The sequence below is a fragment of the Pyrus communis genome, chromosome 3 (assembly GCF_963583255.1).
Source record: "Pyrus communis chromosome 3, drPyrComm1.1, whole genome shotgun sequence".
NCBI classification, from domain to species: domain Eukaryota; kingdom Viridiplantae; phylum Streptophyta; class Magnoliopsida; order Rosales; family Rosaceae; genus Pyrus; species Pyrus communis.
The window spans coordinates 19,192,792-19,330,263 of NC_084805.1; the positions used below are offsets into that span (position 1 = coordinate 19,192,792).

Genomic DNA, 137,472 nt, shown 5'->3' on the forward strand with positions numbered 1-137,472 from the left:
AGCTTTGGTTGTCGCCTTTTAGGCTCGTGCGAACGAGGAGCTTTTGGAATTTGTCAAACGATCTTAGAGAGGCATTCCTTGCAATCTTTATAGCAAGGAGTCTTGACTGAGTGATTAAAGAAGTCTTTGGGGAAGAAATCGCGCATCGTGATGGCAACGGACGATCTTTGTGTCATAACTTCATCATCCTCAACACTTTCATGTAGCTTTGAAGGTTGACGGTAGCTGCTTTGCCCCCTTTCCGATTGGTGAACTTGTGGAGGAGACCTATGTTTCTTGTGCATTTTCTTTGGAGTGACATAAGTTCATCCTTCAACTTCACTTGACTTGACTGACATGGTTTTGGAGCATGCCCCCAGCGGTTGAGGTGAAGATTTTGAGTTCAAAGAGCCAGAAGTGACGGTGGTATAGTTTGACTTCACCACATCATTAAGATCTAGCTCGATGATCCCTTTCTGAGCCAACTTCATGATGAGATCTTTTAGCACAAAGCACTTTTCCGTCGGATGACCAATGAATCGATGGAATTTACAGTACCTTGGACTGTCAGTACGGTTCATCTCTTCCGGCCGTTTACACTCAGGTAGGTTGATCACCTTTTTTTCCAGCAAGTCATCTAACATGGCAACCACGTCAGAGTCGGGGAATGGATAAGTCTTCTCCTCAAGCTCCTTCAAAGTGCGTTTACGTATCTCTTGATCACGAAAAGCTTCGGTTTGAATCGCCTTGCCTCGTGTATGGATTTTGACTGGAGTTGTGTTGACCGTCATTGCTTCCTTGGTGGGTTTCCACGCAGCCTTATCCACCTTTGGCCCCAAAACTTTGTCATTCTTGTAGTCGGCGATCTGTTCTTTCTTCCCATGACGGGTGATGCTTAACTCCATATCATGGGCGCGGGTGGCTAACTCCTCAAATGTTCGTGGTTTGATGCCTTGAAGGATGTAGTGTAGTCCCCACTGCATGCCTTGAACGCACATCTCAATGGCAGAGGTTTCAGAAAGCCGATCTTTGCAATCTAGACTTAAAGAACGCCATCTATTTATGTAGTCGACGACAGGTTCGTCTTTCCACTGTTTCGTACTGGTCAGCTCTAGCATGCTTACAGTACGACGAGTGCTGTAGAAACGGTTGAGGAATTCCCTTTCTAGCTGGTCCCAACTGTTGATAGACTCAGGTTCGAGGTCAGTGTACCAGTCAAAAGCGTTACTTTTCAGCGAACGCACGAACTGTTTGACGAGGTAGTCTCCCTCTGTCCCAGCATTGTTGCAAGTTTCAACGAAATGGGCGACATGTTGCTTCGGGTTGCCTTTTCCATCGAACTGCATGAATTTTGGGGGCTGATAACCCTTTGGCATCTTCAAAGCATCAATCTTCTTGGAGTAAGGCTTTGAGTACAGTACGGAGTCATGCGAGCTTCCTTCGTACTGTGTCTTGATAGTGTTTGCGATCATCTCCTGTAGCTGCTGGATAGAGAGAGATTCCATGAACGCCGTTGCTTGGTCTAGCTTCAGCTTCTCTTCGACTTTCTCCACTGGAGGCTCCTCTTCTTCGTCGACTTCTTTCTTTAATGGACCAACATTTGGGTCGACTTTCATGTCGAGCCGCGTATCTAGTTGGTTGATGAGTGCGGCGATTTGCAAATCCTTCTCTTCCACAGTCCGTGTAAGCTTTGCAATTGCTTCGCTCATTTGAGCCAGTTGTTCTTCAACAGAGGTGACGCCGATGGTCATGACTTGTGCAGCCAATAGACATGACTTTCCTTCAGACATCCATAGTGCTGATGAAGAACCCCATTGGCCATTTTGGGGTGTCATCTTGTGTGCCTCAATAGCATGCTTTGGTGCCCCCAGCAAGGTCAGGTGGATGACCGACTCGCGCCTTTGATGCTGCTCTTGCTTGCTTAGCAGTACCAACTTTGCAGCGGCATGTTGAGGAGTGGTTGTGGCACCAATGGATGCTCCATTTGTGGCGGAAGTGCTTATGCTTCTTCCCTTGGTGGTTGCAAGAACGGCTTGTCCCTTGCTTGATGTCATTGATTTTGGAGGTGTGCTTTGGTTGTTGTCAACTCCGTAACCATGCTCCTTCAACTTCTTTTGAGTTTTGGTGAGGTCACGATCTTTGTCGTTGACGGTGTTTGAAACCTTCTTTCCAAGATTCGAAGAGGAAGCAAAGTCATGCCTAGCCTTTGACATGAGTTCGTAGGCATTTGGGTTGAAGCCTTCTTCGGTCCTCTTAGTTGGAAGAGAGCTTGGTTTCACTTTGACGCCATGCTGTGCCTCCAGACGGTTGATGAGTCCGGCGGTTTGCAAGTTTTTCTCCTCTGCAGTCTTTATCAGCCTTGCAATTGTTTCCTTCATCTGAACCAGCTGTTTTTCAATGGAGGTAGTGCCGATAGTCATGACTTGTTCTTTGTTTGAAGCCATGGACTGTGCTTTGAATATCTTGAACGGAGACAGAGATAAGAGGTAGAGATCGTCCCACTGGGCGTGCCAAATTTGTGAACACGAAAAATTCCTGAAACAAGAAACAAGAATACGTGTACAAAATATATTTTTGTATTAATGATTTTGGGGTTACAATCTCTTTGTAATTTGATCCTCTGATTCTATCTTCGTAGGGTGTAGGTTTGTGGATGAGTTGTTGATCCAAAGGGTCGTCGGGGCTTGATCTAAGGATGAACAGTTGATGTATGGATCTTCAAGGGGCGTTGGGCTTGATCTTGAAGAATGGGTGTATGAGTTTGTTGAGGTTGTTGATCCAAAGGGTCGTTGGGGCTTGATCTTAGGATGAACGGATGATGAATGATGAACACTTTCTTCAAGGGGCCGTCGGGGCTTGATCTTGAGTTGGTGGGAGTTCTTCAAGGGCCGTTGGGGCTTGATCTTGAAGGTTGATGGATGTGCGGATCTTCAAGGGCTTTTGGGCTTAATCTTGAAGAACGATTGGATGTGTGGATTTGTTGAGGTTGTTGATCCAAAGGGCCGTTGGGGCTTGATCTTAGGATGAATGGATGATGAATGATGAACACTTTCTTCAAGGGGCCGTCGGGGCTTGATCTTGAAGGAGGATGGATGAGCGGATCTTCAAGGACTTTTGGGCTTAATCTTGAAGAACGATTGGATGTGAGGATTTGTTGAGGTTGTTGATCCAAAGGGCCGTTGGGGCTTGATCTTAGGATGAACGGATGATGAACGATGAACACTTTCTTCAAGGGCCGTCGGGGCTTGATCTTGAGTTGGTGGAAGTTCTTCAAGGGCCGTTGGGGCTTGACCTTTGAAGGAGGATTTGACGAAGAACGAAGAGTGTTTTCTTGATCCTTCGGGATTTGCTTGAGAGCTTTAGAGTTTCGAGGCTTCAAGGTTTTGGTGTGATGTAAATTCCCTTCTTTCTTTCTTTCTTCCTCTCTTTCTTTTCTTCTTTCTCCTCTTGAAATGAATGCCTTGGCCTCCTATTTATAGAATTCCAAAACTTGATTTTTGGATTTAAATAATCAGATGAAATAAATCGTTTCTGCCAGATATTGACACGTGTCCTATTTGATGACCTTTCCAATTTATTTCTATTTTTTGTTGAGTCACACGCTACATGTAAAATTTATGTGACACGTGAGCGTTGAAATTTTAATTATTGGTTAACATTCATTTCACCGAAATTTCGATGTCTACAGATAGCTATTTAAGAAGGCGTTATTAACATTGAGCTGATGAAGGGACCAATTAAGGGCGGAGGTAATGGACAGTAAGCAACGGACGGTGGTCATCTTAGCAGTGGGCGAGAAAGTGTCATGGTAATCAACACCCTCCATTTGAGTGTAACCCTTGGCAACCAAATGAGTTTTGTAACGCCCAATGGTCCCATCAGAACATCGTTTGACTTTGTAAACCCATTTGCAACAAATGAGAAACTTGCAGTGAGGAAGAGGAGTGAGAGTCCAACTACGATTCTCGACCAACGCTTGCAACTCAGATTGCATAGCAACCTGCCAATAAGGGTGGGAAGCAGCATCGGCATAGGTACGATGTTGCTCATCATGGGTAACATGGTTAATATAAGCAAAATGTTTGGGTGTGTAACAATGATATGAAAGAAAATGGCTCAAGGGATACCTTGTACCTAGAATAAAGCTTGACAACGAAGAGAACGACGGTTTGGGTGTGGGCAACATCGCCTGCAAGCAAACATAATCACTGAGGTAGGCAGGTGCGGTGCGGTGGCACAGATCACGCCCAATAGAGATGGAAGATGGGCTGATGGCAGATGCGGTGGGATTGGGATCGACGGTTTGGGTAGGAGGGACATCTATAGGGGACGTGGGTGGAGAGGGAAGTGGGGTATCAATAGAAGATAGAGAAGGGAAGGTGAGGAGGAGTGGGGCTCTTCTGGGGTTGGTAAGGGATGGGTAAGTGTGATAAGTAGAGGTTGACTAGAAGCATGAAGAGGTACCAAGTCTGAATGAGTAGTGAAACGCAAGGTTTGAAAATGATAGGTATTTTCATGAAAAATGGCATCCCGGCTTGTGAAAATTTGTTTGGTGTCCAAATCATACAGTTTGTAGGCTTTTTGACCAATGGGGTAACCCAAAAAAATACAACGCCTTGTGCGGGAATCAAACTTATGAGAAACATGTGTATTTGTTGCATAGGCAAGACAACCAAAAACCCATAGATGAGAAAAGGTGGGACACTTACCATGAAAGATTTCATATGGTATTTTGTAGTGGAGAAGGGGGATTGGAAAATTGTTGATGAGGTGGATGGCGGTGAGAACACAATCCCTCCAGAAATGTAATGGAATGTGAGTTTGAAAACACAAGCCACGCGCCATTTCAAGAATGTGGCAGTGCTTGCGCTCGACAACGCCATTTTGTTGAGGCGTATAGACACATGAATGTTGGAAAACAATGCCAAGATCTCTGAAGAAAAAAAAAATGTAAAGAAAGGAACTTCCCACCATTATCGGTTCAAACGATTTTCACTTGTGTGTGGAATTGTTTTTGCACAAAGGAAAGGAATTGTTTAAGCAAATGTTGTGTTCCACTTTTCTGGTGCATAAGGAAAACCCATGTAAACCTAGAATAATCATCCACCACAATATTTAGCTCTGGAAAGAGATTTGATTTTGCAAGGACCCCAAATGTCGCAATGAATAAGTTCAAAATATTGCTTAGTATTAATTGAACTAATGCCAAAAGGAAGACAATGTTGCTTGGCCAAAGGGCATACATCACAAGCATTATTCAAATGAAAAGGAAAATGTAACAAATTTCGTGCCGTAAACTTCAATCTAGAGGGTGATAGGTGACCTAAACGTCGGTGCCATAACTCGGTGGAGGAGGTGACAAGGTTGCAAGAAGGTTTGGTAGAGGGCTGCGATTTTGCTGAAACTAAGGCCACCAAATAATAGAGTCCTCCACGCCGTTTGCCAAACCAGTCATTTTCTTCGTAGCCAAGTCCTGCAAAATACACCAAGTAAGGTAAAAGGTTATGGAGTAGGCCATTTCACTGGTTACTCAGCTTACAGACATTAAATCAACTTTGAAAGTGGGCACACATAAGACATTTTGTAAATGAATTGAAGGAGTTAAAGACAAACTCCCAATTGAGGTAATCGGAGCTTATTCTCCACTAGGTAGTTAAATAGGTGGTAGGGTGATATTTTTGGTGCAATGAGTGAGTGAATTCGGAGAAGATGTAATATGGTCCGTAGCACCATTGTCGATTATCCATCGACAAAAGCGCTGCAAAACATTTGGCAAACCTAAGGAAGTTCCAGCGGCATTGTCTTGAGGAGCATTAGTTTGGGAATTGTTCTGTGTAGCACCGTTGCCGTTTATGATGGACAAAATTTGCTGAAACTGTGCATCAGAGCGGCCAGGTATTGCCGAGTGCGGTTCTTGCATGGAAACCTCGCCAGTAGTGGTGTGGTTGGCAGAAGAAGAACCCCCATTGCGCTTATTGCGCCCTCCACCATGTTGTCGCGTCCACCACCTTTGCTGGACTTATGCAGGCGATGTTCTGGGGGATATCCATGCAACTGGTAGCATGTGTCAATGGTGTGGTGATCTGTGTCACAATGAGTGTAGTGGAGTGGTTTACCAAAGGAAGAGCTATTGCCATTATTTTGCTTCCGCCCTTGGTGAACTGCCATTGCAGCAACCTTGGCAGCTTCGCATGAATCACTCATATCACGCTGTTTTTCCCGCTGAACAATCATGGAATATGCTGAACGTACCGAAGGGTAATGGACTCATCATCAAAATGTTACCCCGTGCAGCACTATAAGCCTCATTGAGCCCCGTAAGGAATTTCATTAATATGGTTATCTCCATTTGTTCACCTTGTTTCTTCACAACGCCACAGGTACAAGACTCATGGCCGTCATAGGATGCAAGCTCATCCCATAGACCCTTCCACTTGGTATAATAAGTAGCAACATATAACTTGCCTTGAGAGATAGAAGCTATCTCATATTGAATTTGAAAAATTTTGGGCGCATTACCTTGGCTGAAACGATCTTCAAGATCCTACCAAATTGCTTGGACTAGTCAACAGAATTCAAAATCCAAGAAACAATCACGTCGTTGCATCGCTTCCAGGAAGCATAAGTATCTGGGTTCTTCTTTTCATCAGGAACCTTCAGTGTGCCATCCACAAAACCCAACTTGTTCTTCGCATTCAGAGAAAGCTTCACAAAACAACACCAAGTGGCGTAGTTGTCTCCGTTGAGAAGCTTGGAGACGAGAACCATCGTCTGATGATCGGCATGATGGACGAAATAGGGATTGGAAGCATCAGGTTTACTTCCAGTAGAGTTCTATTCATTGGCCATGGCTGAAAGTTGGCAATGACAAAGGAAAAATAGGTAGCGGAAAAAAAAATTATAAATAAATAATAAAACAAACTAGGGTCTTTTGTTTGCCTTAGCTCTGCAATACCATGTAAAGAATGACACAAATGATGTTTGCCTGAATAAGAATTTCATTCATTGAGTTGAGATATATATACAACTGTGATCCTATAATCAAGGAATACAATCAATTAAATTATTGTATACAAAGTCAACTATAATCAATTACAATCAAAGCATATTCTTGGCTGCTAATCTATCCCTAACTTCATGGGATGGAGTTGACATTCCAACAGATTTCTACACACCATTTTTTTTTCTTATACACTCTTTTTATTTTTAGTATTTGGATTGAATAAATAATAAGACAATCAAAACATAGGTGTGCATAAAATGTGCGAAGATCATTTCCCTAAAAATAAGTTAACTTTGATAGAAATTGTATGTATACAATAGACCATGTCAATTTTTATGGTGTAGACATGTATTGGAAAGGGTAATGCGAGAGACCATCTTTTTAAATCATATTTTTATAGACTACATGATGTGGTTGTTAATGATTGACCTTCTTTTTTAAATTCTTAATATCATATAGTCTTACTTTATTACCACATATGTGTTTTACAAAATTTAATTTCAAAAGATGGTTTCCCTAACATTTCTCCCTTGAAAAATGTAAAACATATAGTCTCAAACAACAAAGTGTATGCATGTAGTAGTTAGGAAGATATGTCAAAGTGTCATCTTGAATTAACCAAGGTTCCAAGAGTTTATTTATTTCAAATATCAGGTTACAACTTATTGTATAATTGGAGCAGCTGCACTTAGGTAAAATGAGGAAACCTTAATTTATTATTAGTTATTATTCAGGACAGGAGACTAGCTGCAGCAGCAAAGCGGATCTTTGTTCTTCCCAAACACCATACACACGCACTTATTAAAATGCCAGAATTTGCAAGCCGCATTGCAACCTGACCCTGGGAATTTGTTACATTGACCGAGGCATCTATAATTTTCGTTAAGTGCCCCTGCTGGCCCTGCCACTATAAATCCACAATTAAAAAATAATCAGATTAGTTAATTGCAACGTTAATCAAAGTAACATGTATATCACTTTGTCATTTGATAATATAGGCCGTGATGATGAGAAATTGAGGACCTAATTACCTGAAGCGAAAAGCAAAATAATGCAGAAAAATCCAACCAAATGCAGTCGACCTGTAGGACAATTTGTTAGTGTATAAGCTATTGAGCTTACATGAATATTAGAAGTAAATAAGTCTTGTGTCTAATTGTGTATTCACTTTGGTAATTAAACCAAGTGTAGAGGTCATATTGTAAAAAGGGTTTTGTAACAGGTGTAAAGATCTCCTTGTGTCCATCTAGATGTGTGGCAGAGATCATCCTCTTTCTATTATGCTTTGTAACCCAACCGTTGTGCAAAGTGTGTGCGTGTGAAGCAATACTATATATGCAGTTTACTCTCTGTGCAAGTTTCAACAGAGAGCACCACCATCATAATCTTCTCTCCATTGTTTTTGAGTTTTGAGCTTATCCTTATTCCTACTTCTCGTTCAACTAAAAACACTTCAATTAGAACTTTAACATGGCCTCAGAGCCTGGTTCGATCATTTGAGATCTGGGCGTAAAAATCAATCGAGCTACACTTGAGCTCGTTCCAGATTGAGCGACGTTGCCGGAATTCCATAAAACCCGATTTCGATTTGTATTCGTATCATCAAAGCTCGAGGATGGCTGGATCTGGAAGTTCTGAGGTGAGAACTCCGATCTTCTCCTGTGAGAACTACGAGTTCTGGAGAATCAAGATGGTGACGATTTTCAAATCCCATGGGTTATGGAAACTTGTGGAAAAAGGTGTTACGACATCAAAATCGAAGGAGAAAAAGATTGAAGGAAGCTCAGGAGAAGAAGACGATGAGAAAACTGTTGCTGCATATATGCAGGATGCAAAAGCTCTGGGTATTATCCAGAACGCAGTCTCAGATCAGATATTACCTAAAATAGCCAATGCAGATTCTGCGAAGATGGCATTGGATCTGTTATATGGTGAGTACCATGGTGGTGATCAGGTAAGATCTGTGAAACTACAAAATCTGAGACGTGAATTTGAGTATGCTAGGATGCGTGATGATGAAACTCTGTCTGGGTATCTTACTAGGCTAAATGAATTGATCAATCAGATGAAAACATTTGGTGAGATTCTGTCTAATGAAAGGCTTGTACAGAAAGTTCTCATTAGTCTCAGTAAACCATATGATCCCATATGTCTAGTTATTGAAAATACCAAGTGCTTAGAAATTGTAGAACTGCAGGAGGTTGTAGCAATTTTGAAGAGTCAAGAACAACGATTTGATTTGCATAGTGTTGATGTCACTGAAAAGGCTTTTGCCTCATTCTCTGTGAGTTCAAAAGGACAAACCAGTGGAAATGCTCAATCTGGTACATTCAAATCCTATAAGCACTTGAATTCGAAGGGAAAGAAATGGGAATCTAAGCCTAAGTTTCAACAGAGGTCATTCACTAATCCTACACAGAACTCAAACTCTTCTGGGTATGTGAAGCAAGATGCAGTTAAACCACAGTGTAGAGTGTGTTCCAAATTCCATTTTGGTGAATGTAGATATAAGGGGAAACCTAAGTGTTATAATTGTGATAAATTTGGTCATTGGGCTAGAGAATGCACTGTAGGGAAGACTGTGCAAAAGGCAAACTCTGCAAATCAGTTGGAAGTGACAGGAAATTTGTTCTATGCTAATAGTGCGATCTCAGAGTCAAATGTCAATGGAAACTGGTATATTGATAGTGGTTGTAGTAACCACATGACAGGGGATGCTAATCTGCTTGTTGACATAAAAACAAATGTTGCTGGAAAAGTGCGAATGCCTACTAGTGTGTTAGTGAATGTTGCTGGAATGGGTTCATTAGAAATAGACACTAATAGAGGCAAGAAGTATATCAGGGAGGTTATGCATCTGCCAGGATTAAAGGAAAACTTACTGAGCGTTGGGCAAATGGATGAGCATGGATACTATCTCTTGTTTGGAGGAGGCTTGTGTAGTGTATTTGATGGACCTTCTCTTGATAATCTTGTGATCAAAGTTAAGAAGAAGGAAAACAGATGTTATCCCCTTTCTCTGTGGAAAAACAGCCAACTTGTTCTGAAAGCTAGCACCGATTCAAATTCTACCTGGATTTGGCACAAGAGATTAGGACATCTAAATCTCAGGAGCCTTAAACAACTCAGAGAAAATGAAGTGGTACATGGTTTTCCACATCTTGAAAACATTGATGGTGTATGTGAAGGATGCCAGTTTGGGAAACAACATCGTGATTGGTTTCCAAAAGAGAAAGCTTGGAGAGCAAGCAGTCCTCTAGAGCTTATACACACTGATTTGTGTGGTCCTATGCAAAATGAATCAATTGCTGGGAATAAGTACTTTATGCTTCTCATTGATGACTATACAAGAATGTCATGGGTTTACTTCCTAAGACAAAAATCTGAGGCTCTAACTTGTTTCAAGAAGTTTAGAGCCATGGTAGAATTACAAAGTGGTTTCAAAGTAAAGTGCCTAAGAAGTGACAGAGGAGGTGAGTTTGTATCAAATGAATTCAACCAATTCTTAGAGGCTGAAGGAATACAAAGACAACTGTCTATGGCCTATACTCCACAGCAAAATGGAGTAGTGGAGAGGAAGAATAGAACAGTTGTAGAGATGGCCAAGGCAATGCTTCATGATAAAAGCATGCCATATTTTCTGTGGGCTGAGGCAGTGCATACAGCAGTGTACATTCTAAACAGATCACCTACAAAAGCACTGGATAATCTGGCACCATTTGAGGCATACAGTGGCAGAAAACCAGGAATTGGTCACCTAAAAGTATTTGGATCAATCTGCTATGTGCATATACCATCTGAAATGAGACAGAAACTAGATGCTAAGAGTGTCAAATGTGTGTTTGTTGGATATGCTACATGTGAGAAGGGATACAGAGTGTTTGATCCATGCACTAAGAAGTTAATTCTTTCAAGAGATGTAGTTTTTTATGAAACTATGACCTGGAATTGGAAGGAACATTCAGAGAACTCTGTTGCTGTGACCCACATTCAGAATTCACATGGGTTGGGTGAGATTCAAGACTGTGCCTCCAGTTCCCTACATTCTCTCATATTGAAGAACAAGAAAGCAGCATTCAAGAATCTGTTGAGATTCCTCAGTCTTATGATCATACTCCAGTGAAATGGAGAAGCATAAATGATATTATGGCACAGTGCAATTTGTGTATTGTGGAACCTGAAAAATTCAAAGAAGCTGCTCAAGATCAAGCTTGGATAAAAGCTATGGAAGAAGAACTGACCATGATTGAGAAGAATAGAACTTGGGAATTGGTGGATAGACCAAGTGATAAACATGTTATTGGGGTGAAATGGGTATTCAAAACCAAGTTGAACTTGGATGGATCAGTACAAAAGAACAAGGCACGGCTAGTTGCCAAGGGGTATGTGCAGAAACCAGGAATTGATTACAATGAGACTTTTGCTCCGGTTGCTAGACTAGATACAATCCGAACTTTGATAGCTCTTGCTGCACAGAGAAACTGGAAATTATATCAACTTGATGTTAAATCTGCATTTCTGAATGGACAACTGCAGGAAGAAGTCTATGTTGAACAACCCGAAGGATTTGTGATTAATGGCAAAGAAGATAAAGTCTACAGATTGTATAAGGCTCTGTATGGATTAAAGCAGGCACCTAGAGCCTGGTATGGAGAGATTGATAGTTATTTCACTCAGTGTGGATTCATAAAGAGCTTGAGTGAAGCAACTCTTTATACTAAGACAAGGGGAGATAAGGATATTCTAATTGTCTCTATCTATGTTGATGACATAGTATACACTGGAAATAACCAGGAGATGCTGAATGAGTTCAAAGAAGACATGAAAGATAAATATGAGATGACAGATCTCGGGGTGCTTCATCATTTCTTGGGGATGGGGGTTATACAAACAGATACTAGCATTTTTATCCATCAAAGGAAGTATACTTCTTCCTTATTGGATAAATTTGGTCTAAAGGAGTGTAAACCTGTCTCCATACCTCTCATTACTTCTGAGAAATTAAGTAAAGATGATGGAAGTGGTGCAGCAAATGAGGAGCAGTATAGGAAGATTGTAGGAAGTCTGTTGTACCTCACTGCCACAAGGCCGGATATAATGTATGCAGCTAGTTTATTAGCTAGATATATGCATTGTCCTACCAATAAACACTATGGAACAGCTAAGAGAGTGCTCAGATATGTTAGGGGCACATTGGACTATGGTTTGAAGTATGAGAAAGGCAAGAAGGCAGTCTTAATTGGTTTTTGCGATAGTGACTGGGGAGGATCTCTTGAAGACAGCAAAAGCACCTCAGGCTATGCATTTTCTTTTGGGAGTGGAGTGTTCTCATGGGCCTCTGTGAAACAACACTGTGTTGCTCTTTCTACTGCAGAAGCCGAGTATATCAGTGCTTCTGAAGCCACAGCTCAGGCCATATGGCTCAGATTTGTTCTGGAAGATTTTGGAGAGTTACAAGTTGATGCAACCCCTCTGCAGTGTGATAACACATCTGCAATCTCAATATCCAAGAACCCTGTGTTTCACCAGAAGACAAAACACATTGACAGGAGATATCACTTCATCAAGGATGCCTTGCAGCAAGGGATAATTGACTTGGTTTACTGTCCTACCAAAGAACAAGTGGCAGACATTTTCACCAAGGCATTACCAAATGACAGATTCAACTATCTCAAGGACAAACTTGGAGTTATATCAGCTCAAAGCTTAAAGGGGAGTGTTAGTGTATAAGCTATTGAGCTTACATGAATATTAGAAGTAAATAAGTCTTGTGTCTAATTGTGTATTCACTTTGGTAATTAAACCAAGTGTAGAGGTCATATTGTAAAAAGGGTTTTGTAACAGGTGTAAAGATCTCCTTGTGTCCATCTAGATGTGTGGCAGAGATCATCCTCTTTCTATTATGCTTTGTAACCCAACCGTTGTGCAAAGTGTGTGCGTGTGAAGCAATACTATATATGCAGTTTACTCTCTGTGCAAGTTTCAACAGAGAGCACCACCATCATAATCTTCTCTCCATTGTTTTTGAGTTTTGAGCTTATCCTTATTCCTACTTCTCGTTCAACTAAAAACACTTCAATTAGAACTTTAACACAATTGAGTAATGCAGCGCCCATCGTAAAATATCTTTTTGTGAAGATTTATCACTTTTTTCTAATTCCTTTGTTGACTGGTATAGATATTATATGCATATATAAAATAAGAGATTGTATGTTATAATATTGACATGAACTTTGTTAGCTTTTATAATTTGTTAGTTTTGAGCGTTCTCCAGTTTCCTATATATACATTTGGTATGTTTTTAAAAGTCCGTCGACCATATCCATATCTGTCTATATTCTGGTCTTTCATATAAAGAAAAAAAAAAAAAAAAACGGTTTTAGTTAATGAAACGTATAAAATTGAGTAATGGTAGAAACCACATATTTATACATATTTTGTAACATCTCATGTGCTAAATAACGTATATAATCAAATATCCAATAAGATAATTTTGTTAATTGTCATAGTATGTACACATCACTTATCACGTCAAATGGTACACAAATATGACACTAAAATGTCGATATCAGAACTATTTTTCACACACAATTTTTCTCTTCATGCACACTTCGTTTAATTTTGGCATATAAATTAAATAAATAAAAGAATAATCAATTGACCATTGAATTGTTTTTTTGTTCAAAAAATCGTTAGGAAACCAAATTTTCCAACCAAATGATATGTCACTAATAAGAAATAAGCACGTTAATCACACTAACAATTCATTCATCAATCATCACGTTTGGTTTATAAAATTTTGATCTTCCTAACATTACTCAAATAAAAAATCATTACCCTAAAAATGGGTGTCTCTGACTCGGGCCAAGGCTCTAAGGCACGTGTTGTGGCGAGTAAAATATAGTAGGGCCGACATGCGTAACATATAATAGAAATTAAACAGTGAGCGGTGTTTCGATTGCCAACAAGCTTGTTAGAATGGGTGCGGTAGATGTGATCATTCATGTCTAGCTAGGCTTGATTTATTGATCAGGTTTTTGGTGGCTTTATCTTCTTCAAATTAATTCAGTTCGATCTTGAAGTTGTTGTGCTCGTTGTGTATAATTTATGTTGTAGAGAAAGACCCAATTCGCAGATGGATAGAGCGTGTCGATCCGCAGGAGGATGACCATGTGGGGTAGCCAACCATTGCAAATGGACAATCCCACATCAAATGGAGGGAAGATTCACAGGGGGAATTGCACATAACACAAAACGGATTAGAGCCAATATGCCTTCTAACGAGGTTAGCCCGGGTGGGGATGATGTTGTTGCAGATTTGCCAGGCACAGATGTTGATCTTAGGGGGGACTTGGGCATTCCAAATGCATTTCTATAGTTTTGATATGCTAGGACCAGTCAGGGACCCACAGCAGACGAGGAATTCCGATTGATCTAGTTCAGTGCCAATGATATGCACTTTTAACCGTGAATAAGCCATTGGAACAAAAGTGCCAAATAAGGGAATCACTGGGTTTTCAAACACTAAGAGGGAGGGAGAGAATTGCCTCCACCTCGATGTCCGAAAACAGGGAGCGAATAAGGCAGATACCCTACTGTTGACCCATAATAAGATGATCAACCGACCTGAGGAGATAACCGCTGGGCTTAGGGGAAAAAGATCTGAAATCTGCAAGGGAGGGGCACCCGACGATCTGCCCAAATATCAACATCTGCTCGCGTCCCAATTTGCCATATGGATCCCTCCTCAATGATATGTCTAGCAGAACAAATACTATGCCTACGGTAAGATGCATTCATCCTACACCTTCGCTTCCAGAAAGGAAGAGTTGGGAAAGTACTTGGCTTTGAGAACTTTAGCCACCAGGGGGGACTGATCGTGAACGAGCCGCCAGCCTTGTTTGGCCAATAAGCCAAGGTTGAAACCATAGAGGTTCCTGAAACCCAAGCCACCCTCAGTTTTTGGTAGGCAAAGTTTCTCCCAGGCTACCCAATGGATTTTTCTAGCCTTGTCCGCCCCATTCCGCCAAAATTTTGCCGGCAATTTATTAAGGTCGTCACAAAAATACTAGGGGGAAGGGAAGCAATTCATGGTGTATAACAAAACGGCCTGGGCAACAACCTTAATTGGTAGCTCAAGCCCTGCCGAACTCACTAGCTTACCTTTCCAGTTTTGGAGACGCTTCCAAAGTCTCTCTTTAATATGACCAAAGCAAACATCACGGTTTCTTCCAAGCATAGTGGGTAGCGGGTAGCCTAAATACTTAACGTGTCTATCCACTCTATTCACACCAAGGATTTCGGCTAGCAGGATCTGTTCAGGCTGTTTGACGTTTCTACTGAAACACACGGCACCCTTGATCAGGTTGACGTGCTGGCCCAAAGCACCCTCATAGCAGGCGAGCGTCTCTTTAAGAGACTGTCATTCATTCTCAGAAGCACGAGCAAAAAGAAGGCAATTGTCAGCAAATAGTAAATAATGCACTGGCGGAGTACCCCGGCAGATAGAGATCCCCATCCCTTGTATGAGCCTTCGCTGTGTTTTTTGTCAATCACGGCGGATAATCCTTCATCGCAAAACAGAAATAGGTAGGGAGACAGGGGATCTCCCTGCCTAAGCCCACGCGAAGGATGAATATAACCACATGGGAAGCCATTCGCTATTGCCGAATAAGACATCAAAGAGACACATAGCATCAAGAGATTGACTCACCGACTGGAGAAACCCAACTTCGATAAAACAACCCTGAGATAGCCCCATTCGATGTGATCATAAGCTTTACTTATGTCGAGCTTGACAGCCATGAAGCCCTTCTTACCCTTTTTAGTCTAAAATAAGGTTTGAGCAACCTCAGTAGAGATGAGGTGTGTTGTCCGAGATTAGACGATCCGGGATAAAAACACTTTGAAACCGGGAGATATTACGCAGCCTGATGGCTTAAGCCGATTCATAAGAACCAATTTTATATAGCAAATTGCTGTTTGGGCCCAAAATATTATTGTTGGGCCGAGCAGCAGGACGTGCTCGGCCCAAGGTAATGACAAATACTATGGGCCGAATAATAAATCCCGGGCCAGTTGGCAGGGTCTGCCGAATCCTATCCTAAGTAGTCCGGATAAAGAGAAAGGGTCGAGGAAGTCCTGGTGCGACTAGGATTCTCGACCGGCAAGGAATAAAGCCTCGAAAAGAAGGAAAATTCAGAATCCCAGTGGGAGTAGGTTTGTTCGAGTTAGAGTCGAAATGGGACAAGGACTCCCAATCCAATTCAGAATTGGTCTCAAGGAATGGGGTGCTATAAATACAAGAAATCATGCAACAGAAAAACCCCTTCAAATCAGCATACAATTGCCCTGCGCAAAACTTCTCAAACACCTTGAGATTTTTCCTTTTCTTTTCCTGACGACACACCTTCAGTTTGGATAAACAGCACTGTGGAAGCACCCGGCGAACATCTTCAGTTTGGATAAACAGCACTGTTGCCGCAGAATCAACCGACCAAGAAGCACCTTCAGTTTGGATAAACAGCACTGCGTCGAGGTCGACCGGTTACCTATCTAAGTCTCGGCCGAGAAGGGTTTTCGAACCTTTGTTGGCAGAGGTCACCTTACTAGCCCTCTCGGCATAGTCAGGTGTTACGAATTGCATTGCTCGGTGTGCTGGACACCGAGTGGTTTTATGATTGGATACTCGCAAGTAAGTTTCAGGGTTCGGCATTCCGACGGCCGAACTACGTTTACCATCAAGACATACATCACGTTTAAGTACCTGTGCCCATATAGTTTGGTCTCGATTTGACGTGCTTATACTCTTACGAATATAATCACAGTAACCGAATCGGGCTCCGACGATTTGTGAACTCCGCAGAATTAGTAGCCTTGTCTTCAGGCTGTACAACCCAAAGACCGAGAGTGTTCCTTCCTCGGTCGCAATCGCAAGATAGAGAAGTCAACGACGCGCTCAACGCGACAACAAATTTTACTCCTCGGCCAAGCTCGGCCGACCAGTTGGCACGCCCCGCATTCAACCGAAGGACGTAGTTAGCTTGTTAGTTACTCGACCTGCGCACCACGTAGGTTTTGTAATTTTTAGAGTCAACAATTGCATAAGCTAATAGGGCGAAATTGCAACATGTCCCTAGGCTTGCTCAGTTTAGGAACAAGGGTGATATGGGTGAAATTGATCTTACGGAGAATTCTGGCAGATTCCAAGAAAGAAGGGACAGCACAGGTTTTGGTTAATTAGAAAGATAATTGGCGGTGGTTTTCTTTCAACTTAAGTTAGGGTTTAATGGCACGTTTACCTAACCGTAATCAAAATTAAAAGAATTTGATTGAGGAGAAATTGAGTTGAAGGGGAATTGGAATTAAGATAAGTCAGAATTAGATTCATGTTGAATCTGTTTACTTAAATGTTCAGAAATCAGAATAGGAATGAAACCAAGTTGTTTATTAATTCAACTGAATCGAAATAGAAATCAGTATGATTACTAAATTGCCCTTGTTTTTTTTTTTTTTTTTTTTTGGTTTATTTTATATTTATATCTAAAAACATTTTAATTAGAAATTTTTATTTATTTAATTAAAGTAGAGTTAAAATGTCCATTATTGATTTATTGTGTATAAATTAGATTATTGATGCGAGCATTATACGCATACAAATTAAACCCTATTTGTGACAATTGTAGTAATGATGTAAGTAGGGATCGTTCTAACCGGGGATTAACTAGGGATGCTAAACACTTGACTTAAATAAATAAAACTAATTTTTAAAACACTAAGACAAACTTAAAAGACTCAAAACAAGTTCAAAAGACTCCAAATACTTTAAAAACATAAAATAAGACAAATCAAATGATTAAGACTTAACAAAATAAGGGGGGGGAAGTTTGATTTGACGAAAATTGAAATAACAAAACAAGTTAATAAACTAAGCAAATTGTAAAACGAATAAACGTAAATATGAATGTGATGAAAATATGGATGATGGAATAGCCAAGGGGTTCTTCTCCACACATGTTACACTTGCAATACAAGATTGATTTTCGGTTGGTCTTTCGATAAATTATAAAACTCAATGCTCCAAGTTAATTAGGTTCGCTTAAATTAACTTTCAGATTTCCCTAGATTCATTGGATTGAATGGAATACGCATTACAACCAAATTATTCTTAATCAAAGTCCCTAACTATGGAATACGCATGATAGAGACATTCAACAAAGATCATTAAGTCCAACGGAAATCATAAACATTGACGAGGCATTCGTTACTATGGAATACGCATGAAACTTATGCCAAGAATTCGTTTAACGCGATTGTTTATAAGCGTCATATTCATGCATGAAAATTAAGCTTGCAATCTCAATGAACATACATAAATACGTTATCAATCAAACAGTTAAACGAATTGAATCCACAACTTATGAAATTCCAACCAAAAGTAATCAATTCATATTGCAAATATAAACATAGTTTCGAATCACCCCCTAGCTAAAGGGGGTTTAGTTCCTCATAACCTTGAAATCAAAGAGACAACTAAACATTCCAACAACTCAAACTTGAATTGTATGAACGTTTAGGCACTCTTCTCTTCCATTACAAAACAAAGAAAATTGAATTTAAACTTTGAAATCAAAGAAACACCTAAACATTCCAACAACTCAAACTTGAATTGTATGAACGTTTAGGCACTCTTCTTCTTCGTTATTATGGCACAAGGTCTAAGGGATGTTGTTGGTGTGTTGAATGGATTGGGGAATTATGGAAATGGATGAGGAAAGATAGAAAATGGAAAGAAACCCACGGCAAGGCTTGGAATTTCAAGATGTAAAGATGGTGTGTGTTTGTGTTGTGGTGTGAGAAATGGAGAGATATGTAATGGGGAGTGAATGAGAATGAATTGAGGTGTATTTATGAATGAGAATGCAAGGGTTTTTATAGGAGGAATGGAGGTGTGAATTAGTATTTGTTTAAGCATGCATGTGGATGGTTAATGATGAAAAACAACAAGGGAAGCATGTGAAAATGGAATTGCATGTGAAAGCCACGGCAAGAATGTTTTCTTGCTGAAAAATGCATGTGAATGCATGGCTTTTGCATGTGAAAGCCACGGCAATGATGTTTCCTTGCTGAAAAATGCATGTGAATGCATGGCTTTTGCATGTGAAAGCCACGGCAATGATGTTTCCTTGCTGAAAATTCATGTGAATGCATGGCTTGAATGATGAAGAATAAAGGGTGCATGAGTGAATGATTGAATGTGCATGTGTTTTAAAGAATGAATGGTGGTATAATGATGAAGTGTGATGAGTGATAAGTGTATGATATGTTGAGTGATAAGTGAATGGTTTGATAAGTGATAAATGAACTAGTTTAAAGGGCTAGGGTTTAAGTACATAGAATGGGCCTAAAATAGGTTGGTTTGTATGGCATAATGTGTTAAGCCCAAGGCAAGGTGAATGTAATTGGGTTAGGGCCATTGTTTTGTGTCTTCAAGTGCATACAAGGCCTTCAAATTCGTCCATCCTCTTGGCTCCATGGATAAGCTATCCAATCCATGCCCAAAAATGCTCCAAATGGCCTCAAAATGCACTTTCTTGCTCCCTAGGCCCTTAGAACCTGAAAACACACAAAAGAAGCATAAAGGACTAAAATAACGAGAGAAACATAACGTAAATGCACGAGAACAAGCCATTTAAGTCGCATGAATATGCTCCTATCAAATACCCCCACACTTAGCTTTTGCTAGTCCTCGAGCAAAACAGAATAAAAACAAATAAACAAAACGACACTAAACACGTAAAACACAACCTAAACCTTCCAATAACCGTCTTAGGGATTTCCAATGCACATGACATGTTAAAAATCATCATTCTCACAGATTTTAGTCATCTTCATACTTAAGTACATTCTTAATCATAGTTACCATATACTAGTTCACAATTAAGCATTTAAAACCATGTTTTGAATGTAGTAACATGCTTTAGAGAATTTGCTCACTTTCTTTCAAGATATGCACTCAATTTTTACTCAGATTCTCTAACTACACACCCTAATCTAGTCATATGTGAGAAGATTGATGTAAACATGAAAACGACACTCACATATATGTATCACAAAGAACGCAAATTCTGGAGTTAATAATCAAGTTTAGATATGATCTCATGAATGGAATGCTACTACTTAGACGCGAGAACCAGTGACACCATAAGCTCATACCAAGTTCAAACTCCACAAATTGAAATACACAACACTCAAGATAGAAGTCAAGGGTTGTAACGGGGCTTGGGGTATGTGGATAACAAAGAAGGGATATGGAAAACAAAGGTTCTTAAAGAAATAGTGAGCAAAGCATTTGAATCAACTTAGAATTCACTTTTGAATGAAAACTCAACTTTTGAACAAAAAGGGAGAATTTAGACAATTTACGCCCAGAATTGGTGTTTTGGAACCTTTCTTCAATCACTTATTCTTTTCCCTTTTTTTTTTTTTTTTTTTTTTTTTTTTTTTTTTGAATCTCAAAACAAAAACACTTAAACATTCTCTCCCCCACACTTATTTTCTTTCATAATGTAACTCAAAAGGAATTCAATTAAGTCATGCTCACTATCTTTTAAGAACAAGGGTAAGGACGGTCATATTCTAGGTTAGGCGAAGATAAAGTGGGTTAACAAAGAACATGGGTTAACATGGCTCAACGGGGGTAAAACTTACAACATATACGAAATGTGGGAAGCGAGGCTATTTGGCTATGGTGGCAACTACACAACTTCATCTTGATATATGTTATGCAAATCAATAACATGCTTTGAATGAAATGGGCATGAGTTCTAGCATTTGGAACTATATGATGAAACGCCTTCTAAGCAGTAACCAAGCAAAGAATAATGAGATCATGCAACGATTTTAGAAAACAAGAAATCACAGATTATACTCTCCAAAGAACGTTATAGGCTCAAGTCTATCAGGATTGTAGCATTTGTTTGAGTTCCTTCCTTCAGGCATGTTACAAAAACTAAATTTTCTTTTATGATTGCATGTGAAGTCATACATTATAACCATAACCAAGCATATACCAAGAGTAAATCAAACTTTTCTCTATGTTTATAACTCTTTTTAACAGTCATGTAATTACAAACCAAATCCTTATCATTGTGTTGGAAGGTATTCTAAGACACAAACACACACACAAAAACAACTCTTTTTGGGTTTTTCAAAATAATTTTTCAAATTTTTATGGGATTTTCGAATTTTTAAGACAAAACACACTAAAACAGTTTTTAAAACAGTGAGAAACAACATGTGAAGTGATAGGTGATAAAATCCAACGAATTTGCATCAAATATACTTAGTTACCCCCCCACACTTAAATCAAACATTGTCCTCAATGTTTTAAGCATAGATTCACACAAAGCATAAGTAAATACACAAAAAGCACTTAAACATACTAAACATGGCATAATATAATTAACAAAGAGAAGAGTTTAGGGACGCAAATCTGGTTATGGAGTGTAAATTCCATCTTCTCTTTGTTGATTGCAATGAGGCTTGATCTTGATGATTCCACAGGTTTACTCTCGAACTGGTTTCCGCCCATCATTGATTTTCCTTTGTGCTACTTCTTGAACTGGGCAGCAGGATGGTTCTTTTGGTCTCCCCCGAAGGTCTGAGCTTATCCCTTTTATCTGTTTCTTTGTTCAATCTTTCCAATTCGTATTGAAAAGGGTTGGAGGATAACTCAGCCTATGTTTGTCTCCACATGCTTCAATGTATCATTTGCACTTGCCTTACTCGCTCCCCTTTGCAGAAGTGGTCCCTTCTCCGGAAGTGTATCAACCGTTGAAGATGACTACTCGAGAGCAACGCTAGGTAAGCAATCAGGAATAGATTCCAGGCAGTTGGCTCCAGAACGGAAGACTAACTCCAAGTGCCGGCTGATTGCTTGTTTTACTTTGCCATGCGAGTAAGAACAAGGACAAAGAAAAAGACAGGGAAAGAGCATGATATGAGATACTTTTGCTTTTGACCTTGATGATATGAGATACCTTTGCTTTTGAAGAAGCGGTGAATGAATCAGCACATGTATTTGTTGTGCTACTTCCTCCTGGGTCATATGTACTCCAGGCATCTGGTATCATCTTTGGGGAAGAAGAAAGAATTGAGTCTTTCGAAAGGCTTTGCTGGGAGTACGCCCTCAGAGGTGAGGGAGGGTTGGGCATTTTTCTTCAGGTTTGCCCTGCCATAAAAGACGAAGGTCGACATATATAGAGATAATATCAAGTGGTGGTACTTTTTACCTTTGTCGACAAACGTTTTGATCCCGCAAATCTAGCTTTTTGAAATAGTGGCGCCTCTTCGATCTCTGAACACCCCTCTTCGATTTCTGAACACGCCTCTTCGATTTCTGAGCAGGCGCCCCTTCGCTTTCTGAACGACACGTGGTAGTGCAGATGCGGCTCCTTTTGACAAAGCTGCACGCGTCTTCCGAAAAGCAGAGAAAGCGTCGCCGAACTTTGCGCTTGTCGGCTAAAGATGTGTAGTTGTGATGATGGCCTCCACGTGTTGTCTGAAAAGAAGAAATCTTTTGACAAAGTTGAACGCGCCTTCTGAAAAGCCGAGAAAGCGTCGCCTAAATTACGCCTGAAATTCCGGCTTTTTGAATTTGTGGACGCGTTGCCTTGGCTTTTTTATTGAGCTATCGATCACCACAACAAACACACTCTGAAGACTTCCCATTCTTGAAAATCGACTCCGGCCCTTTGAAATTTAACTCCATCCCTTCTCTTTGAACACTTTTGAAAAATGGCAAACTCATCGAACCTTAGCTTGGAATTGAGCCTTAGCAGTGATACGGGCGCGCCGCGTCAAGGTAACGTATGGCGCCCTTCTTTCTTTTCTTCTAACGGTCCTCTCACAGGTGAAGACTCCGTGATGCAGGACGCCACAAAAGCTACAATAGTAGCTAGGAACCTCCTCACTCCGAAAGATAGTAGGCTGCTGTCAGGACGGTCCGATGAGTTGGCCGTTCAAGAGTCCCTCGCACTTAGTGTTCAGTGTGCGAGTTCTGTGTCCAACATGGGCCAACGCCTGCTTGCCCGCTCCCGTCAGGTGGAATCATTGATGGCAGAGGTGGAAAGTCTCAAACAGGAGATCCAGCAGCTGAAGTATGAGAATAGAAGTTTGCACGTGCTTGCAAACAACTATTCGTCGGGCATGAAGAGGAAGCTTGATGAGCTGCAAGAGTCTGAAGGTCGGATTCACAGTGACCGTCAAAGATTTTCGTCTTTCCTCCAGAGGCACCTTTTTCCTGGCTCATCCAGCGCTTGGCCAAGTATTGAGGCCTGGAATGCTCTATCTTCGATGCCTCCCGCTCCGATGCCTTCTGCTCCTACGCCTTCCGCTCCGATGCCTTCCGCTCCAAGAGTAAAGCCACGTAGTGGGGCCTCAAGCAAACAACCTTTATGAAGCACCATCTTTCTTTGTTTAGCAGTGCCTATCAATAAATCAAACATTTTCTCAATGTTACAATCATAGACTCACACAATTAATAAACAAACAAACAATAATAACTAAACAACCTAACAAGGCAGAAACGAAATAGCAACAAAGAAAAAAAAAAAAAAATTTTTTTTTTTTATTTTTTTTTATTTTTATCAAATTTTCGGAGTTTTATACCAAGACACTATAAAACACACTAAAACACTCTAAAAATGCTTAAAACAGCAAGAAACAACATTCTAAGTGATAGGTGAATAAATCCCACGAAATTCATGCAAATACAAATTGTTTACCCCCCCATACTTAAATCAAACTTTGTCCTCAATGTTTTAAGCAGAAAGTCACAACAGAGCAAGCAAATAAACAAATACGAGAAAGAAAGCAAAGTAAAGGCAGTAAAGAAAAAGAAAGGAATAAAAATAAGTCTCTTAAAAGGGGTTTCCAAGTTCTTCTCTATTCGGATGCATGGGTTGCCTCCCACGAAGCGCTTTCTTTTACGTCTTGCAGCCGAACGGTACCTCCGTTTAAGCTTGACTAGGTTCCACGGCATGGAGGGGTACCTCCTCCACGACATGCTCCTCAAACGTCTCGTAATAGGGCTTCAATCGATGCCCATTCACTTTGAATTCTTGCTGCGTCCTTGAACTTTTGATTTGCACTGCACCATGAAGGAAAGCATTAGTAACAACAAACGGGCCAATCCATTTGGAACGCAACTTACCAGGAAACAAACGTAGGCGAGAGTTAAAAAGTAACACTTTCTGCCCAACTGTGAAGGTCTTGGTTCGAATCATTTTATCATGGAATGCTTTGGTCTTGGCTTTGTACATCCGGGCATTCTCATAGGCTTCATTCCGAATCTCCTCAAGTTCATTCAATTGGAGCTTCCTATGAACTCCCGCTGCATCTATGTCCATGTTGAAAATCTTCACGGCCCAATGTGCCTTGTGCTCTAACTCTACGGGCAAATGACATGGCTTACCATAGACGAGCCGAAAAAGTGACATCCCAATGGGTGTTTTGTATGCCGTACGATATGCCCACAGTGCATCATCTAAACGTAAGCTCCAATCCCTCCTTGTTGGTCCAACGGTCTTCTCCAAAATTTGTTTGATTTCTCGGTTAGACACCTCGGCTTGGCCATTTGTTTGAGGATGGTAAGGTGTGGAGACCTTATGGTTGACATGGTACTTTCTTAGCAACGCCTCAATGGTCCGATTGCAAAAGTGAGACCCTCCATCACTTATGATTACTCTCGGCATTCCAAACCTAGCAAAAATGTTAGTTTTCACGAAATCTGCAACCACCTTAGAATCGTTAGTACGGGTAGCTTTTGCTTCCACCCATTTAGAAACATAATCAACGGCTAGCAAGATATAAGTGAAACCATAAGATGGAGGGAAAGGGCCCATGAAATCAATGCCCCAAACATCAAAAATTTCAACATTAAAGACAGGGGTTTGCGGCATTTGGTCCTTGGTACCTATGTTACCCATTCGTTGGCAACGATCACAAGACATACAAAAGGTTCTAGCATCCCTAAATATAGTCGGCCAATAAAAACCACACTCTAGAACCTTGAGGGCAGTGCGTTGTGTGCCAAAATGACCACCACATGCATATGTGTGACAAAAGCTTAGAATTGAGTGAAATTCAGAATCATGCACACATCTACGTACAATTTGATCTGAGCAATACTTCCACAAATACGGGTCATCCCAAACATAGAAACGTGCATCATTTTTAAGCTTATCACGTTGGTGCTTGTTTAGTTCATTTGGAAATTGTTTAGCCACCAAGTAATTCACTAAATCTGCATACCATGGTTCACTTACCTCAATGGATAGCAGCTGCTCATCGGGAAAAGTTTCAGGGATAGGTACGGCATGTTCATGCTCCTCGTGGATCATTCGGCTTAAATGGTTAGCCACTACATTCTCGCTTCCTTTCTTATCCCGGATTTCAATATCAAATTCTTGAAGAAGAAGAATCCAACGGATAAGCCTCGGCTTTGCTTCCTTTTTCGTGAGCAAGTACCTCAAAGCTGCATGATCAGAATAAACGATTACTTTAGTACCAATTAAATATGAACGGAATTTATCTAAAGCAAAAACCACAGCTAGAAGTTCTTTTTCCGTCGTGGAGTAATTCAATTGGGCATCATTGAGAGTCCGAGAGGCATAGTATATGACATGCGGCCGCTTGTCTCTTCTTTGTCCTAGAACAGCTCCTAATGCATAGTCGGATGCATCGCACATGAGCTCGAACGGAAGGCTCCAATCTGGAGGTACAATAATGGGGGCCGAGACTAGCTTCTCCTTGAGTTGGTTAAATGCCGAATTACACTCTTCATCAAACTTGAATGGCACATCTTTTTGAAGCAATCGGCAAAGAGGGTTGGACATCTTGGAGAAGTCCTTGATAAAACGCCTATAGAACCCTGCATGGCCAAGAAACGAACGTACCTCTCTAACCGAAGTAGGAGAGGGTAAGTGACGTACAAGGTCTATTTTCGATTTATCTACTTCAATTCCTTTTTCTGAAACAATATGTCCTAAAACTATACCTTGTTTCACCATAAAGTGACATTTCTCCCAATTCAAGACAAGGTTAGTTTCAACACATCGTTTCAAAATTAAGGTCAGATTATCCAAGCAATTATCAAATGAACTCCCAAATACACTGAAATCATCCATGAAAACCTCAATGATCTTTTCAACAAAATCGGAAAATATACTTACCATACACCTTTGGAAAGTGGCCGGTGCGTTGCATAAGCCAAATGGCATGCGACGATAAGCAAATGTTCCAAAGGGACATGTGAATGTGGTCTTCTCTTGATCATCCGAGGCTATCACAATTTGGTTATATCCAGAGTATCCATCAAGAAAACAGTAAAAAGCATGACCGGCTAACCTTTCGAGCATCTGGTCGATGAATGGCAAAGGAAAGTGATCTTTCCTAGTCATGGCATTTAGCTTCCGGTAATCGATACATACTCGCCATCCAGTCTGAATGCGTGTAGGCACGAGCTCATTCTCATCATTCTTGATAACAGTTACTCCGGATTTCTTGGGAACGACTTGAACTGGAGAGACCCAATGGCTATCGGAGATAGGGTAGATCACTCCGCAATCCAAAAGTTTGATTATTTCCTTCTTCACCACTTCCATCATCGGAGGGTTGAGACGGCGTTGAGCCTCTCGAGTTGGTTTAGCCCCCTCCTCAAGAAGTATACGGTGCATGCATGTGGTAGGGCTTATTCCTTTAATGTCGGCCAAAGTCCACCCTATGGCCGTTTTGTGCTCTCGCAGCACCCTCACAAGCTTCTCCTCCTCCATTACCGTGAGACTTGATGAAATGATGACGGGCAATGTTTCGCCTTCTCCCAAAAACACATACTTCAAATGGTCCGGCAACGGCTTAAGTTCAAGCGATGGTGCCTGAACAACAGAAGGTAGCATCTTAGTGGAAACTGAATTTGAAAGTGAGAGTGGAACCTTACCATATTGTTGTGGCAATGACTCAAGGGCTGCCACAACCTCAATTATTTCTTCACTAGAACCCATTGCAAAGAATTCCTCCTCCATGTCGTGGCCTTGCATTGGCCCAAATCCTTCATTTTTGCGCTCTATGGCCTTAGTGATGGTTGTTTCCAAGGCGTCCTCGTTCAATTCTTCAAGGTATAACTGCGCCAAAGAATCGATAACATCAATGGAAAAACAAGAATGGTCATCAACGGGATATCTCATAGTTTCAGAAATATTAAAATCAATCACTTCCCCATCGAATTCCATTGTCAAGGTGCCTTTGTATACATCAATCTTCGTTCGGGCCGTCTTCATGAATGGCCTACCAAGGAGAATCGGCAAAGATGTAGAATGGGCTGAATCCTCCATGTCTAGGACGTAGAAATCAGCCGGAAAAATTAAATGGTTCACCTGCACAAGCACATCTTCCAAAACTCCTTTTGGATACGCGTTAGAACGATCGGCCAATTGTATAATTACACCATCTTGTTTTAATTCACCCAAATTCATAGATGCATAAATAGAATAAGGCATGACATTTATGGATGCACCTAAATCAAGCATGGCATGTTCAAAACGATTATGTCCAATCACACAAGGAATCGTGAAACTACCGGGGTCTTTGCACTTGGTAGGCAGTTTACGTTGCAAAACAGCGGACACATTCTCGCTTACCTTCACTACCTCTTTGTTTGCCCTTCTTCTCTTTGTATTGCATAGGTCCTTGAGGAATTTAGCATACTTTGGAACCTGTTTGATTGCATCGAGAAGCGGTATGTTCACTTGCACCTTCCGGAACGTTTCAAGAATGTCCTTCTCGCTTTCTTCCTTTTTTTCTTGCATGAACCTGCGAGGAAAAGGTACATTGGGCAGATTAGGACGTGAAGTACATGAATTTGAACTTAAATTACCTGATTTGGCCGAGTTAGGGTGATCTGCCTCAGGTTGTGTCGTCTCTTCATCTACTTTCTGGGTAGATTTGGGATTGTTTGGCTCGGTCCCAACTTCTTTTCCACCCCTTAGGGTGATGGCCTTGGCGGATTCGAATCCTCCCTTTGGATTGACTGTGGTTGAGCTAGGAAGCTTTCCTTGCTCTCTAATCTGTCCAAGGAACTCAGAAATCTGCCCTATTTGTTTCTTCATATCCATCATCTCCTTTTCGTTATTTTCTATCCGGTTGTTTTGATTTTGCAACCCCTGCGAAATAGAGGTTAGTAATTGCATAGCTTGATTACTTTCCAAAGATGTACCTGAATGAGATGATGCCGAAGGTTGTTGGGATTGTTGGGGTGCATACGGCTTGGAATAAAAACCAGGGGGGTTTGGCCTAAATCCTCCTTGTTGGGCAGCTTGTTGTGGCTCCCTCCATTTGAAGTTTGGATGGTCCCTCCATCCTGGATTATATGTGTTAGAATATGGATCGTTCCTTGGTTGGTTTTGATTCCCATAGCCCATGGCATTGGCAGATTCCCACCCACCATTCTCGATTAGTTGAGGGCACTTGTCGGATGGATGCCCTTGAATTGAGCACACGCCACAAACTTGGTGTTCTTGTGTTTTTGGACCAATCACAACCTGAGAAACAAGAGAAGTAAGATTAGCAAGTTGTGATTGAATTTCAGAAATAGCACTCACCTCATTTACACTTTGTTGCCGTGGTGCTTCCCTTTGGCCCACTCCTTCATATTGTTGGGCGTTGAGCGCTCGGTTGGCTATGAGATTCTTGGCATCCCTTGGTGTTTTGTCCACCAATGCTCCTCCCGCTGATGCATCAAGCATTTGACGTTCGATAGGAAGGAGGCCCTCATAGAAATATTGAAGGAGAAGTTCCTCCTTCATTTGATGTTGAGGACATGAAGCTACAAGGCCCTTGAAGCGCTCATAATAAGCCGGGAATGTCTCACCATGATTCTGTTGAATACCACTAATTTTCTTCCGTAGGAGAATCACTCTCGAAGTAGGGAAGAATTTCTCCAAGAAAGCACACTTCATACTCTCCCACGAAGCCACAGTTCCCGGGGCTAGTTCGTAGAGCCAATCTTTGGCCTTGTCCATAAGTGAAAATGGAAAGGCCTTCATCTTCAATATACTCCCATCCACATTGACGGGGGTCATGCTCGAACAAACCACCTCGAACTCCTTCAAGTGTTTGTTGGGGTCTTCCATAGACAAGCCATGGAACTTCGGAATATGGTGTAACAAACTGGATTTGAGTTCAAATTCATCGGTCTTGCCTTGGGCAGCCGCGGGGTATTGAATGCAAAGAGGGTCTGCATTGGCCAAACCCGAGGCCGAAAGCTCCTTGATGGTTCTATTATCTGCTGCCATGGCTTGTTCTTCTTCAAAAATCTGATCCGTGGGCTTTTTTTCTACACCTACTTCGTCTTCTTCAAGCCCAGGTTGTGGTGGAGGTTGTGGTGGCTCTTGTTGACTCCTCGTTCTCCTCAAAGTGCGTTCAAAATCACCGTCAAAGTCGGAGATGTTCTCTATAATAGGACGAGAGCTACGAGTCATACACAGTACCTAAAAAAAAAAAAAAAAAAAAAAAAAAAAAAAAAAAAAAAAAAAACAAGGAAACAAACAAACTAAGAATATGAAATAAGAATGCACGACAAACAAAATATAAAAATAAAGACAAGGGATTAGCAACTTTGCTAATCCCCGGCAACGGCGCCAAAATTTGATGCGAGCATTATACGCATACAAATTAAACCCTATTTGTGACAATTGTAGTAATGATGTAAGTAGGGATCGTTCTAACCGGGGATTAACTAGGGATGCTAAACACTTGACTTAAATAAATAAAACTAATTTTTAAAACACTAAGACAAACTTAAAAGACTCAAAACAAGTTCAAAAGACTCCAAATACTTTAAAAACATAAAATAAGACAAATCAAATGATTAAGACTTAACAAAATAAGGGGGGGGAAGTTTGATTTGACGAAAATTGAAATAACAAAACAAGTTAATAAACTAAGCAAATTGTAAAACGAATAAACGTAAATATGAATGTGATGAAAATATGGATGATGGAATAGCCAAGGGGTTCTTCTCCACACATGTTACACTTGCAATACAAGATTGATTTTCGGTTGGTCTTTCGATAAATTATAAAACTCAATGCTCCAAGTTAATTAGGTTCGCTTAAATTAACTTTCAGATTTCCCTAGATTCATTGGATTGAATGGAATACGCATTACAACCAAATTATTCTTAATCAAAGTCCCTAACTATGGAATACGCATGATAGAGACATTCAACAAAGATCATTAAGTCCAACGGAAATCATAAACATTGACGAGGCATTCGTTACTATGGAATACGCATGAAACTTATGCCAAGAATTCGTTTAACGCGATTGTTTATAAGCGTCATATTCATGCATGAAAATTAAGCTTGCAATCTCAATGAACATACATAAATACGTTATCAATCAAACAGTTAAACGAATTGAATCCACAACTTATGAAATTCCAACCAAAAGTAATCAATTCATATTGCAAATATAAACATAGTTTCGAATCACCCCCTAGCTAAAGGGGGTTTAGTTCCTCATAACCTTGAAATCAAAGAGACAACTAAACATTCCAACAACTCAAACTTGAATTGTATGAACGTTTAGGCACTCTTCTCTTCCATTACAAAACAAAGAAAATTGAATTTAAACTTTGAAATCAAAGAAACACCTAAACATTCCAACAACTCAAACTTGAATTGTATGAACGTTTAGGCACTCTTCTTCTTCGTTATTATGGCACAAGGTCTAAGGGATGTTGTTGGTGTGTTGAATGGATTGGGGAATTATGGAAATGGATGAGGAAAGATAGAAAATGGAAAGAAACCCACGGCAAGGCTTGGAATTTCAAGATGTAAAGATGGTGTGTGTTTGTGTTGTGGTGTGAGAAATGGAGAGATATGTAATGGGGAGTGAATGAGAATGAATTGAGGTGTATTTATGAATGAGAATGCAAGGGTTTTTATAGGAGGAATGGAGGTGTGAATTAGTATTTGTTTAAGCATGCATGTGGATGGTTAATGATGAAAAACAACAAGGGAAGCATGTGAAAATGGAATTGCATGTGAAAGCCACGGCAAGAATGTTTTCTTGCTGAAAAATGCATGTGAATGCATGGCTTTTGCATGTGAAAGCCACGGCAATGATGTTTCCTTGCTGAAAAATGCATGTGAATGCATGGCTTTTGCATGTGAAAGCCACGGCAATGATGTTTCCTTGCTGAAAATTCATGTGAATGCATGGCTTGAATGATGAAGAATAAAGGGTGCATGAGTGAATGATTGAATGTGCATGTGTTTTAAAGAATGAATGGTGGTATAATGATGAAGTGTGATGAGTGATAAGTGTATGATATGTTGAGTGATAAGTGAATGGTTTGATAAGTGATAAATGAACTAGTTTAAAGGGCTAGGGTTTAAGTACATAGAATGGGCCTAAAATAGGTTGGTTTGTATGGCATAATGTGTTAAGCCCAAGGCAAGGTGAATGTAATTGGGTTAGGGCCATTGTTTTGTGTCTTCAAGTGCATACAAGGCCTTCAAATTCGTCCATCCTCTTGGCTCCATGGATAAGCTATCCAATCCATGCCCAAAAATGCTCCAAATGGCCTCAAAATGCACTTTCTTGCTCCCTAGGCCCTTAGAACCTGAAAACACACAAAAGAAGCATAAAGGACTAAAATAACGAGAGAAACATAACGTAAATGCACGAGAACAAGCCATTTAAGTCGCATGAATATGCTCCTATCAATTATAACCTAATTAAAAGCCAAAATCCTAGCCACATTCATCTTCCTACTCTGCAAAAGAAAGAAACAAAAACCTTCAGAGCTGTCAAGACCTTCCAACCCCGCAGAAGAAAGAACCCAGAAATTCGAAGAAATTCGTTTGCTCGTGCCTATTTCTTTTTTAGGTTTTGGTGTTATGGAATCAATTGGTGGGTTTTGGGCGGAGTGATTCGACGGTCATATCAGGTAGTGGGGGTGAGGCGGTTTGACGAATTTGGGTTGCAAATGTTTTGTGGCCTGGGCAAGGTATTGGTTGTGCAGTAATGATGAAGAAGGGTGGTGGAGAAGGGAGATGGAGAGGGAGAATGGTCGGGAGTGAGATGGTTGGTGAAGGAGATGAAGGGCAGTACTAGAATAATAAAAACCAAGTGAGGGCATAATTGATAAAAGAAGTCGATTCCGGATTCCTCACCAATCCAGGAATTCAATTACCTTCCTTATCTAGGAAGTCCAATTCTTCCAAAATGAGGAGTTGGATTCCTTAATGCGTATGGACCTCACATGTACTTTGATTCTCCAAGATTACGTAAATAAATGTGTATCCCATAAGCGGAATCCAATTCTGTAAATTGATTACAATTACGGGTACGTAAATGTGCCCTAAGTGGATTTATGTCATCATTCCGCTCCATTCTGGCTCATCGTTGAGCTCGAGCCGAGCTAACAATTATGTTCTTGAACAAATACTTTATGAAATTCTATGGTAATAATTTTCCGGTTACCTTTCTCTTTTAATTTGTTCCTAAGGAGCTTGATATAGGAACTGGAGTGTGCTGTTTTTATTAGTCCTCTTTAAAATTGGAATACAGGATGACAAGTTTCTTCTATCCCGCTAGAGCCCAGACCCACTTTAAGTGGGGCAGCTGTGCTTTCGTTTGTTTAAACATGGGCTAACAAGGTAGTGGTATCTATGCAAGGGTATAGGTCATTTGTGTGTGAAACGGTTTTGTTAAAACCAAATATAGAAAATTTGCGGAATAAATTTTTTTTTTTTTTTGACAGACAATAATTTATTTAACTGTGGGATGGAAGATCAAACTTGAGCAAAGATATGGAAATGCACTGTCATAACCAACTTAGCTCAGCCTATTTAAGTTTACTTTTCTACATATTCACAAAGAGATACTACTTGTAAAACCACTTGATACAATTTCCTCTTCTTGGAAAAAGCATTAGAAGAGTTCCTATAACACCAGATGACACTTTTGTTCCCCTTTACCAACATTTAAGATAAAGAAAAACATCCTTTATATTCTATCATAGATATTTTTCACATTGCTGAAAACATTCTCAAAAACACTCACAAACCCAAAGCAAATAGGCAATAGCAATCCAAGTCAAAATGCACACATTTACTTAACTTTCCTACCATGCCTAATTTAATCTAGTACTTAATTAATTTTGTAATTTGAAAGAACAACCAGGTGGTGTTTAAACTCAAAATCCACTCAGTTTTTCAGGAAAATATGCTTTTAATATCATGCTTAATTCTATTTAGTTCTTGACTATTAGGATCTACAAGATGCTGGTTCTGATCAAAAGTAGTTAGATCTTTTTTATTCGTTCCAACTACATGGAAGGACAATTTTCTCACTGTGAATTAGAACGTGTTTTGAATGAATGTAGTTGGAAATCACGGAGTGGTTATACATTTGGAAACAGTTAGGAAGATCAGTGACAAGGCTCAGTAAAACTCTATACAAAAGTCTGGTGGCAGTGCATTATATATCAACTTTCGCCGAACTTCAAATCCAAAGCCACATATGAATTTCGCTGTCTATATTTTTCATTTATAGCATTCATTCATGAGTCCACATCTAGTACTCCTGTCAGTCTGCAAGCTGTCCGTGCATCAGTTCACCTGCAACATGGGATGGACCCCTCTGATATTAATCATAAAATTAAAATTACAACAATAATCGCAAAAGTTTATATGAAAAACACAATTATTAAAATTGACAATGAAGGGTAGCTCGAGTTCCAACTATATACATGTCATCATCTAATTGAACAAGCAAATATTACAGCATGATACCTGATTTTGCAAAAATTTACATCAATGTGTGGGATTCATAAATTGAGGTTTCATTATAAAACTAATTAGTAATATAAGAAATGACATTAATTGGTGCGTTAATATGCTATAATACTATAAAGACAGTTAAGATTCCACTATAGAAACTAACCGTTAATATGTGGAGTAGCTCAACTCCTTATAAACAAGTGCAAAGTTCCTTAATTGTCTCATGTGAAATTCACACTCTCAACGTGCAATGCCGAGTGAATGACTGGATTTTTTTCATGTTTTGATCAAAACATGTATCAAAGCAGGTCATCACATATGCTCGTCGTTTTGTTCAAACTTCGAACATATGTTGAATTATTGATCTCGTAGTAAAATGGTTAAGCAGTTTTAAGCTTTATCACGAAGGTTATGGTCAGCCTCAGAAGTATTTAACAGCTTAGCTAGCTAGTTTAGCTACCAAAATTAAAGCCCCTGTCTTGTGAATTAAACTTTATTTACTACACACAACTACCCCCCACCGCTCTTCCTGCCTTTAAAAAGCAACCCCTCAACACTTCTCTTCTAAATCAAGTGAGCTAGAGACACCAAAAAGCAGTGAAAAATCTAGAGAGAGAGAGAGAGAGATGGCAAGGTGGTGCATTGTGGTGGTTCTTGCTCTAGTTGTAGGTCACACTACAGCTAGAAATGTACCTATGTCAAATGATGCCGGTTTCAAAGACCAAAAGAACGTCATTGGTGGAGTTGGTGGCTTCTCAGGCGTTGGAGACAGTGGGCTTCCATTTGCTGGAGCTGGGGCTGGAGTTGGTGGCAATCTTCCTGGTGGGCTTGGTGGCGGCGCTGCAGGGATAGGTGGAGCTGCTGGCCTTGGAGGACTTGGTGGTGCGAGTGGTGGAATCGGTGACTTGGGTGGTGGTGGTGGTGGCGGCTTACCCGGTTTTGGTGGTTTAGGCACTGGCGGCTTGGGTGGTCTCGGTGGACTGGGAGGAACAAGTGGCTTCGGTGGTCTTGGTGGATTAGGCGGCCCGGCTGGTGGTCTTGGTGGTGGAAGTGGTGTTCTTCCTTCCCCTTGAACACTTGAGTTAAAACGTTTGGATTATTAATGTTTACTTCTTTGTTTAATTTGTTTGAGTTAAGCTGTTGAAGCGTGTTTGGCAGTTAAGTTAGTTATGTGACAGAGATCATAAGCTAGGGTTATTTCACTTGTGTCTTCCTAGATAGTTAATGTTCCTGTCGTCTTTATTAATCTCAGTAACCTATATTACTCTCTACTACTGTTCCATCTTTAGTGAATTATTAATGAAAATAAAATTTCATTCAGAATGTGCCTAAAAAGTACAGAAGATATTTTCAAGAATTCATCCAGCTGCTTGTTAATTATGCTAGGTGACAATGTTAATTCGCAGGGCAATGTTAAATAAAAAGTGAACGCTAATCTTCGTCTTAAGATTGGGTGGGGCAATGGGCAAAGTCAATATTTAAACCTCGAACAAAAATATTACGCTTACCACAATTTTTCATATTACAATTGTACCATCTCTCTAATAGATATGAGATCCACCTGTGATATGAAAAATGTAATAAATGTGCATTACTTGTTGAACAGATATTTAATTTACAAGTAAAGAGAAATAATGCTAATGAATTTTATTTTTTATCATGTGAAATTACAAATATATAGTTCATATATGTGAAACTTGACCAAGAAATTGACCTTTTTATATATGTTCTAACAAAAATTATTTCGAAAGGTAAATTATAATTTGCACCATTAAGTTTGGGTGTAATTGCAATCTTACAATGTCATACATTGAGCTCCAATTTAATTAATAATAATGTCATACATTTGTTAGATAACCGGTTACAATATCACTCCCTTGTCACTTTCATCTCCGCCAAAGGCAGGGCTGCTAGCGTTTAGCAGCAGCAGAAATGCCCCAATTCGAATGGTCGATTAATTTGTGACAACGTCGTCTCGAGCAACCTTAGAAGCAGCAGCCACACACACCTCCTCCGAAACTTTCCTACAGCCACTCAACGCAACCACCCAAACCAGCGGGCTTCAGTGTTCTTCCTCAACTCCGATGAGGTTCCTTTCTTCCTCTCTTGCCAGTGAAGCAGGGCCGGCCCAGGCTCAGTGTAGGCAGGACGACCGTTCGGGGTCTAAAAAAATTGGAGGCACCAAAATTACTAGAGTAGTATATTTATATATGTTTTTATAAGAGTATAAATTTATAAAATTTGGTTTAATGACGAAGAAATTTAACTAGAATTGGTGGTTTTGTTGTTTAAAATTAATAAGGCGGTTTTATGGTTCAAAACACCATGTGTGTTTATTTACATTCCAATTTTTACATATTTCTTTTCATAATAGTATAAATTTGTAAAATTTGGCTAAATGATCAAGAAGTTTAATTAGAAGCAATGGTTTTTGTTGTTTAAAATTAACGAGAGGTCCTAATTAGTTCGAAATGCTATGTGCATATTTATTTTTTTCAATTTTTACAAAATTTTGTTTGGTTGTTAATTTATTTATTAGCTAGTAGCTATGTGGGTTGCTAGTTTTAAAAATATGTTCCAATTCAAGTCTAATTTTCAACAAAAGTAACGCGCAGACTAAATTTTTAGATCAAATTTGCAAATAATATTATGTGTCATCAAAAGGTTTAATTAGTGTTCCTTCATTACTTATACATATCCTTAAAGACTCGAAAACATTATTATGTTTTTAGTCTTATATTGACGAGGTTAGCAAATAAGAAAAAAATATCTCACGATTTATACAAAAACACTTTAAAAGTTTAGATGGAAAGCAAAACTCATAATCTATCTACTTGAAAGTCCACAGTTTTTTGGTTTCCTTCTCTTGATACAAAATAAATTAGTTATTCCGTGTTTCTAAATTATTGAATTTGAAGTATTTTTCTAAATATAATTTTATCAATGTCTTACGTGTGAAAACAAATAATTTTTTTATATGAAGTGAGAGCAAATTTTTTGGCGTCGCCCTAGGTCTCAAAAATCTCTAGACAGGCTCTGCGGTGAAGCCGCATCATTTTGTCTCTTTGCGTCGATTTGGATATCCACGTCAAAAAATGTGGGTTTTGCATTTGTCACGATATCAATTAACAACTAATTTAACAAATAATATAACGGCTGTATGATATTGTTATGAAATCCTAAGTTTGTGTATGCCATTAATTGCAAGATGAAGTAAGAGATTATAATTGCAGCCAAAGAGATTGCAAACTGTTAAATTATTTTATTTGTTGTTTATCCACGTGGAGCGGAAGTGGTATTCATGTAAGCGAATATGTGGGATTTACGTTAACCACATCGCTTAATTCTTGATTTGACAGACTGATAAAGGGATGTAAAATATTTCAATTAAAATACAACTATGTGTCTAATATTGTAATGTTTTAAAAATGAAGTATGAGGTTATAATTACACTTAAACTTGAGGTAAATGACTCTATCACAAATTATGCAGCATCTCTTGATCGTACATTCTTCTTTTGAGTCTTGATGACCAACCTACCTAGCATTTCTGCATTTATTTGGTTCATTAAAATCCAGGTGGATCCTCGTCGGATTCTCTTTCTAAGGATCTTGGGGATCCTCTAATCATATATGTTCCTCGTATATCCTACGGTTATAAATCATTGTAAATTTTTTATTTAAAATTAAATATAAACAGTACTTGACAAAAACTAACCGTACAATATACGATGAACAGATGTGATTAGAGGATCCGACGAAAATCCTCTCTCCACTAAAATATATAATCATATCAGGCCAAAAAGGATATATGAAGATTCCACATGAATTTGAATGACAATAATACAAGTAGATTTGCCTGATTTGTGAAACGAAATTAAAGAAATGTTAAATGAAAATATGGATAATAACTTGCATATTTTGTTCAAATGAAGGTAGAATATTGACAAGTCATGAAGGATACTTATCCCTATTAAGCTCACAAAAAATGATTGAATTGAGAGGGACGAGTTTACTTCATGAGTATTCTTCATGACTTATCTATCTATTACCCTTCACTAAAAATGATAGATCGAGAGAAACAAGTTTTCTTCATGACTTATCCATCTTCTACCCTTCACTTGAACAAAATATACAAGTTGACATTCATATTTCTATTCAACATAACTGAATTTAGTGAATGTCCAAGTCAAGCCAAACCTTAACATCAAACAGACCCTATAATTATTATTTCATGTTTGTATGTTGCAATGATAGGGTTTAGGTTTGGACCATATGTGTACTTCTTCCCCAAGGCTAGTTACTTCCCCTTAGCCTTGCAAACCTTCTGTCACCTGACAAAAATGTGTTGAACCTAGTATATATAGAGAATCTGACTGCACACTTAAAGAGTGACAAATTAAATATATTTGGTAAAAAAAAATGTACTTATGAGGTGACCCAATGTTAGCTTTGGATGGCAGACTGAATTGAATTAGTAGCCAGAGAACATCAACCCTCAACAGTAAAGAACAACCACGTGCTGCTTCAAGTATTCTAGTTGAGGAAGTTAATAATTAGTTAGATCTTACTAAACCATGTGAAGTATGTCACATGCATGGTGGAGCGGGCCCGGGAAGTGGTCCGTCCTGGGCGATGTGGGATGTCACAATCCACCCCCCTTAGGGGCCCGACGTCCTCGTCGGCACACCACGGCCAAGGTTAGGCTCTGATACCAAATTGTCACATCCATGCCCGGGGCGGACCACTTCCCGGGCCCGCTCCACCCCCGCAGCACGATATTGTCTGCTTTAGGCCCCGACCACGCCCTCACGGTTTTGTTTTTGGGAACTCACGAGCAACTTCCCAGTGGGTCACCCATCCTGGGAGTGCTCTAGCCCCCTTCTCGCTTAACTTCAGAGTTCCTACGGAACCTGAAGCCAGTGAGCTCCCAAAAGGCCTCGTGCTAGGTAGAGATAGGAATATACATATAAGGATCACTTCCTTGGGCGATGTGGGATGTCACATGACATACAAATATTTGGTAAGGAATCGAGCAATTCTTCTTGTTGCTTATAACATATAGCATTTGAAATTGAGATCTACCAAAGTACGACCCATTTCAACATCATCCAAATGCAACTTAAGTTAGACTTCACGGCGCAACAACAAATCAACATTGAAAAGAAGCATTATTAGCCCGATACCTAATTGTTAATGGTGTTAATTATTTTCATGATAATAGGGTTGAATGAGTGCTTTGGCGCAACGGAAATGTTGTTTTTTTGTGACCTTAAGGGTTCGAGTCACGGAAACAATTACCTCAGCTGCGTATGATAGATGTTCCATGTCCTCCCCTTCCCCTCCCTCCAACTCTCACAAAGCAGAGAACCTTATTGGCTTGGAGTTGCCCATTAAGTTGAAATCAGCATGCCTCCTCATTAGATTGCTTATATATCGTTTTTACTTTTTAAGTGTGGTGCATGCATACGATTTTATTAGGATTTTTATTAATTAATATCTCATCATTCTCAACTCATCAATATTGTTTTGGATCATCATATTAATTTTCATGTTTAGCATACATGCTATACCATAATTGCCAACCTTTCCATGCCACCGTAATTTTTTTGTTTATATTAATTCAAAGAACTCATGAATATAAGAGCCAAAACTTTGTAGCAAAAGACCAAAAGGAGGACAAGATCTTGTTCTAGTAACACAATGAGTAGGCTCAGCAACATCCATGTACTTGTTCTTGCATTTGCAATAGCAATGAGTCCCAGCTTGTGCTTTCCTTCAACCAAAGGTGAAGTGTTTCCTGTGTTCACCAAGTGGCATGTATATGTTGTCAACGGATTGGGGAACCAAGAGAGCTTGTTCGTCCATTGTAAATCCAAAGACAATGATTTAGGGATTCAAAATCTCTCACCAGGGACTAATACTACTTGGGGTTTCAGGACAAACTTTTTCCACTCTACTCTTTTCTGGTGCTACTTGCGCAAGTCAAGTGCCCAACATGCTGCTTTAAAGGTCTTTTGGCAAGACATTTATCTCTTCGAGAAATGCAACTGGAAAAACTGCATTTGGATAGCAAAAGATGATGGAATTTACATAAAAGATTTTGCTAACGTCCGTGATGAGTTTTCGAAAAAATGGGAAGAAGGATGGATTAAAACACAAGACTCTTACCGCTCATTGTAAATCCGAGGACGAAGATCTGGGAATTCAAGAAATTCTAGTAATATCAAAACCCCTCATTCTAAAAGGGTTGTGTTTGTGTTGACATGTTATCTTAATGAGCCATGTCGTTTCAACATATGTTAAGCTAACAGATGTAAAACTTCAAACTCAAACTTGACTTGTTAAACTAGCAAGTGACGACCCAGACCGTTCACCGATTAAAATTTTCATTTTTTGGGTAAATAAACTTGAAATCTCATTTCAAAGAGGCAACGCCCAACATCTAGCAACAAAACCGAAAGATTTAGCTTTAATGTTCTGATTACTTACCATATATAAGTATTTCTTTCCAAGATTCAAAAGTTAGTAATCGGCTGTTAGAATGAGCTTTGGTAGGGGAGTTATATAAGATTATGGATAAATTCACTTTTGTGAGTTATTATTAGAAATAGTCTACTTCTTTGAAATAAAAAACTAAAAATGTTAAAGCATAATATTAGGAATTAAATCTTTTGGACACTTATATATATATATCACAAATTTTTTATTTCATTAACATACCTATCACTTTTTCGACAATCTGCCCATATCATTGGCATTCGTGGTCTTCTAATGATACAGGTACATTACAACTAGATTATATCTAAAAGTAGCTTAGACTTTTGGACTCAAATCTAATAAAATGCTTGCTCTTAACAAGTATTCGTGGGTAATACTGAACTGGCCCGTAATTAGTTTACAAGTCCATCGGTACCCAGACCTATTAGGTTCAATCCGAACACCTAATTTTTTGTGTTATTTCATGGTATGTTAACAGGTTGTGTACGACTATTTCCAGGTCTTTCATAAATTAGTTGATGACTTTACTAATTAAAACAATTACAATCAATTATGTATTTGATTCAATAATTTTTATAATGTTAATAATTTTAATTTAAGGATTCAACTTATTTAGTAATATGATACATTTAACATGTTTACTTAACAAGAATGACAAATGTACGGAGCGTAATTTAAAAACGGGAGAGGTCAAGAAAGAGAATTGGATCGACTAGGTCCTATAATTGTTTTATTTGTTTTTGAGACAACTATAATGGCAATTGAGATGGAATTTAGACTAAGCCACACAATGATAATAAATAATTTAGTGTCAAACTAACCATTCATGGTTCACGGGAATTGAACCTAAAACATTCCACTTATAAATGGAGAAGAATATCATTACATCATAATATGCTAGAGGCAACCCATGTAGTTGATCTTATTCTTAATTCTCAAGTATCGAACTACTACGAATTTCTAGGTTAAACATACACATTTTCTATTGCATATATCTAAGTAAACAGAGGTGAGTATTGAAATCATTTCAATATTCATGTTTTAGTAAACATAGGAGAGTTAAGAATAGAAATAAAGGAAAATTAATGAAAATAATTTCAAATCTTTGTATTTTAATAAAAAACTATCCATTAACTTTTATTTAATGGTTAGGACAAAACATAGACGAGTAAGGTGTTTGAAGCGGGGTGGGATTTAATTAAGTAACTGAAATACCTGCTTTTATTGTTCGCTTGAAATGTTGTATAGTTATTTGTTAAATTAAACTTCACTCAAGCCATTTTCATTAAAGCTTCCTAGAAATAATTATAATTCTATTTTTTTTTTTTTAGCAAACATGTGAATAGAGTACAAATATATACTTTTATTATATTTGTATCATATTTCTAATAAAAATAAAACATATGTATTAATAAGTCTTACTTCTACTAAAAATGTAATATAAATGAGTTACGAAAAATTTGACAAGCAAAGCATGACTCAATGGAGTACGGAACTCCTATAGTAAGTCAGGTTTGGCTAAAACTCTTGAGCAATTAATACAAAATTGTAATTTTAGTGCATGGACATATGCCTCGTGGCATCCATTAGTGTCTTTAGGACGTTACATGCGCTTCAAGTGTCGAGAGATTATAAGTCCACTATACTGTAGGCTTTGACTCCAATCAAGTGCATTGGACTAATAAATGTTAATGCCTATATTTAAACCCCTATAGAATCCAATTTGCAGCAACCGAGTACAGAGAAAAGTACAAAGACAATGAAACCATGCCTGTCCTACATCTCTATGTTCTTCCTGCTCATCTATCTGAGCCAAATCCAAGTCACCAATTCAATGTTCGACAAGGTTCGTGTGCATATTATCGATGGCTTGACGAATGAGGCTCTTTATTGACAAATGTGTTTTTGTTATGTATTTCTTGTGGAGAAAGGTTTACAGCAAAAGCACAATATAAAGCAACCAAACAAAAAAACAAGGAGGAAGGAACACGCCACCTTCTCCTTGATTTAAGGACTAAACAAAAGGATTTTACTGATTTCAATGGCACTCCTTGATTTAAGGAGATTTACATCAATAAGTCACCTAAAAACCCTAGTTTCTAGGAGCAGCAGCATGTTGCTGCAGGAAGTGGGAAGAGTAGTGATAAGACTTGCTGCTGATGAAAACTAGGGCAAGCTGCAGGTTCCCCTTGCTGTGACAGGTCCCCATTGCTGTGACTTTGTGACTTTCTATTCAAGACTCCCCCTCAAGTTGGATCCATAAGATTTATGGAGCCAAGCTTGCCAAAAAGGTGCTGAAAATGTGTAGTTGGCAAAGCCTTGGTAAACAAATCAGCCAATTGATCATGGTTACGAGTAAAAAGAGTTTGAATGACTTTGGACTGAACTTGAGCTCGCACATAATGGCAATCCACCTCAATATGCTTGATACGTTCATGGAAGACTGGATTGGATGCAATGTGCATCGCAGCTTGGTTGTCGCACATGAGTGACATCGGTGCATTGCTAGGGAATCCTAAGTCGAAAAGAAGATTCTTGAGCCATATAAGTTCACATGCAGTGGACGCCATTGCGCGATATTCCGCCTCAGCACTAGAGCGAGCAATGACATTCTGTTTTTTATTTTTCCAAGTGACCAAATTTCCACCCATGAAAGTACAATAACCCGTAGTTGACTTGCGATCGAGAGCATTGTCTGCCCAGTTTGCGTCCGTATAGCCTTGTATTTGGGTTGAACCATTATTTCTCATGAGAATACCACGCCCAATGGACCCCTTGAGATACCGTAGTATCCTCTTAACAACATGAAGATGTGTAACAGTAGGAGCATGCATAAACTGGCTAACAAGACTCACGGCATAAGCAATATCTGGCCGTGTAATAGTAAGATAGATAAGTTTACCAACTAATCGTTGATAGTAACTTATGTGAGTGAGAAGTTCCCCAGCCGTGTCCAACATAAGCTTGTTATCCAAGGGAGTAGTGACTAGTTTACAATCAAGCATATTTACCTCTTGAAGAAGATCCAACACGTACTTTCTTTGGTTCAAAAACAGTCCATTTTGGGAAGTTGCCATCTCAATGCCAAGAAAGTAGTTGAGCTTACCAAGATCCTTGATAGCAAACTTCTGATGAAGAGACCGTTTGAGAGACACAATCTTGTTCATATTGTCACCAGTTATGATAAGATCATCGACGTAAATTAATACCACCAATTTACCCTATGAACCTATGCGAATAAACAAGGATGAATATGCATTGCTCCTGGAGAATCCTACCTCTTCCAACACTAAGCTCAACTTAGCATACTATGCTCGTGGGGACTGTTTTAACCCATAAATGGCTTTGTGGAGCTTAGAAATAAGGCCTTCTTGGGAGGCTTGAGGATGTCCGGGAGGTAGTTGCATAGATACTTCTTCTTCAAGCTTCCCATGCAGGAATGCATTTTGTACTTCTATTTGGAATAAAAACCAACCTTGGTTGACTGCCACAGAAAGAAGGACCCGAACTGTATTCATCTTGGCCACAGGAGCATAAGTCTCCTTGTAGTCCACTCCATACGCTTGAGTAAAACCCCGAGCCACCAATCGTGCTTTATAACGCTCAATAAAGCCATCAGATTGGAATTTTAGCTTGTAAACCCACCTACTGCCCACAGCTTTCTTGCCACAAGGGAGATGAACAATACTCCAAGTGTGATTGTCGTTAAGGGCTAGCAATTCCTCGTCCATAGCTTGTCTCCATTTGGTATGCATGTTAGCTTCCTGAAATGTACGGGGTTCATGGTGGTTTGAAATAGCACTGAGAAAAGCTACATGGGAAGGTGAATAACGATGATATGCAAGACTGATAGGATGTCGTGCTGCATAAGTCACATAATCCAGCAGTTTGGGTGGAGGTTGGCAAACTCTTGGAGGATTTCTTCTAACTGGAAGTAGATTAACCTCTTGATTGCAGTGAGATGTATCAGAAGCAGGAGCGTGAGTGGCATCAACTTGATCAACCTCTTGATGGCTTGAAGAATCAGGAGGATGAGAGGCATCGGAAGTAGGTGCATCAGTAACATTACTTTGAAGATAGTCCAAGTTGATATCCTCAATATGATTGGGCAACGGAATCAAGTCCTCCCAAGTTTCCCCCTTATTTGAATATGCAGTTCCTTTGTGAAAATAAGGAATGAACTCCTCAAATTTTACATCTTGAGACACCACAATCTTGTTAGTAACAGGATTAAAACATTTATACCCTTTCTGGGTTAAAGAGTAGCCCAAAAACACACACTTAATAGATCGGGGATCCAACTTATCACAATGAGATGCTTGAACATGCACAAAACATGTACATCCAAACACTTTTAAATGTGACAAATCTATGGGCCTATTTTTAAGAACTTCATAGGGTGATTTAAACCCCAAAAAACGACTTGGAAGCCTGTTTGTCAAATATGTGGCAGTGAGCACGCCTTGTGACCAAAACTTCTTAGGAATGTTCATGTGAAGTATCAGAGAACGTGTCTTCTCTAGGGGGTCTCTATTTTTCCTTTCGGCCACCCCATTTTGTTGGGGCGTCCTATCACAACTTGTTTGATGAAATATGTCATGCATACTCAAATATTGTGTCATGTTGTTAGACATGTATTTAGTGCCATTATCCGATCTTAATGCTTGAAGGTTGGACTCAAAATGATTAGCAACAAGGTTGTGAAAGTCTTTGAACATAGTAAACACTTCACTTTTGAATTTCAAGAGATATAACCAAGTAATTCTTGTGAAATCATCAACAAATGTCACAAAATATTTGTAGCCATCAAATGATTCATTAATTGGACCCTAAATATTTGAATGTACAATTTCAAAAGGCTTACTAGCTCTAGACAAAGAAGAATTGAAAGGTAATCTAGCAAATTTGGAGAAATTACAAGTGTCACACTTGATAAGGGTTTGACACATAGTAGGAAATAACTTAGACAAAATAGGATTGGACGGATGTGCTAGACGTTGATGCCATAAAAATGGATCTTGGGGTTGTTTTGAACTTGAGGCTGCACTAACTTGGAGGCCTTTGGACAGAGAATTGTTTCTTGGCAAATAGTAGAGACCATTGAGAAAGAGACCTTCACCAATCGTCTTCCCGGTGACTAGGTCCTGAAAAATTACATTTTTTGGTAAGATTGCAAGACATTTTAAAGTTTTGGTAATTTTCCCAATGGAAAGAAGTTTAACTGGGAAGGCAGGGACATATAAGGCAATCGACTCAACTTGGTTCGATATTAACCTAATTTTTCCTCTACCCATAACAGAGACTCATTTTCCGTTAGCAACCGACACTTGAGATGACATATCTTGAAATTCATGCAAGTTTGTTCTTTGGTTTGTCATGTGGTCAGTGGCACCCGAATCAATGATCCAACAATCATGTACACAACTATTATTTAGAGTAGTGAAAAGAGCATGGAAAATACCTGGTCCAACTTCATGTGATACACCTTCAACCTCTGCTAGAAACCTCGCAAACTTGCCAAACATCGCAGAATGGTTCTCGAACTCAGTCACCGCTGCCTATTCAACCTTTCCATTCCCTTTCTTGTGTTGAAGAAATGAAGAAAATTCATTTATTAGAGCAACATGACTTGAAGCAAAATCCAACAACCCATGAGTAGAGTCATGTTTTGAAGTAGACTCTACCAGGTTTGCCATATGACTGACTTTGTATAGCGAACTACCAGTAGCCTTCTATGGTCCCTTGATGTCTTTGTTGAACTTGGGTTTCAACTCGGGATGAAGTATCCAGCACCGATCTTTGGTGTGACCAATCCCGCGATAGCCAATTCCAAGATAGTGATCACATTTCAAGTCGGGGCGCTTGTCTTTGTAAAACTTCACTTCAGGTGACTGATAATTCGAAGCATATACTCGTGATTCTCGTGCGACCACTTTGGTGTCTAATCCCATGACCTGTCATTTAACTTCTTCACATTGAATGGTGGCACATACGCTTGGGAAAAATGGAAGCTCTGAAGTCATCAAAATGTGACTTCTCAAGTCTTCATACTCTAAGCTCAAGCTTGCTAGTAGTTGAAAAATTTTGTCATCCTCGGCTCTTTTTAACAACACTATCGCATTTGTGGTGTGAGGTCGATAGATATCTAGCTCATTCCACATAGTGGTAAGGTTGCCAAGATGTTGCACAAAAGACTTGTTTTCTTGTTGAAGAGCGACAATGTCTCTCTTGAGTTGAAAGACACGGGCCGAGTTGTTTGATTGCCATACATTTCTTTCACTTGGTTCCATAGATGTTGTGATGAATTAGAATAGCTGAAAATTTAGCAATTTTCCTCTCCATAGAATTTAGCAACCATGACATAGCTAACTGATCTTTGCATAGCCATGCTTCATAATTTGGAGACGAAATTTCTGGCGTTTTAATGACTCCATTGATGAAGCAAAGTTTGGCCCTTCCACCAAGAGCCCAAGAGACCGCCCTTGACCAATGAAGATAATTAAACTCATTCAACAAAACTAAACTGAGTCTTTGATTTGGGTTGATATCAACCTCAGAGAAACTTGTAGCCAGTGAGGCAAGAGAACTCTCGGCTTCTTGATTGACTGAATTTTCTTCTGCCATATTGTTGGCTAAGAAAAGTGAAAAATCACGGCAAAAAAAATTGCAGAGTCAAGCCTAAGAAAGACACTGCTCTGATACCATATTGACAAATGTGTTTTTGTTATGTATTTCTTGTGGAGAAAGGTTTACAGCAAAAGCACAATATAAAGCAGCAAAACAAAAAAAACAAGGAGGAAGGAACACGCCAGCTTCTCCTTGATTTAAGGACTAAACAAAAGGATTTTACTGATTTCAATGGCACTCCTTGATTTAAGGAGATTTACATCAATAAGTCACCTAAAAACCCTAGTTTCTAGGAGCAGCAGCATGTTGCTGCAGGAAGTGGGAAGAGCAGCGATAAGACTTGCTGCTAATGAAAACTAGGGCAAGCTGCAGGTTCCCCTTGCTGTGACTTTGTGACTTTCTATTCAAGACTCTTAATCTCCACTGTGAATCCAAGGACGATGATCTGGGAACTCATTATGTCCCAGTGAATGAGGAATATTCATGGGAATTTAGGTTAAACTTTTGGGGTACTACGCGTTTCACTTGCGATCTGTGATGGAAGGGAGGACATCAAACTTTTAATGCATATGACGCTACAATTGATGTTTGTGATGAAGTTGATTGTATATGGAGAACAACAAATGATGGAATATATATACTTGTATAATTTTCTGAAGAAAGAATATCAAAAGAAGTATTCATGGGATCCATAGTGATCTGATGTATGGTTCAGAGTCTGTTGAAGCTCCCAAAAAATAATCTAATAAAACATTTTCTCATTACTTGTTTGATCTGTTGCTACATTAATCTATGGATTGTTTTGTTCCTACGTTTGTTTGAATTTTAATTTTCAATTTTGCGTAAGAGCAATAGTTTAATCTCTTTTCCATGTTATGTTTTCCCCTCCCGCCTCACCACCGTAGCACGATATTGTCCGCTTTGGTCCCCGACTACGGTCTCACGGTTTTGTTTCTAGGAACTCACATGGGAACTTTCCAGTAGGTCACCCATCATAGGAGTGCTCTCCCGCGCTACTCACTTAACTTCGAAGTTTCGATGGAACCCGAAGTCAGTGAGCTCCCAAAAGGCCTTGTTCTAGGTAGGGATATGAATATACATATAAGGATCACTCCCCTGGGCGATGTAGGATGTTACAATCCACCCCCCCCTTAGGGGCCCGACGTCCTCGTCGGCACACTTCCAGCCAAGAATTGGCTCTGATACCAAATTGTCACATCCCGGCCCGGGATCCACGACATCCCGGGCTCGCTCCACCACCGTAGCATGATATTGTTCGCTTTGGGCCCCGACTACGCCCTCACGGTTTTGTTTTTGGGAACTCACACGAGAACTTCCTAGTAGGTCACCTATCATTGGAGTGCTCTCGCGCGCTACTCGCTTAACTTCGAAGTTCCCATAGAACCTGAAGCTAGTGAGCTCCCAAAAGGCCTCGTGCTAGGTAGGGATGTGACTATACATATAAGGATCACTCCTCTGGACGATGTGGGATGTTACAATAGCTCTGATACCAAATTGTCACATCCCGGGCCCGCTCCACCACAGTAGCACGATATTGTCTGCTTTGGGTCCTGACTACGCCCTCACGGTTTTGTTTCTAGGAACTCACACGAGAACTTCCCAATGGGTCATCCATCATGGGAGTGCTCTCGCGCGTTTCTCGCTTAACTTTGAAGTTCCCATGGAACCCGAAGCCAGTAAGCTCTCAAAAAGCCTTGTGCTAGGTAGGGATAAAAATATACATATAAAGATCACTCCCCTAAACGATGCGAGATGGTACAATCTCCAGTAGATTTATTAAATGAGTTCCTTAGATAAATTTTACGGAGGAGTTCAAAAAGGGTTTAAGATTTAGTAAATTTTTTTAGAGAGCTCCTAATTAAAATAAATTTTTGTAAAATAAGCTGCTTAGCTAAATTTTAACCTTTTCATTTGCAAAAATATTTGCCACCTACATGTGTTAGGTAAGCGTGCTTTGCAGGGCTAGGGCCAAATTCGATATTCTTATACATTCAATTACTTTAATATTATGTTTAGTATAAATAATATCATTAATTGTATTTAAAAATAATAATGTCCTTATTACTAGTTAGGAGCTCACTGGGTCGACCTTCCTAGTCCTAACAATACAATAACATGACAACTCTCAAAATAGTTTACAAATTTTGCTATAATATTACAACTGTTACGTACTCATTCCTCTTTTTCACTACTCCTTCGATTCCCTAATTACCAGTTCGACATTTTAAGCACTTCATATAAACCATGCTGCCAAACCCAGTTGACCTAATCAAATTCTCTAATTAAACCCTAATTCATCTCCACCTGGTACACTCTTAACAATTAATGTGTATGTGCCTATAAAAAAAGAGAGTTTAAACGAAAAGTCCGCGATACTATTCACTTTAACGAAAAACCACATTTTTACACTAAAAAGTCAATCTTGGTACTATTCATTTTACCCTTTATTTTATCCTTATCGTTAAAATTCAAAGTTTTCAAGCCATTTTTATTAGTTTTCCTATTATAAATAAAAAAAATAATAAAAAAAAAAAAGCTTCTAAGAAGAATATGCATATTCACATTTTGAACTAGGAATCCCAATTTCCAAACCATGAGAGCCGTCTTAAGCCGTTTACCCATTTAACCTTAACTGCATATACCCGTTTATCCATTTTTAAGCCCGTTTACCCTTTCTTTTTACCGATTTACCCCTGTTTTACCCATCTACATGTTTTTTTAACAACTTGAAAATTAAAAAAAAAAAAAAAAAAACAATTGTATATTTGAGAAAGTCTGGCAGCAGAATTCCCACTCGAACATGCATCTGCATCCATAAGGATGTTGAAATTAAATAAATCTTTTTGTTGTCCAATATATATAGTTGCATTGTACGTGCAAATCTCTGATGTCTTTTAGAACTACCCTATATAAATATATTTATACATATTCTATATAGGGAACTGTTATTAGCACTCCAATAATCTCATTCTACACTCTTTATAATCATATTTTTCTTTCTAATTATAGAAAATTTGAAGTGGAAAATGAAATTTTTGGAGTGCCAATAATAATTCCCTTCTATATAAATATATTTATACATATTTTGTTGTCCAAAATATAAATATATAGTTGGACTGTTGAAATTATCAAACTTCGACGAAGATGAGACAGAGTCGGAGATGAGAGAGGGCAGCTGGGAGAGAAAGATGAGCGGCGAGAGTCCGGGAGACATCGAATAATTATAGGATTTTTAATTTTTATTTTATTTTTAATTTTACATATATTAAATAAACGGTTAAATAGGTACACATTTATAACAGCAGGTAATACCCATAATCACTTGTTTAAATTTCACGAGTAAATGGTTATATTCATAACCGTTTATTTGTCTAAACGGTTACTCATAACTGTAACTGTGAGCTTTAAATGAGCAGGTAATTACGGTTTCTCATACCTGTGAGTATTTTGCCCGTCTCTACTTATTACTAGTTAGGAGCTCACTGTCTCGACCTTCCTAGTCCTTACAGTACAATAACATTACTACTCTCAAAATAGTTTACAAATTTTGCAATAATATTACAACTGTTACGTACTCATTCCTCTTTTTCTTTTGATTCCCTAATTACTAGTTCGACATTTTAAGCACTTCATAACAAACCATGTTGCCAAACCCAGTTGACCTAATCAAATTCTCTAATTAAACCCTAATTCATCTCCACCTGCTACACTCTTAACAATTAATGTGTACGTGCCTATAAAATAAAGCTTCTGAGAAGAATATGCATATTCACATTTTGAACTAGGAATCCCAATTTCCAAACCATGATAGCCTTCTTAAGCCACCCCATTTTCTTACCACTTGCAATCTCAACACTTGTTATGTCTTCTCCATCTTCCGCTGCACCTCTTGGTCCTCATTCTGGCGACTACCTCGTCCAAATTCGGAACGACTTAAGTGGTGACGGGGCCACCATTTTGGAGGTCCACTGCAAATCCAAAGGCGGAGGAGATTTGGGTAGCCATTGGATCAGCAGTGGCGAGCGTTTCACCGTACGTTTTCACAATGACAGATGTGTCTCAACTGAGTACTGGTGCAAGTTAAGCTGGGATGAGCACTCCAAATCCAAGAGTCATGGCGGCAACTATCGCTTCTTCAATTGCGACGAGTCGTTTCTTCAGTCATGTGGTTTCCAGGAGTGCACTTGGAAGGGTCAGGATGACGGGATATATTTGCATGACCTTCATGGATTACAAGATGTGAAATATTATAACTGGCAGACGTAATTGTTATGGAATTATTGCTGTTCTACATGAGGATTTAATTAGTTGGAATAATACTATATATTTATATTTGTATTTATATATGGTTGTAAGCTGCAGAATTGTTATTTGTTGTTTGCTGCCACTGCCAATTGAGATATAAATCATTGGACCTATTTTAATTTTATTTATTATGTGCTCTTGTTTCCCAGCTTTTATATCACAACAAAATAAATTTTAATACATTATTGATGTTATGATTGTTTATATCTTATATCATTCTATCTTTTAACCGAGATACACAACCAGAAATGCTAAGAATCACTTGCCTTTAAAAAAAAAAAAAAAAAAAAAAAGAAAAAGAAAAAGAGGACCAACTAGTGGCTTCGTCACGGCGATCTATCATTTCGGAGGTCAAGAGGGCTTATAGGGACATTTCAACCTTTCTCTGATGTATAATATAGAGTTCACTCTCGAAAATGCATTTTTCAGATGAGGGACAACTTACTAGGTACTTTAAATTACTCAAAATCAAGAAACTATAATGATCTTGATGAATCTATTCTTGATGTGGAGTGTATTTAGCATGTGAGGTATGTAGAAAACAACCCCATTTTATAATCTCTTAAAATAAAATCATAATCGAATACACCTCCAATCTTATAAGCCCTTTTAAAATTTTGATTCAATACACCAAACTTTCTATGAATTTTATGAACTCCTTTAAAATCTTCATTGAATATAAATTTTGAAAAAAAAAAATTACAAAATGCAGTGCACTAAAAATTTTCTCTTCAAGTTTCGCGGTTTCCTTTAAATTTAACCAAGAACTGGATCCAAAATGTAATACTTTTTTTTTTAACCATTAGAAATCCAACGTCTAGATAATCTAACTGTTGGAAATTCAACAGCTCTTAAGAAGCCATGTCATCAAGCCCAGCACCCAACTTAGCGCGTGTATTGCAAGTGCCTGACAAAAAATAAAAAATAAAACAGATGGTTGACGTCAGCCTTAACCCATAGCGCAAGTCTAGGCTCAAGATGTTGGACATCTGGCGGGTTTGAGTTGGCCCACCACCACTTGCCCTCCACAGATGGGCAGCCGAAGGTGTTTTTTGGACAAAAGGGCAAGTTTAAAGCCCTATCCTTACCTTTAGGGGCATGACTGGACTTGCAATACAAGATAAAAAGGCCCAAATCCTAAAATCCCAAATGAATACAAAAAGCCCAATAAAACTCGGACCATTTTCTGTGTACATATGTTAAGCCGCATAGCAAATTTTAGTGACTTGTTTCCAAAGACTTCTTTCTCGCTTCAAAACTTTCACTCGCTCTTCTCTCTTCCCTCTCGAGACAAAAAAAAAATGGGTCAGGGAACGCCCGGCGGGTTGAACCGACAAGGCCTACCGGGCGACCGAAAGCCCGATGGGAACGACAAGAAAGAGAAGAAGTTCGAGCCGGCGGCTCCGCCTGCCCGAGTCGGCCGGAAACAGCGCAAGCAGAAGGGTCCCGAAGCTGCGGCACGGCTCCCGACGGTTACCCCGCTGACAAAGTGCAAGCTTCGGCTGCTGAAGCTGGAGAGAATCAAGGACTATCTCCTCATGGAGGAGGAGTTCGTCACAAACCAGGAGCGGCTCAAGCCGCAGGAGGAGAAAGCCGAGGAGGACAGATCTAAAGTTGACGATCTCCGAGGCTCACCGATGAGCGTGGGGAATCTGGAGGAGTTAATTGATGAGAATCACGCCATTGTTTCGTCCTCCGTCGGTCCTGAGTACTACGTTGGGATATTGTCCTTCGTAGATAAAGACCAATTGGAACCTGGGTGTGCGATTTTGATGCATAATAAGGTAATTGGGGTTGTGGGTTTTTAGGGTTTTTGATTGATTTGCAATGATTTGGTTGTTGATGTGGAATGATTTGGTTGTTGACGTTTGTTCCCTTAATGTTTAGTTTTTGTTGGTTCAAATTAAAAATTTGAGAAATTTTGATGAGAAATTGTTAGGGATTGTTAGGGATTGGTCGGCAATTTAGGTTTTTTTTAGGATAAGAATAAAAGGTTTTATTTTTATTTTTAAAAGAGAAATCGGATTTTAGGAAAGTGATGTGAAATTGAAATTGTGGTTGAGTTTGTAACCTCATCAGGCTGATGATAATTAGTTGCATTGATGGTGTAGATTTGGCCGCTAAAGCTGAGACCTTGATTGATTTTTAGTGTGCTGCCTAAAGCCATAGAAGGCGATTCGGGCATTAGTTAATTACTATCAAATGTCATCGGGTATATATGAAACTGATACAATTATGGTGCTACCTACCGATGTTTATAAACAAAACTATATGTTTTTGGATGATATACTTCGTTTTTTGTTGTTTGATTTAACTATTTGTGTGTTTGTTGATTGGTAATGTGTTAAATGTTGATTATTGTCAGGTGCTTTCTGTTGTTGGGCTTCTTCAAGATGAAGTTGATCCAATGGTGTCAGTGATGAAGGTCGAGAAAGCTCCGTTGGAGTCGTACGCTGACATTGGTGGATTGGATGCCCAGATACAGGAAATTAAAGAAGCTGTTGAGCTCCCACTGACTCATCCCGAGCTATATGAAGACATTGGCATCAGGCCGCCTAAGGGAGTCATATTGTATGGAGAGCCAGGAACGGGCAAGACCTTGCTTGCAAAGGTGTGGATGCATTTTTTTCTTTCCACTGGGCCACAGCATGCTATTTATGTTTCTTTCGTATATGTTTGTTTTTCCATATTTTGCCTGTTCACTATAATATCTTCCCCACTCAGACATGTTATAAAAGAAATATGGTTGCAGGAACTTACTTCACTGTTGCAAGTCGCAATAGTTCTGAATGTTATCAATGTCATTACTTTTCAATCTGTGTCTCTACATACAACATGCCATAGAGATGTTGCTCTCGTTTGTTGGGTGTCAAATATCATCAAACTATTCTTTTCCTTCCTGCAGGTCTACATTGTAGTTGGTTCTTTATTTTGTCACTGTTTTATAAAATAGGGCATAACAATTGCTTTGCTAGTTTTCCTACGTGTTTTATGGGTGCACCCCCAACTGATAGCATATACACAGTACACCTTGCTTTGAGATCATTCAGACACAAAATTTGTTGCAAAGACCTGTGTGGTTAAAGGGTTGTACTTTCACAATTATGAGAATTATGCATGCTCGCCATAGTTTCTTTCCTTGATGTTTGCTTACTGTGTATATGTTCTACCTGCATGCTTAATGCAAAACCATCTCCTCAGCTTGTAACCATATTCTCACCTTTTTCAGGCAGTGGCAAACTCTACGTCAGCAACTTTCTTGCGTGTTGTTGGTAGTGAGTTGATTCAGAAGTACTTGGGAGATGGTCCAAAATTAGTGAGGGAACTCTTCAGGGTTGCTGATGACCTCTCACCTTCTATCGTCTTCATTGACGAAATTGATGCAATTGGTACAAAGAGGTGAGTGGCGAGCCCCTGATCATTGATGAAAACATTCATGAATACCTTTTTCTGTTAATTCAATGTTCCTGATGATTATTTGTCTGCAGGTATGATGCCCATTCAGGTGGTGAACGTGAAATTCAGAGGACCATGTTGGAGTTACTTAACCAGTTGGATGGTTTTGATTCAAGAGGAGATGTCAAGGTTATTCTGGCAACAAACAGAATTGAAAGCCTTGACCCAGCCTTGCTTCGTCCTGGCCGAATAGATAGGAAGATTGAATTCCCTCTTCCTGATATCAAAACAAGGAGGCGCATTTTCCAGGTAAATTTACATGACGGTGTATGAGAAAAACAAACTAAAATTCAACTGTGCTTTGTTCTTTTTCTTGTGACTAACAATGTTTGGATCTATTGATTGCAGATTCACACATCAAGGATGACGTTGGCTGATGATGTCAACTTGGAAGAGTTTGTCATGACCAAGGATGAGTTTTCCGGGGCTGATATCAAGGCTATATGTACTGAAGCTGGTTTGCTTGCTTTAAGAGAGCGCCGTATGAAGGTGAGATATATACAATTTTTGGTGGAATTTTCTCTCAACCTGGGAACAATGGCAGGGGAAATATTCCAACCTCCCTTCCCATCTTTTGTCTCCGAAACTTTGTTTTCTCGCTTTATTTAATGAGTGTCATTAACACATTATATCCATACTTAATCATTGAAATTAACTGAATTGTGGGCATCAGGTGACGCACACGGACTTCAAGAAGGCGAAGGAAAAGGTGATGTTCAAGAAGAAAGAAGGGGTTCCAGAAGGACTTTATATGTGAAAAAAATCAGCCCACATCTATTTTGAGGGTACACCTGTTGTGTTTTAGAACTTAAATTCTGTTACGAGTTGATTTGTGTTTTGGATTCGATATTAAACAATGAATCGCGTCCTTAACTGGAAGATGGAGTTTGTCATACTTCTGTTGACGCTATATTTCAAAGCTCACCATATCTCTTCTTAATCTCGGATTTCTTAGCTGAGGAAAACGTCGGATGTATTTTAAGCTTGTGAAACAAAAATTCTGATATAGTTGGAAACTCAGTAGTTTTCCCGAATGGATCCGAGATGTGTGCTGCTACTGCCAATACCAGCAAACAACACCATCTTGAAATTCCAGATCCTTTTTTCTTCTTCTTCAATGTCACCATAATGTGTGTTGCTTTCTTGGTACCAGGTTGGCACGAACTCAATCCGTTAATTAACGCTCAACTTAAACACTCATTTTTCGAGTCGTATAGATTTAAAAAGCGAGCAAGAATCAAATGCATGACATCGGATACAAGAGGAAGAATTCGAATTCAAAACCTCGGATACAAGAGTGAATTATCTTTTGTTTAAGAGCTACAAACCCCTTTTGGAAGTCTATAAAAAGTGGGGAAATAAAATAAATTTGACCCCGTCTTATCAAACTTGTCACATGCGCACACAAAACAGAGTGGAACCCAAAAAATAGAAAAGATAAATAATTTGTGAAGTTACATAAGATTTTAGGGTTTAGGGTTTTAGGATGCTAGCTCCTGTTTGGTACCCCGGAAACTATTTTCTCATAAACCTTCCCTTCACAAGCGTCTCTGCGTTTCAAATGGGTCATGGAGTAGTGTGCCAAATCTGCAACGAAGCACGATCCAAATACAAGTGCCCCCTCCTGCCGCGCACCTTAGTAAGCTACCTCAATCTTTGCTTTCCAATTTTTCTTTCTTACTGCTCTCTCATTATTTTCCTATAAAAATAATTGTTCAAAAAAAAAAAAAACAAATCTTTTTTTCTTGCAGTTGTTCTGTGCCCTGCTTCAAGAAACACAAGGGTACGAGAATTTCAAATTTCAAAATCTATTTAATTGCTTAATTTGGTGATTATCTGGGACTTAATTTGAGTTCATAAATCTGAGAATTGCAGAAAACCCATGTGCTTTGCCAGTTTTTTCTGAAGAAAAACCACCAAGTAAGGATTTTGGCACTCCAATTTGAGTTCAGTTGAACTGCTTTCATATGGTATAATTGAAATTTGTAGATTTTTGTTTGTGAATGATTTGCATTTTGTTTCCTGGTGCATTGATTTTTATGATGTTTTCATGAAGACTTGTGTGCTCTGAGAATTCTGATAATTTTGGTTCTTGTTTTCTTCTTACTCTTCAGCTGCAGGTCCAGAATTACTGGTAGAGAGGCCATTAGTTGTGGAGGAACCGCGCGAAGTGCTGCAAAGGCCGCAACTGGAGGCCATAGGTAAGGAGTTGTATAACTACTTGGAAATGCATCTGAGTTGCTTTACATATTTACATAAGATGGGCTATTGCTTCTGGAATTGCTGTAAATTGTAATCAATGGACATGTAATTAGGGAGGGGAGCAATGACTAGAGAGTGGGATTGCAGCGAGAATGATGGACATTGAAATAGTAGGATTAGCCCTTCACCTCTTTGGAGAAGTTGATTTTTGTGTGGTGCATACTAAGACCTAGGTGCCTAAATCCTTACAAGTAGAAATGGCCGATGTGCCAAATTTAACTCACAAATGACTTTTCTCGAGGTGAACCGGTAGAATGAAAGATGTTAGTTTGAAGCCAAATCGAGAATAGAAGGTTGTTTTATCGGTAGAGACCAATAAGAGGACAAATAACATGCAAGAGAAGCTAAGGTTGGGTCTAAGAGAAGACAAGGTTTATGGTGTTTATGCTGAATGAGTTCATGGTGTTACCGTATCTGGTGCACTTTTCTGTTTCTTTCCATCATTCTGCAATCGCCTTTCCCTCGCAATCTCTAGAAGGCTCGTTTTTCAGGCATTTGAGTTATTCATCTATGTGTTGATTTATGATGGTTAGTAAGTCCATCAGTTCAGCAGTTTAGTTTAGTTTAGCATAGCCAAAAATTGGTTGAATGGCCAGGGCACCATTTTAATGATCTGCTGTTAACTCTGCATCAAAGTTGTCCTACGTGATTTTGGCTCTAGAAACCCGTCCCGTGTCTACTTGTTTTTCCGCTTACGACCTCTGCTTGAAGGATTGATTATATCTATACGAAGAAATTGTTGAGTTGGCGACTGATATGAAAATTCTATTGCTTAATTCACTTCGTTTTTTCTTACAGCTTCTTCCAGTGAAATTCACAGTTCTTTGAAAGATGAGAACCTTCAGAAACTCATTTTGAGCATCGATTGTTCATCAGATGCAGAGAAGGTGAGTAGTTACATTTACTTCAATCGAGCCAAAGTCTTTTTCTTAATCGAATATTTTTCATTCCGAAATCAAACTGTCCCTGGCTAAAATGTCGAACACCGTTTGCTGATAGTGTTTTATGCTACCCTCAGGAACTTGAAAAAGCTATGGGCGTGGACGTGTTTCAGATATTTACCGACAAGGTGACTCCGTCTGTTACGTTTACAAACAAATATTCTCCTCTTATTGTACATTTATGAATTGTATTGGTGCCTATACGACCATCATCAGTTCACATGAATAAGTCTATTGTTTGGATTTCTGTCGTCAGATCCTATCTACCATCGAGACATCTTCGACTTCAGCAAACCTCGGTGCAAACGCATAAGAATATTATGCTGCCATCTTGGTCTTCTTCATCTAGTTTCCTGCCCTTCTTTGGCCGCAGAATTTTGTACTCGGGTTTAAAGCTGAAACCATGAAAAACTGCTTTGTTATGTGTGTGTAATTTTATCCTTCATCTTTTTCTCTTTTGTGGTAGACCAGCAAAAGTAAAGACATCTTGAGCAACGACCCCAACAGTTTGGAAGATATCTTGAGAAAAGGTTTTAGCATCGGTGGTTCGTGCTTGCGCGCAAACGAGCACCGGCCGCAACAGAGGAAACTATGACCAGACACTTAGCTCTCGCACACGACGGGAAATATATCTCTATATATCTTCTTCCTATAGCACTCATAACTTGTTCACTAGCACTTGACCATGTTTCGTGATTTAGTCACATGATACATGGTCACGTGGTGAGTGTTATATGACGTATAATCTTTGCAGGAGACATCCGAGATTCTAGCTTATCCATTTCCCGAAACGATTCGAGTACTTTCCATAATCGGTCCTTAAATGCAATTAGACATTGGATAATCTTATTTTGCAGAAAAAAAATACAAATTAAAAGGAAAAAGAAGGCAACAACTGGAATGAAATAGAAAAAATGGTCCAGCTTTGGACATCGATGGGCAAAGACACCTTTTTGTTCTTCTTTTCCTGCAATGTCTCTTCTGCTTTTGCGAAAAGCAGAAAACGATACCCAAAAGGATCTATCACCATCTCCTTCCATATCTTTTTGAGAATGCACTGGCTCATGTCATGTTCCAAGACAATCCTTGAACGTTGGGTCTTTAGCCAAACAGAATGTCTAAAGAATCCAACGGGTAAGAGTTACGAATCATGACACAAGTCGGCCCATTCTAGGATTTTCCAAGACAATCCTTGAACGTTGGGTCTTTAGCCAAAGAGAATGTCTAAAGAATCCAACGGGTAAGAGTTACGAATCATGACACAAGTCGGCCCATTCTAGGATTTTCCATCACACCCCGTCAACGTTGTAATCTCACTAAATTATAAACTATAATACTTTTTACTGTTTTACAGTTCCGAGAGCTATAAAATCAAAATGGGGAAATAGGGGATGGTAAAATATATTGATATTGGGGTGGCAACTAATAATTACAGGTTAGTTTTCCGATATATGGCAGTTTAGTCAGGAAAGGAACAGAAGAGAAAGAAAAGCTACTCTCAGAGCTTTAGGCTACAAAACTTAGCAGGCATATGAGCCTTCTGTTATCCATCTACTCTCATCAACTTCAACCTACAACTTAACCTGCAATGCACAAAACGTTACACCGCCAGATATTACCAACTTCCAAACTAATCTCGCAACTATACGAGATATACGACAAAGTTCCACATTCGTCTTTGTAGTTTCAATTGTCTCGATCGAAATTGTTACAATTCAAGGACAATGACTTTGATCCGTCAATTCTTTTCTACAGAATCAGCAATCGAGAAGCATGTATTTGGTGCCTTAACACTTCCAAGAAGACTGATTTACCCTAAACAATGTCACTTACACGCAAATTTTGTCGAAATTTGACCAAATTAAAGCTATTGTCCTTAGAGTGCAACAATTAGTCAACTTCGAGACTCATATCACGACAACTGAAGCTACGACAATCTAGTGGAGCGTTGCCCAAAATAATGATTTGGCCCAAAATAAAATAAAAGGGTAAAAGACATTTACCTGATTGATGGTTTTCGTGAGTTTCAGGGCCCCTACTGGAACTCGGCTTGCCAGTAGTTGGCTGGGGCATTGCTTGGTTCTGTAGAAGTAGACAAGCCAGTAAACGTTACAGGTAATTTTATGTGAAGACAAGTTTGTAATTACGATTTCATATTCGACACAACCATACCTGCTGCTGTAATGGTAACTGCATCTGTTGGGGACCGAAAAACTGCTGATAAGGATCTGCAAAATTGGACATGCGTGAATGGTTTGGATTTTGTGCCCCGAGCGAGTTTATCATATGATCTGTCTGGTTCACTGCTGGAACTCTGGCAGGATCACTTGCAGGAATAGGCTGCATGTGAAATGGTGGTATAGGAAACCTAGGTCCCATATGTGCGGCCGCTGTTGGCATGGGTGAACCGCCTATTACATTTGGAAAAGGCATCATAGGGCGATTGATGCTGGCCATTTCCATTCCCATTCCCATTCCCATGCCCATTCCAATTCCCATCCCCATCGGCATGGACATCATCTGCTGAACTCCAGGAAACATCATAGGGACCATGCCGCATCCCATGGACACCATCTGTAGAAATTGGTTACTATCTAATTTTGTCATAAATAATGCATGAACTCTTATAAACTGTCTCTCGGATCTTCTGTAATTCTTACTTTTTAAGACATTTTTCACTGTTAGATGACAAAAGATTGATGTTCCGTTGATTTGTTTCATTAAAGATTAGACTGCTACAATAAATTAACAAAAAAATTTCATTTGCCAACGGATGTATCTCAATTCCCAGAATTTTTCTTGAGATTTCTTCGCCTCTACAAGTATGATCGAGACATGTACAGCATTTGGAAACAAGAAAAGAGCATACCTGTACTTGTAACTGGAGTGATTTCAAGTACTCAATTGCTTCATCCAGCATTGATGCTTTATCCGACTGATACATACGGAATAAAAAGTGATAAATAAAACATACTTAATATCTAATGCAGAAAGCAGTTCAAAATTCTCGCAAAATTCCAATGAAAGATTGTATAAATATGACAAACCTTATTGCATCGAGGTATTAGTTCTTGTAAAGCCTTCATCTTTTCATTTATCCTATCTCGACGTCTCTGCACAGAAATCTACATTTAGCCCGATTTGAAGAAAAATAACCGCACATAGAGAGAAAAATGAAAAAACAGTTTCGATCGTCAACAGATTTATAGTGAAAGTAGAAGTACAGACCCTCTCGGAGAGATTGTGGACCTCTGCAGCACGCGATCTCTTTGTAGATGATGTCGATCCTCGGACTTGTTTCTTTCCATTGGCAGATTCAAACTCAACATCCTTTTAAAACAAAGGAAAAAATGAGCAATTATTTTCTAGAATCCAGTAGTAAATAGCATAAAGGCCATTAAAGCTACAGACACATATTGCAAGTATAAGAACGATCATTGTCTTCATGGACCCTACTGCTGAAAGTACAAACACGAACGCCCTCGCCCCTCCCACCAACTGAATTATGCGTGGCAATGGCATCGTAGCCACAAGTACATCAACTCCAGATTCTGGACCAAATCAACGCCAATAATCCGAAACTAAAAATCCAAAATTTTCATCAAACCATCTCTAAATTTCCATATCGGTATTGGCTCACAACTAACAATAGATCGACAAATCTAAACAAACCAATTATCATCCGTCTCTAATTTCTGCCAATGCCTCTACACCTAGCTATGTCCTTTTACTAGCCGTAACAAGTATTCTTCACAGTCCAAAAACTACTTTCCTCAATCACCAATTTGGTGGCTACTCAAATAAGTTCTTGTTGCCGAGATGTTGGTTTCACCTAAACTTTCACGTACGAAAATCATTTTCTATATTACTTCATGAAGTATGATACAAATTCTATATCTAAGGGAAATCAAATTATGCATCTACGAAAGGAAGTTATTTCCGCACACCATTTTGCTCACTTGCCACTCCAAATAAACAAGGCCACACCAAATAAACAAGGTGTGCGCTAGGAGAAAATGAGGAATAATACTTGGCTACTCAAAGAATGAATACGAGTTTCTACTGAAAATTGTTCGTCGACTCATATAATTTGTGTTTATGATCAGAACCGTTCTATATTATAAATCACTCTTCAAAAGATCGCCTTTGTAAAAAATCAATTAGAACTGAGATCGTATAGTCATCAAACTGTAACAACAGATGAACAAAATTGGTAAAAGCATTACGAACCATTTACTACAATAGATTGACTAAATGACCTTAATTCTAATTCATTTTTTGCACAAATGACCTTTACAAAATGATTCATAATATGAATGGTTCAAATAATATGCATAAAACTCTATGATTCAAATACGAAGAGTTTTGAATATGAGTTCCTACTCATCCTTCAATAGCCAAACATTGTTAATATAAGACGAAGAAACTAAGTCTCGTGTAAACTGCATGCAGCCCATGAATAATAAATCGTTTATCCAAAATAAATAAATCAATAATTTTCCATGTATTACACAATGGGTAATGCTAGAGAGACTAAATGGATGGATTAAATTTTGTAAATTAAATGACATAAAAGTTGATTGAATTATGACTTAAGTCTTAATTAACGTGCTTATTTTTTATTGGTGATACGTCATTTAATTTCTAAATTTAGTCTATCTAGTTTCTCCAAAATAAATAATTTTAGTTGGTATTTTATACATGGATAATGCTACAGAGCCTAAATTTGTAGACAAAATTTACAAATTAAGTTATATGTCACCAATAGAAATAAGTATGTTTATTAACGGTTATGGTAGTTTTCAAAATTTTATGACAAATTTTGTCTCGTGACATCACGCTTTATACACTAGAACTAGAAGTAAAGTTTCACTGCCACCTACATCATCTACCAATCATCTTCCATTCAATTTAAGGAAAACTAACGAAAGTTTAAAAAAAAATTAGTTTTAATAAAAAATGACAAATAAAGGTATAATGAATAATAGTACTAGAAAAATATAAAAATATAATTTTTCGTTAAAAGTAATCAGTATCGGAAGTGTTTCGATAAATTTCCCTTCAATTTATTGTCAGAAATTCATGTCACTCCTAATCTGCCACGTCATAGCCTAGGGAGGAGAGACGTAGCGGGGATGGGTGCGCACTGCGCACGCTTACCGACGTCACACCCCGCACCGGCGGTCGTTCACCCATAGGCCCCAGGCAACAAACAGCACATTGGGAAAGAAAACGTTGGATTTATTACTTTCTTTTTGTACTTTCTGGAAACTAAACCTTAATTAATTAAATTTCAAATTTTTCCAAAAATATTATTAAATAGTAAAATATATATAGTATATAATGCACATCAAAAGCGAGAAATTAAACCATATTATTGTTTGCTCATTCTGAGGCTAACTCCAATTCTCTTTTATTTAGTATAAATAATATCGTTTGTTAAAAAAAAAAAAAAAGGTAAAAAAGCAATTATTTCTATGTATACTGTGCAATTCTTAACAATTAACAATTTAATTAAGAAAAATTAAGGACTAAGTATCTAAAACTCCCTAACATTCTAGTGTCATTCTAATTTGGTTTCAATCCTTTTAAACATTTCAAACAAGTACTCATCTGATTGAAAATAACACATTTCTTAAGCCTTAGTTAAATTTAATTCAATATGCTTTTGATCATTGGGTTCTATATTATATAACCAATATCTGAAATTTAGATTTTAAAGTAATTAATATTAATTTTGATCGTAATATATTAGTTGATGAGTTTTGAATATAAAAGTTCAGATGGTATATCACTGGTCGTAACTTGAGTTTAGAGGTGGCAAGGACCTGATATTTCTCGATCTTTATTTTTGTTTTTCACTTTATTTTTGAATCTGTTTATTTATTTAAAAATTTTCATATTTATGTCTTTTTTAAAGTTATTTTTATTTTATTTTAATGTCCACGTACGCTAAAAAATGAGATTCATATTTGCCACGTGTATTTAACAAAAAAGTTAACTGGGATATAATGGATATAGCATTTTCAATAAGTTGGATGCTTATTTGAAATATTTAAGAAATTAAGACAAATTTAAAATAACCCTAAAAGCTTAGAGCATCTCCAAATAAGATGTCAAATATAATATGTCAAATTTTTATTTGATGGCTGATGTGGCAAGTTGAATATAAATGCTAAATCATCTTCTTTTTCAATGAATGTGTCAAATATTTATTTTAGAGAGATTTTATTCTCACCCCAATGTCTTATCTTTCCACCCATATTTTTATGAATTTTTTTAATTACAAATTTGTTCATTTGTAAAATGACTAATAAGGACCTTAGTTATCCTTTTTTGCATTACTTTTTTTAAATAAATAATTTGACACAAATTAATCAATAACTTACAAAACTAGAGCAAACTCAGAAAGTAAAAATATGCGATAAAGTAAGAGAATCTTCAACATATGTGGCAAAAAAGGAAAAATGCATAAGACAAAGAAAACAAAAGGGGAAAAGCAAAGAATGAAAACTCAGAATTCTTCATTCCCACCCCAATTGGAATTTGGAAAGGTTACGCCGTTGTTGTTGTTTGTTTTGTTTTGTTTTGTTTTTTTTTTTTTTTTGTGTGTGGCTTTTAGAAGAGAGTAATATTATTTGTTTACATTTTTTTTAAGAGAAATTTCTCTAATTATATATATATAGGGGATTATTTTCGGAATAATAGTGGGTTGGATTTTATATAATGTGGATGGAAAAATAAAACGAGATGGGTCTAGCTCTCTTATTTTATTATTTTATTAGACCTAGAGTTACATTAATTATTAAAAAATAATCAAAATTAGTTTTAATTTTTATTTTATTGGTTGTTAATGAGACTCATGCATTAAAACTTAAATTAAATATATTTGATTCATTATTTATTTGCTGTCAAAAAAGACAATTACAAAGCAAGCATTCAAATGACTCAGATGACACATCATATATGACATATCCATTGAAGAACACTTGAATATCTTTTAATCCCATTTGGTATATTTGATATCTCTTTTGAAGATGATCTAAGGAGTTTTTTATTTTATTTATTTTTAAATAAACGATGTTATCTAAACTAAAAGGATGAATAAGTGAATTAAGCTTCACATCGTCTTTGTCAAGAATCGAATATAAAACTTCACTTACAAGTAAAAGAATTATATTAAACCGTAATATTAAGGGATAAAGCTTAAGAATTTTGAAGTCTTTCATTTTTCATTTTGGGTCGTCATTGTCATTAATCTAAAAAGTAATTAATACAAATAAAATTGTGCTCACTCACCTCACATTGAATCTCGGCATCGTCGGCGGCGGCGGCGACTTCTCTCCCTTTCCGCTTCCGGTTATCGGCAGTAGGCGGCGGCTTCTGAGCCGACATCGGCTCGGCGCTCGCGCTGGCACTCTCGCTGGAGCCTCCTGGCGACGACGTCAGTGACATCTCACACGTGGTCACTTCTTTTGCCGGAAACGACGTCCCAGCAGTTGGAAACGGCGTCGCTCCATTAGCCAAGCCGCCGCCAGCGCCGTCGGGCCTAGAATCCAAAGCCCTAGAGCTTGGACCCACCAGCGGAGTGTCGCTGGAGTCCACCACCGTCATCGTCTCCCTAACCACGCTCTTCTTCGAGCTTGATGGCGCCATTTCCGGAATCATAGGCCTGTTGCTGCTGGCGTTGTTGTTGTTGGGCCTGGCGAAGTGCAGAAAGTTCTGGACCTCGGTCCTCCTCGGCATATGGATCGGCAACCTCGAAGAGGGCGCGGGCGCCGAAACCTGCGGCTGCCGGAGCTCGGAAGTGGTGGAATCAGGATAGAGGAGGTCCGCGGAGAAGGGGTCGTCGACGAGCGGGTACTGAAGCCACGAGGCCATTTCATCTTCTTGCATAAACAGGTGCGGGTTTTGGGCCGGCGGCTGGGGTAGGGAGGCCGGTCTGGTGATGCCGCCACCGTCGTCGGGCAAAACGACGTCGTGCTTGGACTGGTGCGATTTTTTACTATTGACTGCCGACCTCTGGTTCTGGCTCTGCATGACGACTTGGCCGTTCTGCCATAGCAGCTCCATGACATCGTCTTCCGGCCTGCAGTCGAATTTGAGCTGTGAAAATTGAGCTGAAATGAACCGAACCAAATCAGATTAATGAAGTGGGGAGAGACGGAGACTTACATGGTTGATTTTCTGGGTCGGTTGAGAGCAGAGGAAGTGGGAAGTGAGTAATCGTCGTCCATTTCGAAATCGGGGACGCACCCATTCATCTTTTGTTCCGAAATCCGATCACTTAAGACCTCATCGAAAAAAGCCAGTCAGAAATTCGTAGTTTCGAAGAAAATAAAGAAATAAATAGGGGGTGGTGGTGGTTATCACTTACGGATTCAAATAATAAAAAGGGAGGAGGAGGAGGAGGAGGTACTTGTACTTCAAGTTTGGACCGACGATGGAAGCAGAGGAGGTACTTCACTCGGTCTCTGAGTCTCTTGAGTCTCTGTCTCTTATGAGTGTCTGAGTGGTGGTGCAGAGCAAAAGAATGGTACTTTGAATAATTGGGTTCACAAGAGTGGAAAGCTCCAATGTGGGTGGTGATGGGAAATTAATGGATAGAAATCTCAAGGGAAAAGGTTTCAGTCGCAGCTGGTAGCTACTACTTCTCTCTCTCTCTCTCCTCCAAAGATAAGGCTGTGTCTGTCTGTGTTGTTTCTCTCTCTCCCTGCGAATAATAATAGGAAGGAAAAGGACGAAAGGAAGTTTTGACGCGATGCGATGAGATGAGATGGCAAACGGTGCCGGTCCTTCCCAAGTTTTATTTGTTTTTTCATTTGCCATAACTCCTCGCTCTCTCTCTCTCTCTCTCTCTCTCTCTCTCTCTCTCTCTCTCTCTCTCTCTCTCTCTCTCTCTCATCTCATTTAACATGTTTATGATTAACTAAGCTCCACTGATAAATTGCCCCACATAACTATCACTTCTTAAACTCAAACTCCATTTTATTAGGTTTTACCACTATCATGTTGTACTTGAAGTAAAAATGACTTTCCTACGACTTCCACGTCATTGCAACTTGCAACCGTGCTTTCTGACTAATCCATTAAGTTTTAGGGCTAGTATTCTCCCGTCACCAAATCACTCCTACTTTCTCACTTTTCGTTTTTTTTTTATAAAGAAATAACTTATGGTTTTTTAGTCAAAATAATTTTTGAATTTGTATAACTCTTCATTTCGATCTTGAGATTTGAAATCAATAAATTTATCTATCATTAATCATTTTGATCATTTTATAAAAAATATATATATTAAATAAAGCTAAAATAACAAAAATATTATCAATTTTTTGTCAAATCATTTTACTTTCGGCATAAAATTCCAAATCACAACCTGAAACTGCCACGTTAATTTGGATGATAAAATTATAAAATATAAAAGTCTTCATCTTTTGTGACACAACCACTTGCACTTTGTCTTTTTCTGTTATTTTCTTTCCAGTTTCTACTGTTTTTAACTTATAAGATTAATAATTGAAAAAAAAAAAAAAAAAAAGGGTGAAGGAACGTTTTAAAATTATGAAAAAACTAAAGAAAGTAGTTTGAAAATTTTAAGTATTAACGATAAAGACAAAATAAATGGTAAAATGAATAGTATTAGGATTGATTTTTTAATGTAAAAATATGATTTTGCGTTAAAGTAAACAGTACCACGGATTTTTCGTTAAAACTCCTTTTAATTATTTCATATATACATATACAATATACATATTTGTATATATATTATATAACACGCCTAATTCGCTTAGGACCATACTTGTATTAGGACATGGAGAATCTAATGCATGAATCGATCATGATTAGTTTTATAAATTAAATCAGTCAGTTGATCCACATCCACTTAATTATCTCTTTTAGTTTAATTGCTTGGTCAAGATCGTAATCAACCTGATGATGTCTAAGTCAGTTTTGTTGATGAAAGTTTGGCACAAATTGTATAAATAATTGGAGTTTTCTTCTTGTCTTGCCGGTAATTTAAACATGTCTAGTAAATTACACTCCAGATACTTTCATAAGTTTTCTAATATACATGGTGTAAGTTTCCGTGAAATGCTATACACTTGTATAATTGTAATTAGGAAATAATGAACTCGTCGATACATCGATTAGTGCATCATTCGCTATGAAAAATTGTGTTTTATAAAACTAACACTAAGGTGGAGTACTCTTAAATTAGGGCTATTATGTAAGGAAAATTTGGCAGGGCAGTAAGATGTGTCATCATGTATGAGGTTTTGTCAGGGAACCAAAAGTACACTAATTAGGTCCATCTAACCCTAATTGTGCAAACATTGATGTAATGATTGTGGATTGTCTAGTCTTTGACCCCTACCATGTTATTGTACTGCTGCTCCCTCCCGAGGTGAGCAAATTCCCCATGTTCTTGGCTGGATCGATAGGGTTCTTTCTTTCACAAGTTAAAGTTGCAATGGGAGCATTAACCCTAAAATTGTTATGGCAACATTTCATTGGTTAAGCTCATTGCAATTTCCAGAGATTTGATATTTAGATCCTATATCAGGGCTTGGTTAATGCAAGATTAGTGAGTTCTGGGTTGTTCAAACCTATGACATATATGTTAAATCTTGTAGTGCATTTTCGTAGTTTATTATACTTTTTGATGAATCTAACATGTGATACGCTAGTTCAAACGTTTGTTATTCTATGTGAAAGTTTGAACTTCAGTTCTAAAATTATAGTGTCTCTTGCATCATTATTTCTGTCTAAAGTAACTTGAGTTTAAGACATGCATGCAAGATTAATAGTATCTTGACATTGCTTTGCATGATGGCTCTCAAGCTAGAGGATGCTTCAAGGGCAGTGAAAAATTTCTCCCACAGGGGTAGATGGTAATAGGGACCAAGGTGGTCCAGGACCACTTGAGTATGAAAACTATATATATGAATGTCTTTTGAGAATCATCTAAATGTTTGATACAGGTTTTTTTTTATTCTTATTAAATGTTTGATGTAATGCATGCTAATTATATCTTGACATGTTGCCTCAACAGCACTTGACATGTTTCATCGACCGAAACTCGACATGTTGCGTCAAAAGCACTCGAAATTTTCTCTCTATATCACTCATCAGATTGTTTTGCATATACTGATATCTGTTGACATGCGCATAATAAGCCCACTAAATGAATAAACTGATTTTTATTTTGCACTTCGTGCCTATTCCTATCTAAAAAATTTGTGTTTAACATTGGGACCCTCCAAGGTTCAAATACTGTATCCACCACTGGCTATCTACACATTTTTTTTACCTCTCACATACCATTTTTTAATTTTCAACCGTTAAATAAAAATGAACTGAATAAAAATTAAAAGACAAAAATTAATAAAGAATGTGTAAAAAGTAAAAAATAGGCGCGTGGATCCTCTCTCTTCAATCTAAATTCAGATTATATATGTCGCATTTTGCACGCATCGCAATCCTGATTATAATTTAAAAGAAAGACCGCAAGTTTTTGCCGTGACAAAAAGACAGAAATAGTATGAATGTATGATTGAGTTTGAATGTGAGTGCCAGTACTTTCTTTGGAAAATGGCAATTAATTGCGATTACTTTCTATGGAAAATGACAATTAACGGTAAACCGCTCCAAATTTAAACTTAATTCTTTAATTAGCACAGTTATTTTTCCTCTCATAGAAATCTCTGTCAAGCTGTCAACAAAACCAAAGTTATTTTACGAGAACTTTAATGAAAAGCTTCTAGTACAGTTTATTTTAACGAAAAATCATATTTTTACATTAAAAAGTCAATCATGGTACTAGTTATTTTACCATTTATTTTGTTCTTATCGTTAAAACTCAACCCTTTCCATTTGAGATTTGGACTTTATCTTTACGTGCCAACTTTAGAATTTACTCCCTGAATTTCGAGAAATTTTTCATTGTGACAGGAACACGAATGGTACACCACATGTTTTTATGTAAGTGGTGGAAAATTTTATTTTTTTAAGTTATTAATTTTCTAATACATATATTTCACTATTTATGTAATGACACGTGATGTACCACCTCGTGTGCCGATTTAAAATCCCTCCTGAATTTCCACGTGGATTAATTATTTTAGGTGAGCTTAATTACGGATGCATGCATGCATTACCAACTCTGAGTTTTCCAGGGCTGGGCCCGTTGAAAACAGTAGCAGTGCTGGAAGGAAACGAGAATTTACATGATATAAGTATGGAATTATTATTAACATTTCAAAATTTTTATTTTATATCCTTCATAAGTGTATTTTTTTTTCTAATTATAGAAAGTTTGGAGTGCGAATTGAAATTTTTGGAGTGCCAATAACAATTATCTATAAGTATATTGTTAGTTTTGTAACAAGACTATAAAACATGTATAGTTTTTTGTCTATATAATAGTATTGTATCATTGGGATGAAACTTCGTCTTTATAATATTTGCACCATTGAAAATAATTGTAGTTGTTGAACAAAATAAAGATTTACATGATATGGATACACTATCAATCTGTATTATGCTTCATGTAAGTCGCTTTTTCTAAAACTAAGTGATCTAAATTCGGATTTGGTTATCGAACTCAAAGCTTTGTTTAGATGACAAGTCTCCTACTTGCGGTGGGACGAAGCGGCTGGTAATTGAACATGGAATAGGAACACATTATTCAACTGGTTCAAATGTACTGTGTCTCTGTATAGTGCTATTTCCAATAGGCACTCATCTCTACATAGGAATAAACTAATTAAGAACTTAATCAAGCAGACGCTCGAGCGAAACATAAATATATGTAAGACTAAATTAGGATTAGGCAAAAAACCATACGAAACGTTCTAAACATATGAACAAATTAATTTGTTTGTTGAGAATTAATCACACATTGATGAGAAGAGGAATATTGTATGTTTTTATAAGTAATTGCATTTTTACTCATATTATTAATTGATTTTACATTGAAACTTCGGTTGTACAGTGAAATTTCGGTTTTTTTCATCATGTCAGCATGACGATAGCGTGAAATCATAGCATTAGTATACAAAAATTGAAGCTTTAAAAATACAAAATACCCTTATGTCGTCTTCTTCTTCTTCATTGCCTATCTGAAAGAGCACGCTAGAAACAATTAAAATTCCTGACATGCAATGCATCTGATCTTTAAGTAAATCGTAATAAGGCCTATCTTACGATTCCATGTGCTGCGACTGCGATCATATATATGCTTTCAATTCCCACCATAACTAAAATCTTATTTACTACATATTTGATATATTAATATTGACAAAAAACAAAAACAAAAAAAAACCTGTTTTATATATAGACACAAACATATGTTTAAGTGTTCTGGTCCCTTCTGTCATTTTGGTCAATGGCTCCTCATGCAATGCCTCTCGCTTGGAGGGCTCTTCTGGCGGCCCCTTCCAGAGGGAGGGGGCTACAAGACAACCTGCTTTGGCACCATTCTAACACACAATCTATCAAGTCATACTCCTTTCATGTCTGGCTCTGATTTTGAAGTCAATCAGACTAATGATTCACCTTCAGTTTATAAGGAAGTTAAAAAGAGGTGTGTGAAATCCGAAAGAAAAGGGGAGGTGTTTACCTTGGTGTGCACTGGGACTTTGATTCGATGGATTGGAGTTTCGATTTGCAGAGACATGGAGATTTGGGAATAAATGACAGAAATCCAGCTATGGAGGCATGGCTGGGTATTTTTTATGATTTTTGTAATCAGAAAAAAAAAAAAAAAAAAAAAACTAGGAAACATAATTAAATAATAAAACAGAAAATAAAAGGTTTTCTATTTGAATTAGAATTCGGAGTTCTCAGAAAATCACACTTTTGACTGACCAAATCAACTCCGATTTGGTCTCAAAATATCTCTTTTGAAATCTGAAGACGTCCCCTATAAATCCTCAGAAGGAATATTCCTCAAAATATGATATCTTTACCTCCAAAATACCCAAAACATTTAAAAACGTCAATCTGGAAAAGCTGCGCGTTGGGTCTTTATTTCATCGCCACAGTCAAACGGCTTGGTAGAAAAATATGAAATTTTGATACAATCATCTTGTAAGGAACACGAACATCCTCCAATTAGAATCACTCCAAAATTCATCCATTTGGTTACTTTTTACTCCAGAGGAAGTCGAATGTCCTACATTGAAAATACATAACAAAGTATCAAAATTCTACCAAAATAACTAATAAATTAATACTAAGATTAGGGTAAAATATATAGTATAATATGGACTCATCAGTGTGTGTTACCACCCTTCTTAGAAATATTTGTGTTGAGTTATGAAGTCTTGCCAGCATTAGCAATGGCAGAGTCAGGATTTTTTTTTCTTGGGTGAGCTAGCTAAAATTAGTACCATAACACTATATGTTTGTTTTTTCTTATATAAAATTATATAATAATCAATATAAAAGAACAACAATAGAATATAAACAATTCTTGAAATCAAACCCTAATCGACAACTTCAAGGACCATATAAATAATTAACCTACTAAATAAATCAAGAATAAGTAAATAAAGTGATTAAGAATGTATCAAAGGCTACATTCATTGGGAAATCGCAAAGAAAAGTACGGAATTGCAGAGATAGGTATTTAATTGTGAACTAAAAGAAAATTCTTTTTGTTTTCTTGAGTAAGAAGTACGGAAGCTAAATTGCATAGGGTAATTGTTCTTTTTCTTTAATGAATATGATAGAAAAGAGAAGGGGGGGGGAGATAGAACTAATTTATTATTTTTAGCATAAAAAGTATTTTTTTTATTAGGGTAAATTATAAAAAACTACCTCAATTATTAGGCTAACCATAGTTTCATACCTCATCTTTAAAAAATTTCAATGTTATACCTTATCTTACGAATTTGTTGCAATGTTATACCTCTGTTACTTTGTCTATTAATTCCTCCGTTATGTTGACCTGGCTTATGTTGGGTTCCACTCCCTCCACATATGGACTTCCATGTAGGGATGACAATTCTAACCGTTAAACCCGATAACCGTGGATAACCACCCGAATTGATTGGATTTGGGTATGAAAATTCAGGTATATTTTGTGTATGGGGAAAAACCGTGATTATTATTCGGTTATAGTTTTAAATATGGTTATAGGGGTTCCCAATCCGTATCCATAACCAAATCTAAACCGAAGAATATATATTGTATATAATATTAAAGTATTAAATAAATAAATATATATATATATATAAATTATTCATCAATTCATTACCTTGAGAATACAAAAATTGCATTGTGTGAGTTGCATTTTGTAGAAAAGTTCAAAAGTTTTAACATGAATCAAAATCTATGAGAATTCAATGATACTTATGGGACATATCAAAGATCAAACCAACATTATCAACGTTTAGCTTTAATTTTTATACTTCCCAGAATCCATTCATTAAATCATTTTATACATCAAATATTTAATGATGAAATTAATATTTACTAAATTATCATACGTCAATTGAATGAATATTTTTTTTATTTATTGACGAAGATGGATATAACCGTTAATCGATGGGGAATCTGTTACTCAGTGGGTATTGTTATGGATAATACCCGATGGTTAATTTGCGGTTATGGATATAGTTAGTTTTCATGGTTATGGGGATGGATATAGTATTTATGTCCTCAAACGGAACCGTTGCCATCTTCCACGTTGGTTTCTGAAACAAGTGGATCATCTAAAAGGATGACACGTGTATATTAGAATAAAAAATTTAAAATTAAAAAAAAATTGCCTCGTAATTCGTGAAATTCGAATTGAAGCCTAAAGCCCCAACTATGCAATTCTATTTCAATTTTACTCCAGTTCCCAAATCAAAGAAGAACCCTAACCCTAATTTCATATCACCTGCCCCAAATCGCTGCCCAAATCGCAATCAATAGTTCGTTCAGCGAAAACCTTAAATTCATCTCATCATCGCCTACCTTCCCTTTGTTTGTTTTTTGTTGAAAACCCTAAGTTCCACTGGTTTTTGAAGGATTTAATAGTATTTCGAAGGATTCGAAATGGGGTGGAATGTGCGCAAGGATCCCGAGGAAACGACGCCTACCTATTGTAAGTACAAATTTCAGTTTGTTTTGTGCTTTGTTGCTTCCCTTTTTTATTCCTGTTCTTCTGGGTTTGTTGATTTCAAAATCTTTGTTGGCAATGGGTGAGTTTTGTTTATTGTTTATTTGAAATGCTTGCTGATATGTTGGAGAATGGGGCTCCTTTGGGTGCTTGGTTTAGTGTTGTCGAGAAAAATGCAGTTTGTTTACTATGCTTTGGATAATTGTTTAACAAAAAATTTGGTGCTTGTTCTAATTTAGGTGCTTTTGTTTTGTTTATTCTAATGTTGGATAATAGAGGGTCATTTTGGTGCTTTGTTTGTTGGAGATGTGGAGTTGTTTTCTTTGTTTTCTCAAAATGCTTACTGATTTGTTGGATAATGGGGTCCTTTTGGGTCCTCTTGTGTTTTTTTCTGTGATGTGCTTTGTCCTTTGCTTTGTTGTTGGTTGTTGAATATGTTGAATTGCAATTGTTTACATTTGGGGTGGGTGTGGTACTAAGGTTTGTTGGCTGACTAATTGATGCGATAATTATACGCACACAAACTAAACCCTATTTGTGACAATTGTAATAATGATGTAAGTAGGGATCGTTCTAACCGGGGATTAACTAGGGATGCTAAATACTTGACTCAAATAAATAAAACTAACTTTTAAAACACTAAGACAAACTAAAAGACTCAAAACAAGTTTAAAAGACTCCAAATACTCAAAAACATAAAATAAGACAAATCAAATGATTAAGACTTAACAAAATAAGGGGGGGTGATTGTGGTTGGACGAGATTAAATTAAACGGACAGATTATAATTTAAAACAGATAGTAAAGATGAATGTGATGAAAATATGGATGATGGAATAGCTAAAGGGTTCTTCTCCACACATGTTACACTTGCATGCAAGATTGATTTTCGGTTGGTCTTTTGATAAATTATGAAACTCAATGCTCCAAGTTAATTAGGTCCGCTTAAATTAACTTTCAGATTTCCCTAGATTCGTTGGATTGAATGGAATACGCATTACAACCAAATTATTCTTAATCAAAGTCCCTAACTATGGAATACGCATGATAGAGACATTCAACAAAGATCATTAAGTTCAACGGAAATCATAAACATCGACGAGGCATTCGTTACTATGGAATACGCATGAAACTTATGCCAAGAATTCGTTTAACGTGATTGTTTATAAGCAACTTCCACTACTTGTGAATATAAGTTCGTAACTATTAGGTGAAACTCACTTATATTCTAGCGTCATATTCATTCAAACGGTTAAACAAATTGAATCCACAACTTATGAAATTCCAACCAAAAGTAATCAATTCATATTGCAAGCATAAACATGTATTTTGAATCACCCCCTAGCTAAAGGGGGGTTTAGTTCCTCATAACTTTGAAATCAAAGAAACACCTAAACATTCCAACAACTCAAACTTGAATTGTATGAACGTTTAGACACTCTTCTCTTCCATTACAAAACAAAGAGAATTGAATTTAAACATTGAAATCAAAGAAACACCTAAACATTCCAACAACTCAAACTTGAATTGTATGAACGTTTAGGCACTCTTCTCTTCCTCGTTGTTGTAGCACAAGGTCTAAGGTGAGTTTTTGGGGGATGAGGAGTGGTTGGAGTGGTTGGAATGAAGAGAAAATATGCAGAAAATGAAGGGATATGCACGGCAAGAATGGAGGATTTTGTGTTGTGTGTTGTGTATGAAAAATGAGATGGAGTGGGGAGTGAATGAATATCTTCCAAATGAATGAGAATGCAAGGGTTTTTATAGGAGGAATGGAGGTGTATTAGGGTTAATGGCTAATTAGAATAATGGGCTATGTGGTGGATGCGGCAATGGTTGTGGAAGTGGCTGGAGTGGGTGGTTTTTGGGTGATGGTGGCTGCGGCACTAATGGGAATTAATTAGGTTTTTAGGTGGTTCCTGATATCAAATGGAGAATGGAGAATATAATAATATAGTGGTTGCGGCTTATATTAGGGTGAATGATAGAATAAGAATGAATGGGAAGTCACAGCTTAGATTGATAACTAGGGTGGATGATCCTAAGTAAAAATGGCTGAATGAAAAATAATATATAAATAATAGTGAATAAGGTGCGGCTGATAAGAATAATGGGATTATTAAGGTGAATGGCTGATTAGATTTAAAAATATGAATGCATGCAATGAATTAGGTCGGCTAGGGTTTAAGGTTAGGGTTTTGTGCATAAAAGGGGACAAAATTGCCCTCCCTTGCACGGCAAGGGAAAGGGGGAAGATACAAGGGCACAGCAATGGTTTAAAGTGACCTAGGGCCTTTATTTTGTGTCCTAAAGTGCCTACAAGGCCTTCAAAGTGGCAAGAAAATACGGACGTTTAAGTTTAGGAAAGGTTACCAAAACGGGAAACCTAGGGTTAACTTTCCTACTTCAAGTAGGATTCCTTGTTTGAGTAGGATTCCTCATTTTGGTAGGAATTCATCGTTGGAGTAGGAATTCGTCGTTTCTTCAAGTCTTCAACTCATTCATTCCTCTTTCGCTCCAAAATACTCCAATTTGCATCTTCTTGCACACTTTGGCCTTATAATCTGAAAATACACAAAAGTGGCCTTAAACACTAAAATAACTAAGTAAACACAACATAAATGCACGAGAACAAGCTAATTAAGTCGCATGAATATGCTCCTATCACTAATTAGGGTTCTTTTGGTGCTTTCTTTGTTGGTGAAGAATATGTAGTAGTTTCTTTCTTTGTTCAAAATTCTTACTAATTTGTTGGATAATGGGGTCATTTTGGGTCCTCGTGTGCTTTCTTCCGTGATGTGCTTTTTCCTTTGCTTTGTTTACATTTGGGGTGGGTTGTGGTCCTAGAGTTTGTTGGCTGCACTAACTAGGGTTTTAACTAGGTTTTTTTTTTTTTTTTTCTTCGTGAATTTCAGGTTATCCAGACCTATTTTCCATTTGTTTGCATCATGGTAGGGAGCTCGGTCATGAATACTACTATGGGGGGGGGAGTTGCATATATAGATTATTGTGACAAGGATTTAATGTCACTCCCTATGATAGATGATATGGTGGAAGCTCTAGGATATAATGAGATGTTCATAAACTACTACTACTACAAGATTCCCAACATGGACATTTGTAATGGTTTGAAGCCCATTTAGAGTGATGCCGATGTACAGAAGATGTGCAACTTTGTTCCAAAAGCTCAAGTGTTAGACATGTACATTGAAGAATTGTCTACAGAAGAAGCCCTCAACAAGGAACAACAGTTTATGGAGTTTGTGGAGTGCACCGGTCTAAGCACAATGGTTATTGAAGAATTAAGTGATATAGAAGGGGATGTTAGGGCAATAACTTGTAAACCAAGAAAAAGAAAACGGTTGAGAGCTATTGAAGGACCCCCAGATAATAAGGGGGTGTGTTGAAGAAGAGGTGGCTGTCATGTGCTCGAATGATGGTTTACACCCAGAAGAGATGGTTGGTACAAGTGTGGTTGAGGTGGTTGGTACAAGTGTGACTGAGGTGGGTACTACATGTGTGAATGAGGTTGAAGATGTATAAGTTGCTCGAGAATGAGATTTAGAAGATTTACAAGTTGCTGACCAAAGTGGTCTAGAAGATGTACAAGTTCCTCGAGAAGGTGTACAAGTTGGTGAAGAAGATGTAGAAAATGTACATGTTGAAGATTACAATGAAGAATGTGATGAGGAAGACAGTGATACCTTTTTTGATGTACCTGTCGATTTTGAAGGAGACAATGAAGAAAGTGATGAAGAAGATGTTGAAGAAGACAGTAACTTTGTAGAGAGTGAATATGGGAGTAATGAAGATAACCCAAAATTTGTCAAGTTTGATGGGATTAAGCAAGTAGATGAGGTGCAATATGAGCAAAGAAAAGGAAGGCAATCAGAGAAAAGAAAAAAAGAAAAAAAAAGGCAAACTGAGGAAAACACTAAATGAGAAGAAGAGTAACAAAATGAATAAGAAGGTAGGCAAAGTAACAGAAGACAAGAAGAGGTTGAAGAAGCTGAAGATGAGGAGGTGAATTTGATTCATGAACCAGATTATAATTCTGATAATCTAGAAAGTGTACATTCTAAAGATAAGGAAGGAGGCAAAAAAATAGAGCATTATCCAGAGTTTAATGAGAAAACGGACATGAAGAATCCACAACTTACTCTAGGGCTGATTTTCAGAGATAGTGTGCAATTCAAGAGAGCTGTGATCATGTACTCCTTAGTGAAAGGATATGGGGAAATTCATTTTCCTAGGAATGAAAAGTTGAAGATTACTGCAAAACGTACAAAGGACTGCCCTTGGATATATAATGCTAGCAAGAAGCATGAATCAAACAGCATCCAAATCAAGATAATCCTTGATCACCACACATGTGGGAGGACTTGGGCAAATAAGAACATGACTTCTCATTTACTCATATATTTGTACTTGGAGTGGGATAGGCAAAGGTTTCAGAGGATATATGTTTGCTTAGGGGCATGTAAAAAAGCTTTAACATAGGATGTAGACCTTTGATAGGTTTAGATGGGTGCCAACTTAAAGGTTTTACATTGAGGGTAGTTGCTATGTGTTATGGGCATTGATCCAAACGATGGGACATGGGTTATTGCTTATGCAGTGGTGGAAATGGAAAATAAGGCAGCTTGGATTTGGTTATTAGAACTCTTAGCTGATGACGTGGGTATTGCAAACCAAAATGGGTGAACATTTATCAGTGACAAACAAAATTGGCTAATTCCAGCATTTCAAAAGGTTATCCCCAAATGCCACCACAAATCTATGGGAGGCATTTGTACACAAACTATAGGAATTTGTTCAAGGGGAAAACTTTAAAGGATGCTCTATGGGCAGTTGCCAAAACAACAACGGTTCCACACGTACAAAAGGCAATGGAGGATGTGAAAAAGCTAGATGAGAAGGCCCACAATTGGCTAGTGAAAAAGTTTGCAACTTAATGGACCAAGTCACACTTTGAAACCTATCCAAAGTGTGACTTATTGTTGAATAATTCATGTGAATCCTTCAATGCAATCATACTAGTGCCAAGGCAAAAGCCTATTATAACGATGGTGCAAATGATTCACACTATGTTGATGAAGAGAATTCAAATGAGGCGAGGTATAATGATGAAGCAAGGAGGAGACCTCTGCCCTAAGATTAAGAAGAAGATGAAGGAAGACAAACTCTTAAGTGGTAGGTGCATTACACAATGGTTAGGAGGGACCAAATTTCAAGTAGATGCTGGAGATGGGGAACAATATATGGTGGATTTGGTTGAGAATACATGCTCTTGCAGGAAGTATGGCTTGACGGGAATACCTTAAAACCATGCAATAGCTGCCATCCATTTCAAGAGAGAAACCTGAGGATTGTGTGGATGTTTACTATTCAAAGGCACGATTCTTGTAAGTTTATTCTCACTTAATAATGCCAATGAATAGTAAGTCATTGTGGGAGGATACTAAAAACCCACCAATATTACCTCCTTTATATACAAAGCAACTTGGAAGACCAAGGAAGAAGAGAAACAAATAAGCTAGGGAATTGGAGAAATATGGTGAACAAACTCCCCACAAACCCACCAAATAATCATCGACATCTTCCTCTAAGGGACAAACATGAAACATTTTGTACTTTCTTAAATCGTTTAATCATTTCATCATTTAATCCTTTAATCCTTTAATCGTTTAATGATTTTATACTTTGTTCTAGGCATCCATATCAACACAAGAAAGAGCATCATCATCAGCCGAAGCTGCACCTAGAAAGAGGACAAGGAAATCTAAGGTAAAAACCTAATCCTCTCCTTTGTAGGTTAGATCATCAAGTTCAGTTTAGAACCTTGCTTTGCATCTGACTTTTTGTAATGAACATTGAAATTAGACATCACAAACAGGGGATGGTTCATCTGCAAATACTGAAGCTTAATCACCGAGAGCCACCAAGCAGAGAAAAACAAGGCAAGGCAAACCAAGACCTAAAGAAGCCAGAAATTGTAACAATTTACTGTTTTTTGCATCATGTTTTAAGTGCAATAGGAACTGAAATTGTGGTGCATCGGTTCTGGAATTAGACGTCACAAATATTGAATTTCTTTTGGTTTTTGAACTAATTTGTAACCCTAGAAATGCACTAGTTTGCACTATTTTGCTAGATGGATTTCAATAGGTTTTTTTTTAATCAGTGCACTGTGCATTTTTGAATATTTAAGGATGTCTAATGCATATATTTGTAAATGTTAGATGAATTAAGGATGCTATATGAATTACAGTTCATCTTTTGGTCTTTGCAAATGTTTTGAGTTGCTAATTTGAAGTGGAATTTGTGTTCATCTTTTGGTTATATCATGTGTTTAAGTGGGATTTGTTTTCATCTTTAGGTTACATCATGTTTTGATGTGGGATTTGTGTTTATGTGGAATTTGGATATTTTAGGTTGTATTATCTTCCAAAATTGGACCCTTTAAAAAATGAATTTTTTTTTAGTTGACATGGAATAGTTTTGGTTGGAAAAATAGTGTTCAAAATTTCAAATTTTTTTTTTTCAAAAATTATTTTTAAAAAATGTCGCGGAAATTTTTTGGGGGGAAATCTACGTGGCAGTACAGCGTGGAAGTCCATATGTGGAGAGGATGGGACCCAGTATAAACCACGTCAGTATTTAACAAATAAATTGATAGACAAAGTGATGAACGTATGACATTGCAACAAATTCGTAAGATAAGGTATGACATTGAAATGTTTTAAAGATGAGGTATGAAACAGTGGTTGGCCTAATAGTTAAGGTAGGTTTTTGTAATTTACCCTATTTATTACCTATCATCTACTAAATATACATGAAATAATAACATGTAGTGGAATTGAGTGGGCTATATAGGCTACATGCAATCCGAATGTCGAAAACTGAGAGGGATATGTGAGAAATAAAAATAATGAGTAGATAGCACTACACTTACAAAAAAAACCTCTATAGGCTATAGCCCATCTTAGCCTTGTGGATGGCTCCGGCCGTGAGCACTAGAAAACTTGGCAATGTTTTATGTGTCTACTGCAAAAGGAGTAGCACTTAGAGATACTCTCATATTTTTGCCATTTTGAAGAATTTTAAAGATAGTGGAATTGAGTTATGTGGTTTTCCTTTTGAGCCATGATTTATGTATGTGGTTTTGTATTTCAATGAATATATTAATTATGTGGTCTCACTCTTATACGATAATTTATGCGATATGCTATTCAATAATGATCAGTATTCAGTGTAGTTAACGATACAAATTTGTTGTTTACAGTATTATGTGATCGGTTTGTATTAATGGCTTCTGTAGTTTCGAGCATGTGTGGTAGGCTAGCTATTATCTATCATAGGCTAGCTTAGGCAGCTTTTTAAATAAATGAAAAATCCTGATCATTGTTTTATATATTTTAAATGTGAACTAGCATACACACTTAGTAGCCCACTCAAATTTAGATCTAATATAGCTCACTGTCCACCCAAGTTTGTAGGCTAGCAGTGTTTTATTTTCAATTCTCACTATGGTTATTAGATGTTCTTAATACTCAAGTTTGTAATAAAATAATAATTTGTCATTGATTTGTAGCAGAAAATCTTGTTAAGAGCCAAGATTTATCCTTCAATAATTAGCTTAGCCAATGTAGAAAAATACTGCATTTTTTTAGAGAAAGGATTCTGCAACCGTGCCTCTCTCTCTCTCTCTCTCTCTCTCTCTCTCTCTCTCTCTCTCTCTCTCAAAAATAAAACCTAAATTTCTGAAAGCCTTCTCGCCGTTGGCCCCTTGTTCTGACTTAGGGTTCGCGGCAGCCCATTTACCCAACCCTCCTCACTCTCTTCCCTCTTTCCCTTTCTTCCTCCTTATCCCATATATATATCCCTATTTCTCGGTTCTCAACTTTTCCTCCAACTCCCACCAGTTTTTCCCTTTTCCAAACCTTGGTTGGTGATTTGGATTTTCTTTTTCTGCACTTAGATTTCGGTTGTTTTCGTTCTGAGTATTTTGGGGGCGTTTGTTGCACCGAACTATCTCGGACTGGATTAGCTTCAAGGACTAAGGTGGACTGGCTTAGACTAGACTAAACTAGACTAACTTAGTGAAGCGTTTGGTGCAATATTGGACTAAGAATCTGGATAATAACAAATTCTAATATTATATTATTTAATATATAAATTATTAATATTTTATTATGATCTTATCTTTTTCTCCATCTTTTCCTACCATTTCCATCCCACTCTTTTCCTCTTCTCTCATCGTCCCACCCTCTCTCTCTTTTTTTTCCTCTTAGAACTCTCAATTCATGTCTCTTTCTCATTCCTGGTCAAACTCTTTATTGACCAGTCTATATTTCTCTGTCCTCCCTCCCTCTCTAGCTATGCGTTGTTCGAACGGAATCTCACAGCTTCAATTTTCCCGACGAGTTGCAGGTTTCCCGATGTGTTTTTTGGCCAACCCTCGTTAAATTGGATGAAGTTAGCACCGCCAAAAAATTCATCACCATCCCTGGACCGAGATCTTAGCTTTGAATGCTCAAATCTGTCATGGATTTGAAGAAGCCCAAACAGGCCGAGACTTCCAAGCCATTTTCCGGCCACATTCGACCACATTTTAGCCTCGATTCAGGTAAAATCGTAATCTTATCACTCCCAGCTTCAATTTGGTATATTTTATATGAAAGTTGGTTATGAAATGGATCTGAAAGAGAGCCGGAAAGTTAATGATTGATCTAGGTGACCGGAGATGACGAGGAGTCTGTCGGGAGTGGTCATTGAGCATGACGAGGACGAGAAAGAGAGGATAGTCTTAGCTAGTCCCATGGTTATTAGGGGGTCTCGCTAAGACCTCTTAGTGAAGGGTTTTGTCCATGCTAGTCCCCTTTAGTCTCATTAATGTTAGTCCCAACATGGAACAAACACAGTATTAGACTAATAGCTAGTCCAGTCCAATCCAGTCCAACTTAGTGAGGGCAAACAAACGCCCCCTTTGTGTCTTAGGTTGCCCTGAGCTTGGTCTCAGTTTTATCTAAGTTTATCTCCGATCTGCTTTCTATGCCTTGTTCCTCTCTAAACATTGCTACTCACCGTTGATCTTCAGCCATCTACCCATGCTAGTCGTTTCGTCTGGTGTCTCCTCCTGAGGCGCACTTTGGTGGTTTGTAGTATTTAAAGTGCATTTTGCATTATTTGGTAGGATTATGGGAGCACTCTTAGTGCAGATAGCTTGCCTACCCCATTTTCCGTTCATCTTTTTAGTTCTTTGGCCTTTCTTTCAGGTGCTGGTGACGGATTTGCGGTGGTGGTGCAGCTGTTTTGGTGGAGATGGCTACTTTACATTTTCATGTCTAGGTTTTTCCATTTGTTTGCTTCTATGGGCTGCTCACTTTAGGCTTATTTCATTGTTATTTTCTATTATGGAATTAGGCTTTTGCTTGGCCATTTTGAACTCTCATTTGGAGTTACCTTGTAATAGCTTTCTCTTCTTGTTTGTTTGTGCAAACTCGCTCCGAGTTAATTTTTTTAGTCACTAAAGCAATATACCACATTAACACCTCTATATTTGTTTGTGGAGAAAATAAATGAAATATCTTTTAGTCACTGAAGCAGTATACCAAATTAACACCTCTATATTTGTCTGTGGAGAAAATAAATGAAATATCACTCTATTGTTTCTCGTAAGAAAAAAAAAAAAAAAGGATATTGTGTTGAAGGAGGTTCAATAGATTATAGACTGTATACAGAGAAAATGTGCATCACCTTGGAGATTAAAAACAATTATTGAATACATTTGGAAGCTCTAAAACTCGTTCGCTGGCATTTCTTGGAAGCATGTTTTCAGGAAAGCAAATTTTGTGCCCGACTCGAATCCTCAATCACTAACATTGGACACTCCTTGTATGGTACTTAAGTTTAGGACCATAAAATCCCTACAATTTAAACATTACAGCTTAAAACTTTTCTTTTATGCTTCACTTCTCTTTTTGTATCAAATTTGGAGATCGATACATGATATTATGTTTGATTTTCAATTGCCTATGTTAAAGACTACGTGAAAAGTTTTCGATTCTGCACTCACTTAAGTTGCTTATTAGAAAAAAATGACTTTCATGATAAAGATATATTGACACAAAAGTCACACTAATAATGTGCTCATGCCATAAAAGTTCTTCTAATGTTTAGTTTAAAACTTGTAGGGTGTAGCATCGTGTCAAGGGAAGTATAAAGTTCTACTAAAGATCTTCAAATACATGAAGCTAAAGAAAGAAAATTTCTCATGAAAATAAGGAGTTCTTCGGAAGGCTTGCAGACGTGGCAGTGAGAGAGCATGCCATGTTGGTGAGCTGACCGACAAATAAGCACCATAGGGGTGAGCTACCCATGTTGCTCGCTTGTCACCACCAAACTGCTTTAATTTGCTTCTTCTTTGCCTTTAATAAGTGGTCACCAACACCAAGTGATCGATGCCCACATAACATAAGCTTTTCCTTATTCCCAGATTCTAATCCAAGTTGTGGATCTGTGAAAATGTCATGCATCCACCCTCCACTCTCTATCCATCTATATGATATGAAGGAACAAGAAAGAAAATAAAGTCTTTATTCTCTACTTTTATTCATTTATTTCTTTGGAATAATACACAATAAAAATTTGTAATCTTATGAATGATAATAGAATCCATACAAAATGTATTGCTCGTTTGGAATTGCATTTAAAATAACTAAAAACAATTTTTTTTGAAACCAATCATTAGGAAAATTCAAGTGGATACTGAAAAAATACTTAAAGCACTTGAAGTATTTTTAGAATCCAAAATCAATTTCACCAAAAACATTTTCAATCATTTTAAAATTACTTCTAAACGAGTTCGTAATCTTCAACAATCACCTTCAATTGCCTACAAGTTTGTTTTAATTTTTTGCACAATTTTCCAACCACTTTCTTATTTGTGCACTCAATCTGTTTTGGTTTCGTTATTTAATTCTCTTTTTAACCTTTTCAATCCCCAAAAAAAAAAAAAAAAAAAAAAAAATGGAGTGTGAAAGATGAAAATGAGGACAAAAAATATTCTCCAAGAAAGTAACTTTCCAATACTCGTCTCCCTGTGCACTCTTATTTTTGTTTTGGGAAAAAATTATCGCACATTTCAAAATTCAACTTTTGCACACTTCTAGTTAATTCTATCCTCATCTATGATTTATTTAAGATGAATTGTCAATTTAGTTCTTGAATTATCACATAAGTGAAAATTAAGTTCCTAAACTATTTTTTTCAAAAAAAAAAAAAAAAATCAATCATTGAATTATAAAAATCTGCCACTTTCATCTCTAATATTAGATTCGAAGTTACTATATCCAATTTCCTTCAATTTAAGTCACCTTACTTGCATGTGATACACATTAGAGAGTAGATTGGTAATTTTTCAAAAAGAAATAATGTATAGAGTTAACTTTGAAGGGTAAGTTAGACGTTAGATTTGTAACCTATATGGAAGGTTAAGGGCTTATAGGTGAGAGAAGAACAATATTACATTTTAAAATGTGTCAAGTGACTTAGACCTGATTTGGTACTGAGGTGATTCTGAAAAAAGCTGCTATCAAAAAAAGCTGGGAGCTGTTTTTGTGTTTGGTAAACACTCAGCTTCAGCTTTTTTTCACAGTTTTGGATAAAAAAAGCCAAAAACAAGAAGCTGCAAAACCTAGCTTTGAAAAACCAGCTTTTTTCACATCTATTTTACATAAAAGTTTACCAAACACTCTAATACTGCTTTTTTTTTTTCAAAAGAACTTTTACAAAAAAGTTTACCAAACACTCTGTTGCTTTATTTCACAGCTGCTTATTCTCACAGCACAACATAATCTACTTTTTTTCAAAACACAACAATACCAAACCAGCCCTTAAGTTTACGGCTTAAGTTGATAGAAAAAATTGAATAAAATAGCTTTAAATATAATAATAAAGATAAATTAAAAAATTTTAATGAATTTATGAACTTATTTTACCAAAAATAATAATTCAGAAACCTAATTTTTAATAAGACAATAATTTAGAGACTAAATCTACTTTTCACCTTTTATTCAATAAAAAATCTAAAAATATACAAGAATGTGCAAGAAGAAAAAAGTGGTGCGTTCACTCTTTTATCTATCATTTGGACTAATTAACTTAAAAGAGAAAAAAGAAACATAAACAAGAACTTGAATGAAAAAGAAAACGAGAGTAAAAATTACCAACCCTCTATTCAATAGTAGTTCACAAACGCTAACCAATAACACGACATTAACCACAAATTCATGCTACTTTTATTACCAAATTTTTCCTCTCTAACAATTGACACTAACAAAGTTTTTTATGAAAACAAAATCCTTTGTCAAATGAGAAATAAAAACCCACCAGAGACTACAACTGGTGTAAAATGCTACTGCACAGTTAAAATCTCTCACTAAGATTACAATCGTGTTCAGCCTCCAATGCCCTTCAAAAAGAATAAGCTATAAAATTGAGAAATTGGAGAACGAAGGTTGAATTAGGATAATCGACGAAGGTTTAAGCCGGAACAAGTATGAGGTATAGAACTTCTAGTAATCCATGCCTCCCATGCCTCCCATGCCTCCTCCCATTGCAGGGGATTCCTTCTCGTCCTTAGGAAGCTCAACAACAACAGCCTCAGTAGTGGTCATCAACGAGGAAACACTGCAACGGTGACAATTTTCAGGTGTTTCAGGAATTATAGCCAGCTTAAAAGGAAATTAACAATATAAAGTAGGCGAGTTAAGGCTGTATGGATTACCTTGCAGCATCTACCAAGGCGGTTCTAATGACTTTCAATGGATCAATGATTCCAGCCTTAATCATGTCTACATATTCACCTGAAAGGAACAGAGAATGAATAAGCAAAATTTTTGTAGTACTAGACCTACACATGAAGCCACCCATTATTCATGTTTGTTCAATGGTTAAAAAGAGAACCAACCTTTCGCTGCATCATATCCAAGGTCAGGATTGTCCTGCTCCAATAGTTTGCCAACAACAACAGCCCCCTCGACTCCGGCATTAGAAGCTATTGTGGACACAGGCATCTAATAGATAATGAAATCAAATGATAAGATTAAAATGTACATGAAACATTGGCACTTGATCACTTAGCTTTAAGTATTTTTTTTAATTGGTAATTCGATAGAATTTGGAATTCCTAATTTATGAAACTATTAGGACTTGGATGAAGCTTCAAGTTAAACTCAGTTTATTGGCATTACAACAAGACCCCAAGAGAACAAGAAACTATATAAGAGAATCGTTTCTTTATTAATACCTTGAGAGCATTCTGAATTATTTGAACACCAATCTTTTGATCAAAGTTGGCAGTCACCAACTTGTCCAGCTCTTTTGAGGCATATAGAAGGGCAGCACCACCACCTGCACGTTGGTAGCTTTTAATTACCATAAGATAACGTAAATCAAACAAGACAAGCTCAAATACGTTTCTAGAAGACTACTTACCAGGTACAATTCCTTCCTCTACAGCAGCCTTGGTGGCGTTTAGAGCATCAGTTACTCTATCCTTCTTTTCACCAACTTCTGCTTCGCTCGCTCCACCAATCTACAAAGTAAATCTCAATCAGACTTGTTTTCAGTACAAACAGCGAATAGAATAAGATGCTTTAGAAGTAAAATCTGTCACCCTCAATTCTAGACCAATAGAAAGGACAGAAAACATTAGCCAATTTTCAGAAGGTAAACCAACCTTTAAGACGGCAACACCACCAGAAATCTTTGCAAGGCGCTCTTGTAACTTCTCTTTGTCATAATCAGAAGTGCTCAATTCAATTGATGATCTCAGCTGTCACAACAATCATGGTCCACCATATCACATTAACAAACACTATGCAACACGAAATGGTTATTTGAATACATTAAAGAAAAAGAATCAGCATAAAACCTGTTCACATCTTTCTTCAATGGCTTTCTTGTCACCAGCCCCATCAAGAATGACGGTGTCTTCTTTTGATACCGTAATCTACAATACCAGACCACAAGTCATTAAATATTTCAACTTATTTAGATCAGAAACTGAGACACCACGATTAGGAACATATGCTAAAACAACAGTCGATAACTTGATGTATACATCTCACCCTTTTGCATGTTCCAAGTGTCTCTACTCCCACTTTTTCAACGTTCAGACCAAGCTCTTCAGTTATTACCTAGAACCCCAAAAGAAAAAGAAAACAAAATGGTTCACGTGTCAGCCTTACAATTATGAAACTTTTTGAGAACAAGTGAAGAATACAAATTAATTACCTGGGCTCCCGTAAGAATGGCTAGGTCCTGCAAATTTGCCTTCCTGTTTTCTCCAAATCCAGGGGCTTTAATTGCACAAACCTTCAAACCCATCAACAGAATCATACGAGGACAATGAAATAATAGTCAGTTAACACTTTTTAACAGTGGAAACAGTTAGCATACAACAAAAATATAAACATCACCTTAATTCCAGCACGAAGCTTGTTTATAATGAGCGTCGCTAGAGCTTCACTTTCCACATCTTCCGCAACAATCACAAGAGGTCTTTGTTTCTGAGAAAACACATAAAATCAGTCAATTCAATCAGAGAAGCACATAGCACATTCACAAGATTCCAACAATACCACCGAAGGAACCCTAACCTGCAAGGCCAACTCTAATATTTTCACTATAGAATTTAGATTTGAGAGTTTCTTCTCATGGATCAGGATGAGTGGGTCTTCTAATTCCTGTAAAAATCAAAACCTCTATTTAGTAATCACAATGAAGCAGTTTGAAGAAAGTGTGATAATTAACCTTTTGGACAATTTAAGAAAACACCCTTCAAAGAACCATGAAACTAGAAAAGTGACAAATAATGACAAACTGCTTACACATTTTTGGTTCTTCGGATTGGTGATAAAATAAGGGGATATGTAGCCCCTATCCAGCTTCATTCCTTCAACGACCTCCAACTCGTTATACAGTGTTTTTCCATCCTGAAACAATTCAACAGGAAAACAAAATTCGCATAAGATTGTCTGGAGAAAGCAGAGAAACTCCAATGTTGCCACCACACCATAATACGATACTACTCACAGAAAATTATTGGAAACGGAGAAAGATTCAAAGGAAACAACTTACAGCTATGGTTATAACACCCTCTTTGCCAACTTTCTCCATAGCCTTAGCTATTAGCTCACCAATTTCCCTCTCTCCGTTTGCTGATATTGTACCAACCTATTCGGGAAAAAGAATTCATATGAACTACAAAGTCATTACTAAAAATTTAGCCATTCATTTTAATTCTCTCAATTCTCAAATTAAAACAAAACAAACCTGAGCTATTTCTTCAGATGTGCTGATCATCCGAGCCCTACTCTTCAAGTTTGCAACAACGGAATCAACTGCCATTGAAATGCCTCGTCTTAGGTCCATAGCATTCATTCCAGCCGCCACTGACTTGCATCCTTCGGTAAATATAGCGCGGGTAAGGACTGTAGCACAAGTGGTACCTGCAAACACAAGTAACAACGTTTGCATCATGGCTTCATGATCAGCCAAAATTTTACACACACTTGAACACAAAATGTAAAGAACTCTCACCATCTCCTGCTGCATCGTTTGTAGCATTTGCAACCTGCTTTACAAGACTAGCACCAATGTTCTTGACTTTATCCTTGAACTCAATACTCTTTGCTACAGTGACACCGTCCTTGGTCACTTTAGGGGCACCAAAGCTTTGTTCTAGAACAACATTGCGCCCCTATGAAAATCAAGCATCAACAACAAACCATCATAATAAGTCAGATCGAACTGAAGACTGAGGAAACAAAGAAACAAACTTCATTCACTACTTAAAATTGCAGGAATTACCAAAATAAATAAACAAAATACGATATCCAACAAATCTCAAAGTTCATAAGATAACACATACGGAAGTGAAATGGAATTACATCCATAGATCAACAAGATTTAAACACCAACATACAATAACTCAACTCAACAAATTCCCACCAATATCCAGATCATTGTTCCAAATCATAACCAGATATGCAATCAATCAATATAAGCAAATCAAGAATGATAAAGTCACCCACTTTTGGCCCCATTGTGACTTTAACAGCATCAGCGAGCTCTTCCACACCCCTAAGCATCCCGGCCCGGGCTTCAACACCGAATCTGATTTCTTTCGCCGCATAGTTCCTTCTCGAAATCAATTTACTACCAATCTGAACAGTAAACAACAAAAATCCCCACATCAAAACCTACTTAAGCAATAACAAATCACAGCTTCAAATTGATAAGGAAGAACCAAGTACCTGTTGAGAATTGTTCCTAGCCACCCTTCAACCACAAAGCAATGAAAATTCGGAAAAATGAGAGCGACCCAGATCAGAAAACAATCAAAGACAGTTACTTTTGGGGACAAGTTCGAATTTTGACAGAGGTAAGATGGCATTACATACCTGGCTTTGGAGGCAAGGTTAGTGGCGAAGCGATACATGATTGACGAAGTTGCAGAGCACCTTAGAGAGAGAAAGTAGATTGAGAAAGAAGATGGGCAATCAGGAAAAAGCGAGGTGAGAGTGAGAGAGGGGGGGAGAGCAGGAGAGTATAAATTGAGCAGGAGAGAAGGGTCTAGAAGCATTTGGTTTATGTTAGGGTTTAGGGTTTTGGGGACGGGTCGGGGACGGCAAGGTCCAGTGACTAGGAAATATTGCCGAATGCCACGACCCTGGTGGGCTTTCTACGCAGGCCTGTTTACCTCAGTTTTCTTTTTCTTTTCAATTCATCATGTCGTCAAAAGAAATTCATAAATTCCTTCACATCATGTATTTATATTAAATACATTCAACATTATCTTCGAGGGAGGAAACAGTGGGATAACAAATTTAAATTTGATATGCCACGTAGAAAAAAGGGAATCCGGATTTAAATTTGTTATCCCACTGTTTATCCCACGTGGCATATATTTCGGAACATCTACGTGGCATATCAAATTCAAATTTAAATCCGAATTCCCTCAATTATGTCCGTTTATCATAAAATTATTTTAAATATTTTTATTTAAAATTAAACACAAATAGTAATTGACAAAAACTAACCGCACGATGTACAATGAATGGATATGATTCACGAATTTCCAGGATCCTCACCCAAAAAATCCAGAGAGGATCCTATTGGGAAAAAACGCATCTCCAAGGGTGTTAGCAACTAATTAACAAATTGCAAATTGGGTTCCGAAATATATTTTATTCACAAGTATTGTTTGGGAAAGAGTTTGAAAATAAAATTTAGGCCCACAAGATTAAAAAAAGTGTTTTGTTTTTTGACGAAAGATTAAATAAAGAGAAAATTTCAAAAATATGTTGGGGTGACAAAATTTTAAAGTATCATAAAAGTGCCAAATGGTTAGCAAATGACACTTTTAAAGAAATTTTTTGTTAATTCCTTTGAAGATAATCACCACATTAAAGGAGTCTAGATTAATGAGAATACTCGCCAGAATCCAAGCTCACGTTTGGCGTACACATTCAATGTGACCAAAACATGGTTTTCTGAGAGGCGTTTAACAGGAAAAACACCTCTAGAAGAACACGTGTTGGATATGCGTTATCCATCAACATATTAATGGGTTTCTTTTTTTGGAAAACTATTAATTAATGGGTTTCTTAGCTCAACTATTGACCTAGTTTTACATTAAAAATGTAATCTTGGTATTATACACGTTACCATTTATTTTATCTTTATCGTAAACCAAATTATTTTCATTAGTTTCCTTGTATAACAACCCCTATTATGGTGACCTAGTCATAAGCCACAATAGGCTTCCTTAAAGGAAACTTTTTGTTGCCCCCTATCACATTTCCTTAATTCGCTTAATGGGCGGTAATAGGGGCTTAAACCAACCAATCAAGAATTGTCACGTGGACTCTATAAAATCGCCTTCAAATTTAGGTTTGCCACTACATAATGACCATCAACCAGGTAAATATAATTGTTCCTCTACCAAAAAACTTAAGAGTTTTCATATTTATTTCATCTACTGTAAGTCTTACTTAAGCATCAGAGTTCACACCACACCAACGTGACAAAACCTAACCTGTCTTTTTATTTCTTGATTGCAAGAATACTAGAATAATTTTCAACTTGCGTGAAATTCGTTCATCGCATACTATTCATTGAGTTTTGATGTGAGCATTATTCTTATTCTTCTTTTATCTATACATATAAATGGAGAAGACCCAATAGGTGAAGCATTTCAAAATGCCAAAAAAACCCCTTTGTTTTCTTCACAATCAAACCTTCAAAAGTTCAAAAAACTAGAACAAAGTGGTAAAAAAAAAAAAAAAACATAACCGAACAAAAAAAGGGTACTGAAAAAGAATAAATTAAAAAAAAAATAACAAAACAAAAGCATTATAGTTATCGAATTGACGTTTTGTATATTCTGTCTCTTAAGATTTGATCTGCTTTTGGCTTTTTTTTTGCCTGATTTCTCAAACAATTTGGCTAATGAAGAGTTTATGGATATACAATGGGAGAGTGTATTATTTTCTCTCTGTTTTATGTGTTTATTTAGTTTTACTGTAGTTTTCATCTATGCCTTGAGTTTTGACTTCTCTGTTTTTTTTTTTATCTTTTGTAGCGTTCCAGGTAAATGGCGAGAATTATTCAAGTATGCGACATCATTTTAATTTTCTGTGAAAAATCTTCATTTATAATTCTATTTGAGTGATTGAATGGTCACATGTGAACTTTTAGGTTTGGTTTCATATTTATTGGGAGAATAAAAACAGAACGTGAGGAACACAATAACCCTACCACAATTATGTATGAAATAAATTGGATCTATTAAAAACTCATATTTTGGGTGTGTTGTTAGGAAGAAACACCTAAATTCTGAATTTGTATGGAACAAATTCATTATAGAATAAATTAATTGTATGCGTTATTGCTTTTAGTACTAAATTGACTTATTTAGTTTAACTCTTTTCATTTGATAATTCCCTTGCCCTTGGTTTGAGACATAAAGTATTTCATTTCAATCATCAAGTCACCTTTTAACTTCTTTTCTGTTGATTTTTGTCTGTAGGTACACAAAAATATGCAGATTTGCTTTCAAATTGAGAGGCCTAAGGACAATCTCTGTTCATAGAAAAAAAGTTGGACAGAGAGGGCATGGGTATGGGAACATGTTTGGTTGTTATATTGCTTTGGGACGTTTTGATATTTTAGAGATTAATCAGTTTGTGGAGCTTTTGCTTTTTAGATCTTGCTTTGTATTTGAACTGAAGCACTAGCTTACTTTTAAATTATAGGACTTCAAAACGCGATCGCGGTTAGGATTAAAAATGGTTAAGTATATATGTAGAGAAACTAGACATAACAAGTATATAAATTCCAATTTGTATTACTGCTAAACTATATATATCAAATGTAATTAGGAATTAAATTAAGTACAAACTACATGGGGATGGAGAAAGTTATACATAGGGGAGAGACGAAAAATACTTGAAGAGTCAAATACTGCACAAATTTGTGACAAGTTGATGAGAAAAGATGACTGCCTTTTGTCAAGCAGGTTTTGACTTTTCTGCATTCTTTTATGTAGTTTTTTTCTCTCTCTATTTTGTCAGATTAGATAGATCGGGCCGCTGATTTAAATAAAATAAAAAAATAAAAAAATAAAAAAATGCATTTTTGCATTTGCTGCACGTGATGATGTTGATGATATACAGTGTTCAATGACTGAACCTATGCCCCATCCTATAGCAAAAAATGAAGCATAATTATACAATAACTACACACAATACATTGAAAGTATACATGCGTGCAGCAAGAATGAACGGTAAAAATGTCACGTTCCTTTTAACATTGCGAATTAGTGAGTTTTTTGGAGGAAGTATACATACGAATACACAATACATTTAAAGTATATCTTGACAATTACAATAAAAAAATAAAAAAAACTAACATAATTCACTTTTAACGACGCGTAACGTCCGTAATGCAAAAATGTTTCTTACACGCACATTAGTGCATGCAAAGAGGCTAGTTTCTTCTGAATATTATTTTGCATCAAAATCAACCTCACTTGGTGCAAATCACACTTCTACCCTTTAAATCATAGACTTTTTTGTATGGAGAAAAATATCTTAATTTATCATTTTTCAACTGCTAATTAAGTGTGCTTGGTATTATCTATGAGAATGGTGTTAGAATTGCAAAATTAATACTTCAGTGCAATTAGAGTAAATTGTAGCAATGATTCTTTAAATTTAACTCAATTGGAGCAATGGTCTCTCAACTAAAAATTCATTATCATTGGTCCCTCAACTTTAATGCAACTGAAGAAATTGTCACTCAACTTTAACCCAATTCGAGTAATGGTCCCTCAACTTTAACCTAATTGTAGCTATGGTCATTCCAACATAACTTGTTTTGACAAAATTCTAACGAAGTTGACAAAAAAGACCATAGCTACACATTTTGATAAGTTCAGGGATCCTAATTGTAGCAATTGTCCTTCCAACATAACTCATTTTGACACATTTTTTACGAAATTGATGAAAATGATCATAGCTACACATTTTGATGAGTTGAGGGACCAATGGTAATAGATTTTTAGTTGAAGGATCATTGCTTCAATTTGATTAAAGTTAAGAGATTATTACTACAATTTACTCGTGTAATTATATTGGAATAAAAAAACTGTTGAGCTATGGGTTAGTACTTGGCCCAATTAGTTTAATGGATAAAAGTATGACACGTTGACAGTTAAGATTTCTTTTAATGTAAGGAAAAAAGCGTTAGATTTCGACGACTAAGTTTTATGCGTAATTCGACTCGCCTAATCTATTATCATTTTTCATTAAAATAAAGGGTTTAAACTCCTTTCAATGAATAAAAAAAAAAAAAAAATCATCGTGGCAAAGAAATGGAAAAGTAAAACTTTCTCATATATATTGATTAATCAGCTGCTCTCAATTGTTAATCACAGTTAAACAACATTGATTTCAATAACTACTTGATGGGGAGAGGGTTATATTTGAGTACATGACATTTTTTTTTACCTTCTTAATACTAATTAATCCATGAAATTCAAACGTGGAGATTAACCTTTTGGAGGATGGAAACTAGCTTCGCAGTAGTTAATGGTTTCTCTTGGTAATCATCTAAGCCTGCCTCTATAAATTCTTGTGCGTCTTCACTGAGAGACGAATGCGACGAAACACCTGCAATCGTACTTCGAATTCCCATCGCACGCAGCGTCCTTGTTGCCTATAATTCAGAAGTTAAAACAAACAAAAAAACCAGTAACATTAACAAGTAAATTTAGTATAAACTTTCCAGGATTTTGTGTCTTTATTTACACGAAAAAAGAAGAAGAAATTTACCTCAATACCATCCATGACAGGCATGTCCATGTCCATGAGAATAAGGTCAAAATGTTTTCCTGAGCAGTGGACATCAATGGCTTCTTTCCCGTTCCCTACAATCTGGTTTTCTATGCCAAGATTTTCCAACAGTTTTTGGTGAATTAGTTGGTTGACCATGCTATCGTCTACGACTAGCGCCGTTATCTTCGTCGTTGCGTTTTTGCTCTTCAACATTTTTCTTCTTTCAAATCTGTGTTTTCCTAGTGTTAAAAAAATCTTCATTAATTAATAACTTAATAAACGAAAGCTAAAAAGAAAGTTGTGTATTTATAGATTTCCTTAGCAAAAGGAACCAAAAAAAGACCAATATTCCCAGCATATGCACAGCAGAGGTTAATCATATGAGAGATACAATTTGAAGCCTTGAAAACTTCATTTTACTGTCCCATCATTGCAAAAATTGGTTGAAATTTTGCATTCTTTTTTTATTACAAGCGAGGTTACAACACTAAGAGGAGATAGAGCGTTTAAACTCGAAATGCAGTGGGCGAAAAAGGAACCCACTATCACCGCCACTTTCGGTTTACATTGTTTTCGAAGTCAAGTGCTAAACCAAAAAACCCTAAAAATATTGTTGAAGACACAAAGGTTGAGTACGTACCTCAAGATAAAGCTGAGATTTCTGCAAGAGATGTTAAGAATGGTGAGATTTCTGCTATGATTGTGAGGCAGAAGAGAGCAGTGAGAGATGGTTTTTTCCATGCTGCAATTCCAATCTATTTATAAAAAACAGCAGCAAAAACTGGAGAAAATGGATGCCAAAAACCAAAAAAAAAGGGGAAAAGGATAAAAGTGGCCATGTGGGGATACACAAGAATGTCACTTGGATTCAGTTGGAAATCCCAAAAATCTAACGATGGTGATTATTTCCTTAATTGTTGATATGCATAAATCAGACGCTTCTGCCTTCTTTCGGGGCATCTTTTGCATAAATTTGAAATATAGATGACAGCATGGTAAAAGAAAATTGTTGTATACTTAATTATTGGAGATGCAAGTTACGTCAGTTTATAAGGTTAGTATGTTCGTTCTCTTCCACTTAAGTTCGAATCTTCGTCTTCAAAAATCAGATCATAGTGATTTAGATTTTAGAAATCGCCTTGTAGCATTTATAACCTCAAATTTGCTTTTCGTCTAATTTAATAACCCAAATCAGAAGTACAAAGATATTGCCATTACCATGTGATCCAACACGGCACACAACTTCCATACTTTGAAATTTCACCTTTTCTGGTTCACTTCTTTAGGAATCATATTAGTTTCTAGACTGGAAAATGAGTCTCAAAATCCATTGTCAATATAAATTCGTAATCAAGAATATTGTTTCTTAAGCTGCAGTTTATTTATGAGTTCTATCTTCTTCGCTTACAACAAGATTTGAACATCTCTTATGGTTTTATCTGTTTTTCCTAGTACATCAACTAGCTTCTAGATTAATTGTATTTCTCTGCCGACTTTTAAACAAATTGTTTTAAGTGATATCGAGGTGTGTGCATGACGGATCATCATACATTACATTTCACATGTGAGTGAAACATGTGATACGATTACGCTCTGAGTATAAGTGAAACATGTAACGCGTTTACTACATAGTAACGCTCTGAATGTGTGTGAAATGCATAATACGTTTTGCTTCAAAGAATGAGTACACATAACAATGTGAAAAGTAACGTTATTAGTACAAAAGAAATTCGTAGGCATACATTTTCTACGTTCTTGGTAAAATAGTAGTGCTAGTAGTTTCTCATCTTGCTGTTTTGGTTGACAAACTTCGAAAAAAAAGACATGCACAACTCTGCCTGATCATTATATGACATTAATGGTGATGGTTATATGTCACTGTAGTTGGACTAATTAAATATCTGTTGATGCCATTAACCATTTGTTGTTCGGGATGACGAAATTTGAAAGAAAAAAAGAGCTCACAACTCCACCAGGCCATTGGGCACCTAGAAAGGAAAAGATATGCCCTTGATCAATGAGTGAGAAAGTTTTCCATCTCGTATTTTAAGCAATCAACGATAAGAGAAACAGACACATAATCTTATACAACTATTGACAGATAAAAATATCTCGTATATTAGACAACATAGCCGCCCGCATGGGGGCTTAAAAAGTAAAAAAATAGACTCTTCATTCTAGAGGTACAAAATACACTAAACAAGAATCTTTTTAGAGATCTTGGCGTGATTGTGTAAAAGTCTGCTGAAGTTATTTTTGGAATGATTGTACCAAACAATGATCCTAAAATGTCAATACACAGCTGTGCCTTTAGCATTCGCCTTTTCACAACCAACATATACATGCACCGAAATCTTAATTTGGATCATATGTATAGCTGTGTGGGGTTATAGGAACAGTGGTAGAGTGAGTTTCTTATGTATTTCATGTCACAATTCTTTTTAAGAGGCCAACATACAATTTTCTTACCGTTTGTGTTTGAATCTAAGGAGCAATCTCGCATGAGATTCTAGAGACCAAAGAATAGTTTTCATGTCGTGATCCTTATTGTTTTTTAGGGGCCAACACACATGTTTTATACTTTCGCAGTGTTCATTTTTCATGTGCAAATTTTGTCAAGATTCCATAGAGACGGATTTGCACCTTCTACTAATCAACATTGACATTGTTGCAAACGTGCATTTGTCAATCACGTTGCTAACTCAACGGTTGTGACATTTTATCACAAAAGATTTCAATATTATTAGCACTGAAACCATTCATTATATATCATATTTCCTCTTGTCAAGTTTTGGACGTGAGATTGTTTACATTATTCAACAAGTTATTTCACACCAAACGCAAGAGTTCAAAGAATAGTAGAATAAAACAAAAATACGTACTCGTAGATATTATGGAATTTAAACATCCAATATAACATGTTAAACATCATAACAAAGGAAGTGCCAAAAAAATATAAATAAATAAATAAAAAGATTACTCTTTCCTCATGAACTCAATTACATGTATTATTAAGGATTTGGATCCCATCCGGATTCAAATTGTGAGGATCCTAGAGATCCTCACATCTTAGTCATTCATCGTACATCGTGTGGTCAGAAATTATTTGACTTTTTTATTTAAAATTAAACATAAATAATATCTGACGAAAACTGGCTGCACGACGTACGATGAATGGTTAGGATGTGAGGATCCCTATGATCACTACAAAGTGGATCCGGAGATGATCCTCTTCCTAAATAACTAAGATCTAATTAAGAAAAATATCTATTCCAATTCCAAATAAAAAGGCGTACATTCATGGAGATTCCATTGTAGTGGTCTTCGGTTTTGGATTGGGGGTTGTGTAATGCAAATTAGGTGACAGGAACATCACCGATAACATCTCCGAGGAGCAGAGGACTGAATCCCATTTGGCTATTTATTTATTTATTTTAAATGTGTTTGATGAGTGAAGTGAGAGGCCGTGGTATTCATCTTCACTCGGAAGTAAAAGATTTTAGGTTCAAATTTCGTAGATGGCCAATTCGATACCAAATTAGGTTGCCCACTGTGTGGTTTAGCCGAACTCTCTATACCCTTAGTGTAAAAATATCGATGTACTAAAAAAATGTGTTTGATAAAGTAAAATATCCTGCTTATTTTAAAAGCAATGACCTCCAGACAGTAGCTTTTAAAAGCAGCATGTAGGTTGCTTTTAAAAGTTGATTTAATAAAAAGCTGAGTTGAGCTTTTAATGAATATTTTCAATTGATGTAATGCCTTCATTAACTTTTTAAAAATGACATATATAGTCTTCCACACATTTCCATCTCTTAGAGAACAAAGTAACCGGTACCACCTACCACCACCATTCATGTTGTCACCACCATAACCACAACCTCCACCACAATGACCACAAGCACAACCACCAATACCACCATTGTCACCACTATCATTGCCACACCGCCACCACCACCATAACCACAACCGCAACCACCACTTTCGCCATTGTCACTACCATCATTACCACAATCGCCACCACCGCCACCGCCTCCACCATAACCACAACCAACACCATTGCCACCACAACCGCAACAGCCACCACTACCACCATTATCACCTCTGCACTCGAACAACCACATCCCACTATTAGCACCACCACCATACCACCACGTTGCTGCTACCATCACCACCACTGCAAGCACCCCTACCACCATTGTCCCCGCCACTGCTATCATTGCCCCCACTCCTACTACTATGTCCATTTTGTCATTATATAAAATTATTTGCATTAAAATTTACCAAACTTTTTTACATTGCTTTTCAAACTTACAGCACTTTTAAAATTCAGTTAACCAAATGCTTATCTGCTTTACTTTACAGCTGATTATTCTTAAAGCACAACAGAAGCAATTTTTTAAAAGAGCACAATAATCCCAAATTGGCCCTAAGAAGGTGGGGATAAACAAGTATATTAAGGGGTTGTTTATGTAACTACCATAATCGAAATAAGAAAAGTAAATGAATTCCAATTACATAGTATTCTTATGTTTACTAAATAATAGGGAATAAAAAAGGTGGTAGGATATATGAATTTTGGAATTGAATTCCTTTTTTTTGGAGGAATTGGACTCCCTAGTTATAGGAAAGAGGTCATTTCCGGATCCGTTCCACTTAATCCTCCTCATCAAACAATCCAGACCCTTGAAATTTGATCCAACGGCTAAAGTTATTATAACTTTTAAAGTTGGTATAATTTTAGTCGTTGGATCAAATTTCAAAAGTCCAAATTATTTGATAAGAAATATTTGGTAGAAAAGATCCGAAGATGATCCTTCCCTAGTTATAGGTGACAATCCAACTCAGGAGCATGTGACATGAGAAGTCCGAAACAGAAACCTTTTACCCATTATACCCTCACTTGAATCTTAAACTCCTAGATTGCCCTTTACTACCCCCAGACATGCAGCAGCAGCACCCCAGCCCAGTGCCACTCCCACCTCTCCCTGACCACCGCAACCACCCAACACCGCAGCCACCTATTCATGATGGAAAAATCTGTAATTGATTGTTCTCATTCAAACACGTCTACGTATATGTTGTTTTGAGAATTAAAATTTATTAACTAGCACAAAAAAGAGTTTACTTAGAACATGGCAGTATATTAATTAAAGTAGGTGTTTGGTAAACAGCTAGTATGGTGTCAGCGTTATTTCTACTCTCATTTCAAACATTTTAGCAAAACAACTTCGATAAGAATTCGATTTTGATTCCTCATCAATTTAACTCCTCATGAATTCAATTCTCCCATTCTAATTACTTAGTAAATGTGCCTTAAGTGTGAGATTGTGTTGTGGCTGAGTTTTTTCAGTTTGACCAGCAACCAGACGTATATCCCCATGACTAAGGTGTAGGGGATGAAGAAGATCTTTTTTAATAGTTCTGTGACAAACTTCATGATTTTTTCAAAATTGTTGTGGGAAACTTGTTGAGTATTCATATGAAAATCGACATGATCAATAACTAGAGGAGGATTTTAGGGTTTTATTGTTAAAATATAGAGCTATGAGATTTTTGTTATGTATTTGCTAACACAGGATCCATTCTGACCCCGAGTGGCCTAAAGGAACACTTGCCCAGGGCCGGCCTAGGTCCAGTGTTGGCAAGGCGACCGTCCGGGGCTTAAAATAATTGAGGGCACCAAAATTATTAAGGTAATATATTTATATACGTTTTCATACGAGTATAAATTTATAAAATTGGTTCAATGACAAAGAAATTTAACTATAATTGATGATTTTGTTTGAAATTAATGAGGAGGTCGTGGGTTCAAAACACCAAGTGTGCTAATTTACTTTTCAATTTTTTACAAATTTCTTTTTATAAGAGTATAAATATATGAAGTTTGGCTAAATGATCAAGAACTTCAATTAGAATCAATGGTTTTTGTTGTTTAAAATTAACGAGAGGTTCTAAGTTCGAAATGCTAAGTGCATGTTTATTCATTTCAATTTTTACGAATTTTTGTTTGGTTGTTAATTTATTTTTAATTAATAGCTAGTAGATATGTGAGTTGTTATTTTTAAATATTTTTAATTAATAGCTAGTAGATATGTGAGTTGTTATTTTTAAACATTTTATCCAATTCAAGTCTAATCTTCAATGAAGAGTAATGCGTTGACCAAATTTTTAGACCAAATTTGCAAATCATATGATCTGTCATCAAAAAGTTTAATTTAGTACCTATTTATTACTTATAAATATCGATTAAAGACTCAAAAGCATCATTATTTTTTTAGTCCCATATTGACAAGATTAGTAAATAAGAAAAAATAACTCACGATTTATACAAAAACACGTTAAAAGTTCAGATGGAAAACAAAACTCATATCTATCTATTTGTAAACCCGGAATTTTTTTATTTCCTTCTCACGATACAAAATAAATTAGTTTTCTGTGTTTCTAAATTATTAAGTTTGAAGTGTTTTTCTAAGTATAATTTTATCGATGTCATACGTGTGAAAACAAATATTTTTCTTATATAAAGTGAGGGCATATTTTTTGGCTTCGCCCTAATCCTCAAAAATCTCTAGACCGGTCCTGCACTTGCCCAAGGAACACTGGGCAAAAAGAACACAAAGAAGGTTAAGACCTGATGAACTTAGAAGGAAGAAGTCGAACGCTTGAAGAGCCCGTGGCCTCCAGATGTCCTATCAACAATTAAGCAGACTGCTTTCCAGGAACAAAAGGGCAGACCTCCTCAAACATCAACTCTAAGCCACGTGATGGCTAGACGAGGAGTCGAAGACCTATAAAGGGACATAAGACTAACAGTGGGTATGGGTTTCCACCAACCTTAGGCTAAGCAAGGCGCTTGGTTGCATTGTACCAAGAAAACTAGCAAATGAACCTGCACAAACGTCACCTTGTTGCCACATGTTGGCTAAAGGGTGGAAGGACAACTAGCAAGTCAAACATGTGCATTAAATGCAAGGGAAGTGATAGGTTTGAGCTCAAATGTTTAAGGCTCAGAGAAAAGCCAACATAAGGACAAGTACTTCTTAAAAGGAATAGAACGAATTGAAAGATAAATTATACAATATCGAGCCGACCGCTATTTATAACTATGTACTCTATCAATCTAAGAGACTCGGTAGCTCAATTTTGAGAGTGAACTACTTAAATCTTATTGTCCATTTCTTATTATTTGCAAATCTCGTGCCCGGCTAATACACGGCTATCCTAATCTTTGTTAACCTTACCAAGTTTAAGCGTTAATAGGATTCCTCTCTACGTAGAGACATATTTACATTGATACAATAGGAAAATAAATTCCTGATCTATTTGACCAAAAAAAAAATCTAGTCTTTTGTAGAAAAAGATCTTTAAAAAAAAATAATAATAAATTGCAATATACTATTTGAACTTAGATGTTCACACCAAAACCTTCCCCCACGCCCACTTTGACTCCAGGCCCCATCAAAATTGCACTTGATCCAAACCTCCTCAGGCTTCCGCCACTTCTACACCTCTCGAACAGACCTCTTTGCTGCTGGCTTGTGCCATTTGTGGTATTCCTGCATCCAACCTTCGGTTCTAAGCACAATCTCTTGCGGCAGTACCACAGTGCCGTTCTATAGGACATCATTCCTATGCTTCCATAGAGCCCAGATCAACATCAAACATAGTTCAAACCCCGAAGTAGGCACCTGCAGATTAATGGATCCTTATAGCCCAGATCAACATTAATGGATCCTTATGCATTAAGAAACTTTTCCTCCAAAGCAGTGTTATTCACATCTATTTTTATTTTTAATACACCGTTGTTAATTTTTGTTCAGTGATATTTTTCAATTCATTCGACCTAACGGTCAAAAATTAAAAGGAGTGTATGAAAGGTTAAAAAAGAAAAGATGCAGATAGCATCACCCTTCCTCAAATACAAAACCAAACATATCACTAAACCCTAATTATCTCGCTTTGTAAATCCTGACCCCCTACTACAATGGTAAAACAAAGTGTTATCCTTAGAGTGTTGTCCTTACACCACGGCATGAGTTTGAATCCCATCAGCTCTCTAATCTAACATATGATGTAATGATTATTTTGGAACGCCAATAATACCACCCGACCCACACCGAAAATGGCCAAACAGAGAACCAAAAATTTACAAAGCACGTTCCATAAATGAATGGTAATTCCAAAACCTTTTGCCTTTATATATATATAAACGCTGTTTGGGAAATTTCGATTACAATATGTGCGCTGTGACACTAATTGCTTCCCACAAATTGCACTCTTCAATTCTACCTCCAAACCAGACAAACACGAGAATACGAAAGAATAAGAACATACAGGCATGTGAAGATAACAAAATTACAAAAAATTTGGAGTCAAAATGCATTCACACAATATACAAAAATACACAACACGATGAATGACACAACACCGGAAACCCAGAATTCCTGCCTAAACAAACCGCGCTAATCATGGTTGGTGTCAATTGACGTGGCCGTCCTGGCCTGTGAAATTCTGTTGGCGTAAATAGTCACCAGCCGTAACTGCATGCTGTTGAGTCCCTCCAGGTATGGCAAGAATGCTTTTCCGAGCATGATGTATATATCGACTAAACAGAAGACAACAGTCTGTACAACATAAAATGAAAAAAATTCAGTCACCGGCACCAGATGACCATATGCTGAACATAATTGACTCCCACGGGCCAATGTGTAGTTTAAGGGATCAGACAAATAGTAACCATTACCTTGCGAACGTCAGCACTCTGGTTTCCAAACGCTTCGAAAAGTGCAGGCAAAAATGATGGCAACTGAGCCATCAGTTCCTCTTGTGAAAGCCGGCCCACAAGCTGAAGAATGGAACATAAGAGCCTTAGCAAGATAGTTCATAAAAACTACACATGAAATGGCGTGATGCAAAATAACTCCTAAACTAGAATTTAATGTGTGCAATCAATAGTACAAGCTAATACAGCTCCGGAAGCGTAATACCTTTGTCAAACAGTTGATGCAAGTAACAAGAGTTTTCTCATCTTCAGTTACCAACAGAGGGACAATAACCTGCAGCATCGACAACTGAATGTTAAACAGTACTCGCAACAAAGTACAGGGGAAATAAGCCAAACATAACTCAAGGGTTTCTGATCTTTTAATTTATTTTTCACTTCTAAACAACTGGATTAGTAGGGAGCTGGATCGTAAGTACGTACGCTTAGACATCTGAATGGATCATACTGGGCTAAAACGATACTCAAGCAGTGCTCGGATTCATTTGAAACCTGACAGGAATATTGTATAGTTTGAGCCATCAAAACAGTGTAAGTCCAGAATAAAATAATTAATGCAACAAAATTTACCTTGGGAACGACATCCTTCGTAACATGAAGCAGCTTCTCAATTACGATCTCAACAGAATCTTCCATTGCATCTTTCTGGAAACAAGTGAAAGCAACATCAGGAATACAAGCTAAACAATTTCCAGGCAATATGTATCCAAAAAAATAAACAACAAACCTGGTTCTTAAGCATTTCAACAATCAAGGAAAGAGAGAGTTCCCGAATCGAGGACTCAAAATCATCCAACACCTCAAGTATAACAGTCAAAATCTGATTGAAGTACTGCACATGCACCACAGAACAATCATTAATATACGATTGAGTAATTACATTACAGAATTCTAGTTTTATACCCACAAAAATGTGTATATGTAGTTTGTTTCTCTGGTGCAATAAAAAATGTGTTTCCTCATCCATTTGACTTCACTGTGCAGTCAACAGAATCAACATTGAAATCCATACGTCTACGTATCAACTATTAAGCCAATTCTCAATGCTACTAAGATCCTGAAAGCTAACACCATTTTAAAGTTACAAAATTTATGATGAGATTTACAAGCATTCTACAAATGAAAGAAAGGTAAAACAATAAAAATATGGATACGTTGTAACATTCTATGTCTCCTTTGATCAATAACCAAACAATTGTCCACTCCTCAATTTCTAATTTATTCAAGCATTCTCTTCCTGTTTTCTTATCTTCATGGAAATGTTCAAATAATTTTTGAAAACTTTACACATACGTTAAAAAGACAGAAAATGTGTCACGTGCCAGGGCTAACAAACCTTGGTCCAAACAGAGTGGTCATTAGCTATGGAAGCATCAATTAATTGTTGAAGTGCACCACGTTTGCTTGCTGTAGGGCTTTCCTCACTTCCATTGCCAATCTATACACATTCAATTAACAGAAAAGAAATAACATGACATTAAAGCTCCATAAATTGTAAAAGTACACATCAATATATTTTTCTTCACAACAGTTGCCTGTTTAGAGAAGTAGATTACTGGTGCAATTATCCAAAAAAAAAAATTCATCACGATAATAAAAGCCTAGAAAAGTAAAAAGTTCTATAACAAAACGCTGATAATAAACTTACTCTCTTAAGGAAAATTTTGAGCTTATTAAGCCAAAGAACTCACCAGATGAAGTATTTGAGGAATGCTGGGACCTGATTCTGGTGCAGAATTAACCTTCACAGCTGTAAGTGTATAATGATTAGGGTCCAAGTCGGTGGGAGCTTCACTATCATGCCCAATAGTCTCAGCAACCCCTAAATGGTCCAAGCACATAAGACCATTAACGTCCAGGCAAGAAGTAGACAAGCCTTCTAAATTTACTCTACCATCAACTTTATCCAGTGGGCTAGTCCAGGAGCCCAAGTTCTGACTCACGGAATTCATAGTGTAAGACATATCTTTGGATTTTGAATTGAGAACATCAGTGTTGGAACCAGTCTCAAAATTCTGATACAAGTTCTCCCGTGTGTCATCAGAAGCTGCTTGGCCAACAGGGCCGGTGACCATGGCTGATTCTTGGGTTGAACTCCACTTCCTGCCACCATCACTATCAACTGAACCAGCAGAATACCTCCCAAAGAAGTGACTTTTCTTTGAGGCGCTAACATATCCTTCTTCAGAAGATGTTCCAACTACATCAGATGGATCATAAGACTTGAGACGCTGTCGCTCTTTCTTATTTTGCAAGAAGTTCATAAGGTCCACTTCAATGCGAGGAGTGTACTGTTTCAGGGCCCTTCTCAAAGAATTTTGTTCTTCAACTGACAAACTAAGAATAAAATTCAAGACAGCTACTGAATCAAAGTGAGAGTAAACAGATATTATGCACGTAATGGCTGCCTCCTTTAGTTTAGTATTTTTCTCATGGGCCAATGGCGCCAACTTAGAAAGCCATAATTTAAGGATGCCACTATTACCAGAACCTTCAGGATTCAGTGAATGCTTGTTAAAAGAACTAATGGAAAACTCAATAACAGCTAGTTTGGCCTTTGGTGATCGCTGTTCATCTAATGAACGGAGCAAAGCAGGCAAGAGGGAATCTACACTGTACGTTTTGCTAACAATATCTAACGTTGTCGAACACGGCTGCCTAACTAACTCCTTTGGGTCAATTAACCGTGAGAAAACGTGGGGTAGGATCCTTTCCATGTAACTTTCAAAGGGCTTACGGCAAGATGGAATAATATCTGCTAGTGTTGAAAGTGCTGCCTGAGCAACTTTATGGTGGGGATCATCCAAGTGTTGGAAAAACAACTTCATTACTTTCTCAAAATTCTGAATCACTTCTTGAATTCCCCTTGGGCCTTGCTGCAGCAAAGATCGTAGATAATTAAATGCAGCAACCCTAGCATTCCAGTCAGACGATGGACTCAGTCCCTCACTCAGAGCATCATTTAGAGATGCGGGACCTTCTACATAACTTGACATTTCCCTGAGTGAGAGTTGGCTCTCATCAAAACTTCTCCTCCTGCCTGCAGACATCCTTCCAGTCACATTCTTTCTTAAGAGTGGCCTTTGAAAATTCGGCACATGATTGCTATGTGAATCCCTAAAGTTCCCATCTCTGTGAGACGTGTCATAATGCCTATCGATTTGAGAGTTCATAAACCGTCTAGCCTCCCTAGTGTCATTGTTGTCTTCGATCGAACCTCTTTCTTGAGTTCTCTCAGAAGCTCTCCTCATTGCGTATGAAGAAACAGTTGGCACAGCTTCTGCTGATAGATTACTGCGATATGACGATTTACCAGAATCTTTGGAAGCTTGAATTTGTGTAATGATATCGGACAAAACCAATCCACCATTGCGGCCACTACTTTTATGGATACTTGAGGTAGTTGAATCTGCCATTAAAGAGTTTGAGAGATGATTAGAAGCTGGGGCAGCAGCAGGGAATGGTGGATCACGAGATGATGGAGGGTCAACTCCTGCACTAGGGGCAAAAAGAGAACAATTTAGCCGCTCACAACGGAATCAAATTTGCTAAATTGAGCAGCTAGTTCATTCCCATAACTATCTAATGACTCCATATGCTGAAATTTACAAGTTATATTCCAATAAAAGAAAAATAATATATAGGCAAAGTCATTAGGTACCTAGATCCAGGCTTGATGACTGGAGAGTTGAATTATGTTTCTCAGACAAATCCAAACCTCTAAGCATGCTTTCAATTGCACTGACCTTCTGTTTGCTTGCATGCAACACACTTTCCAGACTACGTTCAGTACCTTTACCAAGTGACTTAGCTTGCGACAGAAGTAGTCCCGATGAGATAGAATTGCCAGATGATAAACTTGAACTTCTATCCATTGCAACAATAGCCGAAGTTCCATATCCAGGCAAATTTGAGGCAGCAGAAGGCTGCGGAGTATGTGACACACCCCTATCACGAACGGAAGGAGAACCATGACGCCTATGTATGCCCCCATCCTCTTCATTGATTAACTGTGCACAATTTTAAAAATTAAACAATGACTCCCCATAAAATAGAATGCAATCCTCCTTGCAATAAAGAAAATGGCATACCCTTTGAATAACAGGATCAAATAGCGAAAATAACCGTCGGGAACGCTCTGGCCACGTTTTTGAGAACATTCTATAGCACATTCTTGCAGTTGATCGGACCTATATATACACAGGAAGTTCCACATATGAATCCTAATACATATGAAAACTCCAAACAAGTCAGAAAAAAAAATATATAGGAATCCTTGATATGAATACCTCACTCATTGCATCGGCCACGCAACACCTTATTAGATCTTCATACAAATCCGCTGAGCGCTGTATTTCAGGTGCATCAGCCCAATACTCTAGTATCAACAGTGCATAATCACAGCATCTACAATACAAAATGTATTAATAAATGAAACAAAAAACAAATGCATAACTCATTGCATCTGCCTGTATGAATTGATCTCGAGAGTTATACCTTGCACGAAGTATTGCATTACGGTCGCTCTTTGCACAATCAGCAATTCGTGGAAGCACGCGAGCAACTTTACAATTACGCAACATCTGATAAGGAAAAAGGATAAAGTGCCAAAATCCTGCTTTAAAAAATCATTTTCTTTTACTCAGAAACCAAAAAAAAAGTAAAAGATCATTAGAGTTAGAATTACCGTTTTTATGCAGTTATCTGCAGACTCTGCAATTACAAGTACAGTAATCACAACCAGCTTGAAAAGAACCTGATTACCATATGATAAAATTAGTTAAAAAAAAAAAATTTGTCACTTGAGGAATTTTCTTCTGTCAATACTTGAGGATTGATTTTGGCAAAAAATGAACTTACAGGAATGAACATCTCCGCACATGCCTCAAAATCTCCTAATAACTCCTTTGACAAAAAGCATAACAGATGGCAAGCCTAACAAGAAGAAAAACTAATCAACAACCCCAAGGCACATGAACAAGCACAAAGCATTAAGAAGGTATGAACAGCTGCCCTTGACATTTGTACCACAATCTATGCAAGGTTTTCAAGAGCTAAATGTTTCTAATCCAAATATCTCACTGACAACTGCAAAGAATAGCAAGAACTAACCAGTGTCTGCCTCCATTTTAAAACTTTGATATAACTGTTTTCGGTAGCGTTTTATTATAAATATTTGTTTCTTATAGGGGATTTTTTATTAAACATATTTTATTGTGCTAACTAGCGAACATTTCCCACAAGTAATGAGCTAAAATATAAATTGAAACAGCAAACTGTTCACAACAGAAAGCTGCAGGTTACTAAAAATTTGATTGTGAACTAATCTCCTAAAAGGGGTTTCTGAAGCGCAAGAATAAATCCATAACCAGGCACATGAAAAATACAAGAATATATTAGCGCACCTGTTTCACTATGCTGGACCTTCGATCAGATAATTGTGTGCTCAGAGGCCCAACAAGTTGCTTCAGGAGTCCCCGGAAACATTGGTAGTCAGCAGCACCTACATGTATTTATTAACTCAAACTATTACAATCCAATAATCTTTTTGAAGCTACAGCCATTTCACAGCAATATTACTTGTAATAAATAAATTAAATTTCCATTCATCAAAAAATCAAAGCAGCTAAGAAAGGTGAGAAAAGAGGGAGCTTGAAGCAAATGATACAATACAAAAGAAATATAACGACCATACTGACACAACAATACAATGGTTTTATCTAACCAAAATAATTTATGACATGATAAAACATAAGTTGATTGATTATGCATGTCTGCCCGGGGCAGAGGGGCTAAGATCGGGAAGGAATGGCAAGAGAGTGGGGGAACCAAACCTCCATATACAAGTCCTTCAATTCTCTGCATTGCAGCAATGCGAATTGACCAGTCTTTCTCTGGTACAAGGGTAGAAGCAATTTTCTCAATTTCCCTTATTAGTTCCTTTTCTGAATAAACTTTAATGGGGTCTACGGATTTTTCAGAAGCATCAGTTTCCGCTGCATGGGACAGAAGAGAATAGCAATTCAACAGATATCAATTATTCAACAATCTTAACAGTTCCACAGACAATGCAAAGAATATTTCAAGCATAGCTAAGACCATTTAAATAACTATATGCATAAATTCTTTTAAAACTGAGAATAATACTGTCTAGGCCATTTTCTACAGTGCCAATATGTTTCAATAGTATCCAGTACGAACACATCATAGATATGAATTGGAATGTCAAAAATCTTCAATTCCAACCTATCTTAATCCCGTAACCAAAATTCAGACGGTGCTTCACCATATGGTATAAAGAAAATGAACTGGCTTTCGCAACTATAAATTAAGGCAATGAAGGAATGTCTGGGTCATGAAACTTTATAACAAAAGATTCTTCAAATTTTGCCAACATATTGTTTATACAAATGCACATATGTAAACTACAGTTAATTTATCACCGAATAAATCAGTCAGTACGTAATCTCTTGAACTTCCCAGAATTGAGGGCAAAGCATCCTAACCTCCAAAGAGAGACGCCTCCCTCGAGGAACTCTTGGCCTTTGGACTACTTTTCTTGTGGTTAAGGTTCACAGGCTTCGCTTCTACAGCACTAAGTCCATCTGACGAGCGAATCTTAGGTTCAATCCTCTCTAACCTCGCATTAATATCCTTCAGCTGCAGTTGCACATTGTTTAGAAAAATGAAACCCAAAGTGCAACCCGCATCGTATGACATTCAGATTAGTTCGACAAAACTATGAAAAATGGTCATTGTACTTGGAAAAAAAAATTAAAGGGGCAAAGAATTATAAGAAAGTAAACTGCATATTATCTTAGACTTTCACCATAGACATTGGAAGGTGGTGCCTCTGAAGTTCATCACGGAATTGAGGTCCTGCCTGTGTATACATCTCCTGGAAATAGAAAAGAAAGCATAAATAAGAATAATTGTCAGATGAAGGCCCTGCCTGCATATACATCCAATACTACTAAGTTACTAACCTCAATGCACGCTATAGCTGCATCCCTTACACCAGGGTTTGGATCACTTAACATCTGTAGAATCTAATTATAAAGAAACATTGAAAATGTTAGTTTGTTTGTTTCTCACAAGTATATGAACTGGTTAGGAAGAAAATGTATGTTTTGCTCATAAAATTCAACACACATACCGGAGGAAGTATAGTCCGCTGAAGTGGAAGTTCAGTTGATGCAAAAAGTCCAATTGCTGAGGTGACCGTTCGTGCAAACTCTTCTCTAACTCTCCAGCTTTTGTGCGCCCAGGCATAAGATCCTGCTCTTTCAACGATTATTGTCGGAGAAGAAACCTGCAGCAGAAAGAAAATGAGATTTGATCCTTTTTAATCCTTAAAAGAAACAATGATTTGAGATCAATCCAGGATACATAATGATATTTCAAAGAAATCAGATAAGGCGCTATTATGATCTCCAGTTCTCCACCGTCTGGCACACAAAGAAGGGGCTGTCAGAGCTACTAATTGCATTAAAAGCTAAAAAATCTCCTCTCAAATTAGGCTAGGAAAACAAAAAAAAAACAGCAGAATGGTTCCGACTTTTTTTTTTTGGAAACTCAGTAGATATGATATACTGTATTGTGCATGTCTCGTGTAATTGTAGTTTTTTATTTTAAGACACAGACTGAAATAGTGAGCCATGCTAAAAATGTGCTGTGATTCGTATTGTAACATGATGAAATGACTTCCACTATCCAACATAACTGGTTCAACTTAAAGTGCACGGCTGCCGAATCAGGCAAATACTTATGTATACTGACAACCCATCTTATCATTTCTTCATGCTATTCAAAGAAACTTCAACTGCAAAGCGGTTCAAGTATCTATACAATTCGGGTCACTGAGTCTGTTTATCTATGTGCCCCACAATAATTGAAAATCTGATAATGTCTAGATGAATTAGCAACAACCTGATTGGTCCCAATACGCGAAGTTTAACAAACAACAGCCAGTACAAAATTGAGGTGTATCTATGCTAAGGTAAACCATACGGCACAGCAAAACACCTCCAAAAGTACTCAATTGGCCTCTAACCACATGCTAAAATCCACAAACTTTGTTGGGCAACAATTCCATGCACATTTTCAAGTGTAATTACCATGTTATCATCTTTTCAGAATCAATTTAAAAATTAGAAGGCTCAACGATTTCGCCACGAGTTTATTATTTCAATACATTTGAGAAATTAAGACAAAATGCAGAGGGCAAAAGAGGAAGAGAGTAAAAAGAATACCTCCATGAGAGTAAGCAGGAGCCTCCTAGCGGCGTCGCGGACGGGCTGTTTGCCATCGCCCAAACGCTCAACGACGGCGGGAACAAGCGCATTGAAATGGAGCTTGAGGTGGTCGCCGGAGAGCACAGCGGCGGAGGCGAGGGCCTGCAGAGCGCCCTGGGAGACTCTGAAGTTGTTGTCCTTGAGAAGATCCAAGCAGCAGTCGACGAGCGACGTCACCTCCGACGAAGTCAGGCTCTTTCTGGACGCTTCCAGAAGCTGATGCAGGCGCTCCACTCCCGCCATGCGCTCCTTGGTGTCCTTGGCACGCGCAAGCTCCAGCGCTTCCTCCATCGGAGAAATTTTGAGGGTTCGATCTGGTGCGGTCGGGCTCAGATCTGGTGAATTAGGTGCTGAGTTAGGGCATAAGAGAGAGAGAGCGAGAGAGAGAGAGAGAGAGAGGAATGGGCGTTTGGAGTTGGTGGAGTGAGACAGTGAGTGACTGAAAGTGGAATGTAGAGAGAGAAAGTTAGAGAGAGAAAATGAGGAGAGAAATGCGGAGGAGGATGAGTGTGTCTGAATTTACAGGGTCGTCTCTCTCTGTCACCCGAGCCTGAAGATTTTAGAGAGAGAGTTTTAGAGAGGGAGGGAGGGAGAGAGAGAGAGGGTAGTTTGGCTTTTTCGCTATATTGGAACTGAAGGAGATGGAGAAACAAGCATATGGTTGAGGGGTAGTTCGAGACTTTACCCCTGTTTTATAACTAATTTACCGAGTCTACCACTGTTCTCTTACTTGTTTGTAGTTACTACAGTGAACTGTCACAGTCTCTGCATACTTAATTATTTTTTGTCTTAATTTATTGTTAATTAACAATTTTTTCACCTTTTGAAATAATTAACGATTTAACAACATTATACTATGCCGCAAAATTTTTTATTTTTATTTTTAAAATTGAAAGAGGGAGGAAAAGAGTAAAAAAGAATGTGAGAGTGGATAGAAGGAGAGAGGTTTAAATTACTGGTTAATAATTAATTACGCAAAAATTTAACCAAATTAAAAATCATTAAATGATACCTAAAAATCAGACAGTTCGAATTATTATACAACATTGCAATATGAGAAAGAAAACCAAAAAGATAAAACGAAAGTGTAGATGAAAGTTTTGTTAACATTTTTTGTTCTAAATAGATCTGAGTTTCCATGTCATTTAGGCCTGGTTTGGTACTGAGGTGATTCTGAAAAAAGCTGGTATCAAAAGAAGCTGGGAGCTGTTTTTGTGTTTGGTAAACATTCAGCTTCAGCTTTTTTTCACAGTTTTGGGTGAAAAAAAGCCAAAAACAAGAAGCTGCAAAACCCAGCTTTGAAAAACTGGCTTTTTTCACATCTGTTTTACATAAAAGTTTACCAAACACTATAATACTGTTTTTTTCTTTTCAAAAGTACTTTTACAAAAAAGTTTACCAAACAATTTGCTGTTTTATTTCATAACTGCTTATTCTCACAGCACAGCAGAAGCAACATTTTTTCAAAGCACAGCAATACCAAACCAGCCCTTAATTTGACTTTTGGGGCAGCCCAATCTCAGTAAAGATGTTAGCATGGGAAAGCAACACTCTTTAAAAGTTTTCTGTAACCTTTTTTTCATTTTCGGGGTTAGAATTATGTAATGCATACTTAGGTATAATAATGTTTTATATTCATTTTCTTTTATCAGCCACATAATGCAAGGCATTGAAAATTTAGGTAAACAAACAATTCGACTTGTATAATAAAATAAATTGTTAAGATTGAGGTTACGACAAAGCTTAAATGGTCAAAAGTCAAATGCTTAGTTTCAATAACACCGATATTAATCTCAACTTATTAGTTATCACTTGTACAGTCCGATAAGTTGTGGAGTTTTATCATAAAATGGTTCAGCGTTAGAGTATTTAAACTCTTTTTTTCTCTTACATGATGTGTGTCACATCCCGGCCCGGGACATATCACTTCCCGGGCCCGCTCCACCACCGTAGCACGATATTGTCCGCTTTGGGCTTACCATTCCCTCACGGTTTTGTTTTTGGGAACTCACGAGCAACTTCCCAGTGGGTCACCCATCATGGGATTGCTCTAGCCCCCTTCTCGCTTAACTTCGGAGTTCCTACGGAACCCAAAGCCAGTGAGCTCCCAAAAGGCCTCGTGCTAGGTAGGGATGGGAATATACATTTAAAGATCACTCCCCTGGACGATGTGGGATGTCACAATGTGTGATATTATAATAAAATGTAGCGTATTGATCTACAATCTAACTTATTTTTTTTAATTTTTTTCTTGGTACGATATTAACACATTGTTTTCGTCATGGATGAAAATTCAAAAGATGTTTAACTTTAGAATGGCAAACCCACGAAATAAGTAGTTTTCCTCTTACGAAAGCACAAGCTTGTTCCTACCTGCCTGCCTCTCACATGGACCATGGTCCCAAAAATACATCAAAATAATAGACAATCCAATAAAATCATTAAATCAAAAAAGAAAAGGAATTAGCAAACAAGAGTAATATTTGTTCACCAAGAGGCAATAGCTTATCACTCTCGGGGCACGTTCTAAGATTTTGAGAGTTTCCAGTGAAAATTGATCATTTCTTCAATCAAATGTCGAAAACTGATCATTTTAGCTAATTGTCCAAAATAGTGTCATTAGAATAGATAAGTTGTCTTCATTGGATATTCCAATTCCCTTGTAATACCCTTGGAAAAAAAAAAAAACAAAAAACAAAAACAAAAACAAAACAAAACCTATTCACCATTCACCTCTACCTTCAACGTTTGAATTTTACAAATTATTAGATAAGATTCAATTTTAGGCACCAAACAAGTCATTACGTATTTTGTATGAAAAATGTTACAAAACTTAACATTTTTTTCCAAGACGACCAATCTACATAGAAGCACAATTGAACTTGAGTGCAAAGTAAACCGATAAAGCGTCCGACCAATTAGCTGAACTCACATGCTGAACACAATCTGAAGCAAAATTGTAAGTTGAATTGGAAATTCCGATCCCAATAACCAACTATAGTCCAAAAATTTCCGGGCCGACTCTAAATTAGGGAAAAAGGTTGGTGTGTCCAAAAGATTATTAATTTGGGACCCCATATTTTATCTTCCAGAAAGTCCTCCCCCGTGATGATTAGAGATGATGCAGCCAAAACTGATAACAACTTTGAACCAGAAAATGAGTAACTAATTGTTAGCTCACGGGTCATTTATCGTAATATGATGATAATATTGTTGTTAATTGGGAGGATTAGAAAAGGGATTTATTATAATTTATTTTTTAACAAATAATGTTATTTACACTAAAGGGGCGAGGAGTGTGCTAACTGCTAAGCTTCACAATGAATTTGTAATAATATGGTTCAAATTCATCTTTGACGAAAGTCTAATCTAAGGCCACAAATAAAAAGAAATATTACTGAACTGTAATACTAAATGATAGAAAAAGAATTTATTAAAAGAGAGAAAAAATAAAAAAGCCTAACTTGATGACAAAGCCTACCCAACAACCTTTTCGACAATTGGACAGCGCAAAGTTAAAAATAAAATAATAGGGTTAAAAGTGGCCTACTTTTGCTTTGCTTGCTTAATTATGTTGGAAGAGGATCCTCTCCTTAGCTCAAGATGATGATCCTCCTGATCACGAAATCCAGACCGTTCAAAATTAATCTAACAGTTTCAAATAGGGAGTCCTTTAAAAGTTATAATAATTGCAATCGTTGGATTAAAATCGAACAGCCCGGATTTCTTGATGAGGAGGATCCCCATACTGTGCTCAGGAGAGGATCTTCTTCCAATTATGTTAGGTTAATAGTCTGAAAATACAAAAATGCCCCTATCTAATTGGGGATGGTGCCAATATATTGTATAAATAGTTTGACCTTTACAGGTTTGGCCGGTTCAGCCTTTTAGGGTTGCTGGGTGAGACTTGGAAACTAAATTATGTTCTTCTTTATCAAAGCTTTTGATCAATTGGATGAGCTTGTAGAACTTGTAGATGTGCAACAATGGAGGACTTAAACCGAAACGATTCCAACCGTTGGGCTTCATTTGGTTGCTTTGGGTTTGAGGGGTTGTGTTTTCAATTGAGGTTTAGTCTGTACAAAACTGTATCGTGCTCACCCATGGTTCAAGTTAGAATTTCTTGGTCCCAAGTTCAATACCTATCTACCCTACTTATAAATCGACCATGATCGTCGAAATGCTCATGCCATAAACAGAACCGTCTGGTTGAAAATGTGTTGTACAAGTTACCATTACCATGCCCTTTAGTTCTAGCAGCAACAATTTGCCTGTTTTTGTGATGGTTCCGTTTTGAGCAATGGATGTGATGGATACATGACAAAACACAATAGGTAGAAGTCCATACCCTTGTATCTTATAGTGGTGGTGAGTAGTGGCAACCACTTCTTTATGTGACTTACTACACAAGACAAAACTGTCTTTAACTTCACGTCGAAGCTCCAAACGTGAGAAGAGCGTGCTAAGGTTAGGGTTTAGGCATTCGTTGGCGCACAGGCTGAGTTAACGGGCGTGGGTGATTGACAGTAGCATTTCCCAACTCAAATAGTTTATGTAACATGCTAAAGTTTCTGAACAGTCCTACATCACTTAATAGGATAATCCACCAGTAAGAGACTTTACAATACATCAAACCCCTTAAAAAGAACCAACAACTGAAGCATAACTTGCTAGCTCATAGCTATCAAGGCCTTAAAGGCAAGTAATATACACAATCATATCTAAAAAGCATAATACCTGCATAACTTTGCTGCACAGCTGAGAAATTTTGGTACATCCAATGGGGTCAAACTACAGTGTGATAGCCATCTCATCTAAGGATCATCGTCATAGGGTGCACCCGCAGTTTGTGAAGACGAAAGAATGAAAACGGGCTTTCCATTACATTGGGCGTCGGCAAGCATAGAAGCATAACCTGATTGATTATCCCAAGTATTTCCCCTCAAGTCCAGATGCTCAAGATGACCTAATAGATAAACTTATTCAGCAACAGGCTTAACAAAGGCATATAAAATTATTTCACTTCCTATTAACTACGATTTCACATGAACGCTTTGCTTTGATTTATTCACTGACAGTCATTGAACCGAAAGAGTGATAAACAGAGAAGGTCTAAATAATTTGGTAATGCTAGTATAGACGATGAAGCCTGGCAGCAGCAGAAAAGTTAATTATCAGATGACATTAGCTACTTAGAAAAACTTGGTACAGTAAATAAATACCCTTAGCAGCTTTAATGGCAGAGCATACGATGGTCAAGGAGTTGAATGGCATAAGATTATATGCAACATTGACTGTAACAAGTTCTGGTGCCCTTGATATCAGGTTTACCAAAAACTTTGCAGCTTCAATTCCTCCACGGTTTTTGCTACACAATTTAAAAATAAGATCAATCTACTGGCATCAACTACAATCTTATATATAAAATAGAAGAAAAAGTATCTAGTGTTTTGAACCTTATGTTGATCTCAACTAGCTTCAAATCCTTAGTTATGCCATCTTGCAGTTCCCGAAAACCAGATAAACCCAATCCAATGCCTTCTACATTGAGTACTTGAATTGAAGCAGACAAGATTTTTCCCAAAGCTGGTGCCACTTGGCTACATAAGAGTATCGACCCATTAAGTATTGAGAAAGAAACATAAGTAATGATATGTAATGTCTAAGCCAGTGTCAACCAGACAAACCTGCCGAGGTCGTTATCAGCAACAGACAGAGACTTCAATGGTCTTTCTAGGGTTGAAAGGGTATCTATGAGTAGAGTCACCCCATCACAGGAAAGTTCACAACTCTCCAACATTAAATCAGCAAAAGGAGTGCACTTTTCGGATGCTTCGACAAAATACGGAATTAGACTCCTGATACATTGATGACTTAGAATATTAAACCTTGTGCTTATAATGCTCAATGCATATGTGGAGATTGAAAATTCAACCAACCTCATTCCATCATCCTCAATAGGATTATCACTCATATCCAAGACCTCCAACTTAGGCATGTGAACGAGAGCGTATCTAAGGCCATCAGCATCATCTTTGTTTAGATTATTTCCCCTAAAAGTACAAGTTATACAACAAGTGAAATCAGGTTTCTGCACAGGGTAATCAATGTAAAGCACTGGTGATGCACCTTTTGAAGTTCAGTGATCTATTTATTACTGCCACAAATTTTTATTTGAAGGGATAGAAATTTGCTTAGAAGGCGAAAAGTAATTATAAGTTTATACCTTAAATTGAGGACTCGCAATGATTGCAAGGACTTTCCAGTTCCCAAAGGTATTGGAGGGCCACTTGGTGATCTCCAATAGAGTTCAGAAAGCCAGCCTGATATCTGCATGGTTTTGTATCGAGTTTCATGTTATTTTATGGTGGATTCAAAAAGAAATGTAAAATACCTTTGTTAATGAAATATCATCTTACATTGTTATCTGAAAGGTCAAGGATGGATAGACTAGAAGAAGCATTTATAAGAGTGCCAAAAACCATTTTTGCAAAACTCCTGCCAAGGTGGTTGTCAGAGAGTTTTAACGAATACAAGGACCTGATAGCAAAAGAAGACAGATGTCAGAAGCACGAATGTACAATTGGAGCAATTAGTTTATCATCAATGCAAATGAATGCCCATGGATATACAATTCAGATAGAACGAAAAAAGTGTTATAGTAATGAGCATGCATCAAGATTTCTAACTTTTTCGCAGATGATTCATGATTGTAAATAATGAAGGTCTAAGGTAGAAGTAATTGACCTAACTTTTCCTATTTATCTGTACATCTTTAGTTAAACTTGCTTTTAACTGCCACTAGAATTATACATTAAGTGCACCGAAGAAAAACAGGCATTAAAAGACACCTTAGTCATCAAAACTGAATTCCAAATACATAAAACTTCAAGACTAGAATCCTGAAAGGATCGTAATAAAGTGTTATTTAAGCAGCCGAAGCCTCTAACGACCAACTATGCAACAGTTTATTCATATACTAAGAAGTAAGCATACAGCATAAAGATTTGTTACCGCCCGTTTATTTATTTACATTCAAGTTTTCATGTCACTTCAACCAATTAACAGCACACACCATATAAAACAAATGCATGGATTTAAATTATGCCTGAAATTTGAATAACAGACATACCTTCCCGATGACAAAAATGACACTAGTCCGAGAGGTAAGGAAAGTGGGTTTGTTTCAAGGAAGTTTGATGTGCTGATTGAGAAGCTTTTTATGCCGTGAGTTTGCACACTCTTTCTGGATAGAGAACAACAAATTTCATTGATAGAAGCTGAAGAAAGCTTGCAGTGAATGAGCTCAAGTGATGTTAAACTTTCACTATTCTGGCTCAGAAGTTTGCATATTCCATCAATCTGTAGAAAATTAGAAATGCATATGGAATCAGACATTTGATTAAATCAACACTTAGGAAGTTGAAAGGAAGCATTTAGCCTACACATAAACAGCAAATCTGTATATCATTTATCGAATATGGGATTTGGCTGCTAGCTTCAAAATAAAATGACAGGGGGTTTGTGTTTTGATATAGCATGTACAACATGTATTTCATAGTGTGAGAGCAGTATCTTTCTATCCATTGAACACATGACATCTATATAAACTAGGAGTAGCTGCTCACTTTAGCCAATCTCATCCACTCAAAGAAACGTTTTTCATGAGACAAGGCAATTAAAAGAAACTGGTTGACGCACCATACAGAAATTTTCAAATGATTTCTATTTTTATGGGGGAGTGGTCAATTATTGAGAAGGATACATATTCCGTCTTAGTAACATTGAAGGAGAAAGAACTGAGCTTACATGCTCCTTGGATCTGATCCACCTTAGTTCCAATCTCTGCAATCGGCTGTTCCTCAACAAATGCTGCAACAGATTAGTATTACATTAATGCAAAGTGACTTGTGGATAAAGAAACTCAAGCCATTAAGTTAGAAATATGGACATGTAATACGTAGATTGACTTCAACTCAACACATTTTCTGTTCCAACTAAATGGGATCAGCTACATATACAGCACAATCGGAGCACCAAAATAGATAAATAAGACTTAGTTACCCCCTTGATCGCAAATGTTAATACCTAATACGAAAAGTGTTTTCAACTTGTGATTAGCATATGAACATAAGCAGAGTAACTTACAGAAATTTCTGCACCACAGAGAACATTCTGAAGTCTCAGGCATCTGAACAAAGATAAGAAAAGGAAGTATAAGATAATATTTACATAAAGGAAGAAGAAAAGGACAGAAAAAGACAAAGTGTGAAGTAATTAAAATTTGAGCACGCAGCCCGCCCTCGACTCTTGGAGTAACAAAGAACTTTGCACTCCTAATATACTTACTTACCTGGCATAATAACCAAATTGTTGGCAATGGTGATGTAGTTCGGAATAATCACAAGTTGAATTATGCACAAAGCCCTCACAACCTATCAATCCCAATATAGATTCTGCACAAACAAAAATATGATGAGATACACCACATATTAGATTATTACAACCATCAGAAATGCAACAGGGCACGGTTCCTAAAGGAGATATAAAGGAGAGAGTTTCGAATGAGATGTTGAAATTAGCAAAACATGCATATTCAAGTGATTAAACTTCAGACTGTGTAAGTAGGTAAAGCTTCTATTCAAGCTCGTAATGAAGCTCGACTATAAAATGATCTTCCTACTTTCAACAGAACCTCACCCAGATACCTCAAATAACAGGAATTATACAAAAACAAGAACTCTAATTCCTAGCTAGTACCTGGAATCCTGGTTTCACTGAGGCACCCATCAAATGACGGCAGTGAAGCTATCTCGGCTACTGCATCTAGGCAACTGTTCGTTATGATTTCAGACAACAAAAATGCCAAATCAACCATGAATAAACAATAGCAATCATCGCTGATCAATATTTCACCAAGAAACAACAAAAAAGGCACACTTTTGAAGATGCATTTCCCAATAAATTCGTTGCCAGTCCAGCGGTTCAATCCCAATGTCTAGCTCTGGCCACCGCACCTTCGACAAATTCCTCCAGACCGCATTGAATTTCCAACTCCTGCAACAAAATGTAAGCACTTTCATAATTCTTCCAATTCCTCTCTACATTCAACCAAACAAACCAAAAAAACTCAATTCTTGCCCACCTTCCGCGCTTCCTACCATTCCGGAGTCCTTCATCCGCAAATTCACAGTCATCCCAGTCATCATAAGCCCTGCTCCAACACAAAACCGGATTAAAATCCAAACATAATCAGAATTTTGAAAACCAAATCAACAAAAAATTCAAAATTTCTAACACCTTTAGATGAGTTTTCGACTTACACTGCGGTCTGTAGCTTTTCCAACCCCAACGGAGGCAACCGGGAAGCGAGAGCATCGAGCAGGTCCCATGGAAGCTCCTTGACAATCGGTAAAAGATCATCGCCTACAAAACCGAAAAAATAACCCTTTTTTTTAAGTAAATGCAGGGTTTATGAAAATCATGTGAATCTTATTAAGCTTCAAAAAATTACCGCGAACCAGTTCATTTTTTACTGCGTCTACGCACAAGGAGAGCAGCGATGGAATTTCACCTTCACTCATGCTTCAGAATAACCAATCTGAATCTGCGACTTCGTTAAAAAGTAAATAATTTTTTTTCGAGATAATCGAATTTTAATTATTTTTGTGAATTAACTGGAATTGTAGATTAATTGGACTCACCGGGAATCTTCCAGAAGCTGAGAGCGGGAAGTAGAAGACGAAGAAGATGGCTGGGGTTGGTCGGAGACGGAGAAATAAGTCAAAACCAGGAGCTGCAAGATGAAGGGGACGTTAACGACGTCGTTTGGTTTGGAAAGCTGGCGGAGGAGATTTATTGGGCTGTGACAGCGTTGGGCCGCTATTAACCTTTAAATCAAATCTTCTGCACTTATTTACGTCATCTATTATTAATCAACACGTGTTAGGTTTTTGAGAGAATTAAAGAGTTAAGTTTATGGACACGTCTTAATTAATGATAAAGGCAATAAAGAGGTCACACACAAAATGAACATAGAAAATTTGAACTCGCTTATTAGGAGCTTTGTTCACTCGCACATAGGGGTGGAAGTTGGAATGGTGTTTTTGATTCCGACAATAAAATTAGGGTAGAGTAGGGTGTTTTATTCTCACCTAAATTTGGATCTCTCTTTCCGTAATTTAGATGAATATACTGTAATTATCTTATTTGTTCAAAAAAAGAAGAAGATACATACGTTTGTCGACCAACAGAAGAGGAAAAATTAAAACTTGAGATTTCTTTGGATAACATTGAGAAGAGAAGTAGCACTTGACGGATATTAACATAAGACGAGCAAATATAATGCAGTCAAGTTGTATGGCAAGCTATGAGACAATTTGCATAAACAATGTAATTAATTAAGCTCTTACATCTTAAGTTCCCATGTCAATTATTGGCAAAGCCAGAACATATAAGAACACTACATAATCATTGCAAAATAGCATAATACAAGCAGGTAATTAACCACTATAGGAGGTTAATTAATTTGTGAATTAATACTAATTAGGTCATGGAGTCCAAGGCCATTATGGTGCTTAGGTTCATTGGGTTCATGTACTTGGTAGACCCGGACATAATCTGCTGCACAATTAGCCTGGTTGCTTTCTCAGTTGGATGGAAAGCATCCCAGAAAGCATAGAGATCCCTGTTTGGGCACAGGTTTGACAATGGATTGCACTGTCCCAACCCATTATAGGGTCCTTGTCCACAACATGCCACTTTTGATGTCACAAAACCTGTCGAAGATGAATCAAATACATTACTTTCAAATACGGACTCTAAACACTCCGTTTGGTGGCTGAAACTAACTTGAAGGACGCTATATGTTGAACTATCCTCTGATTATCAACATTTATAAGTTCATTGAGCAACAATCGAGACATTAGTCTGAATATAATTGCATGGTTGAGTTCAGATTGAGCCATCAAACAAAGGGTTTTTGAGGGTTTTGGGGACAAACCAAATTTTTGGGGGTCGGAGAGGAAGTCTGTGTGCATATCAAATGCATTAGCAGTGATAAAAATATCTGAACCGAGCTGCTTGTTGAGTCCTTGAGCCATCTGGTTGAGTTGTGGGTTGAAGATTGCTCCTGCATTTTGTAGTTCTGGGTTGCACTCACCATTTTGACTCCTTTGAGCTAGCTCAGATGGAACACAGCCCAATGGGCCTGTGCCAGTCACCAATACCCTCCGGGCTCCTAATTCGTATAACCTCTGCATGTCATTTAAAACATTGTAACAAAAAAAAATCATATGGTGTAATTAATTTGTTCATGTTATAACATATGATTAGTAAGTAATGATAGTATATGATAATATTCCATTACCACGCAATAATTTTTTTAAGTTCTTGTGTAGAACAATTTCCTCAATAAATAATGTGACAAATTTTGCGTGGAATTATAGACCAATTCTGCCAACTTCCGTTAATTTCTCTTACATAATTGTCAAATGCACACCACATGAGAGAGTAAATTTGACGAATTTCATACAAATAATCAACAAAAGTGACATATATACTTAGTTTGAAACGATTTACAAAATTAGTTATTTTCACACTCTCGTTTCTTCTTGTGCACTTCACCTCTTTTTTGATTTGTTATGGCTAAAAAAAAATAAAAATAAAGAGTGCATGTGGAGAAAAGAGAGTCGGCAAATCACTTCCCTTACAAACTACAAGAACCAAGTTCGGTACATTTAAAAATATAGGAACGGAAATGGAACTTCATGAAATTTACAGGGACTAAAAACGCGTTTTAACCATAAGTACATTACCAGGAGAATTTTTCGGTACTCGGAGATGAGGTAACGGGAAAAATCGGGGACGGAGTATTGCCGTGATCGTAAAGAGAAAGGTTGGAGGAAATAGTTGTTGACGAAGTCATTGCCACCAAGCGTTATGAGCACAAGTGCATTGTTCACCAGCCGTGTTGCCTGCTCGGCTCCAACAAGTGCAGTCAGCCGTTGCTGGTATTGTTGGAAATATTCAAACTGCCTGGAGATCCTTATTATGGTAACCTGCAGTAAATAAAAAGAACACAAACACAATTAACATTACAGATTAATTAATTAATTAACAATTATACTTGTCATTTAATAAAACTCTCACTAACATTTCGAGTTCTTCCTAGCAGAAGTCAAATAATTTTTTTTTTTGGGTAAAAGCCGAAGATAAATATGGGCAACAATAATAAGGATAATAAAGTATGAAAAGTCTCAATTGTATGAGAGATTTTTTAGACCGTCACACGAGATGATACACCACGTGTCTCTATATAAATGGTGGGTTATGTGTGTTAAAAGGTTAATAACTTAAAAATTAAAAATTTTCACCACTTGCATAAAAACACGTGGTGTATCATCCGTGTTCCCGTCACAACTAAAAATTTATCCAATTGTAGAAAGACTCAACTTGTTGTCCTTATACCATACGCACAGGCACTAGACTCACGTATTGCATGCAACAATGCATGACATACATTACAAATTTATGGTAATTATCGTTTTATACTCTGATGAAAAGATGAACCGTCACACATTTGATGGTTAGAAGAGATAATGTTTGACATAAAAAATTACAAAATTTTATTGATTTTCATTATTTTTCTTTTTGGTTTCACATAATTTCTCACTTAATTAACCGATAAAGTAGAGCTAGCTAGCTTGAGCATAAGCTAAAACTAATTTCCTCTTTTTAGAAAATAAAACTTGTTACAAAAAAGTACTAATTGGAAAATGTGTGTAATGTTCATGTGTCACTTACAAATTGAACCCCGGTATCGTTGAGGATTCCAATTCCTGCAGAAGCAAAGTTGGCTCCAATAAGCAGCTTTTCTCCTACGAGCTCACTACTCAAATAGGGCAACACGCGTTCAGATCCAATTTGCTCACCTATGTATTACATATATCACATGATTCATGTGTTACTATATGAAAGAGAAATGGGGGAAATGTAATTAAATTAAACTAGCTAGCTAGATCGATGGTGATCATAGTACTGATAATGTCGGGGAGGTTTAAGCCGTTGGAGAAGCGGCCGGTGGGGCGGTGGGTCGGAAAATCAATGCCGTAGGGAGGAGAGTCGGCACGTGCAGTGGTCGCTAAGTAGTTGTTGTTGCCACTGTCGACGAGTGAGTCCCCAAACACAAAGAAAGCACGAGCTGCCTCGGCTTGAGGTGCAATTGCCGCCATTGCCACTATCAGAGCGACAGCAGCAAAGACCTTGCAGCTCGGAGTTGTACCTGACATATTGCTCTCTAGGTTAAGTTCTCTTCGTTGAACCCAGGTTGGTATGAATGGTTATGGCTTCTGATCAGTTCCAAGAGTTGTACCTTTATATAGAGTTTAAGTTGTGAAAAGCTGAGGGCTAGATTTTGGAGGTTCATGATATGTAAATATTAATTGTTTTGTTTGTTGAGGCCATGGAAATGAATGAGCTATTTTTTATTTTTGGTTACATCAGAGAGTTTCGAATCATGAACGTAGTCTATTCTTACCTATCACAATGCACACTCTTACTATTTGGTAATCCCAATATGAATATGACAAATTATGCATGCACCATAATATACTTTTCTTTGTGATATTAATCACCAAAAGTACATTTGTAGCAAGTATGCATTTTGGTTGTATTTTTATTTTTATCTCACATCATGTGAATCTGCATATACATCGGAATCATGCAAGTTTCTCTCTTCATTTGTAGAGTTGTGTTTTGCGTGTTCTTATTAACCTTTACCTGTTTTTTCTTCGAACGGTGGACTACTACTATTTCTTTGGACAATAGATTCTATGAAAACAAGACTGCTGCTTATAAATATGCAACTACTGCTATTTGATTTACAAAATAATGAAGAAAAAAGGGCTGGCTGTTGGGCACATTGTAATTATGCATATGTGGTTCTTTATACAACTATCAATAAATAATTTAGATTGCATGCAGGAAGAGATTGCTTTTTCAAGATATATATTAGAAGTTCATGACCCCTTGGCTGATTGTTGCGGCTTCTACGTACTCTAGACCGAAATATCTTCAAACGTTATTGAGCTTGTATTTTCTCAGAAAACAAATCCATGCGGAAGAAATATTTGAGGGGATTTTTTTGTACTTTAATTTTTGTTAAGAGGCTATCTGGCAGCCTGACATGGTAGGAAGAAGTCCTTTTCAAATGACAGCGTAGTTCTCACACTTCTTTGTGTTTTGGAATCTGGAAACGCGTAATATTTTCAGTCGATACAGTGCCAACTTACGAAGCCATGTGAGAAACATAAATGAGCAGGCTTGTAGTAGATGAAGTCCTGGTTTGGTGTTGCAATGACTTAAAAAGAAAGCAGTTCGAAGGTGGTTGGTAGAGCAAAAGAAAGCTAGTTTATTTATTTATTTATTATTATTTTTTTTTTCCCCCGAAGCATGCAGGTGCATAATGAGTTGTAATGAATCTTTCTAAATACCAATAACAGAGTTCGTTTTTAACCATCTCCAACTTTTAGGGATAAAGATTAAAATTTTAAGTCATAACTTAGAAACTGTTTTTTCTTATCTAACCCTTCGAAAACTTTTAGTCCAAGATTATTAAATAATAATTTTAGCCTAACTTTTTATTTTTGGTAACTTTTTTGAAAATAAAATTTATGTAGATTATCCTAATTTATTTTTATGAACATTTCAATCTAAAAATATTTAAATTATGATATGTAATTAAAAATCATACAAATACATAGGTATTTATAAAGTTCTAGGTTAAATTTGATTTAAATTATTTTCTTAAATTATTTTAGACTTTAGATTTAATTTTGAGCTGTAAAATCTTTTTTTAACCATTAGATTTGATCTCATTTGCTCATAGCCGTTAGATTATAAGCAAAAAAACAAAAAAAAAAACTGTTTGAAATATGACGATTCGGTGGGTCCAGAATAATTTAAGCCGGACTTAAATCCTGGAGGGAATTTAGCCCAGAGATATATTTTCTCAAATGGCTTATTTTTGTCCAATGGTTGGAAATGATTTGGGGGTTTTAAAGCTTATATTTTAAGTTTTATCCCATGAGTTTTAGCATGAAATTATTAAATAATGATTTTAGCCTAATTTTTTTTTATTTGGTAACCTTTTTGAAAATAAAATTTATGTCGATCATCCTAATTTATTTTTATGAACATTTTACTCTAAAAATATTTAAATTCCATAAGTAATAAAAAATCATACATACATATGTATTTATAAAGTTTTAAGTTTAATTTGATTTAAATTATTTTCTTAAATTATTTTAGACGTTAGATTTAATTTTGGGCCATCAAATCTTTTTTTACCCTTAGATTTGATCATAGCTGTTAAATTATAAGTAAAAAAAAAAAAGGTTTGAAATATGACAATTTGGTAGGTCCAAAATAATTTAAGCCAGACTTAATTCATGGGGGAATCTAGCCCAAAGATATATTTTGTTCCTACAGTGTTGTTGATCCAAGGGTTGTAGAGACTTAGCCTCGAATGAATAGATGCCTCAAGGATTTGACTAGTGGTGATGGAAGAATTGGCTTGTTTAGAGGTGCTTGCTGGTCCTTCACGTGTGTGACAAAGAACGCATAGAACTTTATGAGTCTTCTAAGTGTTTGAAAGTGTTTGGGGGCTTGAGAGTTTAAGCGTCTGGTCATGAGGATGAATTTCTAAGGGCTTTCTTTGTCTTAGAGTCTTGTATTTATAGGCTCTTAAAGTCTTGCTTGCGGCTTGATTTAGCCTTGATTGTGAATTTGATTAATTGACGAAAGAACAAAGAGTTGACTTATGGCTTGATTCGTGATTTTGATGAATCTGGTGCCATGTGTACAACTTGTGAGACACCGTACATGTCACATAAACTTTAGTATGTCGAAATTTAATGTGTTGGTGAGTGATTATTTCATCAAAATTTACTTGTCTACAAAAAGATATATGAGCACAAAGCCATTCAATCTCCGTCAATAGTATCCATTGCAGTCATCACCACCGAAAAAATTCACCCATATGGTTGGAGGCCTAGAGTAGTCGTCGTCTACGCAGCGAGGTGTTGGCTATCCCAACCCCCTGCTCTCTCTCTCTCTCATCTCCCCGTTCTTTCTCCTTCTCTTTCTTCCTTCCCTCTCATCGGCTCCCTAGAGCACCGGCAAACCTCGTCTTCCTTCAAATCAGATGTTGCTAATTCTTGGCGACTTGTAGAGGTGGGCTCCGACAATGAGTGCAGGGGACGGGATCTGACTGAGGATTCTTTATTCTGAGCTATGCGAGATTGGGGGTTATGAGATTGGGATTTGTGGTGTGGAGTTAGATTGAACCTCTAACATAGGAAAATTGTTTTGGAAATTTTCAGTCAATTGAGAGGTTTTAGGTTCGATTATCGCCAAGTGCGAATTTGAATCATATTTTTACTAACTTATTATGAGATTAAGCACGTCTTTTTTTTTTTTTTTTAATATAGATAATATCGTATGTAAAAAAAAAAAAAAAATTGATACCAGAAAATTTGTTGATGCTGAAGAGTGAAGACGACTAGTACAACGGGAATGACAGAAAATCACCTAATAGTTATCCACTGAACCTTTAAAGATTTTAACTGAAATTCTAAGATATAATTATTTTTTAAAGTATATTTAATGGTTGACTTTTATTTGCCAAATAATTAATTAATAGCACATCCAAAATTATTATTATTATTTTTTGTTATTTTATATAGTCTCAACTGTTTACATAAAAATAAACCAAAATATTATAACAATGTTTTTTTTTTTTTTTTTTTTTTTTTTTTTTTTTTTTTTTGGGCTATAAAAACTTTTACAACTATAGTATACCAGTTTTTTTTTTTTTTAGTACAGTATACCAGTTATTATTCTTGCAATACAATAAATTTTTTTTTTTTTTTTTCAAAATACATAAACACCAAATTATCCCGTAGTTCGCTCACCCTGTTTCTGTGTGTGAAGTTAGTGGGGAGCAGCTAGGGTTTAGTTTATTTCAAGTACTAGTCAATAAAGCAAATTAGCTAGCTAGGGTTTTCCCAAAATATCTAGTACGTCTCACATGTTCTTGTGCGGTTGTGCTTTTGGTAAATACGTACCTTAACTTTAAGGATCCAAGGGTCAAACTTTCATTTTATACAACCCGTGGAGTTCCAGTATCCACGTACATTAATTGCTTTGTGCATGTATTGATGAGATAAATGCTACAGTAGTCGGTCAAAAACTCATTTGCAATGGACTGTCAAACCGTTGAAATATTGTGAGATCTACTTTTATTAGTTATGGACAATCGTTTATATATATATTTAAATGAATTTCGTATAAAAAACGAATTTCTTTAGACAACTTGTGACACTTATAATCTTAATGGCTCTATACTGTTGACATATAAGGAGAGAATTGTGATAACTAATTAACATATATCTCTTTTTCTCTTTAGTTTTAAGTGCGTGGAGATTCATATATCGAAGTCTATCTGCCTAGGACGATCAATATTGTTGCATGCATGCCCCCCACCAAATGGCCTTAATGCGTTTTGCTTGCTTCCGAAAGTCATACATATATTATCGTGGTAAAACAAGTTATACATGTTTAGAGTACGATATTGTGGTTTAGCTACTTGTTCATGCCAATTCAATACGGTGCTTTGTTTTTCTTATTCGGCGTCGGCCCCTCCCTCCAACATGAAAAAGAGGAAAATCGAACGCTTACATCTAATTCCAATACAGGTTTGAAACTCTCTTTACCTCTTAAACAACAAAACTCTTAATTCTTTTTAATTATATTAAGTAATTAGATTGAATCAAACATCGCCAAGTTATGACAAGAATTATTCACGATCTATCCCATGTATGAAGTGCCTTCATTTTTTCTCAAAATTTATGTTATATTATTTTTTTGTATTTTGGGTTACAATAAAAAAAATTATGTTGATCAATCTATAGTCAAACAAAGGCCACAGATTGCAGTTAGCTCACATTAATCCCAACTCATTTTCAGGCTATTTAATTCCTTTATCGACATCTTGATTTGGGCCACCAGAATAAGATGACAGCAAGATCTGATTGAACCAACTGGTCCAAATTAAAGTTAATTGAAAAGATATTTTTTCACAAGAAAATTAATACCTATGCATCATCTTTTTCTTCAACACCCTTTTTAAATTTCTAATCATTCAAATTGAATAAATCAAATAAAAACAACACAAAATATTAAACAGAGTGTGTCAAAAAGGAAAAAAAAAAGGGTGTTTGATTTGTTAAAGTGAGTATGAAGTTGACAATAGAACCGGGGCATGGTGTTTGAGTTTGATATGGAAAAGTCCTGTTAATAAGTTAAGAGTAGTTCTATTTCTTGTAGGACTGAAAATATTGAGAGTTGTTAAGTGTTAATACTTGACTCCGTACTAGAATTTTAAAGCACTCATGTTTTGTTTTGGTTTGAGTGGTTGAATCCTATAATGATTCTAATAGGAGAATAGTAAGGAATCATTCTATATAAAAACATCGGCCACTGCTATTGCAATCCCTCTGCTCGTTTTGTTCCAAAGACCTATTATTTGGAGAGCATTTGTGTTTTGTTAAAGAGGAGAAGACTGATCGTTTTGGAAGCTGCCATGGCTTCATCTTTTGCATCAAAGTCTGCAGGTAAGGTTCTTTACAACTATTGAAAGAGACAAAAGCTATTTTGAGCACCAATTTTGAAATGAAAGATTTAGGAGATGCTTTTACGTTCTAGAAATTGAGATTGTGAGGGAGACAGAGAACTCCTTGGTTTGTTTCAAAACGGATACATTTGAAAGAGTACTAAAGAAGTTTAATATGGAAGATTGTAACAAGGCAGATGGTAAACAAAGGTGATAAGTTCTCTAGAGATTAGTGTCCGAAGCATGAACATGAGACTAAACTTACGAAGATAAAACCTTATGCTTCATTGGTTGGTAGTCTTATGTGTGCTAATATATGTACAAGGCCAGACTTAGCATTCATTATTGGATTTTTGGGTAGATTTCAATCAAATCCAGAAGAATCTCATTAGGTGGTCGCAAAGAAAGTTTTAAGGCATTTGCAGAGAACTAAAGAATTCATGTTAGTGTATGGCCAAGAGAATACCTTGGAAATAGTTGGATTTACAGATTTAGACCTTGTTGGAGATGTAGATGAAAGAAAGTCAACTGGTGGCTACATTTTCGTGCTTAGTGGGGGTGTTGTCTTATGGGAAAGTGCTAAACAAACCATTGTGTCAAGTTCTATTATGAAGCCTAAGTTTGTTTGGCATAGAAATTTTGTTGCTGAAATAAGGGTAGTTGACTCTATGAGAAGGTCTTTCATAATGTTCCGGGATAACAGTGTTGCTGTGTTTTTCTCAAAGAATAACAAAACAACTTCAGCCTTAAGATTAATGGATGTGAAGTTTCTTAAGGTTAGAAAAAGGGTCAAGAATGGGGAAATTGAGATACATTTTAAGTCACTGGATTTGATGGTTGCAGATCCCTTTACTAAGGCATAGAAAATAATGTGTTTAAAGGGCATGTTACTCGAATGGGAGTTCTAGCTCCTTTTGATAAGTGGGAGTGAGTAAATTAATGAAGTTTAGGGACTGCTATTGATTCTACATTGTTCTAATTTGTTGCTGCCGTTGTGGACCCACAAAGTCAAGTTGTTTCGTTAGTTTTGATAGGCTGGTTTCTTTTGCTCAGTTAGTTTTTCCAGCTTCTTTCAGTTTTGATTTCCAATAAGTGTCCAATTTTTCTAATTATGTGATTAATTGCTCCAGAAGACAAGTTTAACAAATGATGGTTTTGTTTTCTAGAAGATCAATTTGTGATTTTACTGAAACATTCATTTGGAACTATTAATTTGATGTTCTTTTGTTGGAATGGTAGTTGGTTAATATTTATGGTTATTAATTAATTGAATTCTTAAATTAAATGTGTTAAGGTTGGTTTGAATGAGTGGGAGCAATGATTTAGAGTTTAGAGTTTATTTTTGACATTGCTGTAATTTGGTTTACATGATTACAAAATGCAAATTGAGTACGTTGTAACTTTTGAATTGGTTTGGTATGTGCTGAAGGGATTCTTGAATTCCATGCCTTAAGATCCATAGGTAAAGTTGTGTGTGAAGAAGCTTTTTTGTCAACTTAGACTTAGTTATCACTTCAATACTGGTTATCATGTTTCATACTCAAGTGAGAGAATGTTGAAGTGTACGTATAAATGGTGTTCGAGTTTGATATGGAAAAATCTTCTTAATAAGCTAGGAGTAGTTCTATTTCTTGTAGGATTAAAAGTATTGAAAGTCATTGGAGTTTGTGAAACTTGACTCTGTATTGGAACTCTAAAGCACTCATGTTTTGTTTTGGATTGAATGGTTGAATCCTACACTACTTGTAATAGAAGAACAGTAAGGTATCGTTTGGTATGCAGACGGGACGGGACGGAACGGAATGGGAAGGGACGGGACGGGACAGGACGGAACGGAACGGAGTGGGAGCAAAGATGCCCTCGGATGAAAACAAGGAGGAAGAAGAAGGAGATGGAGACGTTATAATTTTGCGTTCAACGGATGTGGAACGAGTCGTTCCAGGGGGGTAAGGTGGAACGAAAATTCACCCAAAACTCGTTTCGTGGAACAGCTCGTTCCACCCGTTTTAGGCGCACCAAACGTGGGACAGAACGCCTTGTCCCACTCTGTTCCGTCCCGTCTCACGTACCAAACGGTACCTAAGGAAACATTCTATATGAAAATTTTGGCCACGACTTTTGCAATCTCTTTGCTCCTTTTGTTCCAAAGATGTATTAATTGGAGAGCACTTGTATTTTATTCAAAAGAAGAAGGCTGATTGTTTTGGAAGTTGCCATGGCTTTGTCTTCGGCATCAAATTCTGCACGTAAGGTTCGTTTGCAGTCTTATACTATTAATTTGTTCTCTTGGTTGTTCTTGTGTTTTGTGATTCTATAGACAAATATTTGATCTATGGATTGTGTTGTATGAAGTTCTTACATGATTATTTTTTTTTATTTAACAACGTGGAGAATATAAACTGAGTTTTAAATCAAAATTTTAATTTGGGCTAGTGGTATTCTAGTTTAGAGTTGAGGTTGAGATTAGCTTTAAATTTTTAAGGTAAAAGAAATCCAGCCCAGCATAGCTTGTGACCAATCTATCCAAGTTTGATAGACCCAATCGTTGGGCCATGTGTATATTTTTCTTCTTTCTGCAGGGAAAAAAATTATTGGTAATGGAAATTAATTGATTAGAATATATGTGATGTGTTCGGTATCTAGTTGTCGTTCAGTAGTGTAATTTTGTTGTCGAGTATGTTTTTACTCATTTCCTAATCCAGCGTGACAGTTATTTGATAATAATCAACAAACAATCACACACACACACACACACACGCACAATTATATGCTAATAGCGAATAAACAAGACTAATATTTAAACAAACGAAATAAAGATTGATGTTTGCATATCCCAATGTTCTTGAAACAGAAATTCAATTCCTACTTTGTGCTTGTAGTTTTGTAGGCGTCTGCTTTCTAGAATTTAACGATCTAAACTAAGACGAACACTGAAAAACTTAGTTTCTGGTTAATTTTTTTGTGGTTCTCTCAATATGCTTGGTATTGGTAAGAATCGTGTGAAGGATGATTTTTTGGTGTATGAAATGAGATGCATATGCATGTATTTATAATCTCCATATACTTGTTCGCATCAGGTATAAGACTCGAAGGAGATTGTTCGTTCAACAGGGATGTACGACTTCATCTTTTTCTTAGCGTTTCTAAATGTTCTCAAACTTCATCAAAAAAGAATGAGTCTCTTGAGAATAAAAAGATTAATTGAATCCAAAATTAATTTAATAAATTAATTATTGAATTTAATACTAAAGTCCAAGCTCAAGAGCCCTCAAGGCCCTTTTCTGACAGTTGAATATATTTTAACTATAAGGAAATTTAGTAAAAATTTGATAAAAACTTTACTAATGAACCATATATCAATGGTCAATTTTTATTTTGGACCTAATCAATGAAATGTTTTTGTTAATTAGGCATACGTCAATGAGGAATGTTACATGGGTTTCAAGCCCATACATATGGTTCTTAAATTACTATATTGGCCCAAATTAAATCATAAAAAGGTTCATGATCATCTCTCCCAAAACTCCTCTCTCTTTATTGCACGTGTAGATAACCCAAATTCTCATATCTCTCTCATTGATGAATCAATACAAGCCATGAATCCATACATGAAAGCCCATCAATAAAAATCTCTTTGGTTGTAGAAGTGGGCACGATAATCTCATCGCCGCCACTAAATTTCTCGGTCGGCTATTATATCTCATTGATTGGCCACTGAATTTCATTAATCCATGGCTAATCTCATCGATTCTTGGCTAGACAAGCGGTTGTTAATTGAGTTCATAATAGCAATGAGAGGTGAAGAGGGGAGGGTGTTGTTGATTAAATTCACACAGAGGGAAGCAACAGAGGAAGGAGAAATAATGAAAAATTTTAAATCAATTTATTTTCAATTTGGTCTTGTTTTTGGAATGTGCAGTTGATTTTTTGGGTTTTTTTGTTGGGTTAGAGGTTTGGGATGGAGGATGAAAGACATACTGGATTTCAACATGTTTTAATTGAAGCCCATCTCAGATAATGCATAAAAAACAGATCCAGGAAACGGATACTGCATTGCAGTGTTTGAATTAAAATGTAAAAAAAAAAAAAAAAAAAAAAAAAAAAAAAGTACCAAGAAATGGACACTGCATTGCTGTGTTTGAATCCAAATGTAAAAATAATGTAAAAACAGAACTAGAAAATGGACAGTGCATTACAATGTCTAAATCCAAATGTAAAAATCAAGAATCACATGATAAGAAGGAAAAAAACGGAACTAGGAAACAAATACTACAACGTAGCGTTTAAATCCAAATGTAAAAAATAGAATCAAGAAACAAACACTGTGTAGCAATGTCTAAATCTGTATTGACCTATTCGAAAATATAAAAATATGAGAACGAGTGTCAGTTGAATTGTGGGTGACAGTTGTGGCAGATTTTGTAATTTTTGTTTATTTTAAATGCATATAAGTATCATAATACATGATTGAAATATTTATAATTAACATAAATATTGTTGATATATTGTCAATATTGTAACTTTTTATTGATTTTATACAAAATCACCCTTAATTATATATATATATATATATATATATAAAATTATCAAACCCCAAAGCCTAAACTCAAGGTTCAAGCCAAATTTGCTCTCCATAATACTACTTTCCAATCACTAGATAAGAAGGACAAAGTGTTATAAAATGAGAGAAACTTTTTTTTTTTTTTTTGGGGTCAACGGGACATAACATTAACCGGGCAAAGATGCCACAGTTTTATAGAAGGCCTACCCCAAGGCAAACAGCCAACACTATCTACTAGGAATGAGTAGTGTAAGGAGGTACAGGTAACCACGACGCCACATCTAATGCTAAAAGCGTCATTCTTCACACTACCATATTCATTTAGGGGGCAGGGAAGACTGTCATTACATAGACACATGCACAAGGGAAGATGGCGGTCTATCAACCCAAATAACATCATATACTTCCTTACAACATCGCGATGCCAAATGGTCCACAGTCGAGTTGTCCAGTCTTGGAACCCAAGACTAGCGACAAGCTTGAAAAGCCACCTTCATCCTGTAGCACTTCACAAGAATGGGAAAAGCTTCCCAACTGCCCATCTTTGCCCTATCCCTAAAGCAAGAAATGGATACCAAGGAGTCAGACTCGATGATTACAAAATTCCAGCCCCTACTAATCCCCAACTTACACCCATGCATGACAGTTATTGCTACACTTGTCGTCTTCACTCCATATCTGCAAGCCGCCAAGAATCTTCCTTCGTCTTCCATCGTCACCATTCCCTAAAAACCCAAACCCCCACCTGCCTCCCAACTTCCATCCACATTACTTTTCACAATGCCTTAGCACGTGGAGTCCAATGGATAATATTCTTCGAATCTTGAGTGGTGGGCACTGACCTTGAGCCCGGGAGTGAAGTAGCTTTCTTGAAAGCATTAATCGAGTGGGAAATAGTAGCTATTACCTGTCTTTGGTAGATTTGTTGTTGGTTGAACTGGAAGTTGCACCTTGCTATCCATATATGCCAGCATGTAAAGGCAATATATGATAATAAAGTACATTTCTCATCATTCGAACCATTGGCTGAAGTAAAGATTTCCATCAACCAGTTTGCCCACATGGTGATGTCTATCTTATTTATCCATATGTTCAAATTTCCCCCAAACCAAACCACTTCCACCCACGGGCATTGTAGAAAAATGTGTTCGATTGATTCATCATGAAAATTGCAAAGAGGGCATGTGGGTGATGGAGAAGATCGTCTTATGTATAAATTTTCCATTGTTGCAATAGCCACGTGAAGAGTCTTCCACATAAAGCACCGAATCTTCGGTGGTACCCGCAAACTCCACACACACTTCCACAACTCTCTAGGAATGGAGGCCACCGTGTGATTGTTAAGGCTCCAACTTGGTTGGTTTCGAGCCAATGCCTAGTAAAATCCGGATTTAACCGAATAACACCCATTCTTCACAAAAGGCCACACTAGCCTATCCCTCAACTCTGGGTCACCGATGTAAGTCTCCAAGATAGCATCATACTTTGCCTCCGCCACGAATGGTTTCAGGAATTCAATGTCCCAAGCCCTATTAACCGGGCAAATAAGCGAATTAACCATTAAATTTCCTAAGACTTGCACCGTGCCGAAGAGAGAAGGAGTACCCGAGGGAATGAAAGGGATCCATCTGTCAACCCAGACTCTAACATCAGTACCACTTATTATCTGCCAGTGTATACCCTTCCGCAACATG

The 137,472-nt window shown here is 37.2% G+C and overlaps 11 protein-coding genes and 2 pseudogenes across 16 annotated transcripts; 5 read left to right on the forward strand and 8 right to left on the reverse strand.

Annotated features, from left to right (window-relative positions):
- Positions 1–24,126: 24,126 nt before the first annotated feature.
- On the reverse strand, positions 24,127–29,217 carry LOC137728365 (uncharacterized; annotated as a pseudogene).
- Positions 29,218–34,459: 5,242 nt separating this feature from the next.
- LOC137728366 (glycine-rich cell wall structural protein 1-like) lies at positions 34,460–34,906 on the forward strand. Its single transcript, XM_068467174.1, has one exon. The coding sequence runs from the start codon at positions 34,460–34,462 to the stop codon at positions 34,904–34,906; it is 447 nt and encodes a 148-aa protein (XP_068323275.1).
- A 4,629-nt stretch (positions 34,907–39,535) lies between these two features.
- LOC137728367 (S-protein homolog 74-like) lies at positions 39,536–40,015 on the forward strand. The gene has a single exon (XM_068467175.1). The coding sequence runs from the start codon at positions 39,536–39,538 to the stop codon at positions 40,013–40,015; it is 480 nt and encodes a 159-aa protein (XP_068323276.1).
- A 2,564-nt stretch (positions 40,016–42,579) lies between these two features.
- On the reverse strand, positions 42,580–43,500 carry LOC137728368 (uncharacterized mitochondrial protein AtMg00810-like). Its single transcript, XM_068467176.1, has one exon. It carries the CDS (start codon positions 43,498–43,500, stop codon positions 42,580–42,582), a length of 921 nt encoding a protein of 306 aa, XP_068323277.1.
- Positions 43,501–50,785: 7,285 nt separating this feature from the next.
- LOC137728371 (S-protein homolog 24-like) lies at positions 50,786–51,247 on the forward strand. The gene has a single exon (XM_068467177.1). The coding sequence runs from the start codon at positions 50,786–50,788 to the stop codon at positions 51,245–51,247; it is 462 nt and encodes a 153-aa protein (XP_068323278.1).
- Positions 51,248–52,515: 1,268 nt separating this feature from the next.
- LOC137727906 (26S proteasome regulatory subunit 4 homolog A) lies at positions 52,516–55,666 on the forward strand. Its single transcript, XM_068466773.1, has 6 exons — positions 52,516–53,070; positions 53,652–53,897; positions 54,516–54,685; positions 54,775–54,991; positions 55,091–55,231; positions 55,416–55,666. The coding sequence occupies exons 1-6, from the start codon at positions 52,588–52,590 to the stop codon at positions 55,497–55,499; spliced, it is 1,341 nt and encodes a 446-aa protein (XP_068322874.1). The 5' UTR covers positions 52,516–52,587; the 3' UTR covers positions 55,500–55,666.
- Positions 55,667–56,256: 590 nt separating this feature from the next.
- LOC137728870 (uncharacterized) lies at positions 56,257–58,651 on the forward strand (annotated as a pseudogene).
- Positions 58,110–66,773, reverse strand: LOC137728868 (transcription factor PIF1). Of its 3 annotated transcripts, none has more exons than XM_068467657.1 (9): positions 66,323–66,773; positions 66,121–66,231; positions 65,245–66,034; positions 61,174–61,275; positions 60,993–61,058; positions 60,815–60,880; positions 60,118–60,519; positions 59,949–60,027; positions 58,110–58,340 (listed from the first exon to the last, which is right to left on the reverse strand). In XM_068467657.1, the coding sequence occupies exons 2-9, from the start codon at positions 66,207–66,209 to the stop codon at positions 58,291–58,293; spliced, it is 1,644 nt and encodes a 547-aa protein (XP_068323758.1). In that variant the 5' UTR covers positions 66,210–66,231; positions 66,323–66,773; the 3' UTR covers positions 58,110–58,290. The 3 variants fall into 3 exon arrangements, with proteins under 3 accessions (XP_068323758.1, XP_068323759.1, XP_068323760.1); XM_068467659.1 differs by lacking the exon at positions 58,110–58,340 and adding an exon at positions 59,317–59,528; XM_068467658.1 differs by having other exon boundaries at positions 66,121–66,773.
- A 19,561-nt stretch (positions 66,774–86,334) lies between these two features.
- Positions 86,335–90,729, reverse strand: LOC137728010 (chaperonin CPN60-2, mitochondrial-like). Its single transcript, XM_068466889.1, has 17 exons — positions 90,528–90,729; positions 90,159–90,405; positions 89,665–89,824; positions 89,398–89,573; positions 89,203–89,298; positions 88,953–89,057; positions 88,722–88,808; positions 88,542–88,631; positions 88,357–88,437; positions 88,191–88,259; positions 87,995–88,072; positions 87,800–87,895; positions 87,556–87,655; positions 87,368–87,471; positions 87,029–87,134; positions 86,846–86,924; positions 86,335–86,748 (listed from the first exon to the last, which is right to left on the reverse strand). Exons 2-17 carry the CDS (start codon positions 90,318–90,320, stop codon positions 86,634–86,636), a joined length of 1,704 nt encoding a protein of 567 aa, XP_068322990.1. The 5' UTR covers positions 90,321–90,405; positions 90,528–90,729; the 3' UTR covers positions 86,335–86,633.
- A 4,366-nt stretch (positions 90,730–95,095) lies between these two features.
- LOC137727577 (two-component response regulator 24-like) lies at positions 95,096–96,203 on the reverse strand. Its single transcript, XM_068466417.1, has 3 exons — positions 96,106–96,203; positions 95,463–95,704; positions 95,096–95,346 (listed from the first exon to the last, which is right to left on the reverse strand). Exons 2-3 carry the CDS (start codon positions 95,676–95,678, stop codon positions 95,167–95,169), a joined length of 396 nt encoding a protein of 131 aa, XP_068322518.1. The 5' UTR covers positions 95,679–95,704; positions 96,106–96,203; the 3' UTR covers positions 95,096–95,166.
- A 7,439-nt stretch (positions 96,204–103,642) lies between these two features.
- LOC137728040 (CLIP-associated protein-like) lies at positions 103,643–113,128 on the reverse strand. Of its 2 annotated transcripts, none has more exons than XM_068466918.1 (21): positions 112,503–113,128; positions 111,407–111,562; positions 111,237–111,299; positions 111,080–111,148; positions 110,757–110,910; positions 110,085–110,246; positions 109,656–109,753; positions 109,111–109,185; positions 108,938–109,006; positions 108,748–108,833; positions 108,540–108,657; positions 108,342–108,440; positions 107,912–108,260; positions 105,942–107,659; positions 105,587–105,688; positions 104,978–105,082; positions 104,821–104,895; positions 104,674–104,742; positions 104,456–104,524; positions 104,212–104,313; positions 103,643–104,092 (listed from the first exon to the last, which is right to left on the reverse strand). In XM_068466918.1, the coding sequence occupies exons 1-21, from the start codon at positions 112,833–112,835 to the stop codon at positions 103,931–103,933; spliced, it is 4,233 nt and encodes a 1,410-aa protein (XP_068323019.1). In that variant the 5' UTR covers positions 112,836–113,128; the 3' UTR covers positions 103,643–103,930. The 2 variants fall into 2 exon arrangements, with proteins under 2 accessions (XP_068323019.1, XP_068323018.1); XM_068466917.1 differs by having other exon boundaries at positions 105,942–107,743.
- Positions 113,129–116,576: 3,448 nt separating this feature from the next.
- LOC137729245 (uncharacterized) lies at positions 116,577–122,389 on the reverse strand. Of its 3 annotated transcripts, none has more exons than XM_068468114.1 (17): positions 122,249–122,314; positions 122,059–122,145; positions 121,868–121,970; positions 121,690–121,758; positions 121,485–121,601; positions 121,305–121,378; positions 120,898–121,000; positions 120,693–120,735; positions 120,354–120,416; positions 119,677–119,906; positions 118,964–119,084; positions 118,771–118,874; positions 118,484–118,597; positions 118,232–118,402; positions 118,001–118,144; positions 117,767–117,912; positions 116,577–117,510 (listed from the first exon to the last, which is right to left on the reverse strand). In XM_068468114.1, the coding sequence occupies exons 2-17, from the start codon at positions 122,126–122,128 to the stop codon at positions 117,359–117,361; spliced, it is 1,824 nt and encodes a 607-aa protein (XP_068324215.1). In that variant the 5' UTR covers positions 122,129–122,145; positions 122,249–122,314; the 3' UTR covers positions 116,577–117,358. The 3 variants fall into 3 exon arrangements, with proteins under 3 accessions (XP_068324215.1, XP_068324213.1, XP_068324214.1); XM_068468112.1 differs by having other exon boundaries at positions 116,578–117,510; positions 122,059–122,151; positions 122,249–122,389; XM_068468113.1 differs by having other exon boundaries at positions 116,578–117,510; positions 122,059–122,157; positions 122,249–122,317.
- A 570-nt stretch (positions 122,390–122,959) lies between these two features.
- Positions 122,960–125,877, reverse strand: LOC137729856 (GDSL esterase/lipase At4g28780-like). Its single transcript, XM_068468903.1, has 5 exons — positions 125,584–125,877; positions 125,349–125,476; positions 124,361–124,603; positions 123,547–123,799; positions 122,960–123,322 (listed from the first exon to the last, which is right to left on the reverse strand). Exons 1-5 carry the CDS (start codon positions 125,831–125,833, stop codon positions 123,090–123,092), a joined length of 1,107 nt encoding a protein of 368 aa, XP_068325004.1. The 5' UTR covers positions 125,834–125,877; the 3' UTR covers positions 122,960–123,089.
- Positions 125,878–137,472: the final 11,595 nt, after the last annotated feature.

What these genes read in the sequence shown, in the direction of transcription:
- LOC137728010 (XM_068466889.1), bottom strand. Translation starts at nt 90,320, where the DNA reads ATGTGGGGATTTTTGTTGTTTACTGTTCAGATTGGTAGTAAATTGATT. An exon ending in GTGGTGTTGCCGTCTTAAAG is followed by an intron (nt 87,656 to 87,799) that starts GTTGGTTTACCT and finishes TTTACTTTGTAG; the next exon opens with ATTGGTGGAGCGAGCGAAGC. An exon ending in AGAGGAAGGAATTGTACCTG is followed by an intron (nt 87,472 to 87,555) that starts GTAAGTAGTCTT and finishes ACCAACGTGCAG; the next exon opens with GTGGTGGTGCTGCCCTTCTA.
- LOC137728868 (XM_068467657.1), bottom strand. Translation starts at nt 66,209, where the DNA reads ATGAATGGGTGCGTCCCCGATTTCGAAATGGACGACGATTACTCACTT. An exon ending in ATGCCGAGATTCAATGTGAG is followed by an intron (nt 61,276 to 65,244) that starts GTGAGTGAGCAC and finishes TTGTTTTAAAAG; the next exon opens with GATGTTGAGTTTGAATCTGC. An exon ending in CACTCCAGTTACAAGTACAG is followed by an intron (nt 60,520 to 60,814) that starts GTATGCTCTTTT and finishes CAATTTCTACAG; the next exon opens with ATGGTGTCCATGGGATGCGG.
- LOC137728366 (XM_068467174.1), top strand. Translation starts at nt 34,460, where the DNA reads ATGGCAAGGTGGTGCATTGTGGTGGTTCTTGCTCTAGTTGTAGGTCAC.
- LOC137728040 (XM_068466917.1), bottom strand. Translation starts at nt 112,835, where the DNA reads ATGGAGGAAGCGCTGGAGCTTGCGCGTGCCAAGGACACCAAGGAGCGC. An exon ending in TCCTGCTTACTCTCATGGAG is followed by an intron (nt 111,563 to 112,502) that starts GTATTCTTTTTA and finishes TTTCTGCTGCAG; the next exon opens with GTTTCTTCTCCGACAATAAT. An exon ending in GGAGGCGTCTCTCTTTGGAG is followed by an intron (nt 110,247 to 110,756) that starts GTTAGGATGCTT and finishes TGTCCCATGCAG; the next exon opens with CGGAAACTGATGCTTCTGAA.
- LOC137729856 (XM_068468903.1), bottom strand. Translation starts at nt 125,833, where the DNA reads ATGTCAGGTACAACTCCGAGCTGCAAGGTCTTTGCTGCTGTCGCTCTG. An exon ending in AAACCTCCCCGACATTATCA is followed by an intron (nt 125,477 to 125,583) that starts GTACTATGATCA and finishes TGTAATACATAG; the next exon opens with GTGAGCAAATTGGATCTGAA. An exon ending in CTCCGACCCCCAAAAATTTG is followed by an intron (nt 123,323 to 123,546) that starts GTTTGTCCCCAA and finishes CATCTTCGACAG; the next exon opens with GTTTTGTGACATCAAAAGTG.
- LOC137728371 (XM_068467177.1), top strand. Translation starts at nt 50,786, where the DNA reads ATGATAGCCTTCTTAAGCCACCCCATTTTCTTACCACTTGCAATCTCA.
- LOC137728368 (XM_068467176.1), bottom strand. Translation starts at nt 43,500, where the DNA reads ATGAACAAGATTGTGTCTCTCAAACGGTCTCTTCATCAGAAGTTTGCT.
- LOC137727577 (XM_068466417.1), bottom strand. Translation starts at nt 95,678, where the DNA reads ATGTTGAAGAGCAAAAACGCAACGACGAAGATAACGGCGCTAGTCGTA. An exon ending in CTGTCATGGATGGTATTGAG is followed by an intron (nt 95,347 to 95,462) that starts GTAAATTTCTTC and finishes TCTGAATTATAG; the next exon opens with GCAACAAGGACGCTGCGTGC.
- LOC137729245 (XM_068468114.1), bottom strand. Translation starts at nt 122,128, where the DNA reads ATGAGTGAAGGTGAAATTCCATCGCTGCTCTCCTTGTGCGTAGACGCA. An exon ending in GGATCAGATCCAAGGAGCAT is followed by an intron (nt 119,907 to 120,353) that starts GTAAGCTCAGTT and finishes AATTTTCTACAG; the next exon opens with ATTGATGGAATATGCAAACT. An exon ending in TCATTTTTGTCATCGGGAAG is followed by an intron (nt 119,085 to 119,676) that starts GTATGTCTGTTA and finishes TTTTGCTATCAG; the next exon opens with GTCCTTGTATTCGTTAAAAC.
- LOC137728367 (XM_068467175.1), top strand. Translation starts at nt 39,536, where the DNA reads ATGAGTAGGCTCAGCAACATCCATGTACTTGTTCTTGCATTTGCAATA.
- LOC137727906 (XM_068466773.1), top strand. Translation starts at nt 52,588, where the DNA reads ATGGGTCAGGGAACGCCCGGCGGGTTGAACCGACAAGGCCTACCGGGC. An exon ending in CAAGGAGGCGCATTTTCCAG is followed by an intron (nt 54,992 to 55,090) that starts GTAAATTTACAT and finishes TATTGATTGCAG; the next exon opens with ATTCACACATCAAGGATGAC. An exon ending in TAAGAGAGCGCCGTATGAAG is followed by an intron (nt 55,232 to 55,415) that starts GTGAGATATATA and finishes TGTGGGCATCAG; the next exon opens with GTGACGCACACGGACTTCAA.